General features: G+C 47.2%; 3 protein-coding genes and 1 pseudogene across 4 annotated transcripts; 1 reads left to right on the forward strand and 3 right to left on the reverse strand.

Annotated features, from left to right (window-relative positions):
- Window positions 1-370: 370 nt before the first annotated feature.
- On the reverse strand, window positions 371-62,217 carry MECP2 (methyl-CpG binding protein 2). Of its 2 annotated transcripts, none has more exons than XM_045884228.3 (3): window positions 62,062-62,217; window positions 9,319-9,669; window positions 371-7,964 (listed from the first exon to the last, which is right to left on the reverse strand). In XM_045884228.3, the coding sequence occupies exons 1-3, from the start codon at window positions 62,121-62,123 to the stop codon at window positions 6,878-6,880; spliced, it is 1,500 nt and encodes a 499-aa protein (XP_045740184.1). In that variant the 5' UTR covers window positions 62,124-62,217; the 3' UTR covers window positions 371-6,877. The 2 variants fall into 2 exon arrangements, with proteins under 2 accessions (XP_045740184.1, XP_064430813.1); XM_064574743.1 differs by lacking the exon at window positions 62,062-62,217 and having other exon boundaries at window positions 371-7,800; window positions 7,910-7,964; window positions 9,319-9,403.
- A 17,549-nt stretch (window positions 62,218-79,766) lies between these two features.
- LOC123843059 (protein SET-like) lies at window positions 79,767-80,815 on the reverse strand (annotated as a pseudogene).
- Window positions 80,816-99,118: 18,303 nt separating this feature from the next.
- LOC123843094 (long-wave-sensitive opsin 1) lies at window positions 99,119-111,923 on the forward strand. Its single transcript, XM_045872210.1, has 6 exons — window positions 99,119-99,230; window positions 103,647-103,943; window positions 106,337-106,505; window positions 107,565-107,730; window positions 109,052-109,291; window positions 111,723-111,923. Exons 1-6 carry the CDS (start codon window positions 99,119-99,121, stop codon window positions 111,831-111,833), a joined length of 1,095 nt encoding a protein of 364 aa, XP_045728166.1. The 3' UTR covers window positions 111,834-111,923.
- A 368-nt stretch (window positions 111,924-112,291) lies between these two features.
- On the reverse strand, window positions 112,292-122,777 carry TEX28 (testis expressed 28). The gene is made up of 4 exons (XM_045883706.2): window positions 122,683-122,777; window positions 118,200-118,930; window positions 113,299-113,434; window positions 112,292-112,648 (listed from the first exon to the last, which is right to left on the reverse strand). The coding sequence occupies exons 1-4, from the start codon at window positions 122,692-122,694 to the stop codon at window positions 112,292-112,294; spliced, it is 1,236 nt and encodes a 411-aa protein (XP_045739662.1). The 5' UTR covers window positions 122,695-122,777.
- Window positions 122,778-127,773: the final 4,996 nt, after the last annotated feature.

Here is a 127,773-nt window from a genome sequence, read left to right on the forward strand (position 1 = left end):
TGATTTCAGATTTCAGTCAGAAAGCACGCACGTGGACACACGTGGACACCCACCTGTTAGTGGCAAACAGCAGCAGCAACGGCCTCCTCGCCTCCTCTGCCCCCATCCCAGGCTGGGTGGGAAAGGACGTCGTGACCCACTGCTAATACTGAATGCAGGCTGGAGTGGGCCCCAGACTGGGCCCAGAGGCTGCCCCAGCCCAGGTCCTCCGAGGGCCCCACAGGTAGCCTGGCCACCCAAAGGGCTTATGAGTGTTTCTCTTTTGGTTCAGGCCTCAGAAGAAGTAATGATGCAGGGAGGGAAGCTTTTGGCCCTGGTGATTATAATGCTCTCTGCTTTGGAAGAACAAGTTTCTGGGTTGTTGTAGTTGTTTTCTTTTTTCTTTTTTTTTTTTTGGTGTTTTTTAATTACTTAAAAAAACGATCAAAAAGAACTGTTACGGCTAAACTCTCTAGCAGATATTGCTCATTAAGAATTACAAAAGCAAATGCAGTTACTCGTAGGATGGGGGAGAAGAGACAGGGATTTTCTGGAGTCTTTGCTACCTCCTAGGGGGGACCCAGTGGACTCTTGTATGTGGTTCTGGGGTCCCTGGTGTCTACCTGGTGCAGCTCACACATTCAGAGATGTGATAGGCCTCCCATCTGCCCTCCAGCCTCAGCAAAGTGGAAGCCCTATTGGTGGGGAGGCCTGCTGAGCTGACTCTCCATACATGATCACTCTGACTGGGTCACTGGGAGGGCTGGGGGTGGGGTCAGGCCATCCCCTCCCTCCTGGACTCCAGCTGCCCCATCCAGAGGTCGAAGGGGGCCAGGTGGTACCAACTACATTCCAGACTTTGCCAGGGCAAGGAAGCGCTCTTACACCCACCCGTTGAGGTGAACTGTCTTGCACCAGCATCCTGGGACCTCTCTCGCAAGCATGGGAGACAGTGCAAAACCCGGATGCTGCCTGGAGCCTCCTTCGCTTGGCACAGGGAAGCCCTTGAAAGAAGCGAGGAAAGACCACGGATCTGCTTGGACAGAAGTGACCAGCAGACAGATTTGTAGTTTTTTTTGTTTTTTGTTTTTTGTTTTTTTTTGTTTGTTTGTTTTGTGTTTTTTTTTATAATTTCCCTTGTCCTATGCTATGGTTATCAGAAATATTGTAATTAAGCAACAGGTATAATTTTAACAGATCTTTTGTGTGTGTGTGTGGAGCCACAAGCAAAATGAGTGTATAATTGTGCAATATACAGATATATATATATAAAAATTCAACTGCTCTGTGTGTCTAGTTGGTGCATTAAATAAAAGGGACAGAAAAACTAAAACCAAAGCTAAAAAGCGAAACAAAAGCCCAGGATAGAGGAGACCAAGCAGGCCTATGCGTATAGTCTATAAGATATTGGATATAATCAGGGTCACCAGGAAGAACACCTTTGTCACTGGACACACAAACACTGAAGGGAGAGGGACTACCAGTGAGCAGGAGCCAAACCTCTTGTTGGCCTTTTCATCTCATTGTCTCTTGCTGCTGAGGACCTGAGAAAAGGTAAGCTCGAAGGGGGGCTAGGGGAGCAAAGGCAATTTGCAAGTTTCCCTAATGCTCTCAATCTCAAAGGCCGGACTTCCCTCTGGGAAGGTCTCGGCTCTGCCCCGGTACCTGTTCTTGTGCCTGCCCTCCCTCTGGCCCAGGGGCTCTCGCTGGTAAGGGGCGAGGGGGGGACACACCACAGGGAGTGCTCAGGCCTCTGTCTTCACCTCTGCATGCAGAAGGGAGCACCACTTCACCTAGACCCTGGGCCCCAAGGAGAGCAGAGAGGGGGAATGTCCTCAGGGAACAGGCAGAGGCCAAAGGGGAGACCTCACCCTCATCTTCCTAGTTGCCTGGGCCCTAGTTAGGACTTCCTTTTTCCCGAAAAAATCAGCACTTGGGGAACATCCTGTCGAGATGAGAAAGGAACAATAAACAGGTGGTGCTGGGTGGTGAGAACGTCGCAGGCCTTTGGACTCACTGGTGACACTCTGCTTCCCACACCAAGTGCTGGGCTCCTACAGCTTTGGGACCAGGCAGGCAGCCCTGCAGGACAGGGGGCTCCCCAGTGCGAAGATGGCCCCGAGTCTCAGATCCAGCAGCTTCAGGCTGGATTCCCCTTTTCCTGGAGCACTCACATGTCAGGCCAAGCTCCAAATATTTTTGTATCAGCACTTTTGCAAAATCTTGCTCTTATTCATTCAGCAACATTGAAATGTAATTTTCTGCCAAATGTTTTCTAGATTTTCCTTCTGAACTGTTCAGAACGGGTTTCAGTGTTCACATTTTTCCCCTTTAATATGTAACTTTAGACCCTGGGGGAGGCAGTATGCTAGCGATATATAACAGACTATGCCTTTTCTAAAGATTGATACAGCATCTAAAAGAGAAAGACGAAAAAATGGAGACTCGACAAACCCCTCCAGAGTGGACGAGTTTACTGGCGGAGAGAGCAAAGGTGGGACCCTTACAGAGAACAAAGTAAGATCAGGAACGCGACATGGTGGGGCTGCAGGGGCTCTACCACCGGCTGGGTGATGCTGTCATGCTTGCCCCCGCTGCTCCCCACCCTGCTCCCCACCCTGCCCCCATGAGCCAAGACTCCAGGAACAGGGCTCTAAACACAGCTTGCTTCCTGAGGTCTGGGCCACCAGTCCTAAAATCTGTGCGTGACTCACATTAGGAAACAATTCGGGGCGACACTGGCTAGGAAAGGATGCGCAAAAGGCTTCTCCAAGAACCAGCACCTGTGACCTTCCCTGGCTCCATCAGCCCAGAGAGCCAGGCGCAAATGCTCCGGAAAGGGGGCGCAGAGCTCAGCTGCTAGGCTCCACTTGGGTTCTGCGGGATCCAGTCGCCCCACCTGGGGAGTTCACTTCATACCTGTTGCTCCCTCCTGCGCTTCAGTTGCTTACTAAAAGTTACCTTAATCCAGAGATCCTGGCAGCTAAAGAAACACCTTTCCCACCAAACATGGCAGTTTGCTTCAGGCTAGTACCTCCTATCATCCCTGTCAGAGCAATGAAAAGCTGCGTGGAGGAGCAGGTGACAACTTGGGGCTGCTCTGGGTCCTGGTGCCCCTGAACAGACTGTTGCCCGCACCTGCACGGGGTCTCAGGAGTAGAAGCCAGGTGCTGGCTGTGGCCAGTGTCCCTGGGCCACCACCACGGCTTTCACCTCCCAGGGAGTTGAGGGGACTGAGGTCCTTGGGTCGTTTGGCACTGATGGACTGGGGAACAGGGCATTTCTAGGTGTCGCCTGTGCCTTCTGATAAGGGGAATACAGCAGCAGCAGAAGGGAGCTGTCTTAGAGCCTGGCTGTGGCTCGGTGCCCTGGTTCGCTACAGTGTCAAGGCCAGCGGTTCCACTGGTTAGGGCAGGCCCACCAACGGGCAGGGCAGGGCAGAGCTGGGCTGGGCATTGTAGGAGGAGCTCAAGGACATACAGCATTCTGTCGGGAGAGGAGGTAGTAACTAACAACTAGAACGAGGGTGGGGGAGGCTGAAAGTGACTGTGACCTAGCCCTACAAACAGGTGTCTGAAAGCAGTCAGTTAATTTCTGTATTCTTCACACAGTCCCTAAAAGATGCCCCCAATCTTTATGATGTTCAAGCACACACAAAATCGAGGTCACACCCCCAAACTGGGCTGGACACGGCTGGTGAGAATCCCATGGCCTGGCTTTCCCTCCAACCTCCTGTCAACCTGACCCAGGACAGGGGTGGTATGGGAGCTGCCAGGGCGACAAACCACCAAGGTGACCTGCTTAATGGTGACTTACTTGTGATGCCTTTATTAGGTGAAGAAAAGGGAATGCGAAAGAATGGGGAGAAGGAGAGAAAACCCTAAGGAGCCTCAGGGGCTACCTGCAGCTTCAGAACTGTAAGGAGAAGCAGCTGGGGAGCGAGGGGGCTGCAGGTCAGACCAGGCCGAAAGAAAATGAAACTTGAAATGCTGTGCTCTCAACCACCAATGCCCAGTCAGCCCCTGAAGGGTCACAGGTGAAAGGGGGGCATGGCGGGCCCCGCACTCCTCTTCCCAGGACCAGATGGTACTGAGCTGACACTGGTTCCGGGAGTCACATTCCACTGGACTAAGTGTAATGCATAAAAACCCAACCGACCAAAACGGATGGTGTCTCCACGACAAACTGGCCGGACGCTGTACTTGCGTGGACAGGCATCCTTTGTGGGTGCCAGGAGTGCGAGGCCACTTCGGGGTCAGGAGCCTTTTGTCCTTGAAGGAAGAGGGATCCTGAAGGACTTGCCCCCTCCTCCGACCCCCCTGCCCTTCCTGGGGAGGAGTCAGAAGTGAAGCCCAGAGGGTCAACAGCAGAGGGGGTCTGGTTGTGGGACTTGCTTTTGCAGCATAAGGAAATGGGTACAAAAATGCTACAAAGGCCAACTATGATTCTGCAAACAGAATGGGGGCAAACTCCCTTGCTTCTAACCATTCCGGAAGAGACAAACGCGGTTTTTTTCTTAAGCTACTGATTGGAACTGTCAACTATGGTTCCTGATCACTAAGGACTGGCAAGGAAGTGCTAGACGGTTTTTAGGATGTTTCACTCCTTCATGGTTACACTGCAGTAAGGAAGCCAGGGGACAATAACTGAAATACACGAGACAACACGCACTTGACAGTTCATGGCAGCAGCTCGCATGGGACGTGCTTGTGGGTGTTTCTGGAAGCATAAGACTGCTGTCTCATTTGCTACTTTGATAAGGTACTTCTCAGTTGGACAGATTTAGATATAAGAGACATCTCTGTAAACACAGAAAAGGATATACCAATATGATGAAGATATGCAGCTAGATAAGGACTTCCTGAACACAGAATGAAAGGATGGGGTCCTAAATGGAGATTGATCAATGAAAACCCATAGCAAACCCAAGCCGCTCAGCCCCCACACCATTCCCCTGGCATAGATGTGGAGATGTGTGATATGCTGGCCCTACCCAGTCTCCAGCAAGCAAAACCCAGACATTTTCCATCAGAAAAGAACTCATGGTTAACTTAAGGGAGGAGCAGAGGGGCCAGGAGCCTAGGCACTGGTCCCAGCTCAGGTCTGGGGCATCTGCCATTTCTTCCAACCTGCTGCCTCGTTGCACCACACTGTGCTAGCTGGGCCTGGCCGAGGCCAAGGTCAGGGCCGGGCTACTTGATGACTATGGCAGGCCATGGGGGCCTCTGCACTACCCTCAGCTCCCAAGTCCAAATCTGCCCAACTTCGCCTGCCTGCTTCTCTCGAGTAGGTTGAGAAGGCCCAGAATCAGGGTCTGACCAGGGAAGGGAGCTCCCTAAGAGAGCAGGATCTTGCTGCTCTCTTGCCTTTCAGAGAGGCCAAGGTGCTAGGGCCAGGTGGACTCAGCAGAGCCCGGGGCTTCCTCAGGGCTCAGAATGGGGGTGTGGCTAGGGCTAGGGCTGGCAGTGGGAAGGCCCAAGGGTAGGGTGAGATCTGGGGGCCTGAGCTGACCAGCATCAGCTCAGGTAAAGCTGGGAACTGTGGGTGCCTGGTACAGAAGGGATGAACGAGGAGGGGAAGAAATGAAAGGATGAATGAAAGGCGGCAGAAATGGAAGGACAGAAGAGAAACCAATCAGGAAGTCCTTATAAAATTGCAGCAAACACTTAGAGTTTCGGAGCTTCGTGGGAACCCTATGTGCTGAGCCCACTTTAAAACAAGCGCAGGTATATACAGATCCAGGTAGTTCTAAACACTGTCATGTCTGGTGGCTTGAGGGACGAAGTGTCACCAATTCAAGCCAGTTTGCTCTCAGAGCATGTTTGTTTTGAAGTGGGAACATGAAGACTCAATAGTGCAAATAGTTCTAAGCTGTCCCTAAAGGAGTAGAATTGAAAAGTTTTGGAAGAACATTTTCCCCTCCTTCCCCCTGGCCCCCCAACCTGTCCACTGGGCCTCTACCTACCAGTCACAGAGTGCTCTGAGCGACTAGGAATTCCATCGGCCCCACTGCTCTCTGCCACCCGGAGGAGCCCAGGAGCCCGGGGCCAGTGCGCCTCGCCCTGTCGCTTCCACAGCCTCTCTCTCTCTCTCTCTCAATCTCTCTCTCTCTCTCTAGCGCCACCCACTGGAGAACGGCCCGGGGCTGTCCTCTCATCTGGTCACCTGGCTCAGGCCAGTCTACACCCAGCAGCTCAAAGGACTGACTCCCTCCTAGCCATGCCAGAACTGGAGCGAACAGGTGCTACCTCCCTGTCCTGTGAAATGTCCTAGTCGGTTTTGGATTGGGGCTGGTGTGGGGCCAGATTTGTGCCACCATGGGTGAGATCACACAGGCTGTAGCCACTGGCCATCTCTGTCTTTTTCTCTAAAGAATCCAACTGTCTCTCCTGCCTCACACCTCCTTGTCCCAATGTGGGTGGGGATGGGGGAGGCGGGGGAGCTGGAGGATGGGGGTGGGGCAGGGTGGGGGGAGAGGAGAGCGGAGACTGGGGCACCAATGGCACTCTCTGTCCCTAATGACCACATGGGGGGCGTGGGGGGGAGGTCGGGGTGGGAGGGGAGGTGCAGGCATACCCTAAGAAGCCTGGTCAACAGCTTGTCTGGTCAGTAGTATCTGCAGCAAGCCTTGTTGAAGGAGCCTAGTTTAGAAAAGTGCAAAGCTACTTCTGGCCCTGGTTAGGTCTTCAACCTGACTGTGCTTGTCGGTAAGAAAAACATCCCAATGCTCCAACTACTCCCACCCTGAAGCCACGAAACTCTAAGTTTACTGAAAGAAAAAAAAATATTTTTTATTTCAGTTAATCGGGAAGCTTTGTCAGAGCCCTACCCATAAGGAGAAGAGACAACAGCTGCCTTTATTCTTGTTGGTTTGCTTTGCAATCCGCTCTGTGTAAAGTCAGCTAACTCTCTCGGTCACGGGCGTCCGGCTGTCCACAGGCTCCTCTCTGTTTGGCCTTGGCATGGAGGATGAAACAATGTCTTTGCGCTCTCCCTCCCCTCGGTGTTTGTACTTGTCTGCGGCCGTGGCGGCGGTCGCGACCGCGGGCTGAGTCTTAGCTGGCTCCTTGGGGCAGCCGTCGCTCTCCAGCGAGCCTCCTCTCGCCATCTTCTCCTCTTTGCAGACGCCGCTGCTCAAGTCCTGGGGCTCAGGGGGGCTGGCGGGGTCCTCGGAGCTCTGGGGTTCAGGTGGGGGTGGGGGCGGGGGTGGAAGCAGCGGCGCGGGTGCCTTCGGGGGCTCTGAGTGGTGGTGGTGGTGGTGGTGCTCCTTCTTGGGGGGTGAGGAGGCGCTGCTGCTGCGCCCCTTTGGGCTGCTCTCCTTGCTTTTCCGCCCGGGGCTCTTGCAGGTCTTCAGTCCCTTCCCACTCTTCTCACCGAGGGTGGATACCAGCAGGGGCTTCACCACCTCCTTCACCTCGATGCTGACTGTCTCCCGGGTCTTGCGCTTCTTGATGGGGAGCACGGTCTCCTGCACGGACCGGATGGAAGACTCCTTCACTGCTTTCTTCTTGGCCTCTGCGGCAGCGGCTGCCACCACACTGCCCGGCTTTCGGCCCCGCTTCTTGGGAATGGCCTGGGGGTCGGCTTCGGCTTTTCGCTTCCTGCCAGGGCGTTTGATAACCATGACCTGGGCTGACGTGGTGGCCCCGCCGCCCCCTTCGGCCTTGCTCCCTGGTGAAGCTTGAAAAGGCATCTTGACGAGCAGCTTCCCGGGACTTTTCTCCAGGACCCTTTTCACCTGCACACCCTCTGATGCTGCTGCCTTGGGTCTCGCAGTGCCGCTCCCTTTGGGGCGTCCCCGACCTCTGCCAGTTCCTGGAGCTTTGGGAGATTTGGGCTTCTTAGGTGGTTTCTGCTCTCGCCGGGAGGGGCTCCCTCTCCCAGTTACCGTGAAGTCAAAATCATTAGGGTCCAGGGAGGTGTCGCCTACCTTTTCGAAGTACGCAATCAACTCCACTTTAGAGCGAAAGGCTTTTCCCTGGGGACTGTGGGAACAAATGGAGAGACACAAAGAATGATTAGAAGCTTCCACGCTAATGTACAAAGATGGGGCAGAGCAGAAGGTGGTGAACTCTGTGACAGGACGTTCTGCAACTGACCTGCCTGATGATACTACTGAATGAGAGTCACAGTAGAGAAAAGCCAAAACAGGCTGAAAGTAGAGGGGCACGGCGACGGCCACACATGAAGCAGTCGGGTTGCTGGGCGGTGGCAGCGGGCACCTAGAGGGTGTGCTCGCTCCAGTGACAGCTGTTGCCCGGATGCCCCTGAGGGTCCGCCTACCACCAAGGCCCCTCCGTTGGCCCCCAAAGGGGCCTGGCCTGGGGACTCTCTTGAGCCATCAGGCTGGGGGGCCCATTCTGCTGGTTGGTGCCTGGGCCCACTCAGGAAGTAGAGCACTCCCCTGTCTGAACCTGGGCATGCTGCTTAGCCTCTTTGGGATCGGTTTCCTCATCTGTCAGTAGGATAATGCTTTGCTCACCCTTGTCAGAGTTGTTGGAATCAAACGAGGTTGTCTGCAAATGTCTTTCCAAAACTGTTAACCTTTTCTGGATCATGTAAGGGCCAGAACTAAAATGTACTTATTCAGTCCTTCTCTGAAGCTCTTACTATTTGAACAGAAAATGCCCAAAGACCAGCCCAAAGCTGGACAAATGCACCAGTGACAGCTGGAAAGACATGTGTCTCTCCCCAGAGGCCCTGTCAGAGAGCCCAACCTTTCCCAACATGATTCACAAAGTGGACTGAGCCCTATGAATTCCTACTTCTTCTGGGTCATAAAGCCATGTCACAGAATAACTCACAGAAAGAAGAGTTTTAACTGGTTTTGAGAAGAGCCCCTCAGCTGGATGTTTTTCAGCAGGTAAAAGGGAGGAACCCAGAGAGCTCTGCTTGCCTTCCAAGCACAGGCCATGACACATGGCAGGTCCTGTGGCCTCTGGGCCCAGCCTGGGCAGGGCCTTGTGTCCTCAGTGTTTCCCAGGTGACCTCTCCTGGTCTCCTCACTGTGGCCCTGGGTAGGCTCTACTGCTATGCTACCTCCAGACAAGACCTGAAGGGCTGGTGGAGTAAAATCACTCTCTGCTACCCTGTGTACATCTCACTCAGGGCAGTGACCTCTGTACACAGTCATTTCCAAACACACCTGGTGGGGTCTGCAAGTGGTCTACCGAAGCCCTCCCAACCCAAGATGGGGTTACACACACACATCTTCCTGATCAACAAGTAACAAAGAGCCGCCACTCTAAGGGATCCCCATTAGTTTCTTAGCACCTGTCCCCAACCTCCTGCCCACCCAGCCTTCCCTGCTCTGTAGAGACAGGAGTTGCCCTTACTTACTTGATCAAATACACATCATACTTCCCAGCGGAGCGGCCAGATTTCCTTTGCTTAAGCTTTCGGGTCCAACCTTCAGGCAGAGTGGGGTCATCATACATGGGTCCCCGGTCACGAATGATGGAGCGCCGCTGTTTGGGGGAGGCAGAAGCTTCCGGGACAGCTGGGGCTGAGCCTGACCCTTCCGAGGTCTCCGCTTTGCCTGCCTCTGCTGGTTCAGCAGAGTGGTGAGCCGGTGGCTGCAGGGGCTCATGCTTGCCCTCTTTGTCTTCTTTCTTATCCTTCTTCACTTTTTTAAACTTCAGGGGTTTGTCCTTGAGGCCCTGGAGATCCTGGTCTTCTGACTTTTCTTCCCTGAAGTGTTAAATAAGTATGTAAGTATCACAGGGAACACACTGATTTGTAGAAAAAGTGAGCAATGGCAGGTTTGGGGTACCCCAGCACAGGTAGGGCTCTGAGAGACAGGGCTGCCCCGCCAATGCTCACCCAGATTTTGATGCCTTTCTCCTAGCTGTCCTGTGACCACTCTGACTCCTTCTGTCCCAAGTCCCACTCCTCTAACATACAAGAGAGTGAGCGGCCTGCACAGGTGGTATTCTTCTGAGTAGAAACACCATGTGGCTTCTTAGTGCAGCGCCTTGGAAGAGGCCACTTTACAAGCTGTGCCCGAGAGCCTCTAGGCTTGATGGCTAACAAGAGGCCCCTGACTGCTGGAGAGGGAGCTGCCCACCCAAAATGTGGGCAGGCCTACTCTTCACGAAGACCTGGCTTGGGTGTTACTATAGCCTCTGTATTTTAAGTTTTCTCAAATGTGTGCTTGATAAAAACCAGTCCTGGGGCACAGTACAACTTACTGACAGTAACAGAGCCTTGGGAGGTGGTGCACAGCACAGTGCTGTGGAAAGAACATGCAGGTTTTGAACCAGCCAACCTGAGTTCAAATCCTGACTTTGCAATTTCTAAACATGGGCCCAAGCAAGTGACCTCAACATCCCGTGCCTTAGTTTCCTCATCTTGACAATAGGTACCAACACCCCAGAGGGAGAAAAGTCACAAAGGCACACTATATAAACACCGGCCAACTCGGGCAACCAGAAACTGCTGCCCAGGGCTCTGCAGTGAGAAGAGAAGCCATCCCAGGTATGGTAAACTTTTATCACCAGACATTCCCTTACAACACATGACCGCCTCAGACTCGACCAATGGAAGGGAAGAGCAAGGACAACGGTGCAGGAGAGCACCCTCCCCAGGTTCCAGGGCAGGCGCCTCCCCATTCTTTCCCACTGACAGAGCAGCTCCTTCCCTATACTTTGGCTCCACCTGGTAGGGTCCCTTCCTTGTGTGCATCGGCAATGATCACCATGAGGCCCTGGACCCTGGAATCAGAGTCTGGCCATGATGTTCTTGGGGCAGGGCTAAGAGGGCAGAAACACAACCTGGGCTGGGGAGGCTTGGAATCGGCCATCTGCTGGTCTCTCGGCAATTCATTCTAGAAAAGAGTAAGGCTATTCCTGTCCTCAGGATCTCAGCCCTAGAACTGTCCTGTCCCACAAGGCTCGTGTCAGCACTGGATCACTACCTCATGGCCGGTCTACCCCAAGCAACCTCTCCCTTGTTCACACTGTGGAGACTCCAGTGAAGGCACTGTGGTGTGCACTGGTAACCAGACTCAAATGATGTGGGTAAGCTGCCAAAGGTGGGTTTGTATCAGGACACACTTGGCACCATGAGGACAGGCCTTTTCTAAACAGCTCAGGTCAGGGGTCAAGACACAGGCTCGCCCCTGAGTTCCTCCCTATCCTGGGTCATCCTCTAGCAGTTCAGGGCTTTGGGCACGGCTACCAGGGTCACCCTGATCCAGCCCATGGCCCATAGGAGATCTTTTCTTGCTGTAAAGTGAGGGTCTCTAATCTGTTGCAGCACAGAGCTTAGTTTTCAATCCTCGCAGTCTTAGCTCCTCGGCAGGAAATGAGGAAGAATCCTGGGAAGCTAGGCGTGGCCTGTGGCCTGCATGCCCCCATCACAGAGGGGAGAAGGGGAGCTTGCCAGCGGCAGAGTGGCAGATGGACTGGAACGACCACTTCCACACAGCCCACCACAAGGGCACTGCTGAAGGCCAGGGCTGCTCCCTGGAACCGGGATAGTCCTGGAGTCAGAGGACAACACTGCACCCATGGGAAAGGTCTGGCTTCTTCAGAATGCTCATTTATATTCCCCAAATGGTTTAACCACCATGAGGTCAGGTACAAACCACATGCCCCGGCAATGCATCTTATATATAAACAAGGGTCTCAATGCCATCAAGGGCAATCCCTTCTAGAACTCTACCCTAAAGAGGCACCCCCCAAATGCAAAACAACAGGTGTATGATGTTATTTGTAATGGCATTATTTTTCCTGCCCCAATACTGCACATAACTCAGAGAGCTGCCAGCAAGGACATGCGGAATGAATGGACGACACTAGGGATCGTAGGCTGCCTTACATGTGAGAAACAAGGGAAGAAGTGCTTCCTAGTCCCAGGGTGGGTGGGAATGAGGTAAGGTACAGGCGCGAGACAAAACCTCTCTGAATCACGTAAAAGTTTACATAACCAAAATGAAAACAAAAATAAGCGGTAACAAAATGTTACTATATTGAATGTAAACACAAACACATGAATTTTTTTTTTTTAAGATTTTATTTATTTATTTGACAGAGAGAAACACAGTGAGAGAGGGAACACCAGCAGGGGGAGTGGGAGAAGGAGAAGCAGGCTTCCCACTGAGCAGGGAGCCCGATGCGGGGCTCGATCCCAGGACCCTGGGATCATGACCTGAGCCGAAGGCAGACACTTAACGACTGAGCCACCCAGGTGCCTCCAAACACATGAATTTAACTGTATATCGAACTGATACCATACCACAGAGAAAAGATTTATTTCAAGTATCTCTGACCACAGTTCTCTGCACATCCTTGGTGGGACATACTCTAAGGCCTAATACGGCACCCCAGGGGCAGGGAACGCACCCAATGTCCACAGGAGGAGCCAGGCTGGCCCTGGGAGAAGTGGGTGGTTGTGGTTCTCCGGTGGCCTGTGGGGGCAGAAAGGCAGGGCAGTGCTTGGATGGAGAAAGGGAAAGTCAAAGGACACAGCTGCTGGTCTGGCCAAAAGGGCTCCTTGCACTAGGTGACACTGTGACAAGGCGAGTGTCCAAAAGAACAAACTGACTGGAACACAAGGAGGGACAAAAGAGGGAAAAGCCTATAGGAAGCAAGGGAGCAAGCCATGTGGCTACGTGCCAGAAGGTTCTGGGCAGCAGAGAGGCCTCAAGGGGGGATGTGGAGGGCTTTGTCAGGTTGCTATTGGGGAGCCTTGGGCAGGGGAAGGGATGAGGGCTCTTATCTTCCAAGGATCATTCTACTTGCTGTGCAGAGAGTGGACTTCAGGAAGCCACGTTCATATATTCTGGAGCTGGGAGGATCCCCAGAAAAACCACCCTTCCAACTCTTCAGTGTTACAGATGAAAAGAAAAGGAAGTATACAAAATTCCCTTGTGTGGTTGGGGAACTTGTCTGAGGTCACGGTTGAGTTGATGAATGTTCATCAACCGCCCTTGCCCTGAGCCAGACTCTGCTAGGGGCTGGAACAACAGGGCAGAATTATCATCATTTGGTCTTCAAGAGCCCCCAGTTTAGTCAGGGGGACAAGAAGTAACAAAAAAAATAGTGATACCCTTCCCTGTTCCAGGCACAGGGGAAGCCCAAAGATGGGGATTTCCTGGAGGAGGAAGGCTTGAGCTGGGTTTCCAGGGCTGAAGAGTTCTACTGGCTGGCAAGGAGGGCTCAGGACAGGCCAGTGATAGTAGGCAGTGATATCAATAGCTCCACCCCTAGAGGGAGGGGTGACTAATGACTCCTACCCTGTGTCACCAATGGCTCTGGCTGGCCCTCTCTCCCATATTCTTTTGGGTTAAGATGGCACTTCTGAGGAGCATTCCCTGCTCCTGCCTTCCCCAATCCCATGAGCAAGAGTGCCCTAGGCCCCCCAGTGTGGTTGGAATACACCACTACATAGGTCAGCCCCCGCCCCCCACCCCGGCACCGACGGTGCGTGCCTTCTTTACTGTTGTCTCTCCACTTGACGCACAGTGCCAGGCACAGGAGTGCCAAGTGACAATCACAACCCAGAGACTGTACCACCTTTGCTTCTTTTGATGACTGTATCCCTCTGACCAATAGCTTTGAAGAGCAGGGGCTAGCTTAGCACCCAAAGCAGGCACAGTCTGAGTAAGTGAATAAAGGATGAGTTTGGGTGCTACCGTAGCCTGCTGAGCACTGGTGGGCTGGGCTGGCAGGAGATGAGGCTGGGGCAGTAAGTGAGGGCCTGGGAGAACAGGCAGTGACAGTCTGTGGTGACAGGGAGGGCGGGGTGTGGGGGCAGCAGTATGGAGGATGGCTATGCTGGGAGGACAGGCTCCAGGCTTCCACGGATCAGCATCAGGTCTACAAACACTCCTCCTGTGGAAACTACAAAAAAATGCTAGACTGAACATCTTCTAGAAGATACTACAAAAGATGCTGTTTAAAAAGTTTTACTTGGGGGCGCCTGGGTGGCTCAGTTGGTTAAGCGTCTGCCTTCGGCTCAGGTCATGGTCCCAGGGTCCTGGGATCGAGCCCCGCATCCGGCTCCCTGCTCACCGGGGAGCCTGCTTCTCCCTCTCCCTCTGCTGTTCCCCCTGCTTGTTTGTGCTCTCTCTCTGCCAAATAAATAAATCTTAAAAAAAAAAAGTTTTCCTTGCACTGGTAAGCTGGTGAAAAAGGAATATACAGTTTAAAGAGTAAGGAAAGGAAGGTAGGGGATCCTGTTCTATGGATAAATCTGGCAAGTGTCCCGTTAACAAGTGATCAAACTGAGCATCAGCACTGTCCCATCTTGCAAGAATGGGTAACTGAGGCCATAAAGAAACAACTGGAAGATTCCAAAGAGAAGGGCATTCCACCCAACTGTGAGTCTGGACTCTTCAAAACAGCAGCCTGAAGAAAAGGTTTGGGAACTGCTCCTAGTTAAAGAGGACAACAGAAGGCAACACGCAATCCTGTACTGGCTCCTGGTTTGAAGGCACTGAAGGGGTGGTCATGGGCCATTTGGGGAATGTAAGTATGGTTCACGTTAGCACGGTGCCAAGCTCCTTGAGGGTCAAAAGTGTACTTTTGCCCTTAGGAAAGCCAGGTTCAAGCAGCACTTGTGCGTGCAATGTGGCAACAGTGACTCAGGGAAACATATGCAGTACTAATGTGGCAGCATGTTTGAAAAGCGGGGGGATGACATCAATGTAAGTGGAAGCTGTGCGGGTTGACAGTGATATTTTGAAGCAGTTTCGGGCAAGTTTTCTAACAATTAAAGAGAACACCTTCACATTACACGAATACATTAAGAGGGAAAGCTGGAAACCTTGTTGAAGTGCCTTCTTTTAGTGGCTCAAAGACCCACAATGTTTTCCACAGCGTTATGCTCTATATGGTGAAGCTGTGAGTGTGAATGAAGGGAAGGTGTCAGGGTTATTTCCCTGTGTTTAAATAAAAATCATTTGCAAGGGGCACCTCACTGGCTCAGGTGGAAGAGCATCTGACTCTTGATCTCGGGGTCGTGAGTTCCAGCCCCACACTGGGTGCAGAGATTACTTAAATAAAAAAAAAAAAAAATCACTGCCAAAGGCAGCCTTGCCTAGGACCCCAATTTAAATGTCAAAGGAACGGTGTAATAGAATCCGCACGTGCACAAATCGGGGGGTTACAGCTGATGGTAATGCTGGCTGCAAATGTCCACAGACACTTCAGTGTGCCCTGGTGTTAGGTCTCTTAGCCAGAATTTTAATCAGAACTGTCAAGGATTTTGTTAGTGAGCTCAAATCACATAGGTTTCGCGTGGCTTACTCCTCCCATTTTTCCCATAACAACTCTTACTTTTTATTGTGTGATTTGTAGAACACACATATCACATGGAAGCAGAAAGGCCTTCACAAACTTTAAACATCTATGAGGCAGGAAAGAAGGCTCTTGAGTAATAAAACATCATCTAGTAAGTTTGCTTCTAGAATGCAAACATTAGGTCAAACCTTTTCTTTGATCTAGCGAAGGAAAATCAGAGTTGCAGGAATCTTGTTTTTGAGCCAAATTACTGTATCCCAAGGGGTTTGATGGCGAGAACTGCCTGTACTTTCATAATGAAAGTAACCTCCAGTAATCCTGCAGAAGGCCGCCCTGGGAAGCTGCACCTGGCACTCATGTGACCCCAGGCTCCTGTCCATTACAGGGGTGCAGGCAACCAACAGCTGGCAGGTGCAGCTGGCCAGGCAACTGTGACTGAGGGACTACTCAATCCCCAAGGCTTTCAGATTAAAAAAGAAAAAGGCTACAAAGCCAGGTGAAAGCAGCAGCTGAAAGGGGTTTTTCACTTGAATTGGAATCCAGCCCCCTCCCAAGTGAGCTCCAGGGATCCTTCCAGAGGCACAGCAATATCCTGGCCCCATTTCAGTCATGTTTGCATGAGGCCAGTTTCAGGATATAGCATTTCTCAGCACCGTTCATTTCTAGTCACCCATTCCACTGAGCTGCAGAAGGAGCCTGAGTCCTACAATGAGGCCATGACCCATCAGGGCAAGGTGGTGGCTACTTCCCCAGGTGAATGGTCAGGGACCAGAGGACAGAAACGGCCTTCTTGCAGTGGCTGCTTCCATCCTGCAGTGTCATTCACTCAGTGCTTCCAATTCTTTCTACCTTCAGTGTGAGCTGCAGAATCTCAGAATCAAGGAGGCTTCTCTGCACGAATCAATAAAGGCAGCTGCACTTTGAGATGCCAGCTTCAGTCCCTTTTAAGATCTGAGAGAAATCAAACTGGCACTGGAAGAGAGTGTCTCAGTGGTCTCTGGGGAGCAAAAGAGCAAATGGGGTTCAGCTCAAAGGCTATAGCAGTAAAACCTGAAGTTCAGCGGCTCTGAATTTAGCGTATTTTTAAATACCTCAGTTTTCAGAAGATGCAAGAGAAACTGTTTTGAAAAGCTAAATAAAATACAGCTCTTGACAGTCCAAGGGAGCTCCTTCCCCAAATGAAGGCACCTGGTGCCATACGGTAGATCGCATCTTCATAGCATGAGTCCGTCACACATGGGGCAAGAAAAGCAGGTTTAAACAAACCCTGCTACTGTGGAGAACAGTCAGGCAGTTCCTCAAAAGGTTAAAAATGGAATTCCCACAGGACCCAGCATTTCCACTATAGGTGTAGACCCAAGAGAACTGAAAACAGGGACCTGAACAGGTATCTGTAAACCCATGTTCATAGCAGCATGATTCACATTAGCCAAAAGGTAGAAACAACCCAAGGGTCCACTGACAGACGAATGGATAAGCAAAATGTGGTCCATCCACACAATGGAATGTTATTTAGCTTTAAAAAATGAAATTCAGACACAGGCTACAACTTGTATGAACTTTGGAGACTCTATGCTGAGTGACATCAGCCAGCCACAAAAAGACAAATACTACATAATTCCATTTATATGAAATGTTTCAAATAGGCAAATCCACAGAGAGAAAGTAGATTAGCCATTACCAGGGGCTGGGGGTAGTGGGTAATAGGGAGTGACTCCTAATGATTATAGGGTTTTTTCTTTCTTTTTTTTTTTTAGTGGTGATAAAAATGTTCTGGGACCAGATAGAGGTGATGGTTGCACAACATTGTGACTGTACTAAATGCCACTGAATTGTACATTCTATTTTTTTTAAAGATTTTTTATTTATTTATTTGACAGAGAGAGCTAGAGAGCACAAGCAGGGGGAGGGGTAGAGGCAGAGGGAGAAGCAGGCTCCCCGCCAAACAGGAAGCCCGATGCGGGGCTCAATCCCAGGACCCTGGGATCATGACCTGAGCCAAAGGCAGTGATTAACCATCTGAGCCACCCAGGTGCCCCTGAATTGTACACTTTAAATGGGTGAATTTCCTGCTGTGTGAATTATATCTCAATTTTTATAACACCCCACTAAAATGACAGCTGACTTTGCCTATTACCCTAAACCGTAAAGGTAGGTTTTACGATGCCCAAGCAGTGCTCAGAACCCACAGCTGTCTCCAAGCAACCCTGTTTGGCTACAGGCAGAGTCCAGGCAAGTAACTCTGCCATCCATCTGAGAGAAAGAGGCCAGCATGGGACTGAGGGTGATATATGCTAGACTAGACCAAGCTGATTTGAATGCCATCTCTGAAGCCCAGGACATGGTAACCATGGCCGTTGAAAAGAATTTAGTTCAAGAAGTTTAATGACATAAAAAAAAGTTTGATGACTAGGCATTTAGCCAAGTTGAAGGTTGCTGGCTAAATATTCTGAGGGCATTTGATCAATCTTTTTCTTATTGTGGTTAAATGCACATAACATAAAATTTACCATTAGCAGCACTTAGTACATTCACAATGTTGTGCAACCATCACCGCTATCTAGTTCCAGAACATTTCATCACCCCCGGAGGAAACCCCATACCCATTAAGCAGTTATTCCCCGAGGTCACCTTACTCCCAGCCCTCAGCAGCTACTAATCTGCTTTCTGTCTCTATGGATTTGCCTCTTCTGGACATTTCATATAAATGGAATCATACAACCGATGGCCTTTTGTGACTGGCTCCTTCCACTCAGCATCATGTTTTCTAGGTTCATTCATGTTATAGTACGTATCAGAACTTAATCCCGTTTTATGGCTGAATAACATTCCATTGTATGGAAACAGCACACTTTGCCCATACATCTGTTGATGAATAGCTGGGTGGTTTCCACCTTCTAGCTACTATGAACATCTGTGTGCAAGTTTTTGCATGTTTTCAATTTTCTTGGGTCTACACCTACAGTGGAAATGCTGGGTCATATGGGAATTCTATGTTTAACCTTTTGAGGAACTGCCAGGCTGTTTTCCACAGGGTTTCCTTTGGGATTGATGAAAATGGTCTGCAACTAGATAGGAGTAAAGCAGGGCAGCAGAAACTGCTTCCACTCTGGAATGCTTAGCAGGTAGGGGCAAGCTTTAAACAGAAGTCATCACAGCAAGACCACTGGGAGTGGCACGGGGCAATGTTTCACCTACTCACTCATTCAGTAGCTAACATTCTTCTAGGTACTGAGGATGAGCTGTGCTAGGGCCAGGAATGCTACAGCAAGAAGACAAGCTTTCTACCTGCATCCATTTCTTTCTTTCTTTCTTTTTTTTTTTAAAGATTTTATTTATTGGGGTGCCTTGGTGGCTCAGTCGCTAAGCGTCTGCCTTCAGCTCAGGTCCTGGGATCAAGCCCCGCATTGGGCTCCCTGCTTGGCGGGAAGCCTGCTTCTCCCTCTCCCACTCCCCTTGCTTGTGTTCCCTCTCTCGCTGTGTCTCTCTCTGTCAAATAAATAAAATCTTAAAAAAAAGATTTATTTATTGGGGGGAGGGCGGGAGGGAGAGAGCGCACGCACGAGCCAGGAGGACCAAAGGGAGAGAGGGAGAGGGAGATACTCCAGCAGACTCCACACTGAGCGTGGAGCCGACTCAGGGCTCGATCCCAGGACCTTGAGATCATGACCTGAGCCAAAACCAAGAGTCGGAGGCTTAACCGACTGAGCCGCTCAGGTGCCCCAACCTGCATCCATTTCTTATCTTTCTCCTGGTGCTGTCTTCCGAGCAGAGTCAATAATGAAATCATAGCAATTCTGACGAATGTTGTGAAAGGGGAGATACTGGGAGGTAGGGGAGGAACTCCAGAATATGGATGCAATGGCAACACTATGGCCTGACGATGTGAGGCTGCTGGGGGTGGGGGGAGGAGAGGGTCCAAGGTGGTAAAGCTGGTGAAGCTGTGGATCATGAGGTGGCTTCCCCACCAGCTGCCCCCATGAAAGCAACTGGAGGGGGAGCTGGCCAGATGAGATAAGAACAGGAGAAAACCAAGAACCCAAACCTCATTACTGATGTTTCTGCTATTTTATCTCTTCCCCTAGAAAGGCCATATTGTTTGAATTTGCTCTCCATTCTCTAGCTTCCACATCTAGCAACTTCTCTTCCATCATGTTCCCTGGAGCCTTTGCTCCTACATGCCACAGGGTGCTCACAGTCCTCCCCTGCCCGAGTGGTTGGACACTTGGCCTCAAGTGCCCCCACGACAAATATCCAGTCTTCAACATACTAACAGCCAGTCTCCAAATGCACTTACATTATATTTGCCTTTTTGGTCCCCAGCAACACATTCCCACAGCTGCTTCTTCCCCCACTTGTCTGTTGATATTGTTTTCTTCTTACCTCTGTATACTTTATGTAAGTTTTACAGGCTTTTATCAAAGCGTTGGCTGCTTTTATCAAAGAACAGAGTATTTGCCAAAATAAATTTTCAACAGAGGCAATATATTTTTGGGGAAAAAAGAGGTAGAAAAGAAATCTCTAGTAATGGAAGAGAGAACTCCAAGAGCCAGCTCACTCTGTGTTTTCCTTATTGTGCCTCTTATTAGTGTAGGTCACCTCCCATCTGCATTCCTAACAAACTTCTTTTTCCCAGTGATGACATCTGAGCCCACCGAAATGGCCAACAAAATGGGAAAAAAGGGGGAAATCTGTCAGTGCTGGCAAATAAGAAGGGTGCCACCAACGGCTGAAGCACTCTGAGTGCTATAGAAATGGTGCGGCTGGGCCCAGTGTGAGTGAAGTACTGTTTGCGCAGTTCTACCTTACTCAAATACAGGAGCACAGGAGGGACCCACCAGGAAGGTCTACAAATACGATTCCCCAACAGAGCCCTAAGAAGTCTTCAAGGTCAGAACAACAGGACCTTGGAGCCAAGCTGGCTGAAATACAGTTTGCTCGTGGCAAATGGAAGGGCCTGGAATACCACTAGTGCCCTACATGGAAAGGCCAGTAATAGGCTGAGGGGTTTCCCTGGGCACTGCTGAGAAGGGGGACAGCAGAGAAAGACTGCAGTGCTCCAGTGAGACTGCATGACTGCAACATCCAGAAAGAGATACACAGATACAGATGGAGATCCGACTTGTTCCAGCAACCTCCCCAGCAGCACCCTGGGCCCCCATCCTACACCCCAGCCTGTCACCTGGCTTTGGATGACAGGGGTTCAAAGCCATGGGGAAGCATTGGACAAGCAGGAGGGACTAAATCTCTACCCCATAAACAACTCTGGGGACTGGCTAAGAAAGTAAGTAACACCCCTACTGACAAGACAAGTATCAGCAAATTCAGTCACTTCCCTGTGTCTAAACACTAAATAGGGAGAAAATACAATGGGAAGATTGAATACTGTTCTTCCAGTCCAGAGCCCACTGGAACTCCCTTCAGAGCCTGACATTTACCTAGAATAAGCATCTGTGAACAGCCAGAGAAAGTATAGGGGACAGGGCCGTGACTTGCTTCCTATGACCATTGCATCACATGCCACACAACAGAACTGATTCCACACGGATTACAGAATTAGCTTTAAATGGCTGGTTACAACCTCCCACAGACTCGCTCTCTCCCAACCCCTAATAAAACCGAGAAACAAAGGTGGGAGGAGGTGTAAAGGGAAGACTCCATCAAACAAAGGAAAGGGACATAAACCTACTCAGCAGCCTACTGGGGCTCCTGCCCCTGTCCCCACTCCGGAAGCCATGCTGGGGAGCCGAAAATACCCAGAGACCTTAGCCAACGAGCTGGAGAGAAACAACTAGGTGGGAGTCTGTCACTTTTTCTGTTTAGACCCAGAAACTATAGAATCTCCTGCTGGGAGGTACCCAGCAAGCCAGGTGGGCTCTGTGGGAGATGCCTGCTCTTGGGTACAAAAGGACCCAGGGAACTTCCCAGAGCCCGAGGTGCACCCTTTTCCTGCATCCCTGTGGGAACGGCATATACGTCCCTTAAGCAGCTAGAGTGAACCTTGGTATAAGACACTTAACATAATTCTTAAGGCAGAAAGAAGAATCCAGATACTGCCAAAGGCTACCCAAGGGTGCAGCTCCCCCAGTGTGCAACTTCTCTGACCACACAATACTGAGCTCATGATAGCCCAGAGGAGAAAGCAATGAGAAAGGATGCCAAGAGACCAGGAAGAAAAAGCCAAGAACTCCCCCGCTGTACCAAAGCCAACAGAATATCTGGAAATGACATGGTAACTCTGCAAACATATTATGGCCAAAAGAGAAAAAAAAAAAGAGATGACTCAGGAAAGGCAAAGTCTTTCACCAAGAAGAGAATATACTGAAGGAAAAGAAGGTAATTCTTCGCAACTTTGTAAGAGCATTTTCTCAATAAGAATTCAAAGATGAGATGATAAAACACAGTAATGAAAGGGGCAAATTCCCAACCTAGACAAACTGCAGACCAAAACACATCATTATGGAACTAATAAATACATTTAAAAACAGCCAGAAACAGAATATACATTGCTGAAAATCAAATCAGACAAATAGTGAATGCAGATGAAAAAAAAACAAAAGCTAAAGCAATTAGAGCAAAGCTAATAGCATTGGAAGAGAGACAAAGACAATCCAACATAAGGGTAATTTGTGTCCCTGTAGTAGGGAACCCCCAAAACGGAACAGAAAATGCTATCAAAAATATAAGAGAACAGACCTGAAACAAAGATGAGCTACATTTCCACCTTGAAAGAACACAATGTGTTCCCAGGAAAATGTGATAAGGAACACTTAACAGTGAGACAGACTCTGGTCAACCTCCTCAACTTCAAGGATAACAGAAAGAATGCTTCAGGCATTCCAAGGGAAAAAGCAAACACAAACGACTCCAAGGTAGAAAGAGCACAGGACCAGGAGTGCACAGCATCTACAGAACTGCAGGGCAGCTAGCTGAGTGCGGCGGTGAGCAGCACAGGCCGGGGAGCCAGCCTGCAATGAGCTCTGCCTTCACGTGTGCACACAGACTGAGCAGAGACGTCAGAGAGATGGGCAGGGGCCTCTATGAGGGGAGTCTGAACCCAGATCTGAAGGAAGTGAGGGGTGAGGGAGTGGGTCATATAAAGTGCAGCCCAGGTATAAGGAGCAGCGAGAGCCACAGCCCTGACCCAGGAACAACCTGGCCTGTTCTAGGAAAGGCAAGAGTGGTGGGCTGGACCCAAGTGAGCAAGGAGGGGAAGATGAACTCAAAATGAAGCAGGCCAGCCCAAGTAATTTGCAGGGTCCAGTGCAAAATGAAAACGTAGGACCGCTTGTTAAAAAATGGAGAATTTTGAGATAACCACAGTAGAGCATTAAACCAAACCTGGTTCTTCTAAGGCCTGGACACTGTACAGGCTACATGCCCAGGAAGCTGGCTTTGCTTCCAGGCAATGGACTTTGGATTTCATTTTGAGAGGTAAGAGGCCCCCAGAGGGTTTTACTCTGAGGAATGACATGACCAGATGAACAGTTTAAAAAACTCATCCTAATGATGAAGTTACAGCATGTAAGGGGGGTGAGGAGGCAGAGAGACACCAGGTGCTGCAGGGCGAGCTCATGGTTTGGGGTACTAAATGTTTACTAGGGATTGACATCTGTGAAAAAAGGGGCAGGACGCAGACCTGGGCAGAGGAAGAAACTAAAGTGTACCACAGGCCCAACAAAGCTCCTGTGCACCTTGGACAGAGATGGCAGGGGTGTGTGGGGGCAGTTGTATCCCCACCTCGCTCAGTCACCTTAGTGCTGCCCTAGAAATGGTGGTATGACCTTGGCAAGGAGGCTTTTTGCAGCTGAGGCCCAGAAGAGCCCAAAGGAACTGGAGGCTGCCTGCTGACTGCACTCCCGCTACAGCAACCTCCACACCTGCCGCACAGGGCCATTGCAGAGTCTTTGTGGGTGATTAGGTGGCTTGTCTAGGTGCTGGCAGTAGAGGGCACGTGTATGCTGGGGGCAGGGGGAGGACAGATCAAGGGTCCTTTTTTTAAGATTGTACTTATTTGACACAGAGAGAGAGACAGCGAGAGAGAGAACACAAGCACGGGGAGTGGGAGAAGGAGTAGGCTTCCCGCCGAGCGGGGAGCCCGACGCGGGGCTCGATCCCAGGACCCTGGGATCATGACCTGAGCCGAAGGCAGACACTTAACGACTGAGCCACCCAGGCGCCCCCACATCAAGGGTTCTGACTCCCAAATTAGATGTTTTCAATGTTGAGGCAATTCACCTTCTAAAGATCTAAAGGGCTGTTGGATATATAAGTCTGCAGTTCGGGGGAGAGGTCTGGGCTAGAGACAGATATCGGGGGTCCTCAGCACAGAGGTCCAAAGAGGCAGGTGAGTGAAAGAGGGCACCTTGGATGCTAAGCGTGGACAGCCCTCCCCCCACTATCTGTAGCTGTGATGAGAAGGAGTCAGCAAAAGAGACAGAGGAAAAGAAGCACGATCAGGTGTATCTGCCCAGATTATTGATGGCAAGTGACAGAGACCAACTCTAGCTGATTTACGCAGACAAGGACTTGATTAATAGGCTACTGGAAGACAGAAGGTGGTGATGTTTCCACGATATGAATGTACTTAATACCAGAGAACTGTACCCTTAAAAATGGTTCATATGGTAAATTCTGTTATGTGTATTTTACCGCAATAACAAAAATTAAGGAAAAAAGGCTACTGGGTGGCCAGACTATCCTTAGAGGGTTGGAGGAACAGGCTGGAGTCTAGTTGGCCAGAAACAATATTCCAATCCTGGGGCCAGGCTGACAGAGGGCAGCTAGCACTGCCTCTGCCACCCTGCAGGGGGCAGCACGGACCACCAGCACCACGGCCACTCTGTGGCCCAGTTAACTTGTCCTTTCTGCAGCCCAGATGCTGAGCAAGTGCTCCTCTGCTGGCTCTGATCTCCTCTGAGGATGAGTCTGACCAGAACATGGGGCACAAACCCATACCCTTGTGCAAGACTCAGGCCATTTTTTTCTGTAAAGGGCCAGACAGTAAATATTTTCTGTTTTGCAGACCACATGATCTCTGTCACAGACACTGCACTTGCCTGGTATAGGGGGAGAGCAGCTACAGACAATGCATAAAGGAAGGGGTGGAGCTGGGTTGCAATAAAACTTTATTTACAAAAACAGGCAGTGGGCCAGATTTGGCCTTGGGATATAGTTTGCTGACTGCTGCCCTGGCTAAAAGGGAAACTAAAAAGGGAAGCATCTGGCATTTAAGCAACTAGTCAGCTCACCTGGCCTCCCATCAAACTCATATGGTGGGGGGAGAATTCCCCCCCAACACAGAAGGGGGCTTAGAGGTGAGGTGTCCAAAGAAAATAAAACTAAGCCAGTGATGCTGCACCACGAAAGGGTGGGGTCCCCAAAGGGACACAAGGAAGGAAGGGTTTCCAGGAAGGAACAACCATGTTAAGAGGAAGACTCACCACTGGCCATGGCAACATGGACATCCACAGGGGAACATCCACTGGGGGCTAACAAGACTGACTGCTCTGTGGATTGTGGGGGAAAACTTCCATGAACTGGGCTGAGCAGAGTGGGAGGTGAGGAAGGTAAAGGTGAGTAGCCAAGTCTTGAAGAGCTTGGCCAAGGGGCTAATAAAACTGGGTGGGAGATGAGGAGGGAGTGCTCAGTGAAGATGGGAAATTCTAAAATACGTTCATATGGTGATGGGCATGAGTCATGAGAGAGAAAACTGACAGGGTCCCAGGAAGGGTGGAATCTGTGAGCTCAGAGCACAGGAAGTCTTTGTCACCAGCGGAGCTGTCTGTTAGAGCTCTGTGGGTAGAGCAGTTTCCAGTGATGACAAATTCCAGGCTATGATTATGGCGGTGGGTGGCAGAAGTCACTGAACAGAGGAGGGGTTAAGGGCCATCTACAAGCACACTTAAGTCACCTGTGGGATGGAAGGGACTGGGACAGAGAGACAAAGACTGAAGGCCTGGCACCAAATCCTTAGCAGAGGGGAACTGTCTGGGCAGTGAACAAGCCTGCAACAGGGAGTGTGTGGGCTTGGAAAGCTGAGTGGCATGAGTGTCACAGCATGCTTTTTATGAGAACATGGATCCTGAACACAGAGGACACAGCTTCTCCTCCTGTCTGAGGTCCATGGGCTGTGACAGTCAGCAGGCTGCTCTCTTAGCATGAGGTACCGTCAGGGAGCCAGGAGTGCAAGAGGAGGATCCAACCCAGATAAGGCCCGGGGGCTTAGTTAGGGTTCTTTTCAGGAAGAGATACTTGAACTGAGTCTTCAAGAATAAGTAAGAGGAGTAAATGTGGCAAGGGAATGATGGACATAGCCAGGAGTATGAGAGCAGTTCTATACAGCTGAGGGGTATACGTATGAGAAAAAGAGCAGCAACGAACGGAAGAGGACAGAAAGAGGCAGGGGTCACATCAGGGGCCCTGATGCCATTTGAAGACAGGGGTATCATTCTTGGGTTTAAAGCAGGGGAGTGAGATTTGACTCTAGGGACCTCAGGGAAGATAAAAATGTGTAGGAGAGTTGGCAAGTTATTGCAGGAGTCCTAAGTGAGATGAGGGCTTGAACCAGGTTGGTGGAAGAAGGGATGTAGAAGACACAGGTGGGAGAAATAAAGGAATGTGGGCAGTGAAGGGTGGGGCAGGTTCCCAGCTTGCATGACTGCTCCTGCTATCAACTGTGACAGAGACCGGAGGATGTGCTGTTTGGCTGTGTGCTCTTCTGATCTAACTACCTTACTTTGGGGGAGGCAGTGGGTTGAGGAAAATAGGAGGGAGAAAAAAGGGCAAAAAACCTTCAAATGCCTTCTGTGGTAAAATCTGACTAATGTGCACAAACACCCCATGTGCCTTTTCTAACATGAAACAAAACCAAGTTTTATTTCCTTCATACTTCTTTTTGTGCTCTCTGTCGCCACCTAATGGGATGTCAGCCTCAACCCAAAGACCTGTGGACTGACCAGTGGGCAATGGGAGGCTCCCGAGATGGGGATGGGGTGGGGGGCAGCATCTGGGTGGAAAAGGACCTGTCCAGCTAACTTTAGATGTCTGACAACACCTCTAGGGTCCATGGACCACCTTCTGGAAGATCAGAGGTTCCTGGAGCTCACAGAAATATTCATTAATAATACCTTGCTCAGGGGCGCCTGGGTGGCTCAGTCAGTTAAGCATCCGACTCCTGGTTTTGGCTCAGGTCATGATCTCAAGGTCGTGAGATCGAGCCCTGCGTCAGGCTTCACGCTCAGTGCGGAGTCAGCTTGAGATTCTCTCTCTCCCTCTGCCCCTCCCCTCACTCGTGCTCTTTCTCTCTAAAATAAATAAATAAAATTTAAAAAAAAATACCTTGTTCAACCTAAGATCATTTTCCAGACGTGCTTTGACCTTGACTTCTCTGTACTCCCAGGATCAACTATCAAACTGAAGTATATTGAGGGAACCACTGTGTAGTTATCCACGAACTCTTGTCTCGTGGGACAAAAATTGTGGGGCACCTGAGCTTAGCTGAGCTGTTTTGGGTTCTGGTGTTTAATGTGCCACCTTTTGTTTAGGCTTATAAATTTGGGAATGCAAAAAAAAAAAAAAAAAAATCTCCTAATGAAAAGTCTTAGCTATGGGGACAAAATAAGGAGCTATACCCCTTGCTGTGTATTCAGATGGGAGAAAGGATGAGAGTGAGCTATTAATAATCCCATCATGGGGGCCCAACCCTCATGTTCTCTTCTAACCCTAAATACCTCCCAAAGGCCCCATCTCCAAATATTATCACATTGGGGGTTAAGGTGTGAACACATGAATTCTGGGGGGAGGGGGCACACAAACACTTTGGTCCCTAACAATGGAGATGTTTATTTTCTACTGTTAAATGGAAAATGAAAAGGCAGTGGATGGCACTATGTACACTGTGTGAAACCAATTAAAACTCAATCTGAGGGGCGCCTGGGTGGCTCAGTTGGTTGAGTGCCCAACTCTTGATGTCAGCTCAGGTCACGATCTCAGGGTCCTGAGACTGAGCCCCACATCAGGCTCCATGCTCAGCAGGGAGTCTGCTTGAGATTCTTTCCCCTCCCTCTCCTCTCCTCCTGTTCCCACAGATGTGAGCGCAGGCTCTCTCTCAAAAAAAAAAAAAAAGAAGACGCTTCAATCCGAAAGATAGTAGCACAACAATGAGAATGTACACTTAAAAACGGTCAAGATGGGGCGCCTGGGTGGCGCAGTCGGTTAAGCGACTCTTGGTTTCGGCTCAGGTCGTGCTCTCGAGGTCCTGGGATTGAGCCCCGTGCTGGGCTCCAAGCTCAATGCAGAGTTTGCTTGGGATTCTCTCTCCCTCTGCCCTCCTGCTTGTGCTGTCGCTGTCTCTCTCAAATAAATAAATCTTTTAAAAAATGGTCAAGATGGTAAATATTATGTTATACGCATCTTACGCATTTTTTTTAAAAAAAAAAGCCCTCAATCCAAGGGAAGGCAAGAAAGAAGAAAAAATAAAGAACAGAAAGTGTGGAAAAAACAGAATATACGAAATAAAGTGGTATGAACAATCTAAATGCATTAGCAATTAAATGGATGTTAATGGATGAAACAGATTTTTTAAAAATCCAGCTATTTGCCATTTTCAAGACCTACATCTAACCCATAAAGACACAGAAGCAAAGAAAATGAAAAGTGGCAGTGCTGACCAAAAACACAGGTGGTACAGTGCGACTACCCATCAGATGTAGTAAAATTCAAAGCAAAAGCCCTATTAATTATAAAGACACTCACTTCATAATGCCAAAGGGTTCAACTCACCAGGAAGATAAAACTGAAAACCTGGGCGCCTAGGTGGCTCAGTCAGTTAGGTGTCTGTCTGCCTTTGGGTCAGGTCATGATCCCAGGGTCCTGGGATTGAGCCCTAGGTTGGGCTCTCTGCTCTGTGGGGAGTCTGCTTCTCCCTCTATCCCTCCCCCATACTTGTGCTCTCTCTTTCTCTCTCACTCTCTCTCTGTCTGAAATAAAATCTTAAAAAAAAAACCCTGAAAACCTGGCTTCAAAATAAATAATACAGCCCAAATTAACAAAGCCCATGAAGAAACTGATGTGTCCAGCAGCAGAGAATACTGAGACACGTGTTCCCCAGCAGTGGGTAAATCAAACAGACAAAATGACAGTGAGAAGAGAGTATATTTTCATAACCCAGTGAACAAAACTGAGGTGATGAGCTTATACGGGCTCCTGCACTCCCACCTGGCAGCTGCACATTGCATTCAGGCAGCATGCTGCGAGGGCTTGTGTCACACAGACCACATTCTCAGACCATACTGCAGTTTAGTTGGAACTTGATTTTTTTTTTATGACAGTAACTAAAACAAAACAAAAACAAAAACACAAAGCCACATGCTTGGAAATTTAAAAAACACATTTCTAAATAATTGGGGGGATGTCAAAGAAAGACTCATAAAGGGAGTTGAGAAACCCTTTCAGCTGACTTAAAATGATGATACTATACATCAAAACTTGATGCATGCATCTGAAATAGTTTGCAGGTCAGCTTTAAATGCCTGTATTTGGAAAGAAGATTGGAAATCAATGAGCTAAGTTTACAATTTGAGGAGCAAGAAAAAGAAAACCAGAGAATGTACTCCATGAAAGTAGAAAACAAGACAGAGATAAAAGCAGAGTGTAATGAGTTGTAGGTGCACAGCAATACAAGACAATAATGCCAACAAGTTCGCTCTTTACAAAAGTAATAAAACCAACAAAATTCTACCAAGACAAGGAAAACAGAGAAGGTACAAGTAAACAATACTAGAATGAAAAGGGAGACATAAATACAGATATTGCAGAAGTTTATAAAAGTTACGCACAACTTCATTGCTAGTAAATTTAGTAACAGACATAATGGACAAAATATACCTTAGCCACACTGACCCGAGCAGGTGCAGGGAACATAAAATTAGGTTTCAAGTTATGTGTATGTGCACAGAACACCTTACAGGAAATATATCAGACGCTGGAAGCAGCTGTTCCCCGCAGAGGGGCCAGGGTGGCGCAGACCAAGGGTCACCCTATGGTGTGCACTTCCTGAGTTATGAACCGTGTTCATGGGTCACCTGCTCAGCAGCAAATCCAAACACACCGGTAGACAAGGAAAGACCTCACCTGGCTGGGTGTGCAGGCTGGCCCTGGAGGTGGGGAGTGAGCTGTGTGGCAGGATCAAACCCCAATATTAGTTGGCACTAAGTCTCTTTCCTTCTTCCTGTCCTTTTAACCTTTACAAATTTAGTAGGTGGAAATGGCACCTTCTTTGTTTTCATTTGTGTCTCTATCACTGAGGCAGAATTCCTATCTTCACTGGCCACCTGCATCTCTTCTTTTATAAATTTCCTGTTCACACTCTTTGTTTGTTAGTGGTGACTAGTGGTAAGTTAGCAATAAGAACTGTTACATTCAAGTCTAGACTGAAAAGGAAATTTAAAAATCTCCCCAACTCAAAATAAACAACTGTGGAACAGCCCAAGATCACTGTTCCCAGTGCCCAGTTGGAGGCATTAAGTATAGGATGATTCACTGGATGGTGATTTGCAGCTGAACTATTCAAACCCTTCAGACTCACCCAAATCCCATGAAATTGCATCTAAGCATGCATGCATGCATTCATTCACTCACCAAATAGCCTGTTTGTCAAGCACCGGGCTTTGATGGAGGCCAGGGTCTGCTGAGAGCCTCACTCAAAGCAGGCACTAATGGTGCTTCCTGCCCTTCCTCACCTCTTTCCAGAACGGCCCTTTGAGGCACTACCAGTATTCCTACGTTATAAGCCCATGACCCAGACAATATATAGTCCATCAAAAATCTCAGAGCAGGACATTTTCCCAATACTCTCACAATCATCACTTTACAATCTCACTGAGTGCTCAGCAACACAGCAAAGCAATGTTACCAAAGGCAACACTGAGGCTCAAGGAGGGAAAAGTGACTTGACAGCTACTGGTGAGACCTGGGATTTAATCGTAAGGCCACATGGCTCAAAAACCTATGCTTGTCCACTATACTTAAGATAAAATTGTGAAAGTAGCAGGTTTTTACCTTGCCTAGACCCCATGCACTGCAGCAAGATCCTGGGTTGCAAGCAACAGAATCCAAATCTAGCTAACTTCAATCACAAAGGAGTTCTTTGGCAGATCTGCAAATGGAGAGTTGACTCGTGAACTAAGCCCAGAGAAGCAGCTGCACAACTGAGAACACTAAAGGGGCCATCTGGTTGGGATACCCACCTTGGGCACCACCACCGCCTCATCACTGTTGGAAGCCACTACCATGACTTCTCTCTCACTGTCCCTCAAGAGTCAAAGTGCCCGAGGACAGTATGGGTTTGGCCAAGCTTAGGCCTCACTACCATCCCCTAGCTTCCAGGGAGCAAGGAGAGGGAATATCTGTCACCCGCAGCAGACACTGCCAGCTACCCCTCAATGCCCAGGTTCACTGTTGGCCTTCCTATCAGGACCCTGCGCTCAGCTAAGGAAAGACATTTTCCAGCTTCCCAGCAGAACTGGGATGACATTCTGGCCAATGAGACGGTGGCAGAGTACACTGCCTGTCCTATTCTTCATGCCTGCTCTTGCCCCATGGACCATGGGCAGAGCACACCTCCCCGCCCACTGGCTCTGTACCTGCTCATATGCCTGGCTTCCACTGATGAGACTGAGGAGGAAGAGACTGTAAGTAGCTTCTGTGTCTCTGCTCATTCCTTTCGGGAATGACATCCGCCTAAGAAGAGACTGTCCCTGGCAGTTGTTTCTCCCTCCGGGTCCTGGAACGATAGGCTTGGGAACCGATCTGAACCCCATTTGGCAGCTGACCTAGACCTGAGTGTGAAATAAATGATTGCTGTTCTAGCCACAGTTCGTTCCTCAGTAAAAACTGACAGATGTGGACACAGAAATGGAAGTTACTCAGTGGGACTGGAAGGTGAGCCCAGAAGTGCTCTTCTGCCCTTCCTCCATGCCTCCTTCTTCCTACCCGGAGAGAAGGATGCAACGGCTAGACCTGCAAATGCCATCCTGTGACCATGGGCACCCTTGCGGATAGAAGGTACTTGCTTAGGGTGATGGAAGAAAAGGACTGAGGGGCCCTGGATCGCAGATACTTCTGGAGCCACTGCAATGGCCACTGGGACACCCTGCCTCCAGACTTCAGGGCACAGGAGAGAAGACAATTAATCCCAGCTTAGGCTTTCTTAAGTAGAAGCTAAGGTCCACTTCAACCTAAGAGCCACAAAATGGGGGATTCAACACCAAAAAAAGTATCAAGGTGCTTAGAAACAAACAAAACCCACACCAAAATGTTCACAATAAACCACATGTGAGGTTCACTTGTTACATGGCTATTTCATCAAGTTATCACAATCACTATAATGCAAGCTACTGAAATATGACAAAATAAATTCTGAGATTCTTCCTATTTCTGTTGGCTAAAAATGCAGCCTTTATTTGTTTATAAGTGAATCCAAGAGACAAAAACAAACCTAGATAATTCAGAATGTATTGAGGACAACACATATGCCTTCTATGTGATAAGTTCCCAGCATTATTTATTCAAAGAAAACTTGCTTTACTGCAAGAAATATAAAAAGCTTAAAAGTAAAACAATTAATGATGTAACACGCTACCTCCTACACCACCAGATTCCTTTCCTTGCCTTCATAGTAGTGGGTGCCATAACCTGACCAGAACAAAAACAAACACATTGTTCAAATTGCTGAGACTCTGAAAGTTCAATTAGCCAGAGCATTTTGCTCTCCCAAACTACAGCCACCGAGCAGGAAAAGGAGCAGCCCAAGCCTGCTGAGTGAGCCTGGACACCAGGTCCAGGTAGCAGTCATACATACACGTGTGCTTGGAGGCCATCTGGTGAGCCAGAAACTTTGCCCCTTACCGCTCCTGGGAGACTCAGGAGTGACTCCATCAGCCGCTCATGCTGGGCACCGTACTACACAGGGGAAGGTCCCAAGGAGTTGCATGGAGTCTCTGCTCCAGAAGCTCATAACCCACTACGGAAAGAGCAACATGCCAGAAAACCATTGTCCTTTTTAGCTATGGGGGCTACCCCCGATGTCTGTAGGGGTCCCTAAGGGCCCAAGGAGGGGAGTGGTCAGGCTCCTCAGGCCTGAGAGCTGGGGTGGGCAGCGTCAGCCTCTTCTGAGCAATCAGTTTCTCAGGTTCCGCCCAGTCGGGCGGAAAACCTTTAATAAAGGCCATTCTCATGGGTACTTTAAGCAGCACATCTGTTGGTAAAACACAAATGTTGTTACACAAATACGAAGCCACAGATTGCAAAGACACCTGACAGTCTTTAAAATTCATTTCTCCTGTTCTGCAAAGCTGCACTGGAAAATCATGCTGTTAAATTACACACTCATAGAGGATGTAGGTTTAAAAAGTGGGGTAACTGTGTGGGTGTTATTTAGGCTTTCATCAATTTGTTCCATGTTTTTGGATAACTGCAAATCCCCCAAAAGTAAATTAAACGAACCACTCCACATATCTGCCCTTTATGTGTACCTTCTGACTCCAGAATGCAGGTTTGATTAACCCATAAACAAAACTGTCCCTCTTGGCCACAGAGAAGCTAACGAGTCAACAGCAGAGCAGGCTGCGTTCTATTCTGTCCCTCTCAGTGTTAAGACAAAATCTTAGGGCACGGTCCCGCTACGGAATTCACTGCATCCATCCATGCAGCAAGTATGCATGATTCTAGGCACTGGAGGTAACAGCAGGGAAGAGGTAAGAAAATCCTTGCCCTCATGGGGCTTCGATTCTAGTGAGAGGAAGAGGGAGAGGGAGAAAGACAGAGACAGAGACAGAACACAAATAAAACCAATGACTAAAACAGCATATAGCAGATGGTGACAAGTGCTAGGCTAGACAGGAAAAACTGGTGGGGTAGAGGCAGATGTCAGCTTTCAGGGAGGGCCACACTGAGACGGTGACATTTGAGTAGACTTGAAGGAGATCAAAAAGGGAGCCGTGTAATATCTGGGGGAAGAATGTCCCCAAGAGAGGGAAGGGCAGGGGTATACCCAGATGGTCCAGGAAGGGAGGCCAGGGAAGCCACAGTGGATGAATGACAGGACAGTGGCAGGAGAGGTAATCACACCAGGCCACTGTAAGAACTTTGGCTCTAATTCTGAGTGAGGGGGTCCCCAGGGAGGGTCTTGAACAAAAGGATGCCATACTCCAGCCTGCACGTTGCAGGAATGAACAGAGATGCAGGCAGCAAGCAGCAAGGCTGGGAGCTTGGACCAGGATGGGACCAGGAGAGATGGGAACTTGTCAGGGAGAATGAACAGGGCCTGTGGACAAATGGGACATGGTGTGGAAGCTATGTGGGTAACTAGCACCAGGCTTCTGGCCCAAGGAGCAAGAAGACCAGGGGAAGAGAAGGCATTGAAGGGGTGGTGGTGTCAACGCCCAGGTTTGAACAGGTACAGTTGGAGAAGCCTGTTAGAAGACAAGCAGATACTAAGTCAGCACTGGGAGCATGGGTCTGGAGCTCAGGGGACCTGGTTAGCCTGGAGACATAAATTTGGTAGCCAGAGGTTTGCAAATGGATAGACAGCCATGAAGCTGGATAAGACACCTGGGGAGTGAAAGTGGAGAAGTATGAGCCCAAGGCCCTCCAACCTCACATGGGGCACAGAGGAAGACCCAGCACACACTCACGAAGGACCTCTTGAGAACTACCAAGGGTCTTTGAATACGGTGGACAATCTTGCCTGCAGGGATGATAGACAATTTGGTCAGTCACCTATTCTGTTTTTAGAAAGGGACCAAAGCTGTGGCTTGGAAGAAACAGGGTGGTCAGGGTAGGCCCCACTGAGAAGGTATACACTGATGCAAAGCCTCGAGGGAGGGAAGGGACTGACTCATGTAGGTAACTGGGATCACTGATACTGACAGGAAAGTGGAGAAGTTAACCACTGGCTCCTGGATTTAACAACACAAAGGTCATCATTCATGTCAGCAAAGGGCCAACTAGAGAGATCTCAAGAAAGTGTGTAGAGAGAGTGGAGTCCTGCTGGTAAAGGGAAGCAAAGAAGCTGGAAGGGTGGTGGGGTCAAGGGCCACTTTTGTCAAAGTTGGAGAAGTAGCAACAGGCTTCAAGGGGGATGGGAAGGATCCAGCATTGAGGAAAGAATTCCTGACACAGGAGAGGGCTGCAGAGATGGCCCAGAACAGGAACAGGAGCAACGGCCCAAGAGAGGAGTTGGGGTATGGGGTGGGGGGTAGATGCTGGTGAGGAGATGCAGGACCTGCTGATGCTCTCTTTGGACTGCTTCCCTGCTCTCCAAGAACTAGGAAATGAATGAGGTATCAGCTGCGAGAAGGTGTGATGGCTGAGGAGGAGGGTGGGAGAGGCAAGGAGAGACTGGGGAATTGTTGTATGCTAGCCAGAGAAGGCAGGGGGCTCTATTCAGCTGTGTGGCAGGTGATGACTGAATTTCATCAGGGTTAAGGCTTTGACAACAGAGTATGACAAAGCATGAAAGTGGTGAGGCTGTGGAGGTGGCATGCCAGGGAATTATCACGACTGCCCATGCCATTCGCACTGGGAAGGATATGAGTGAGGATACGAGGGAGGCCCAGGCCAGGGAGCAGATGGAGCCTTCACTGGCATCTGAGTGCCTGCAAGGACAAAGGCTTATTATTGAAGCTGGGTATGGAGGCACTCAGCTGGACACATAGAAGGAGCTCTACTTTTGCAGATGATGGAAACGATTAGGGCTACACTTTCTGGCACCAGCAGCAGCTACTGTAAAAGTTGTCTGACTCTGAGAAAGAGCAAAAAGTTGTGGCTATGCTTCAGGGCACGTGCACCTTTTAAAAAGTCATTTTTTAAATGAGCACAACTGTAAGCACTTTCACTTTTTTTTAAAAAAAGATTTTATTTGACAGAGAGAGACAGTGAGAGAGGGAACACAAGCAGGGGGAGCAGGAGAGGGAGAAGCAGGCCTCCCGCTGAGTGGGGTGCCCGATGCGGGGCTCGATCCCAGGACCCTGGGATCATGACCTGAGCTGAAGGCAGACGCTTAACGACTGAGCCACCCAGGCGCCCCGCACTTTCACTTCTTCAAAAAAAAAAAGATTTTATTTATTTATTTGACAGAGAGAGACACAGCGAGAGAGGGAACACAAGCAGGGGGAGTGGGAGAGGGAGAAGCAGGCTTCCCGCTGAGCAGGGAGCCCGATGCGGGGCTCGATCCCAGGACCCTGGGATCATGACCTGAGCCGAAGGCAGATGCCCAACGACTGAGCCACCCAGGTGCCCCACTTTCACGTTTTTTTAAAAGTAAACATTATGCCCAATGTGGGGCTTGAACTCATGACCCTGAGGTCAAGAGTCACATGCTCTACCCACTGAGCCAGCCAGGCGCCCCGGCACTTTCAGTTATTAATGTTTTATTTCCACGTCTAGTCACAGTGCAAGGTATAGGGGTATGAGAACAGACTTAAAGGAACCCTTAATTTTAACTACACAAACTTTCCAGGGAATAACAAGGTTGTTCTGTTACAGCTCCCAAACTGTGGCAGCCAGAAAGCCAGGAGTTACATGGGTGCTGTGTGAAGACCACTCAGGACAAGATAAACATCTCATTAAGTCTACCATGAGAGCTCCGTTAGCTAAAATACTGTGGTCGTGCTACACAAAATAAAACCGAGTGGCCACTGTCCCTCTGCTTATAGCCTGGATTCCACTGAAAACAACTGTTCTGTGGGGACTCCTGGCTTTCCCTGGGCCCTTCTGCCCTGCTGATGGACAGGCTTCTATAGTGGGTTCAATGGTGGCCACAAAAAGGTTCATACATCCCTTAATCCCTGGACCCTTGAATGTGACCTTATCTGGGAAAAGAGTCTTTGCAGATGTGGTTAAGTGAAAGATCTAAAGACGAGCTCCTCCTGGATTAGGGTGAGAAGCCAAGTGCAGATGGAAGCACAAGTTGCAGTGATGTGACCACAAGCCAAGGAACATCTAGGACTGCCAGGCAGCTGCCAGCCACTGGAAGAGGCAGGAAGGATCCTCCACTAGAGCCTCTGGAAGGAGTGGGGCCTTGTGACACCTAAATTTTGCACCTCTGGCCTCCAGCACTGTGTGAGCTCTAATTCTTACAAGACTACTGAACCTTAACCAAGGATCCATGTGACTTCGGGATGCCTGGGTGGCTCAGTTGGTGAAGTGTCTGCCTTGGCTCAGGTCATGATTCCAGGGTCCTGGGATCGAGCCCCATATTGGGCTCCTTGATCAGTGGGGAGCCTGCTCCTCCCTCTGCCTGCCACTCCCCCTGCTTGTGCTCTCTCTGACAAATAAATAAGAAAAAGACCCTCTGCAACACCATTGCCCTCAACCCCACTCTCACTTCTCTGGTCCTCATCAAAGCATAACTTCTCTAAGAGTTGTCTATACCTGGTCTCTACTTCCTCACCTCCCACTCACTCCAATCTGGCTTCTGTCCCCATCACCTCTGATGAAGTTCACCACGTTACAGCTAGGTCCCTGCTTAAAATCCTTCATTAGACAATAACAAACTATATACATGCATTTGCTACCTAGCCCTTCAAACCTTGAAGAAACAAAGTACAGATGTATAAAGAGGAAGAAACCTCCAACAAAGATGATAGCAGGAGGGGACTTCTGAACAGATATATTTCACAAATTTCTAGATGCTAGAAGTAGGAGGAATATGTTGACTAATGGAACAGAGCAGAATGTACTACAAAAGAGATGGGAGCCCATGTGCTGGTTAGAACCCCAAAGAGGCTCTGAGAGTAGACCAGGGACAAGCAGCGCCCCTCAAACTCGCACACACATGGATCACTTGGGGGGCTTGCAGAGCATCAGATTGTGATCCAGAAGGTTGGGGCAGGGCACTTCCAGAAAACTCCCACGTGAGGCTAATGATACTGGGGCTGGTCAGTGGAGCACCCTTTCAGTGGCAAGGTGCCACTTTCTCCCGTGGGCAAGAAACCAAGGGGTCTTTTCTATATCCAGCTGGAACTTTCCCTTCCAGCAAGGCTCCGGGTATGGCTGACAGCAGCCCAGGTGAAGCCCATCTCTATCTGGCCTCTGAGGGTCCATGGCATGAGGGCTGACTTCTATCTGCTTACCCTGCAAAGCCAACTCTGGTTAACCTGCCCTGCCCCCTACAGAACTCCTACTCCAAATCCCTCTTCGGGGAGAGACCCTACAGGAATGGGGGACTCCACCAGAGCAGAGGCAGTGTGCCAGCTACCCAGGCCTCTTGTTCCCAACCTGAACGGCTCTCCAGGGCTAGGGGAAGAGATCCAGCAACATGGAAGAGAGACCAATTCTGTCCCTAGAGGAAATATTCTGGGAAACATTCTAGAAGACAATATAGTTATAAAACCAGAACAGAAGTGTCCACAAACAATAAAGAAACAGACAATAAAAGAGTTCAGAGATTAAAAATGGATTAGGTACAAATACAAAACAATAGTGTGGCATTGTTTACAATAGGAAAAGGCTGAAAAGGATCCAAATGTCCATCCACAGAGAGCTGCTCAACTAAAGCACAGTTCATCTATACAACAGAGTCTATGCAGCAGGAACAAAAAGAATGAGGAAGAGAAAACTCCATACTGCCATAAAAAAGGAGGGAATCTACAATGATAGGGAACGATCTCCAGGACAGACCAAGTGAAAACGTGAAACATATCCATCGTGCTAACTTTCTATGTAAGGAAGAAGGAGAAATAAGAATACATGTCTATTGGCCTATCTTTGTAAGAGGAAACACTAGAAGGATGAGCAAAAAACTAATAAAATGATCACCTATAAGGGGACCAAGGGGGGTAGAAACAGAAATGTGACCTCTGAGTATATATTTCTTATATAGGGTTGGCTTAAAAAATTTCAAGTCTATTATACTAGATTCAACAGACATCATCTTGCATTTCAATGTTGCTTACATGTACATAAAGTGTGGGCCTATAAACCATTAATATGAAGAACCACTATTACAATCGTAACTTATTATTCTACGATCATAACTAAACAAGATTCAGTGAAGTAGCAATTCCCCATATTAAATTAGGCTTGACTTTTGAACCATTAAATACTTTACATATTCCAAAAATAGAGAAAAAAGCAAACGATGCTGAAAACAAATAAAACTAGCTGTATATCAAATCAATAACATAACCACACAGAAGAGAACTACTCCAAGTGACTTTTCCCCAACATATTATAAAGCATAAATTCAAACACACAGAACAACTGAGCAAACTGCACAAAGAACACCCCCACATTCTCATCACCTAGACTCTGCTGCTGTTGACATCATTCATTTATCCAGCAATCCATCTTATTTTTGGTGCATTTCAAAGTTTGCACACCAGTATACCCAAATACTTTGGGCATGCATATCATTAACTAGAGTTGAAAACTCATTATCATTTTTTTTAGGTAAAATTTACCTCTAGTGAAATGACAAATCTTTCAAGTGTATCACTTGATGAGTTCTGTCAAGTGCATGCATCTGTATAAGCCAAACCTCTTTTTTTTTTTTTTAAGATTTTATTTATTTGACAGAGAGAGACACAGCGAGAGAGGGAACACAAGCAGGGGGAGTGGGAGAGGGAGAAGCAGGCTTCCCACAGAGCAGAGAGCCCGACGCGGGGCTCGATCCCAGGACCCTGGGATCATGACCTGAGCCGAAGGCAGACGCTTAACGACTGAGCCACCCAGGCGCCCCGCCAAACCTCTTTTAAGATAGAAAACATCACTATGGCCACAGAAAAGTTCCCTGGTACCATTTCTCATTCAGTCATACTCAACATCCTTATCAACATTTGGTATTGCCAATTTTCAATTTTGGCCATTCTGGTGGGTGTGTAGTGGTACTTCGTTGTGGTTTTAATTTGCATTTCTCTGATGGGTAATGTTAAGCATGTTCTCATGGTCATCATTCAGATGCCTTCCTTTGTGCAGTATCTATTAAAATCTTTTCCCCTTTTTATTATTGAACTGTGAGTACTTTATATATTCTAAATACAAGCCCTTTGTCAAATATATGATTTTCTATTTTCTCTATGACTTGTCTCAACTATTTTCTCAGTGATTTGTCTTTTCATTTTCTTAACAGTATCCTTTGAAGAGCAAAAGTTTTAAATTTTAAATTTTTCTTCATGTATTCTGCAGCTTTGTAATTAGACACATACGTATCTGTGACTGTTGATGTCTTCCTGATAAACTGACCCTTTTCTCATTACGAAGTGTGTTTCTTTATCTCTGGTAATATCCTTGGTTTTGAAGTCTGCTTTTTTTTTAATATTAATATTGCTACTCCAGCTTTCCTATGCTTACTGTTTGCACAGTATACTTTTTCCCATCCTTTTATTTTCAACCTAGTGGTGTCTTTATATTAAAACTGCTTCTCTTATAGACAACATATAGCTTGGCTTTGGGTTTTTTTTTTTTAAAGTAAGCTGCTCACCCAGCATGGAGCCCAACACAGGACTTGAACTCATGACCCTGAGATCAAGACCTGAGCTGAGATCAAGAGTCAGACGCTTTTAACCGATGAACCACCCAGACACCCCAGGCCTTGTTTTTTTAATCCAGCCCACAATCTTCGCCGTTTAACCAAAATGTCTAGTCCATTTTCATTTAACGTAATTATCTATATGAGTGGATTTAGGGCTACTGATCGTGCTTTCGTTACGAGCATATTTTCTTTTATGTCTTTGAGCATAGTTACAATAGCTGCTTTAAAATCCTTCTCTGCTAATTCCAACACTTGGGTCATCCTGGGGTAGGTTGCCATTGATTGCCTTTTCTCTTGAACAGGGGTGGGCAAAGTATGACCAGCAGGCCCAATGTGACCCTCTGCCTATCTCTGTAAATAAAATTCTATTGGAATGCAATCATGCCTATTCATTTATGTACTGTCTATGGCTGCTTTCACACTACAACAGCAGAGTTGTATAGTTGTCACAGAGACTACATGGCTAGGAAAGCCTAAAACAGTTACTACGTACAGAAAAAAAATTTGCTTATCCCTGCTCCTGAGTAAGGGTCACATTTTCCTATCTTTCCAAATGTCTAGACATTGTGAATGATACACTGTCAAACTTTGGGTTCTGTTATGTTCCAATAAAGAATATCGATTTATTTTAGCAGGAAGTCAACTTGGTAGAATTCAAACTCCAAACTCTTCCCTATGGTGGGCAGCATCTGAAATCTCTGTTCATTTCTTTTGCCTTAGCTGAAATTTAGCCAAGTTTATAAGAAGAATATGTGCCCCCTGCCTGTGGCTATCTGCTTTCCAGGATTTCTACTCTTGGTTTCCAGCTGCTGTGGTTGCTGTGAACTCTGTCCTGATTCTTCAACCACTGCAGGTTAGTAGTAGTATTAATATTATAATTTTATAACTATTTTATGTATATTATTAGATAAAGCAAATAAGTATGTAAATTAAAAATCTTCGGGGCGGGGCACCTGGGTGGTTCAGTCGGTTAAGCGTCTGCCCTCAGCTCAGGTCATGATCCCAGGGTCCTGGGATCGAGCCCCACATCGGGCTCCCTGCTCAGCGGGAAGCGTTCTTCTCACTCTCCCACTCCCCCTGCTTGTGCTCCCTCTCTCGCTGTGTCTCTGTCAAATAAATAAAATCTTTTTTTTTTTTTTTTAAAGAATCTTGGGGGCAACTGGGTGGCTCAGTTGGTTAAGCGTCCAGTTCTTGCTTTTGGCTCAGGACATGATCTCAGGTTCCTGGGATTGAGCCCTGCATCGTCAGGCTCCCCGGCTCAGCAGGGAGTCTGCACCCCCCCCTCTGCCCCTCCCCCATTTGTGCACTTTCTCTCTCTCTCAAATAAACAAATAAATCTTAAGAAAAAGAATCCACATTTTCAGTGTAAGAAAAAGATATAAAAGGATAAAAATTAAAGACAAGCCCTCAAATGTTAAATTTCCACAAAAACACACCATTATATATACAAGTTTAAATTTTTTTTCAGCATATTTTTTAGTTTTGTCCACTGAGAGCCTAGAAAGAATGTCACCCCAGTAAGAATGAACACATCTAGCACCCAAATCTTGGCTCCTAAATACCATTTTCCACTAAAAGGAATGAGAACTCTTGGAACCAGTTTTGGGGCAGGAAAAGCACACATGGAAAAAGTACACATGCTTTCCTGTGCCAGAAAGCAAAGAATCACTCAAAGGCTAATTGATGAGAGTATGCCAAGAGGACACAGGTGCCAGCATGAAGGGACTCACACTGACCAAATCTGGAATACTTTGATTAAAAAAAATAGTGACTGTAGCTGAATTGTAAAACATTCCATAAATAAAAATCCATGAGTCCATACTTACATGAAAGAGAAGAGAAAACACAACAGCAGATAGTTTGCCATCATCTGGGTGTGACTATTACACCAACTCCTTACTCTGGGATTTAGTAATTAATTTAGTAGTTAAAGGCAAAGACTTAGTACTTATGCTGTTTTTTTAGGAGGAAATATAGATCCTCCTTATTTGATGAGGGAAAGTTCTTTACAGAAGAATGCCAATATTAAATGTAGAAGAGATGACAGAATTAGAAAATCCATCATTTTGTAACTCCCAATGAAATAATAGACTGAGGCAAGCAAGGATCACCAATGAATGCTAAAATCATCAAATGAATAGTTGTTGGGAAACAGAATCTTTGTGTCATGCCAAAGCATCATACCACATATTACTTATCAATTACAACAGGAAAACTGTGCATCTGCATCTGGAAAGATCTGGCAGTCTTCTGCTTCTTCAACCAAATGGTGAAACACAGCATCAGGAACCACAGGAAAACTATCCAGTATATGCCTCCTGATCTGATACTAATACAAAATAATCTTGCCCAAAATGGTTACCTAAACAATCCCTCAAATCTTTTTTTTTTTTAAGATTTTATTTATTTATTTGACAGAGAGAGACACACAGCGAGAGAGGGAACACAAGCAGAGGGAGTGGGAGAGGGAGAAGCAGGCTTCCCGCGGAGTGGGGAGCCCGATGCAGGGCTCAATCCCAGGACCCTGGGATCATGACCTGAGCCAAAGGCAGACGCTTAACGACTGAGCCACCCAGGCGCCCCAACAAGCCCTCAAATCTAACCTCTCATTTATAATTAATTATAAGGGATAAACAGGAAGAGACACATGTAGAATGTGGGCCTTTTGTAAAACAGCTGGGCTGGTTGCTCCAAAAAGTCAATGTTGCAGGTGGACTGGAAGTGGGTAGGCTATTCTTCTTAAAAGAGAAAAAGGAAACATACTCAAATGTAAGGTATAAATCTTAACTGCTTTCTAGTTTCCCTCTTCCCAAACAGCTATAAGAATCATTTGGGAAAAATCAGAATTTAGAATGGCTGTCTGATGACAACATTAGAGAACTGTTAATGTTTTTAGATTGCTCAGGGCACTGTGTTATATTGGAAAATGTCCTTATTTTTAGGATATGTATGCTGAAGTACTTAAGGATGAAATGTCATGATGTCTGCGAATTCCTTTCAAATGGTCAGCAAAAAGATATAAAAATGCACATCTCTAAATAGACCAAGCAAATATGTCAAAATGTTAACAATTGTTGAATCTAGGCAGTGGGCACACAGGCTTCACAGTAAGTAGAGAAAAAGATTTGGCTGAAATAAAGAATTTAACAGAAGGGATGGAAATAAAGTCTAGGAGATCTTCCAAAATTCAGAGCGAAAGAAAACAAAAGGAAAATATGAGAAGATTGAAACAGAGGACCAATATAAGAAGTCCAAAATTAAGCTGAAAGGAATCTCCATAAAAAAGAGAAAATGGAAAAATGAAACATATTTTTAAAAAAAGAGTTGACAACAGACAAAAGTATTCTGACTGAATGACCCCAGTATAATGAATGAAAAAGACACAACTCCAGACACATTCTCATGAAATTTCAAGACACCAAAGAAAAAGAAAAAAAATCCTAAAAATTTTCCAGGGAAGGAGAGAGAAAAGAAGTCCACCTACAAAAGAACCACAACAGATTGACATCAGATGTTTCTTCCATTAGTGAGTTTGCATGCTAGAAGACACTGGAAGCAGTGCCCTCAAAGTTAGGAGGAAAAATGATTTTCAACTTGGAATCTTATGCTCAGTCAATAGAATAGAAGAACAGAAGAAAAGCATTTCACACATGCAATGACTCAGAAGACTGTCTGTTACAATGCTTTTGGCTGCAAGTAACAGAAAAGCCAACTGAAACTGGCTTACACAGTAAGAAAATATATTCTTTCATATAACTGGAAGCCCAGAGCTGGGGCAGGCCCCAGATTCCTCCTGTCCCTCTGCTCCCCCATCCTTGGTGAGGAAATGCTGTTACTTCCTACTAAGTGAGGCACAGTACCTCAATCTGAGGTTACACCAGAGCTGCTAACAGCATCTTCCTGATTTACATCCAGTGAGGGAAATATAGTCTACCCTGAATGTACCATCAAAGCCCTTCCTGGGGCGCCTGGGTTGCTCAGTTGGTTAAGCGACTGCCTTCGGCTCAGGCCATGATCCTGGAGTCCCGGGATCAAGTCCTGCATCGGGCTCCCTGCTCAGCAGGGAGTCTGCTTCTCCCTCCGACCCTCATGATCTCTATCTCATTCTCTCTCTCAAATAAAAATCTTAAAAAAAAAAAAAAGCCCCTCCCTTCATTCTGAGTGGACCAACTGAGACCATAGGTCCAACCTTGATCAATAACAGTTGCTAAGGGAATGCAATGTGTGGAATGACTTAAGGATACTTGCTGGTGGTGGGAGTAAGGTAGAAAGGTGAATTATACCAGGGTTCTGTTGGGAATGGGTAAAGAGGGAATGGACATGAGTAAGCAACAAGAGTGTCCACTACAGTTTACACACCCTACCACGGTAAGTTATTTAAAGACGTATTCCAGAAAACAAGGAGTAAGCCATGTAAAAGACATGGCTTTTGGGAAACAGTGGCTCCAACCCAAGAGCTCAGGGAAAGGAAGATCCAGGCGGCAGCTGTGTACAACCTTAGAGAGCAAGTACTTGTCCAGGTTGCAGGAGGGGAACAGAGAGCTCTGAGTGGCATCTGTGAGAGGGGAAGGGGAGTTGATGACACAGAACTGCAAGAAAGAAACAGCATGGCTGAAAAGATTTTACAACAAGATCAGGGAATACTATTAAAGAACAAAAGGCAATCAGAAACAGTGGGAAGATCTGTACAAGAAAACCAAGGTCCAAATATGAAGCAGGTTAAACTGTGGCAAGGATTTTAAGCAGGTGATGGAGTCTAAGAAAAGAGGATCCAATTTACCTTGCTTGGTCATTCTCCTCTGAGTGGTCTAGCAACTGTGACTCCAGACCTATAAAGAAGGAAATGTAATCCTAGCATTTGTGACTTGGCCTCAGGGTAAACAATATTTACATATGTGTAACAGTATCAATGATGTTGACAGGTTTTCTTTCTTTTTTTTTTTTTTTTAAAGATTTTATTTATTTTTTAGAGAGCGAGCGAGAGAGAAACAGCATGAGAGGGGAGAGGGTCAGAGGGAGAAGCAGGCTCCCCGCTGAGCCGGGAGCCCGATGTGGGGCTCGATCCCAGGACCCTGGGATCATGACCTGAGCCGAAGGCAGACGCTTAACCATCTGAGCCACCCAGGCGCCCCGGCAGGTTTTCAACTTTAGAATTAACTTATGACCACTTGGATGTGGTTGCAGGGCAGAACACAGATGTTGAGAATAGTAAGAACTGATATGGTCAAGTGTAGCTTTTAGGAGGTAAAAGTGGGGAAAAGGTGGGAGGAAAAGCAGGGTCATTAGTATCCTCACCTTAACAGAAGGGAAGTGCCATGTGGACTAAAGTTGATGGAACAGGAACCACTGAAGTTACAGAGAAAATGTGAATATGAGTCTCAACATGGGAGGTGATGTATGCTAAGTCATCCTCTTTCATTTCAGGGAGTTAACATAAGTCCCCGAAGTTGGTAAATGAAGAAAGATGTATAAGCATATGATTTAATTTTGAAGGTAACCATCAAAGAAACTGAAAGCAGAAACAGTTAAAAGCTGTCATATCTGGGTTGTGGAACAGGAAGAGGAAGGGGTAGGCTGTTGTTGTCACCATAACCTGTTTTGAGACAAGTTATATTGTTATCGAGTGGCTGTAATATTTTGATAAAAACTCAAACCCTAAACAACCTAACCCTTCAATAGTTTCCTACTGCCTCTGACATTAATATAAAAAATCCTGCACTAGGGCACTTGGGCAGCTAAGTTGGTTAAAGCACCTGACTCTTGATTTCCACTCAGGTCATGATCTCAGGGCTGTTGAGATCCAGCCCCGAGCTGGGCTCTGTGCTCAGCGCGGTGTGCTTGAGATTCTCTCCATCCCTCTGCCCCTCCCCCTGCACAAGCACACTCACTCGCTCTAAAATAAATAAAATCTTAAAAAAAAATCCTGCACCGGGGCGCCTGGGTGGCTCAGTTGGTTAAGCGACTGCCTTCGGCTCAGGTCATGATCCTGGAGTCCCGGGATCGAGTCCCGCATCGGGCTTCCTGCTCGGCAGGGAGTTTGCTTCTCCCTTTGACCCTCCCCTCTCTCATGTGCTCTCTCTCTCAAATAAATAAATAAAATCTTAAAAAAAAAAAAATCCTGCACCTAGCCCATCAACCTGTCTCCCTGAATCACTGCCACCCACGCCCAATTCTGCTCCAGCCACATAGGGCTTCCTTAAGTGCCTCAGACAGCTAAGCTCCTCCCAGGCTCAGGGCCTTCACACATGCTCTTCTCCGTTAGGAAAACCCTCCTCCACTCTGCATCTTGCCCACTTCTGTTCACCCCTCAATTCTCTGCTTCAATACTGCCTCCTTAGCACAGGTTTCCTTATCCCTCCCAAGTTGGACTGTTTCCCTATTACTCATGATCATGGTGAATACCCCTCTCCCCACCCCCATCCCCCGCGTCCTTCAGAGCACTTAACCTGCTGTAATTACATAATTACTTGTCAATTATTTAAAGTCTGTCTCTCCCGCCAAACTTAAGTTCCATGAGGAAAGGTACCAATTTGTCTCAGTCATCCTACAGCCTGCCTGCTACAGTGCCTGAGGTACTGTAGACACCTAACTCCATCATGGAATGAATGGTTGGATGACAGCCTGATGAACTGCAGATCTTTCAGCACGGAGCAGCAAAGAATTCTGTACTTAAACTGAACTGTATTGGCCAGATGAAAAGTTACTAAATGTGGAACAATACCATCATTTAGAATTGAGTGTCACTATAACAAATAGTCCTATGAAATCAGGAGATGCAGGCACAGAGTGGAATCATCAGCACACAGCCATACCTGCCATTCGGCGCAATGAAAACACATAATCAATGGATATGCCCCTAATTAAATCGAGGCACAGACCTCAATGAAATGTCATGTACTCATCAAAAACGATGGGGTAAAGGGGTGACTGGATGGCTCAGTCGGTTGAGCACCGACTCTTGATTTTGGCTCAGGTCATGATCTCAGGATCATGAGATCAAGCCCCGTGTCAGGCTCCACGCTGGACATGGAGCCTGCTTAAGATTCTCTCTCTCGGGGTGCCTGGTGGCTCAGTCGATTAAGTGTCTGACTTTGGCTCAGGTCATGACCTCAGGGTTCTGGGATCAAGGCCTGTGTCAGGCTCCACACTCAGTGGGGAGTCTGCTTCTCCCTTTCACTCTGCCCCTCCCCCTGCTTGTGCTTGCTCTTTCTCTCGAATACATTTTTTAAAAATCTTAAAAAAATATTCTCTCCCCCCACTCACCCACACGCACTCTCTCTCAAAAAAAAAAATATATGATGGTGTAAAGACATTAGCCAGATGTTATCTGTAGGTGCCATGTTTATAGGCAATTCTTACTTTTCCTCTTTATTTTCTAAAAATTTTTTCCATTTAACAGATTATTATTTTTATAATTAGAAAATGCAGTTGAGGGACGCCTGGGTGGCTCAGTCAGTTAAGCACCAACTCTTGATTTTGGCTCAGGTCATGATCTCAGGGTCCTGGGATTGAGCCCCGCATCGGGCTCTGCACTCAGCAGGTAGTCGTCTACTTCAGGATTCTCTCTCTCCCTCTGTGCCTCCCCCTGCTCTCTCTCTCTCTCCAATAAATAAATGAATCTTTAAAAAAAAGAAAATGCAATTAAGTTATTTTTATCTTAGGGAAAGGTGGTGTTATCAATCTATTTTTACTGACATGGGTAGATATCTACAACCTACCATTGAGGAAGGAAGGCAAGTTACAACAGCACATGTTGTATAATCCTATTTATTTAAAACAATATGTATGCACAAGAGTGCATAAGGAAGACTCTAGAAGAATGTTTAAATGCCAACAACAAAGGTGACTTTTTTTTTTTAAAGATTTTATTTATTTATCTGAGAGAGAGAGAATGAGAGAGAGCACATGAGAGGGGGGAGGGTCCGAGGGAGAAGCAGACTCCCTGCTGAGCAGGGAGCCCGATGCGGGACTCGATCCCCGGACTCCAGGATCGTGACCTGAGCCGAAGGCAGTCGCTTAACCAACTGAGCCACCCAGGCGCCCAACAAAGGTGACTTTGACACTATTATTTACCAAGCAATTTATGTGGTATTAAAAGTATTCTCGGGGTGTCTGGCTGGCTCAGTTGGTGGAACATGTGACTCTTGGATCTCGGGGTTGTGGATTTGAGCCCCACACTGGGTGTAGAGATTACTTAAAAATAAAAAAATCTTGGGGCGCCTGGGTGGCTCAGTTGGTTAAGCGACTGCCTTCGGCTCAGGTCATGATCCTGGAGTCCCGGGATCGAGTCCCGCATCGGGCTCCCTGCTCGGCAGGGAGTCTGCTTCTCCCTCGGACCCTCCCCCCTCTCGTGTGCTCTCTTTCTCATTCTCTCTGTCTCAAATAAATAAATAAAATCTTTAAAAAAAAAAAAAATCTTAAAAAAAAAATAAAAAAATAAAAAAATCTTAAAAAGAAGTATACTTAAACAGCTTTAGTTGCATTACACTTTGCACGGATTCTACAGAACACTAAATGGGTTAATAAAAATATTTGATAGAATAATTTGAAGTAAGCTTTAAATGTCATTTTTTCTCCATTTATTGCACTTGTACTCTAGGGCTTTCTTTAGGCTCTTTCCCCACATACTGACTACTCAAGTGCTGACTGCTCCGATGTTTGTAGTTGCATGGTATAATGTACACAGGTGTTCTTAACCTTTTTCTGCCATGGACCCTTTGGGCTCTCTGGAACCCTCCCCTCAGAAGAATGTTTTGAAATGCATAAAATTAAATGCATAGAAATTGACTAACAACATATGTCGACATGGGTGCAGAGTAGTATGTGCTTCTTTAGGAAACCATTGAGTAATTAGGTCTAATAACTACCCTAGGTTTGAAGCATGACGAGAAAAAATGATGTTTCCAAAATATCTGTAACTGTAATGTGATAAGAAAGTATCTTTCATCTCTCTTGGTGATAAAGTCACAGGTACTCCTAATACTACCATAGTCTATGGCCCACATTTGTCACTGAAGGAAAACTGAATTTTCAGCGAGAGGTTAGTGAAAATCAAGATGAAGTATTTGTCCCATCCAAGGTCATGGAACCCATGGATTTTCAACCATGAGTCAGAACCCTTGGTCTAGGAAGATACAGACCAAATAGCAACAGCCGTTTTCTCCACGTGGTGGAATTCCCAGAGTGATTTTCATATGCATTTTCTGAATTTTCTGCAATGATGCTTTACTTGTGTAATTTAAAAATAAACAGCTTAATACTACATTTTTGTTTGTCTTGAACAACCTGGAAGAGTAGCTAAGAAATTTTAGACAGTTGCTTATAAGCTACATTTTTTATAGGGTAACCACTTAAAAAGACTTTCAACTTTCCCTAACTCCTTAAGTATTATGACGACTTTAATCATTCCTATGTTCTTACATGCCTAGAAAAAAATTCACTAGAATTATTTATTCTGGAGTTAAGCGGAACAGAAAGACAAACTGTCACAACTGCAGACGTTTGTCTGGTTTTTTTTGCCAAGTGTAATTCCACAAACAGCTGAAAATATTAGAGCAAATTAGTACTTAATATGGACTGATACCTTCTGCTGTTTACAAAAACACAAAAAACACACAAAAATTCATATTTTAAAATATATTATTAAATATGTATAGACAAATTTAAAATATAACTTATCAAAGTAACGTCAAAACTTAAGTACCACTAGAAGTCCCAGAAAAACCAAAATACTTTAATATTTTCAAAAATAATCCACATGTAGAAAGTCAGCTCATGCTTAAAAGTGCTCAAGCTTGTGTTTTAGCAATGTGGAATGTTGCAAAGAAGATGGGAACAAAGGGAAATGTGCATATCTCAGAAGCTTTCTTTGCTTTCTTTCAAATCTAAAAATAAAACCTTTGGACTGCCCTATTAATAAATCTAGAAAATGGATGCCTTTTTTTGTAGAAAGCTTTCACAAACAAAGAAATAAAAATATCTTCTTGGTTAATAGGACCAAAGGATGTAAACATAAACCAGATGTCAATCCCCATTTCTCTAAATTCCATTCTCCCTCTGGGCTCTGGTGGGGCTTCTGTTGTAAAGATGTTTCTACAGCACAAGGAGACATGTTGAATGAAGGTCTATACAGAGCAACACGGACCAAGCTCAAAAGCCAAATACTGAGCAAAAAGAATGAGCTGCGGAATGTAACACAGAGTAGGAAATCCTCCTGCGTATTTGTAAAAACAGTTTTGAATGTTATATATTATTATGTGTAACAGAGCATAAAGCTTGCATGGAGAGTATCCCCTTTGGGGGACAGGCTACCTCAGGGAGGCAGGGCAAGCAAGTGCAACTACGGCCTGGGATTTCACTGGACCCGTCACATTGGAATTCCACAGGAGGAGGAGGATGAAAATAGGGCAAAATGCTAACATTTCTTTTTTCTTTTTTCTTTTTTTTAATTTATTTGAGAGAGAGAGAATGAGAGCACGAGAGGGAAGAGGGCAGAGGGCGAAGCAGACCCCCTGCTGAGCAGGGAGCCCGATGCGGGACTCGATCCCGGGACTCCAGGATCATGACCTGAGCCGAAGGCAGTCGCTTAACCAACTGAGCCACCCAGGCGCCCAAAATGCTAACATTTCTGAAGTCTGAGTAGAAAGCACCTGAGTAGCTAACACGTGAGCAGAGTGGAGAGGGTAGGGAGGAAGAGGGCCAGGAGGACTGCGGGAAGGCAAGACCTCAAAGGCAGAAGGGTCAGAATGGCCTAAGGGAGGGCAGAGAAGTAGGCATGCAGAGATGAGGCAAAGAGGGCTCTGATCCAACCTCCTGGGCCCAGGCTTGTGGGGATTACAGTGGTGCCATCCATGGTGGCTCATCAGGGTGGACCTGGTCCTTGACAAAAGAGAGTGAGCTTGCTTATGCACTGCTTCCTTCACCATGAAAATCTTGGTAAAAATAAATAAATAAATAAAAATCAGAAGAACTAAGCAGTGAGTTTGGCACCAGAGTTGACTCTCACACCACCCAAGCTCCTGCCTTCCTCTCAGTATTGAGTATCAGAGAATGAAGTGTGTTGGAGAAGGGGAAGCCCTCTCCTTATGGTCTCCTGGGGCAGAAGTGGAGGGAAGGAAGGTTCCATAAAGAGACCTGAAGTGGGAGCCCTGGGGACCTGATGGGTAGGTGGGAAGTCAGCTCAGGGCAGATGGCCTTCAGAGCAGTGTGGGATGGAAAAGGGACAAGATGAACGGCCAGAGCTCCTCACATTGCCTTCTGGGGCTCAGGAACATCTCAGAATGTGATGCAACTTAGAAGGAAAGCGGAGCCTATGTGGCACAGCTGGTGTGGTGTGTCTGATTTCCTTCCAGCACACTCTGCAAACAAAAATGCTCCTTGCCCTCAGGCCTGGCTTGCTGCACCTGTCTCATCTCTGAGACCCAGCCCACCAGTTCTCTCTTGTCTGAGCCTCTGAACATGCTGGTCTCTCCCCAACTCATACCTTCTCCTGGACTAGCTAATGTTGCCTTACCGTTCAGGTTTTGGAGGTCACTTTTCAAAGAAGTCTCTTCCCTGACCTCACTTCCAAGTCTAGGTGGGACCCCTCTAACATTTATGTGCTCCCTTAGTGGTCAGTATTCTTCCATCATAGCCTTCAGCCCCCTGTAAAGAAACAGTCTGTTTGCCTATCTGTATCTTCCTTTAGATCAGAAGATAGCTGAGGGTAATCCATAGCATCTAGTACAGTGAATGACATAATATATGCTAAATTGGTATAGGGTAAAGTAATCAAGTATTGCTCTATAAAGAGTACAAGAATCAAAGAGAAATGAAGCAAGAGCAATCTGGTCCTGAATACTTCCAGGACATAACTTACGCATATTACAATACAAATAAGACAGAAGGTCCAGCAGCTTCAGGATACTTCAACTCTGAGTCCTAAGGAGCCACTGCAACTTAGTACCAAAATAAAAATGCTCCATTTTCTTAAAAATTCACAAATGAGAATTGGCTGAAATTCCCCTTGTCAAATAAAGCATCGTGCCTCATAGGCTCTGCTCACATGAGGTCACATCTGATGAAAGGGAAGCTTGTGAAGTTTTGCTTTCTAGCGCTAACTGCTAAAAATTATTTCTTCCTAGCCTAACTAACAGCTCTCTAGTCTCTACAAATAGCACCGCAGCCATAAATTTGTGTGCTCATCTACTCAAATGTAGTCTTTTCTTTAAAACTATGCAATTAACAGGACACCCTGATTTAGCACTATCTCTTCAAGTTTAAAATGCATATACCCGGGGCGCCTGGGTGGCTCAGTTGGTTAAGCGGCTGCCTTCAGCTCAGGTCATGATCCCAGGGTCCTGGGACTGAGCCCCGCATCAGGCTCCCTGCTCAGCGGGAAGCCTGCTTCTCCCTCTCCCTCTGCGTGCCTCTCTGCCTACTTGTGCTCTCTCTCTGTCAAATAAATAAAATCTTTAAAAATAAATAAATAAATAAAGTAAAATGCATATACTCTTTGACCCAGCAAGTCCCACATCTAGGAATTTCTTCTACAACCCTTAAAAAGAATGATATGGCTCTATAGAAACTGATATCAATCTCCAAGATACATTAACTAAAAACACACACTCACCCTTGTTTGTGTGTACATGCCCACAAAATATATAAACACAATTATGAAATAGATAATAACATGAGGTATCTAGAATAGTCAATTTCATAGAAACAGAAAGAGAGGGTAGTTACCAGGTGGGGGAGGGGGAATAGGGAGTTAGGGTTTAATGGGAGATGGTTTCAGTTCTGCAAGATGAAAAGGATTCTGGAGACATATAATGGGGACGGTTGCGCGCACACACACACACACACACACACACAGTTAATAAGAAACTGATAATGATGGCTGCCTCCAGGGAGAAAAATGGGTATTTGGGGACAGGGTGGCAAGGAGCTCTTTAACCATATAACCTCCTATACAACCTTTTTCATTCTGTACTATATACCCATTTTTAAAAATCCATTAAAAAACCCCAGCCTTATACAAGAAGCTTTTTCCTTAATCATAAGTCATTTATACCCTTTCTCTAAATAAAAAATATTTTTTCAATCCAAATCAGGATTCCACTTCAGTTTTAAGGTTATTTATTAGATTTAAATGATGCAAGTTGCAAAAAATTACTTTTTACCTAAGAATATATTCACCAAAAGCCTGCCTTTATTTTTATGAACTATTATAGAAATGCTTCAAAATCATCACAGAAGAAAATTACCATTTTTATCAGTACACAACTTTTATTCCATCACAACTGAGCTAGCTGAATATAGAACTGTTTCAACAGCAAAAAGCCCTCATCATAATTCAAGACAAAAATCAGCCTGCAATTACATGAGTTAGGAAACAAATGATGCTTATGTTGCAGTCTACTCTAAGCTCTCACTTCTGTGTCAGAATCTAAAACACACACACACACACACACACACACGCACTCACGCACACCCTCCGATTCCTCCTAGTTTATCCAAAACCTACTTTGTGAAGATCCACTATTTTCTTGAGTCTTCTGGAATGAGCACCGTAGCCGTTGCCACTGTTACTGCAACCTCTGTGGCCCTGCCCCGAGTCAAGGAGGAAGCAGCCCTTGCAGGGCCCCACACTGCCCCTGCCTCGAATCAGGGCTCAAGTACTTGTTGGGTGAATGAATAAATGATTATATGCTGACCAGCTTGCCATCAAGTCTCACAAAGAAAGACTTCAGAAAGAAAAAAGTAGGAGATGCTTTGCTTACTTGAAGTCAACATATGGTAAAGGTGAAGACCAGATGACTGAATCACCAAATGGCTATGACACGACTGGGTAAGTGGGGAACGCATCCCTACCCAAATTTCAATACAAAAACAAGCATTTTTATAACCATAGGAAAAACACAGGACAACTTACCTATAAGATTCTTTTGTATAGATCAATATAGTACATCAAGTTTTTTTAAGAAGAAAAATATATAGATGAATACTGACATGTCCTTAAGGTAGGAAAGGACTTTCTAAGTATAAAAGCAAAAGAAAAAAATCCTAACAGAAATTTTATACATCAGGGGCGCCTGGGTGGCTCAGCCGGTTAAGCATCTGCCTTCGGCTCAGGTCATGATCCCAGGGTCCTGGGATCGAGTCCCGCATCAGGCTCCCTGCTAAGTGGGGAGTCTGCTTCTCCCTCTGCCCCTCCCCCTGCTTGTGCTCTCTGTTTCTCTCTCTCTCGCAAAAATAAATAAATAAAATCTTCAAAAAAAAATTTTTATACATCAAAAAAGACAAGCAGAATCAAAAGATATACGACAAGGTAGGAAAAATATTTGCATGATGACAAAGAGTATCCTTAATACAAGTTCTTACAAATCAACTTAAAAACAAATATCCTGATGGAAGAACAAATGCAGAACACCAACAGGCAAGCAATTCACAAAGACCAAATGCAACTGGCTGATGATTACTGAGGTTCAGCCTCAGTAATAACCCAAGGAGCACAAATTTAAAAGATGGGCATCCAATTCTGGGAGGGTCTGGGAAGTGGCACTTTCTCAGACTGTCATGGGAACTGAGACAGCCATCTTGGAAGGCGACGTGGTGGTATCCATCAGCAATTCCAAGTCTAGGCAGCTGTTCTTCAAAAAGACTGGCACATGAGGAAGTTCAATCCAGTACCATCTTTAATAGCGAACAACTGGGAAAGCCAATAGGGGGACAATGCATGACAGTTTAAGTCAGCACCAGATCACACTGCCATTTAACAGAAATGAGGCAGAGAGAAACATATCACAAGGACAGATGCAGAATATGTATAATATCATCCTCATTTTGTTAAAACAAAATGTGCATATTTGTATAGCCTAAGAAGATTCAGAAGGATCTACATTAATAGTGGTTACTCTGGGTAGTGAGCATGGAGAGTAACGGGAAGTTTTCATCTTTTTACGTGGTATACTTTAAAATGGTTTGTTTTCTATAAAAGCATGCATTATTTTTATAATTTCTTAAAAAAGGAAAAGAAGGGGGCGCCTGGGTGGCTCAGTTGGTTAAGCAACTGCCTTTGGCTCAGGTCATGATCCTGGAGTCCCGGGATCGAGTCCCACATCGGACTCCCTGCTCAGCGGGGAGTCTGCTTCTCCCTCTGATCCTCCCCCCTCATGCTCTCTGTCTCCCATTCTCTCTCTCAGATAAATAAATAAAAAATCTTAAAAAAAAAAAGTAAAATTAAAAAAAAAAGGAAAAGAAGAAAAATAATAAGATATCAAACACTTATCTAGTAAAGACAGGTTCTGTCCTTGGGAGAATTCCCTGCAAAGTTTCTTGAAGCTCAAATGGCTGTCTTTTCCACTCATAATAGACTTTTTTTTTAAATCTCTCTTCCTTTCTACATTTCTTAGAAGAAACTATATAGAGTGACCAGTACCTGTTTTATAAAATCCATTCATAATCTGAGAAAAAGACTATTAAAAACATAAACCACCCCCAGGCCTAACATCTACCAGAAGAAACCCATTCACTGCCCATATTACATTTAGTCCACACAGTTTCTGAGACAATGCACAAAGCATCAGCCACACAACTCCCACCAGCATAAATACGTGGTGTACAAAGAACGTCCTGTCAGCAGGGCCCAGAGTACACCCCACAGCAATAAAGGAGAAATGACAATTTGAGTCACAGGATCAGGACTGGAACCAAATTTGGGACTTGGAGGCAGTGCAATGCTCTTCACTTCCTTCCACACCTTCTATTCTCCTTTACCCAAACCCTGCCCCTTCCACAGTCCCCTATTAGGCTATGTTATGGATATCCACAAAGCTTCAGACTGAGGTATCAGAAACCAGCAGAGAGACACAACAAAGTGCTACCTGGGGGTCTCAGCTGCAATCACAATGGCAGCATATGTATAAACTCACATTTTTTCTTAGGAAAAGGAATGGAAAAATTCAATTAGTACGTTCTGCCTTACCACATGGAATGTTTGAAATCCAGGTGTCAAAACATCAAATGTGGAGTGACCACTGATTTTAAAAAAGCTTGAGATATTGAGCCTGACAGTTGAGAAATTAAGGAACCACTCATTTTTACAAAATTAAAGTCCACACAATGGCACCAAAGTAGCCAAAAGTGTGGCTTATAGAGCACCTGAGTGTCAGACCTCATATGGCTTGGATCCTCAGCTTTTCAAAAGGCATTCATTCTGCTCTAGAGTCTCAAGAGCCAGACCTGTGTCTGGGTGCTCTTTAGTTCCGGGGAAGGAGAGTAGCAAGCACAGCCATTAGCCACGGGCTCTGCTGTTCTGTGACAGCTTTCAGGAAGCCATCCTTCTAGGGGACCACACACCAGTTCCCATATCTGAAAATGTTTTACCACTGCTCACTAACATTGACCAGGAAGTCATTTACCCAAAACCAAAGCAAACAAAGCACCATGCTGAAGACCGCTAGGCAACAGCAGCAGTGGCAGGTGAAGAGCTCAGTCAAAGCGCTCTCAACTCAGCTGACCTGCTTCAAGGTGAACTGAAGTTGCAGATCACCAGTTCCGGCTCTAATCTGACTCCCGCCCCCAGATCACGCTGTGGCTACCAAGTAACCCTACCCAAACTGACCTTTCAGGGCTCAGGGAAGTGACTTTTTTTTATTATATGGCACAGTTTGGCACAGTTATATCTTTAGTCCTTGGGGTACTTTTATACTGTCCAAGAGTAGTACATCTTGTTTTTTTTTCCTTTTTTTTTTTTTTTAAAAACAGATGGCCAAACCAGGACATATACTAAAAAAAAAAAAAGGAAGGTTACTTACCTGAGCCCTAACATTCCAGCTACCATGGAATCCTGTTGGAGCTGGTCTACAGAAGCAAGATGTATTCTGGGGAGTCACATGTCACATCAAAGCAGGAACTGGTGAGTCTGTATTTTTATGGAGCCTAAAACAAAGAAAATCGTAAGTTGAAAGCCCCCATTGTGCTGCACGACCTTTTTCCCAGGGCTATTTGGGACATTTTGAAGATAAACATATAGACAAAGTACTATGCTATTTCCCAGCTTACCTACTAGAAACAAGGATAAACCGCAAATTACTAGCACATAACACACAGTACTAAAATAAAGATTCATGTGTGTTAGAATCGACACTATCACAAGTCTTGTCACCTCTGAGGGACACTTTGGCACTATAAAGCATACTGTTAGTGGTGATCCCTGGTAAGTATTCCTTGCACTATGTCATACAGAAGTACTCAGGGAGAGAAAACATGTTCAAGAGAACATGCAACATCAAAATGTCATCCCCAAAAGAACACGTGAAATCCAGAGGCAAAGTTGGCCTTCTTTTTCAAGCAGCTGAATTTGAAATGAGCTGTTGTAACATCACTTAAAGGAGCTTTAACCCTGAGAGAGAGGGGGAAAAAAAAGCAGCACCAACAGAAACCAAAAGCCCTGGGAGATCCAAAGCCCTCCTCCAATATATGCAAATCTGTTTCAGAGCAATCACTTTTAAGCCTCTCAGATCAGTTAAATCACAATGTTCAACAAACTAAGTTATTAGTTTGATAGTTTCTCTTCTGCTTTTGAATACATTCAAAAGAAGACTTTTGTCATTACATTTTTCATCAAGATAACATCATTTCCTTGTTAAAACCTAAACTGCCCCATATTAGCTAATCTCTGGTTAGCTTGCTGGCCCAAGAGCAGCACTTTCACCTTTAGACTAAAAAAACCTAGAATATACAACTTAGAGACTATTCACACAATTACTCATGTAATTAAACCCAGAGGAAGGGCAACACCAACCAAGTCTTTTACAGCTGGTCTGTAACTACCAGGATGGTACCTAGAGTTATCTATTGAGGTGCAGTGAGGCCTTACAATTCCCTGAAACAGTCAAGTCATAGAATGCTTTGAAATCCAGAAGTCAAGGTAACAGTACTACTGTTAGCTATATAATAAAAATCATACCCAGTATCCTGGCTGGGAGGCCCTGGCAAAGCTACAACTTCTCACAGCCACGGTTTGTTTTTTTACTTGTAAACTGAGGGAGCTGGACTAAGGGTTCCTTCCAGCTCTGAAATTTTAAGATCTTTGATTAACTCAAGATTTACAGAAAAAAGAGCAAGCAAATGAAAGCAGTTAAGCGAAAACCCAATAAAACAGTAATGTGCAGCTCCATATATATGATGCCCCCAGCTCCTAGGCAAGGAAGACAAGTAAACCCTTCCTAAGGCTTGCTCCGGAGAGTTCAGACATCTGCAGGAACTGCTAAACAGCCATGGTGAGGACACCTTCATATGCCAGCAGACCCAACGTAAGTATGCCCTGAAGAAGTTATAAAGGTCAAGGCTTTATTCTTGAGTAGAATGGCCACACACACCCCCTCTGATTTGGGAATGGGGATGCCCTGCCTGCCACCAAATTCCCACTCCCACTCAGTTTCCCCAACACCATACCTACCATCAAAAATGGCAGAACCAAGTATTTAAGTAATAGCATGCAAATCAAGATTTCAATAAGAAAAGGTTCCTTGCAAGAGAAAGGCAGAAGAGAACAGATAAAGGCAGAAGAGCATAACTTTGTGTAACTGAGCCCAAGGAAGGAAGAAGAACCCATTCACATCTGTCCTACTGGAAACGAGATAAAGGCATAGTAGTCACAGTGGTGACAACAGCAATCTGACTGGAAAAGCCTGGTACAGAAGAATTGAGGACAAGGTCCTTCCGTTGAAGCAGAAATAATGCTCTACCCAAGAAAAAAGATTGTGTCTGCCAGCCACATGAGGCTGGTCTGCATGCATGTCACCACAGCAGAGGGTGGTGAAAACATGCAGGTGTCCTGCTGCACTCCCTGGAACTCAGCACCAGTCTAGGACTGTGTTTCCCCCACCCCTCCATCCCCATGCCCTTAAAAAACTACAGTTGATCCTTGAACAACACAGGTTTGAACTGTTCGGGTCCACTTATATGCTGATTTTTTTCAGTATAGTACTGTAAATGTATTTTCTCTTCCTTATGATTTTCTTAATAACACCTTTATTGTGTTTAAGAATACAGTATATACTACACATAACATACAAAATATACATTAATCGACTGTTTAAGTTAATAATAAGGCTTCTGGTCAACACTAGGCTATTGGTAGTTAAATTCTGGGGGGGGGGAGTCAAAAGTTATACGTGGATTTTCAACTGCATGGGGGTGAGAGGTCGCGGCCCCCAATCCCTGCATCATTCAAAGGTCAACTATAGTTACTACAAATGTCAAACATTTTCTGGGATTCTCTCCTCCTCATAGATAACTCAGGCAGCCTGGTGACAAACTGCCCTTAGCCAATTAAAAGATTTCCACTGATATTCACCTTTATAAACGATCAGGACACATCATTTATCATGCAAACAGTCCCAGGCAGGTACATTAGTGGTGGAAACTGGACTGGAGTAAGGAACTAACAATTTTGCTTCTGCTCTTCTCTATTTCAGGTTAAAGAAGCAAGCTTCTCGTTCAATGCCCACATAGGGGACGGAGTATTCGGGTGGGGGCAACATCATATTGGACTTATCTAGCCAAACTCCACAGTTTCTTTTTGTCAAACTCCAGTTTGCCTCTCCACCCACTCTAGCTTTGGCCACACAGAGGCAGGGTAAACGGGCAACAATGACTCTGGTTAGAAATTGCAAATAGAATGCAAAATTGTATTCTAACCCTCCCAATACATAAACAGCACAAAAGTCGAGGAGAGTTTCACTGCATCATGCTCTGTCAGGTAAAATAAAGACCTGGTACTGTAGGTTTAAAGCATTCCAGGCACATTTGTAACAAGAAACAGGACGGTGTGATAGCCTGTAATAGCAAGAAAGCCATAGGTTTCTTCAAGCTGTTAGAACATACTGACTTCAGATGCCACCAGGCACTTTTCAGAGAAACTATTCTGGAAGCTGCCTGTGCTGTTTAAAAGGCTAGAGGTGGGGCGCCTGGGTGGCTCAGTCATTAAGCATCTGCCTTCAGCTCAGGGTCATGATCCCAGGGTCCTGGGATCGAGCCCCACATTGGGCTCCCTGCTTGGCGGGAAGCCTGCTTCTCCCTCTCCCACTGCCCCTGCTTGTGTTCCCTCTCTCGCTGTGTCTCTCTCTCTGTCAAATAAATAATAAAATCTTTAAAAATATATAAAATAAAAGGCTAGAGATATGATGAACAGCTAACTGGAGGGGCACCCGAGGAGGCAAATGCATTGCCAATGATGCAAAACAGAGTCCTCATCCTGTCATGTCATAGGCTGAGATGCACAAACCTTGGAATCTTTGTGAAGTGAGGCTTGTGCATCTGTGTGTGTGGATAGGAATGTACCTCAGTGATCTGCCACCAAGCTGACATGCCACAAATGGGTATCTGTGGCAACTTATTTAACCAACTGTACTCTACTAGATTGACTATGTTCCTTAAGGTTCTCCTGTGTCCAGGTAAGAAAATAAAAGCAAGTGTTTCCCGGGCTTCCTGACTGGGATTTGAAATAGAAGTCATAAAAAGCCCATAAATAAGCCTATTCCCTAAGTCCCTGGTGGAAATTCCTAAAAGACCGAAGAAACCTAGACACCGTTTTATTTTTCTTTTTAAATAAGGATCCAGCATATTTCAAAAGACCCAAGAGGTCAGCTTAATCTTGTTGTTAACTGAAATCGCTGAGATCCAGATGAAAATTCTGGCCATGAAACACGAATTTCTTTTCAAGTAATAATTGCCTACTAACAACACTGAATTTTACTACCACGGCACAAATAACCTTCATTTTTCTGGTATAACAAAACACCTAAAACTTGTCAGAGTCTTGCAAAGTCTAAGCCACCTGGCATCACGCGCTGCTAGATTTGCTTCCACCATCACCAACCACCCCCCTGAATTCGATCCTACCATCTCACAATTTGGGGTACTGATCCCACACAACAGAGACACAACGTGTGAATGGCTCTGCAGAGTCCATTCCTGTTCCTGGAAAAAGAACCAGAAGCACACATTTGCCTGACCATGAGTCAGGAATATCACTTTTGTGGTGGAGCCCATCTCTGCTGTGACCAATCCACAACGAACACACGACTCAGGCGACCACCACAGAGGTAGGTATTCCAGAGCAAGCTTTCCCAACCTCGGGTCCACTTAAGCAAGGTCATTAACGGTCTCCTCTGTGAAAGCAATTTTTTTAGACTCTTTACGATGACATTAAGTCTTCAGGGCAAAACCACAGAAACATTGCCACACCACGTAAAAGTCACCTGAGTTTCAGTTTGGGTAATTCAGTTATAACCAAACTAAAAGAAAATAAACTTTCAGGGGCAATTGACAGGAACCACAGCGATGCGATGAACTTGGCCCATCTGGTGATGATCATCTTGAGCAGGGCGCGCTCCAGAACTATAGGAGCCGGTTACATACTATGTCCCACTCCACTTATGTAACTAGAAGATCTCCGGCGAAGGGGGGCGGGGAGGATGGGAGGGCGCTCACATTCTGAGGCCACGGAACCCCCCAAAGACCCTGGGGGCGCACTCCCACCGAAGAGCCTCTAGTGCTCCCGGACACACAGTCCCCTACCTAAGGTTCATGATGGGAACTATAACCGCCTCTTTATGATGAGTTGTGGGACCAGGAACACAATGTCTAGTCCCTTTTGTGGGTGGACAATAATTCCCACCTACTTGTTCCTGCTAGAGGGGAAAGGAGATGGTGGACCGACTCGCTCGCAGTGGGGGCAGAAAGTCATGGAATGGGCGAGAAGGAGGGGGAGGCAAAGCCTGGAGATGGGGGTGAGAGCACAGGAGCCCTTGTGGCGCACTCTCCCGACGGGAGGCGGACTGCGCACGCGCGCCAGTGGGGGGGGGCCGAGTAACGGCAGAGGGGGCGCGCGAGGGAGGGAGAGGGGAGAGCGCGATCCAGGGAGAGGCCGGGGCGGCGGGCGCGCGACGACGCCGCGGGCCCGAAGCCCCGAGAAGGGCACGACGCGCGCGCAGCCCCGACAGGCAAAACCCCGGCGACAGGGGCGCCCGCGGGGCCGGGGGCCGGGATGCGCGCCGGAGGCGGGAGGGAGGGGGGCGTCAGGCGAAGTCGGCCCTGGGAGACCGCGCCGAGGACGGTCACCGCGAGCGCGGGTGACGGGCCGAGGGGGGAGCCGTCACCGGCGGCGGCGGCGGGAGGGGGAGGGTAGAGAGGAGGGACGCCATCCGCCAGCCGTGTCGCCCGACCCCGCGGGCCCCTCCCGCGCCACGTCCCGCCCCTACCCTCCGCCCCCCGGCAAGGGTCCCCGCCCGCGGCCGCGGCGGTCCCACTCACAGTCTCTCCTCCTCGCCTCCTCCTCCTCCTCCGCTCGGCGCGGCAGCGGCGGCGGCGGCCATTTTCCGGACGGCTTTTACCACAGCCCTCTCTCTGAGAGGAGGGAGCGCGCGCGCCGCCGACGCCGGGACCCCGCACGGCCGACGTCGCGCCCCGCCCTCCCGGCCGGCTTGCGCGCTGCTGCACCTGCGCGCCCGCGCCCCGCCCCCGGCACCGCCGCGAGCCCTCCTGCCATTGGGTGCGACGACCAGGGTGGGGCGGGGTCTCGGTGATGATGCTACCAATTGGCTGGAGTTTGTGTCCATTCCGGCTAGGGAAAAGGGGGTGGAAACCCTGTCCAGCTCCCGATTGGTTGCCATCGACCGTCATTTGGGGAAAAGAGGCGGCTAGGGCGCGGAGGGGCTGGTTTAGTGGGAGGAATTTGAATATTAAGGATTAATGGGCCCTTGCGGATGCTGGGGCAAGTGAAGGCCTCGACTCCGCACGCCTGCTTTGCGTGGCCCTCCTGGGCCATTGACCCGCTGTACACAAACGCACAAACTACGCTGCTGTAAGAGTTTCACCGCACCTGTATTTTCTCGGTATCACCACCTTCACTAGAAGCAGCAAAGTTGCCTACCCTGGAGCCTGACGTTCCAGACAACGGACCTTCGTTTCAGGGGCCTACCCATTGCATTCTTTCATCTGAGCCTGCTGTGTGCCGTGTGCTACACTCTCATGGGGTCAGGGAATAATTAACAAATCACAGCCGTGGCCTTCCTGAAACTCTGGCGGGAGAAGACGGTGCATGCCCAAGGCTGCAACGAGATCTGTCATTGTTGTATCAGATGGTTTGGTGGAGGTGTGGAGAAGGGGCAATGAGAGCACAAAGGAAGCAGCACTTAGCTCTGCCAGCTCTAACACCTGCTAGAAAAGGTGATTTGGGAGCTAAGATCCAGCAATTCTGTGTCAGAAAAATAAGAGTGTGGGAAAAGTTTTATCCAATGGGGTGTGCAGGACAGGACTATTTCTCAAGGCAACCTTAATCTGATTCCACCTATCATCCAATTCATCCAATGCTCCTTGTACTGGTTCTATGCTTAACAAGGAACCTTCTAATTCTGATTTGCCACCTCCCCCCTTCATTTATTAAATACCTGTTATGTCAGGCACTGTTCCAGTTTCTGGATTCACAGTACCAAACAAGACAGTAAACTAACATCCTTGTGGCAAAGATTCATACTAAGCATACAGATAAGTATATAATGTCACATAGTGATAAGGGCTTTGATACAGATAAAGCAAGGGTGAAGGGGGTGCTATTTAGATATCTATAGGCTTTTGCCCTCATTTTATTCCCCCATATGGACATCTGGGGAGAGAACATTCCAGGCAAGTTCAAAGGCCCTGAGGTTATACTATGCCTGGCATGTTGGGAAGAAAGCTTACGTGGCTAGAGAAAAGTAGGGTGTGCGGTTGGAGAGGCAGCTAGAGCCACCATGGGAACTGGGAGCTTCTTCTGGGTTGAGAAGCCCTCGGAGGATTTTGAACTGAGAGTTAACATCATCAGATCCATGTTGTAGGTGCAGTGTGGCGAACTGCCCGTGGAGAAACAAAACTAGGAACAAAAGCCCAATCAGGAGACCCTGACAACAGTCTAAGAAAGGTGATAGTGGCATTAACTAGGGTGGTAGCAGTGGAGGTTCTGAGATGTTGTGACACTCAATCTGTATTTTCAAAATCGAGCAGAAAAGATTGGATGTATAGAGAAAGAGAAGAAACAAGGATGATTCCTGAGTTTTTCACTGAGCAACCGAATGAATCGGTGTCTTTCAGTATAATGGGAAAAACTGAAGGAAAAGCACATTTTTAGAGGTACATATCAAGAGTTCCATTTTGACCATGTTAAGCTTGGGGTGCCTATTAGATGTGCAAGTGGAGGTGTTGAGTAGGCGTTTGGGTTAACAAGTCAACAAGTTGAGCATCCAACTCAAGAAGCTGTAAAAGAGGGGCGCCTGGGTGGCTCAGTCAGTTAAGCGTCTGACCTCAGCTCAGGTCATGATTTCAGGGTCCTGGGATAGAGCCCCACGTTGGGCTCCCTGTTCAGCAGGGAGTCTGCTTGTCCCTCTGCTCCTCCCCCTGCTCGTGCTTGCTTGCACGCACTCTCTTGCTCTCTTTCCCTCAAATAAATAAATAAAATCTAAAAAAAAAAGCTATAAAAGAAACAGCAGAGTAAACCTGGAGAAAATAGAAGAAAAATAAGGATGAGTAGAAAATGATGAAACAGAAACAAATGATAGGATTGGAACATCAAAAGCTGATTTTTTGAAAAGCTGAAAAACAAAAGCCAGCCCTTTAACAACCTAAATATAAAGAGAGGAAAGACAAATTATATTAGAAATGAAAAAGAGATGCAACCACAGATACAATAGATAGTAGATAAAACATAAATTTTTAAAAAGGATATTATAAACAACTGTATGTCAGAAAATTGGAAAACATAAACAAAATGAACAAATTCCTAGAAAAGCACAGCTTACCAAAACTGATCCTAGAAACATAAAACCTGGATAGACCCTCTATGACCGCAAAGAAATTGACTATGTATTTTTAAAAATATTTTATTTATTTATTTGTCAGAGAGAGAGAGCGCGGGCGCATGAGCAGGGGGAGCCCCAGGCAGAGGGAGAAGCAGGCTCCCCGCTGAGCAAGGAGCCCAATGAGGGACTTGATCCCAGGACCCTGGGATCATGACCTGAGCTGAAGGCAGACACTTAACGACTGAGCCACCCAGGGCTCCCAAATGACTATGTATTTTAAAAATCTACCCCCTGCAAAAAAAAAAAAAAAAAAAAAAAAGGCTCAGAGAGCTTTACAGATGAATTCTACCAAATTATTAATGAATGGGTAATTCCAACCATGCACAGAAAAAAAACCTCTCTAAACTTATTTTATGAGCATAATAGAACTACTATAATGAGCCAATGAAAGCATGCCATAGGATAAGTAAATAGATGTAAAAATTCTAGACAAACTGAATCCAGCAGATTATAATTATATATCATAACCAAGTTGAAATTTTTACTAAGAATGCAAGGATGGTTTAAAATTAGAAAATCAGGGGTGCCTGCGTGGCTCAGTCGGTTTTTTAGTGTACAAGACTAGAAGTCAAGACATTTTTTTTAAGATTTTATTTATTTGACAGAGAGAGACACAGCGAGAGAGGGAACGCAAGCAGAGGGAGTGGGAGAGGGGGAAGCAGGCTTTCCTCTCAGCAGGGAGCCCGATGCGGGGCTCGATGCCAGGACCCTAGGATCATGACCTGAGCCGAAGGCAGACGCTTAATGACTGAGCCACCCAGGCGCCCCTAGAAGTCGAGACATTTTTTAAAGAGAAAACCAATGAGGAGGATCTTGCTAAATTCCTTAGTTTGACTACGCAGGACTTAAATAATACAATTTCACTTTTGCCATTGAAAAGTAGAAAAATATACTAGAGTTTAAAGTATTCACTAGTAGAATTAAAAATGTGTCATTTAGGGGCGCCTGGGTGGCTCAGTCGGTTAAATGTCTGCCTTCGGCTCAGGTCATGCTCCCAGGGTCCTGGGATCGAGCCCCACATCGGGCTCCCTGCTCAGCGGGAAGCCTGCTTCTCCCTCTCCCTCTCCCTCTCCCTCCCCCTGCTTGTGTTCCTTCTCTTGCTTTGTCTCTCTCTGTCAAATAAATAAATGAAATCTTTTTTTAAAAATATGTCATTTTAAAAAATGGGCTATAATTTTTTTTTTAAGATTTTATTTATTTATTTGACAGAGAGAGACAGCCAGAGAGAGAACACAGCGCCCCGGGCTATAATATTTTTTAAATGAGTCCCCTTAAAATGTGGACTGTAGGGACGCCTGGGTGGCTCAGTCGGTTAAGCCTCTGCCTTCGGCTCAGGTCATGATTCCAGGGTCCTGGGATCGAGTCCCACATCAGGCTCCTTGCTCAGCAAGGAGCCTGCTTCTCCCTCTGCCTGCCTCTGTCTGTCTTTCTCTCTGATAAATAAATAAAATCTTTAAAAAAATAAAAATAAAATAAAATAAAATGTGGACTGTAAAAGATAAAAACCAGGAAAATAGGGGCACCTGGGTGGCTCAGTCTGTTAAGTGTCTGCCTTTGGCTTAGTTCATGATCTTGGGGTCCTGGGATCCAGCCCTGCATCAAGCTCTCTGCTCAGGGGGCAGTCTGCTTCTCCCTCTCCCTCTGCCTCTCCCCCTCTTGTGCTCTCTCGCTCTCTCTCTAATAGATAAATAAAATCTTTTAAAAAAGACACACAGGAAAATATAGTATGAATAGCAATTGACAGAAAACCAACAACCGGAAGGATTTTATCAATATGACAGAACACCAACTCCTAATCCATCTGTCTAAAAATCCCTTGGATAGGGGTGCCTGGGTGGCTCAGTCGTTAAGCGTCTGCCTTCGGCTCAGGTCATGACCCCAGGGTCCTGGGATCGAGCCCCGCATCGGGCTCCCTGCTCTGTGGGAAGCCTGCTTCTCTCTCTCCCACTCCCCTTGCTTGTGTTCCCTCTCTTGCTGTCTCTCTCTGTCAAAAAATAAATATTTTTTAAAAAATAAAAATAAAAAAATAAAAATCCCTTGGATTGATAGGAATATATATATATATTTTTTTAGAAAAGCACATCCAAAATGACAATGGAAAATGAGAAGGGCAAAATGGACGGTCCAGAGTTGTAGAACTAGCATCTCAGATGATAACAAACAGAAAGAAATAAACCCATCAAAGTAAAGAAAATGTGGTGAAAATGGGAGGTTATCCTCAAAGGACAGATTTCAACAATTTTTTGGAAAGCAGGCAGGAATTAGTTGAATAAAATAGGTGGGAAAAATCTAGCCTGGAACATTTGATAAGGGAACTACTGAGGAGGTGGGAGTCAGTTTGCCAGATATAAGACCAGAGAGTAGGCTCAGAATCAGCAGGCATGTGATGGAAGGCAATAGAACTGCATGGGACCAAACACATGGGAATTAACTGAAGACCCCAATACAGAATGACTGCAACAGTTGGAGCTCCTCTCCTCTACCAGATAGCTGAGCTGGCAGTTGGGGCAGGCCTGCAAGAAAAATACCTGACAGTTCCCTAAAGAAATGGAATGAAATGTCTATAGAGAGCTAGTTTCCAGCATGGATGTTGGCAGTTCCTGAACAATTTTCTCCTCGTTCTAGCATTTGCAGAATGTGAACTCTGTTCTTTAGTTCCCTGCCCTACACAGAAGAGTCATAGCAGGAAAACAGACCTATTTGCCCTAAAGCAGATTAAATCCACAATAGCTATCCAGCCTTTCTTTATTAAATATAAAAAACCACTAAGGATTATCAGAAATTTGAAGAAGGTCTTCGACATTAAAAATAATCAAGTATAACCTATAGGAAAAAATGAACTTGGAGGAATTCCAGAAAATGTAGGGAACATATGGAAAGAAAATTTTAATTTAATTAGCATATTCAGAGAACTAAAAGAAAATACTGTATCCACAAAACAAGAACAGAATATTATGTAAAAGGAGTGGAGAAGAAGAAAGAATTATTGGAAATTGGGCGCCTGGGTGGCTCAGTTGGTTAAGCGACTGCCTTCGGCTCAGGTCATGATCCTGGAGTCCCTGGATCGAGTCCCGCATCGGGCTCCCTGCTCGGCAGGGAGTCTGCTTCTCCCTCTGACCCTCCCCCCTCTCATGTGCTTGCTCTCTCTCATTCTCTCTCTCAAATAAAATAAATAAAATCTTTAAAAAAAAAAGAATTATTGGAAATTAAATGTGATTATTGAAGTTCAAATTCCAATAGAAATATTGAAAGGCAAAACTGAAGAAGTCTGCTAGGAAATAGAACAAAACGATACGGACAAAAAATAAGCAGAAATATAAGGACTGGGAAAAACAATCTAGGAAGTCCAGCAAGCAATTAACAAGAGTTCTTGAAAAATAAAAGTGAGAAAAAAGAACAGGAATCAGAATAAGTAGCATCAGACTTCATAACAACACTGGATGATAAAAGATAATAGGGCAACAATTTAAAAAAGATAATAGGGTGGGGCACATTGGTAGCTCAGTCGGTTAAGCGTCTGGCTTCTTCTTGGGTCATGATCCCAGAGTGCTGTGATCTAGCCCTGTGACCTGCTCCCTGCTCAGCAGGGGCTCTGCTTCTCCCTGTCCCTCTGCCTCTCCTCCCTGCTTGTGGTCTCTCTTTCTCTCAAATAAATAAATAAAATCTTTAAAAAAAAAGATAATAGGGCAATGCTTTCAGAATTCTAAGAGAAAATGATTTTCAATTCAGATTCTACACCAGCCAAAATATCCATCAAGTATGACAATGGAATTAAAATATTTTTAGATATGCAAGAGCTAAGAAAATTTACCTCTCAAATATACTTTCTTAGGAAATTACTTGAGGATGTTCTCCAGCAAATCAAGGGTGAACGCCAAGAAAAAGGAAAACGTGGGATCCACAAAACAGTGGATCTAATCCAGGAGCGCAGTGATAGGAAATACCAGGGATGCCAACTGGGCAGAAGGCCTGATTGGCAATCAGTGTAGATTGAAGTAGGAGAATGGCAGGCTCTGGGAGAGAGGACTCCAAGAATTCAAAAAAGAAAGGGCATGTGTTTGTGAACTCAACATATGAGATGGTGCGATTGGGAGTTTGAAGAAAATTGAATGCGATGATGGTTAATTAGTACAAGAAAATAAGGAAAAGCAACTAGAAACAGGAAAAAAAGAACTGATGAGGAATTTATGATCAAAATAAGAAAGAAAGTAAAATATATTATAATTTTACCAACTGATTGTGCACAAGAAGAGAGAATCCACCGGACCTTGATGCCGAAACAACTCTCTTTCCCAATGGCCTAGGGTTCATCAAATTCAAATTATATGAAGGAAATGTAATCCTAGCATGTATCTTCTTGATCTGGCATCAAAAAATATTTATATAAATATAACCCACATCTGTGTCTTTGGTTTTCAACTTGTAGAAAATTTGTTTATATACACAGAACATGGAGGGATAGGTTTTTGTTGCAGGATGGGACAGCCCTCTTCTCCTTATATATAGTAAAGTGTTAACTCAGCAGGCCTGGGTGTTCCTGAGGGTGGTCTGAGGGACCCCTGCCACGCCATATTTGATATTCATACTGTTATCTTTAGTTGTTTGTGAGTATAAATATTACACTCGAACTTCTTCTATTAACTTTATTTTTTTTAATTTCATTTATTTATTTGAGAGGGAGAGAGAGAAAGCACAAGCAGGGGGAGAGGCCGAGGGAGAGGGAGAAGCAGACCCCACCCCCACCCCTACCCCCGAGCAAGGAGTCCGATGCGGGGCTCGATCCCAGGACCCCGAGATCATGACCTGAGCTGAAGGCTGACGTTTCACCGACTGAGCCACGCAGGCGCCCTAACTTTCAATAGTAATGTATCTTGGACCACTTGATAGCAGCTTCACTTGACTTCTGAACTGGGGGAGTCAACATTTACATCTCATCCTGATAAAGGGGAAAAGATAATCTCTAAGAAGTGAGAGAGTGGAGGAAAGGGGAACAGAAACATTGGAGATTGAAGGGTCCCAATAGGCGATATCCATTTTTTCCCTACCTGAATGTCATGGAACTTAAGATATGATTCTAGGGTTCATCAGAGTAAATACACAAGATGGGCCAAGAAACTGTTGACTCAAGAGAAGACGGCCTTACCAGATATCCAAACACATTCTGAAATGAACATAACACAACTTTGGTGCTGAAAGAGGCAAATGATCAATGGAACTGAGTATAGCCCTGAAGAGACCCAGACACAGTCAGGACAGATCCCACTTTCACCCTGTTTGTATAGCCCTTTTCGGATTTTGGCTCCCCCTCTTTTTTTTTTTTTTTTTTTTTAGAAAGGGAGTGGGAAGGGCAGAGGGAGAGGGAGAGACAGAAAATCTCAAGTAGGCTCCACGCCCAACGTAGAGACCGACGTAGGACTTGATCTCAGGATCCTGAGATCATGACCTGAGCTGAAATCAAGAGTGGGATGCTTAACCTACTGAGCCACCCAGATGCCCCACGGCTCCCCCTCTTCTTGCGTGATTCAGGAAGAAATCCTGCTGTGGGAAACAGTGGTGGCCAGTGACCTAGTTCTAGCGAGTGTTAAGTTCAGGGATGTCCTCCAGGGGCTTCTGTTAAGCCACAGGCCTTCTGCTTCTCCTGGACTGGATTGTGTCTGGAGGTGACATCTGAAACAGTGGCAGTAGCTTAATCAGGCATCAGGGATCTCTTCATGAGAACTTTCTCTGTGGTTAAGGGTTCCCCCACCATAATTACTTTTTCTGTTGCCTATATCACAAGTTGTTTGTGACCGTGGGAGACTTATGGCCACTTCTGTTATTTCCCAGTTTGGGCTTTTCATTTTGTTTTCTTTTGGTTCTTTTTTCCGCTTGCTTAGGTTGGCTACTGTTTTATCTTTTGGTCTTGTTTTCGGGTTCTCAAAGAACCAGTTTTGAGATTGATTTATTAGTTCTCTGGTTTCTCTGTGTTCCAACTCAGTACTTTCTGTTCTCATTATTCTTATTTTCTAGATATTCTGCAGTTCTTTTCTCAGACTTTTTAAACCAAAGGTTTTTTTTAAGGGAGATTAAATTCTAAAGGTAGGTTTTGTTTTGTTTTCCATTTTAGTCGTCAACATTCTATTCCAAGAATGTGTTCTGTATTCTTTTCTATTTTTTGAAATTTCTTCAGGACTCTTTCTGGCTTAAAATTTGGTCAGTGGTGCCTCTCTCACTTTCCTCTGCCATGATGCCACCGTGGGCTGTTCCTTGTTGTGGTCTCAAACTTGCTATTTTATTCATTAAGGTCCTCCCAGGAAAACAGGAACTACATCAACCAAGGGCATTGAATGCCAGGAAAGGGGCACCTAGGACTACTGGGAGGTTGCTGTGGAGACAGCTCGGAGACCCATCCAGGTAGGAAGTCGCTGCCACCCCTAAGACTGGAGCTCCCACTGAGAGGCCCTCCTTGATTCCAGGTCTTCTCCCTGTGCCTCTCCAGCCTTAGGAAACCCACTGAACAATATCTACTGATAAGAGCAATTTTTGTTGAGAGATAAAGAAATCAGCCCACTTGAACTTTCTCCCACCTCTTCTCTCTCTCCATCCTTGGTTTCATTCTCTGAGTTTTATTTCTGTATCCTCGTGGCTCTGTTTCTCACAGTTCCTGGTCTTTGTGGATTTCATGTTCACTGTTAGTCTTCAGAGTGCTGCCACTCCAAGTGTCTGGGTTGGCTAGCGTTTGGCAGCAAGCATTTTGGCATGGGTTTCAGGTGATCACTCATTTACAAAATGGGATGATTCCACCTGAACCCGTTACTGACTATACCCCTTGGCCTACCTATACCCCACGGGCCTGCCACTCGAAGCCACGGCTCATTGGTTTATCCCTTAGATGTGCCAGTTAATTTGAACAGCCTGTGCACTGGCTGAACTCTTCACAGACATGTCTGCTTTCAGCTGCCTCCTTTCTATACCAACGGAAAAAGTAATCTTGGTGTGTGACAAAGGAGAATTCAAAGAATATTAAATGGCACCCAAGAAGTATCTGTTCATGTCAATAGGGAGAGCACTTTGCAATAAAGAAGTCACTGTAATGAATCTTCCCGAACAGAGCAGTATTTCATTCGGGCAGAGGAAGCACAATTTGCTGGAAATACGTGATGAAATGGGCAGAAATATAACAGTCTTATTCTTGGGGAAAACAAAGAGAACGACACAAGTTGGTGTTTTGTATTTTTTAATGGGATGATCAGTCAGGTGCAACCACAAGAGAAGACGGAAGAGAGGCTAAGAAAAACAGAGTTTACTACACTCATAGGTCTTAGAGACAGGACACATGCCATGTGGGGCCACATGGGGACACCCCAGGGTGGTCAGGAGGCAGATAACAGGAGTGAGGGGAAGGTTTAGGCCAGAAACTTTACTGCAGTTTCCATGAGAAAGGTAAGGCAGGACAGGGGGATCAGTTTAGGGTTGACTAGTTTAAATAATCTTAGTGGGCTTTAGGCTATGAGGTGTCTCTAGTTGCCTGACACCTAACTCTGGGATGATTAAGGCAGAGGAATATTGCCTCCTACGCTGTAGGAGGTCTTGAACTGGCTTGATTAGTTTGCGTATCAAAGACATGATCCTGGGCCCTGGGAAGGGCAGTCTCTCCCCAGCCAGAAAGCTGTGTGTTTTTTAAAAGATTTTATTTATTTATTAGAAAAAGAGAGAGAGCACGAGCAGGGGGAGCTGCAGGCTGAGGGAGAAGCAGGCTCACCAGTGAGCAAGGAGCCCGACGCGGGGCTCCATCCCAGGACCCTGGGATCATGACCTGAGCCGAAGGCAGCCGCTTAACTCACTGAGCCACCCAGGTGTCCCGAAAGTTTTTTTTTAGGATATCAAAACATCAAAATACACAGGAAATGTACAAACTATAATCTGTGACATTGGTTTTCTAACTACGTATCAAACTGTCCTGCTCTGTGCCTTGGTTCTGCTTCCCTTCTGGGCACCTATTTCTCCCCAGTGTTAGCGTTTGTCTCCCCCACTGTAAAGGTGAACGCCATGAGGACAGGGCTGCACCTTGTTCTCTGCTCTATCCGGTGCCTGAAAAGTGCCTGGGCTACAGACAGAGAAATTCCCAAAACACACCTGCACCTCTATCGTCATTGTTATCAGTGTCAAGAAGGAAATGGCATCTTTGTCAGATTTCATCACTAGCTCCAGTCTGGAATGATGCACAGTGGGAGGGTTGCAAGTTTAGACAGGGTGACAGGGAAAGCTCGCTTTGTATAAATGCACGAGAAAGCTGATGTATATAAAATCTGAGTATTGGGGGCTCCTGGGTGGCACAGTCGGTTAAGTGTCTGACTCTTGGTTTTGGCTCAGGTCACGATCTCAGGGTCGTGGGATTGAGCCTCACATCAGGCTCCGCACTCAGCTCAGAGTCTGCTTGAGATTCTTCCTCTCCCTCTGCCCCTCCCACTCCTGTTTACTCCCTCAAATAAATAAATCTTTAAAAAAAAAAAAAAACCCTGAATGATGGCTAAGGAGAGGGCAACCTCATCACTTGAAGAGTCAAGTTCGGGCGCCTGGGTGGCTCAGTTGGTTAAGCGACTGCCTTCGGCTCAGGTCGTGATCCTGGAGTCCCGGGATCGAGTCCCACATCGGGCTTCCTACTCAGCAGGGAGTCTGCTTCTCCCTCTGGCCCTCCCCCTCTCATGTGCTCTCTCTCTCTCTCTCTCTCTCAAATAAATAAATAAAATCTTTAAAAAAAAAAAAAGAGTCAAGTTCTCCCCGGGGAAAGAGAAGCTGAACAGAGCTTCTGGGCCGGGGTCTCCCTCAGCTTCCCTGGGAGTTCCCTTCCGGGGAAGGCAGTGGGCAAGGTCATGAGAGACTCCTGGGAAACAGGGCTCCCCAGGTGGGCATCTGGCAAGGCTGTGATGGAGACCAAGGACTGCATGTGTCTGTCTTTTATGTCACACTTTTCTGATCCAGACTGGCTGCCCCCAAACCTGGAACCTGGAGTCAGGCCGGACCTTCCTCCCTAGACTCCTTTCCCTCTCTCCTCCCTCTGTTGAAACTTGTGTCCCTGTGGCCCTTGTCCTTTTTTGTTGTGTTTACCCACAGTTTTTTGAGGGAGGGGCATATTCTCCAGCAGTTCCCTAAGAAAGAGCGTGCAGGAGAGAAATTTTTGAGAACGTGCCTGTCTGACAAAGTCTGTATTCTGCCTTTAGATATGAGTGATAATTTGGCTACTTATGGAATTCCACGTTGGTAATGATCTTCCTCCAGCATCTAGAATCACGTACCTTGGAGAGGGTCTGTTTTCACCCATGTGCTGGGCGTTCGGTGGGCCTTTTCAATTTGGCAGGTCCTGTCCTTCAGTTCTGGAACTGTGACCGGAAGCTCGGTCTCAGCCCAATTCTCTGGAGAAGATATTTCTAACACCCGCCTGAAGGCTTGGATCTGGGTGCGGAGGAAGGGATGTCCGTTCTGAGCACATAGGCGGGAAACATTCACAAGCTCTCCCCATTCCAGGTAGCATTTTAGTGCCCTCGCCAGGTGCAACAAGGCAAATGTCCTTCAGAGAATGAACGGGAAGCATCGTGCGGTACATCCACGAGAGGGAATGCTACTCAAGGGCAAGCTCAGAGTCATCCCACTGAGTGAAAAAAGCTAGGCAGAAAAAGAGTCTACACTGCATGATTCCATTTATATAAAACCCTAGAAAAGGCAAATGAACATGTAGGGATAGAAAGTGTTGCCTGAGGATTGGGCCATAGGGACTGGTGGGAGGGAGGATTTACAGAGAGGCGTGAAGATTCATGGCTATGTTCATGATCTTGATTGTGGTGGTTTTACAGGATTATACATGTGTCAAAATGTGCCAAATTGTATACTTTATATTCTATTATTTTTTTATGCGGGGCTTGAACTCACAACCCTGAGATCAAGACCTGAGCTGAGATCAAGAGTCAGACACTTAACTGACTGAGACACCCAGGCGCCCCCCAGATTGTATACCTTAAACATTACACTTGGATGTATGTAAGTTATACCTGAATAAAGCTGTTTGAGGGGGGCCTGGGTGGCCCAGTCGGTTGAGCGTCCGACTCTTGATTTTTGGCTCAGGTCTTGATCTCAGGGTCGAGGGATGGAGCCCTGCTTCGGGCTCCGCACTTAGCAGGGTGTCTGCTTGGGATTCTCCTCTCTCCATCTCCCTCTGGCCCTCCCCCTTCTCTCCCTTATCGGGCTCCCTGCTCAGCGGGGAGCCTGCTTCTCCCTCTCCTCCTGGCTTGTGTTCTCTGTTGCTGTCTCTGTCTCTTTTTGTCTCTCAAATAAATAAATAAAATCTTTAAAAAAAAAAAAGAATTTTACCACCTAAATGAGCTTCCTCAAACAAGGGTTTAGTCTGGCCTATTTTGAATGGAATAATGCAGTCTGAGTTTGTTTCTCTCTTTCCACTAACCATTATGTTTCTGTTATTAAATATAGCTACAGTTCATTCATTTGCATTCCTGTATGATATTTCAATGTGTGAATATACCACAGCTTATTTATCCATTCTAGTATTGTTGGGCATTTGGGGGGTTTCCAGTTTTTGCTTATTAAGGAGAGCCAAACGTTCTACCATGAACATCCTTCTTGGAGCCTGTGTGCATGCGTGCCTGCCGTCCACCCGGGGCACACGATATGTGTGTGTTCAGTCTGAGCAGATAATGCCGATCGGTTTCTCCAAGTGATTGTACCAAGTTACAGTTCCACCAGCAACGTCTGAGCATTCATTACCTCACGTCCTTACCAACAGTTGGTACTGTCAGAGCTGGGATTTTTAATTCTTGCCTATCTAGTAGATGTGTAGTGGTATATTATTGTGCATTAATTTTCCACTTCCCTGATTTCTATTGTGATTGAGCACCTTTTCATACATTTATGAAAAGTTCGGCTTTTGTGAGGTGCCCATTCAAGCCTCTTGCCCATTTTTCTATGGAGTTGTTGGGCTTTTTCTTATTAAATTGGAATTCTTTCTGCGTTCTATATGTGAGTCTTTTGTAGCTTTTCGTTCTCTTTATGATGTTTTTGATGAATCCAAATACTTGATTGTAATGTACACCAGTTCTCAATCTTTTCCTCTGTGCTTAGTGCTTTTGTATCTTGTATACAAACATTGCTTACTCCTAGCAATGAAGATATTCTCACATATTTTTCTCTAAAAGAGTTACAGTTTTGCCCTTCATATTTATGTTTCTAATCTATGTGAAATTGATTTTTGTATATGGTGTGATGTAGAGGTACAGTTTCATTTCATTTCAATCTCCATATGAATGCAGATGTCCTGCCACAATTCATTAAACGGTTCATCCTCTTCCCACGGCCCTAAATGCCGCCTCTGTCATGTATCAGGAGTCCACATAAGAAAGGGTCCTATTTCTAGGCTCTCTCTTCAGCCCAACTGCTCTATTTGTCTGTCCCAGCACCAAACTACACTGCCCTAAGTTCCACAACTCTAGAATATGCTCCAAATCTGAAACAGCAAGTCTTTCCCCTTGTCCTTCATCTTCAAGGGTGCTTCTTGTATTCTTGGGGCTATGCATTTCCACAGAAATTTTAGAATCGTGAGTTGTATTATGATCTTGATAGGTATTGCGCTGAATCTGTAAATCAATTTGGGGAAACAGTATCGAGTCTTCCAATCCGGACACTTATTTAGATCTTCTTTAACGTCTCTCATTAAAGTTTTATAATTTCCTCCACAAAAGGCCTGCAAATCTTTTATAAGTGTATTCCTAGGTATTTTGTGTTTTTTAAAACATTATTGCAAATGGTATATTAATTTTTAAAATGTCATTTTTGAACTGTTCGCTGCTGATAGAAATATAAATAATTTTTATATATGGATTTTATATCCAGCAACCTTGTTAAACTCTCTTAATAACTGTAATGATTTAGGGACGCCTGGGTGGCTCAGTCGGTTAAGCGGCTGCCTTCGGCCTGGGTCATGATCCCAGTGTCCTGGGATCGAGTCCCACATCGGGCTCCTTGCTCAGCAGGGAGCCTGCTTCTCTCTCTCTCTCCCTCTGCTTGTGCTCTCTCTGTCAAATAAATAAGATCTTTAAAAAAAATAACTGTAATGATTTATCTCTAGATTCTTTGGTATTTCATAGTACACATCAAATCACCTGTGAATAATGACAGTCATTTCTTGCCTTTAGCTTTTGCTTATTTTTCTTGCCCCACTGCACAAACTAGGACCAACATGACAATGTTGACGAAAGTGGTGATGACAATGAGCATCCTTTTCTGATTTCTGATCTCCAGGGAAAGCTTTCAACATTTTACCATTAAATGTGGTGGTGACTATAATTATTTTTATAAGGCTTTTGTTAAGGAAGCTCACTTTAATTCCCAGTTTCCTGAGTTTTCTTTTTAATTATGAATGGAAGTTGAATTTTACTGTATGCCTTTTTTGCACCTACTGTGATGATCCCATAACTTTTCTTCTTTAACGTATTAATGTGGTTAATTACAATAAATTATTTTCTATTGTTAAACCAACTTCGCACTCCTAAGATAAATGCAACTTGGTCACTACGTATGATCATCTCTGTATATGGCTAATATTTTGCTATGCTCATCCGCATCTATGCTCATAAGTGAGCTTGGCCAATGATTTTCTTTCTTTTTTTTTTTCAAGATTTTATTTATTTATTTGACAGATAGAAACATAACAAGAGGGAACACAAGCAGGGGGAGTGGGAGAGGAAGAAGCAGGCTTCCCGCGGATCGGGGAGCCCGATGCAGGGCTCGATCCCAGGACCCTGGGACCATGACCTGAGCTGAAGGCAGACGCTTAACGACTGAGCCACCCAGGCGCCCCAATAATTTTCTTTCTTATAATGTCTTTAACAGTTTTGGTGCCAAGTTTATGTTTGCCTTCTAACAAAAGTATATCCTCTTTTGTTATTCTCTGGGAAAATGTGTATAAAAGAAGAACCATTTGTTCTTGAATATTTAGTAGATCTTGCTGATTAAGTCATCTGGGCCTGGAGTTTGCTATAGGGGGGATATTTGATTATCAATAAAAATATTTTATGATTATATGACTATTTAGGGTTTCTGCCTTTTCTTTGTGTGTTGTGTGTTGTGTGTACATATTTAGTTTTATTGTAACTAGGCAACTTGTATGTTTTAATGTTTAAAACTGAGCATCATCTTTCCTTTCCAGTGAAACAAAAAGAAAATTTAAAAATAAACAGGAACGAAATTACAATAGAGAATGTCAATTCCAAGTAAGATCCTACAAGTTCTGCTGATTCTCCCATTGAGTAGCAGGGCTCAAGTCATCATTAGGAGAGAATTTTATTTTATTTATTTATTTTTAAGTTTTTATTTAAATTCTAGTTAGTTACATATAGTGTAATATTGGTTTCAGGAATAGAATTTAGTGATTCATTGCTTATATACAACACCCAGTGCTCATCACAAGTGCCCTCCTTAGTGCCCATCACACATTTAACCCATCTTTCACCCACCTGCCCTCCAGCAACCCTCAGTTTGTTCTCTATCCTTAAGAGTCTCTCATGGTTTGCCTCCCTCTCTCTCTCTCTTTTTTTAAGATTTTATTTATTTGATAGAGACACAACGAGAGAGGGAACACAAGCAGGGGGAGTGGGAGAGGGAGAAGCAGGCTCCCCACCAAGCAGGGAGCCCGATGTGGGGCTCGATCCCAGGACCCTGGGATCATGACCTGAGCCGAAGCAGACGCTTAACGACTGAGCCACCCAGGCGCCCCTGCCTCCCTCTCTTTTTATCCCCTTCCCCTATGTTCATCTGTTTTGTTTCTTTCTTTTACAAAAATATTTTATCATTTATTTATTTATTTATTTTAGAGAGAGAGTGCGCACGTGTGAGGGGGGTGGGCAGAGAGCAGAGGGAGAGGGACAAGCAGACTCCCCACTGAGCACAGAGCCCAATGCAGGCCCCATCCCATGACCCCGAGATCATGACCTGAGCCAAAATCAAGAGTCAGATGCTCAACTGGCTGAGCCACCCAGGTGCCACACATCTGTTTCGTTTCTTAAGAGAGAATTTTATTTTAAAAGTGTCATCTTCAGGGCGCCTGGGTGGCTCAGTTGGTTGGGCGACTGCCTTCGGCTCGGGTCATGATCCCGGAGTCCCAGGATTGAGTCCCGCATCGGGCTCCCCGCTTAGCGGGGAGTCTGCTTCTCCCTCTGACCCTCTCCCCTCTCATGCTGTTTTTCTCCCTCTCTCTCAAATAAATAAATAAAATCTTTAAAAAAATAAAAAATTAAATAAAAGTGTCATCTTCAATTGCAAGGATGTTCATTAAACATCACAATTAAACATGCCAGAGAAGCCATGTTGTCAAAATACCCACTTAACCCATGCAAACATCTCAAACCCACCCTCTGCTGACCTACTATAACCACATTTTTTAAAAAGATTTTATTTATTTATTTGACAGAGAGAGAGAGCGAGAGCAGAAACACAAGCAGGGGGAGTGGGAGAGGGAGAAGCAGGCTTCCTGCCGAGCAGGGAGCCCGATGTGGGACTCGATCCCAGGACCCTGGGACCATGACCTGAGCCGAAGGCAGATGCCCAACGACTGAGCCACCCAGGCACCCTATATAACCACATTTTTAAGGTGCTTTTTCTTTTTTTTTTAAACAAGAGAAAGTGGACAGATACAAGTTGGTAAATGCTAACTGTCCATAATCACGTAGAGACACAGTGTAATCTCTGAGCCCAATATCCAGAGAAAGGAGGAAAACAGCTAAAATTCTAGGCATTACTGTACAGGAGCCTCCCACCCTTCAGCTTCCAGCTTCCTTCTGCTAAGGGAGCAGAAGGCTTTTCTTTTTTCCCGCAGAGCACAGTAGTGTTGATTCCATAAAGTTTTTGTTGAGACAGGAAGGGATAAAAATGAATTTGGAAAGAAAGGGGTAGATATTCTTTTCTCAAGGTGTTTCCCCCCAAAATAACTTGAGAACCATGGTATAGAGGGAGAGAAAAGAGACTTCAAAAAACAGGGCAAAGGAGCACAAGAGGAGGGGAAAAAAAAAAAAAAAAAAGACTGCAACTTGCTCCCAGGGACCGGAGAACATTAAAAAAGGAAGGTTGGAATCCACCAGTGTTCCATTACTCAGCTTCTCCTTCCTCCTCCTCTCCTTCCTCCCGACATCATCGTCTTCATCTTCTTCACCTTCATCCTCATCTCCTTCTTCATCAGTATCTTCCAATCCTTCTTCTTCTCCTTCCCCTCCTCCATCATCCACATCGGGAACCAAGTAGTGCTGTCACAGATTTGACCAAATATCATCTTTGATGACCTCTCCTAACTCATCTGCACCTGCATCAGAATGGTTAGGAAACCAGGTGAAGAAGCTCTCCGGTTCCTCATGCTGTCTCTTCCTGCTGGCTCTATTCTGCGTTTGACTTGAACGTTTCTTGTCAAATCCTTTCCAGATTTCCATTTGACTTCAGTGGACTTTGAAGATGGATCACCACTCTCATTCAGATGAAATTCTTTGGAAAGAGCTTTATTTTCTTTTTTTAAAAAGATTTTATTTATGTATTTGAGAGAGAGAGAGAGCATGAGAGGGGGGAGGGTCAGAGGGAGAAGCAGACTCCCTGCTGAGCAGGGAACCTGGTACGGGACTCGATCCTGGGACTCCAAGATCATGACCTGAGCTGAAGGCAGTCGCTTAACCAACTGAGCCACCCAGTCACCCAGAACTTTACTTTCAAACTAAGGGCTTTCATCAAAATAAGAAAATCTATTCTGTACTCTGATTTAATATCTTTAAATTCAGTCACTTCAACTCTTGTCAAATAATGCAGCACCTCTTCATCCTCCTCCCCAAGCAGTGCAGACACTTGTGGATGACTGACAAATGTTGTTACCCCCAAATTTGGAATTTTGGTGATAAAGTCCAACCTCTTCTGAAAAGATGGTTGGCAGAGTTTGTTTTATATTTCTGTTCTACTTTCAAAATCTCCTCACTGGTTTGTTCATTAAGTCTGTCTATTTCCTTTTGTACTTCATCAGTCTGTTCAATTGCTTCTTGCTGTTCCTTTTCTCCCTTCAGCAAGTGCTGAGAGGTCAACGTCTCCTCCAGCTTGGGGGCAAGAGGCAATCTTGGTTCCTTCATTTGAAGCGGGAACGAAGACTGGCGTTTGGGGGTCATGTTGTGAGTAAAGTCCACGAAACAATGGCAGATGCGCGCCTGGAAGAAGCTCTGATTACTCTCTGCCTTTTCTTTTTCTAGGAATTTGTTCATTTCAACAGCATTTTCCAATGTATTGACATAAAGTTATTCACAACACCCATTATTTGAAAACATTACTGCATCCGTGGTTATGTGCCATTTTGCATTCATGATATGGTTCTTTGGTGCCTTTCATTTTGTCCTGATGAGGTATGTCAAAGTTATGATCCTGCTGGGGAAGGTTCTACCTCAGCCAGGCAGATCGCTTTGCCACCTGCTCTATCGATCGTGTCACCATGCTGGTGACAACAGTCTACATTGATGTCTGAAGTGTGAATGACACAAAGACCCCATCTACAAGTGGGTAAACTTCATTCCAAACTTAAGAAAAAGTGGATTTTCTCCCAACTTAAGCAGGACTTTGTCATGAAAAAAGAACTGGACTTTCTTCCACTGTTTTTCTGATTGAAGCTCACAACCATATTGCTTGTTAGTTCTAATGAAGATTGCCATACCTAGCATTTCTTGGAGATATATCTGGGTTAATATGACCCAGGTGTCACTCGCACAAGTCATAAAGACATGGCAGATTTTTAGCCCTTGGGAAAGTAACATGCTTTACACCTATGGAAGAAATTTGTCTAAACACCCCTCTTTCTCTGCAGCCTGTCCCTGAGAGCTGCACATTAAGCCAGACTTCTCTGGCTGGCTGCCTCACTGCACTTGGACACGTGCTTATCATATCTCTGACTAATACTATTGCTTTCACAGTTTGGAGGTTTCCCCCGTGGTCACTGACCTCAAGGTAGCTGCCATTAGAGCAGAGCCTTGGCCCTTGGGAAGTCCCAGCAGCGGGCTGTGAAGGTCCTTCAGTCTCTAGCCCTCCTTCCCAAGAGCTGGGGTGGCTACTGACTGGGGAGTTGACTGTTGGTTGCCGCGATTGAGCTAGTTTCTGGGTTCTTGACTGTCAAAGTCTGGTGGCTACTTGAGGTTTCTGGTTCCCTGATCCATCTTGGTTAGTTTCTCTTGTCTTTCATGGTGAGAGACTGAAAGTCCTGTTTCTGTGAATTGTGACTGTGTTGCAGGATACAAAACTGACTGGGCCCCTGTAGCATGTTTGTCTTCCGGTTTAAAACTGCAAGCCTGGGTGAGGTGTCCCATCTCCCAGATTGAAGTGACAGGCCAATTGTTCTTTCTGTGCTTCCAGTCTGGGGCCAGAGTAATTGTGCCCAAGTGTTAGCGCTTTCTGCCTGGGCCAGCCCCAGCCCAGTAGCCCTCCCTGTGGACCCGGGGCTCTGTTGACACTTAGCTTCTAGCTCTAGCTGCCGAACTGGTTCTGCCTGTTTTCTGTGGTCTTTGCCCAGAGCTCTTGCTCTCTGGAGTCTAGGGAAGCAGGGAATGCTGCATTTCTGTGTCTTTTAAGGAAAGATACATACAAGTAGCTGGAGAAATGGAACAGGTGCTCAAGAGAGGTGCCCCCATGAGAATGGTCTCCTAGAGAAGAGGTCAGTTCCTGGGAGAGTCCAGGGCACCTGTGACATCTGGAGCACGGCTTTAGCAGGTCTGAGTCTGAGTCTTGTACTGGGAGGGAAACAAGTGGAGTCCTCTCCAGCTCATGAGCCCAACCAACCTCTACCCAAGCTTCCTGAAGCTGGTTCTGACTGCTTTTTCTTTATTTCTCCCCCTTAGAAGAACCAGAGGAATTTCAGGAAAACACACAAGTGGGCTAAGGCAGAATGGCAGGAGAAGCTGTGGATACCAGCATGATGTTGGAATCTTCCCACTGATTATTAGCTTGCCCTCCGTGCACTCCAACAAAGTCCCAACTTTCTGTAGTGACACGTGAAATGGGGCAGCCCCCTGCACCTGTCAATCTGCACCCAGGGATTCCTGAGCTTATGGGCTCAGCGCTTTGGGAGACACTGAAACTTGGAACCCAACGAAGACCCCCGATTCAGACACAGTCGCAGTGGGGGGACTTTCGTTGCCACAGGAGGCCTCCTTGACAGTCTCTAGCATGTGGGAGAGTTTGAGGAGATTCTTCGGTGGGATGAAGGCGGGGCCTTTTCTCTGTATGCATATCAGTGGGAGGAATTTCCTTGAAAGGTCGCTTTGACCACATCTGGAGGAAATTAACAAATGAGGACACGGAGTCTTTCAGAGCCAAAGGAATTCCTATTTCCATCGGTTTCAAAGACATTTGAAGACTGGAGGAAAACATTTTAAAATTTAAGCCCACACCTGTGATGCTCCTTAAGGTTGGGAAACAAGAAACCACAGACTGGGTTAGAGCCTGGGCAGGTTTCCTGAGCAAAACGCTCACAGCTCAGAGGGCTGTCCCCAGGATCAGGGGGGAGGCTCTAGAGGCCCAGGCCACCCTCATGCCCTGGTCAGGGGTCGTTCCAGTGCTGGAGGACCTCCTCACGTAGCCTGACTTCTCTTTGACCTCAAGGAGAGGGAACCACAGGAGAGCTGCTAGGTCAAGGGTGGCGGGTTAGGGTGGTTCGGGGCGGCTGCAGCTGGGCTTCAAGGTCATCAGGATGGTCCTGGAGTGGAGAGCGCGGGTATGGCACTGCCCTGACAGCAGCCCTGTAGGTACAAAGAGGGAGGTAGGCCACTTCAGCTCACACCCTTGGCCACATCCAAAGGGCTGGTGTCAGAGCAGGGAGTTATTTGTTGTGATTTCTTCTCTTTTTCCAAATAAACAAACATTTTTATTTATTTATTTTTAAATATTTATTTATTTGACACAGAGAGAGCACACAAGCAGGGGGAGCAGCAGGCAGAGGAAGAAGCAGACTCCCCGCTGAGCAGGGAGCCCGATGCGGGACTCGATCCCGGGCCCCCGGGATCATGACCTGAGCCGAAGGCAGACGCTTAACCGACTGAGCCACCCAGGCGCCCTAAACAAACATTTTTAGAACTAACTTTGTATTCTTTTTCTTTAAGAAGGACCCAGGGGTGCTTGGGTGGCTCAGTCAGTTAGGCGTCTGCCTTCGGCTCAGGCCATGATCTCGGGGTCCTGGGATTGAGCCCCGTTGGGCTCTCTGCTCAGCGGGGAGTCTGCTTCTCCCTCTCCCTCTGCCACTCCCCCTGCTCATGCGCTTTTTATCTCTCTTTCCCCCGTCTCTCTCAAATGAATAAATACAATCTTTTTTTTAAAAAAAAAGAAGGACCCAAATTGTATAAACTTCAGTCTCCATGCAACGTGGATCTGTCCTCCAGTATGCCTGTTCAGATACTTAAATAAGTTAAAGATATCGATCTTGTGGGGACAATATCATATCCTGGTTTCTTCTATGCACAAAGGTAATTTCCAAGTGCTCAAAAAGGAAAAGAGAAAAATTAATCAATAAAATCATTGAATTTTTGGTTATCATATTCTAATAAGTAAAGATAAAATATGTATGAATAACCATATAAAACCAACTAAGCTATTAGTAAAAGTCTAAACAGTAGTCTTGTTTCCTCAATACACTCTTTCTCTGTCTCTCTCTCTCTCTCTAAAACAGTTTTGGATAAGAGAAAATGAAAACTGGGTTTTTTTTTTTAAATTGCCATGATGTCCTGGTTGCTAAGTTACAGGATAAGGAAAAAGGAAACACACACTGCCATCAGGCCAAACAGTAACAGTTGTGAAGAAGCTTCAGGACCCTCCTCCTGTATTAAACACTCTTCCCAATATTTCAAGGGCTTTAACAACATAAGAGAGACAAATGGGGAAGTGGCCTCAGGTCTGACAGGAAAGGGAAGGCAGAGGTTTTTGCAAGATCTGAGATGTATTTATCTGAGCTTTATTATGTGGAACTTCCTAAACTCACGATACTTATCCTGTACATCAAATAAGTTATCACTTCTTACACTAAATAATTATGTAGTCCCACAAAGTTACTCCACTTTGTAAAGCAAGTACTTATTTATTCACCAACTGTGATTGTATTGTTTTTCAATGTCAACCTACCATAATTTCTTAATCCATTGACTTTGCAACCTTGGGTGAATAATAAATTGAGGTGGTTAGCAAGTAATCTCTACCTGGACAATCTCAAAAGGGATTAAAATTCATACAAACAGAGAACGCAGAAGTATTCCATTACTTTTTACTTACATATTGTTGTCTGTGTATAAACACAATTGCCCCTCATACCACCCAAACTCAGAAAGTCACTGTACTATTAACATTGCTTTGTGCTAGGCCTGGTGGCTTTAATTGTATTTTAAAAACCTAAAGTCTTAAAGCTTTAAATAGTATTGCCATCAGAACATCTTTACTGTGACTGTACATAAGTGTACATATAAAGGTGTATTAAGTCAATAAATGTTTTAAAAGCTTATGTATAACAGAGTAGAGAGGCCTGGGTGTTTAAGTGATTACTAGCTTTTCGCACTGGTATTCTATCCAGAGGGCAGAAGTTTTTCTCACCCTAGTAGGAACTGACAGCTCAAAATTCTGTTAACAGAGGTGCTTCTCTGCTGCCCCTCAGCATGGTTTCTTCACAACAGAGGCCAATTATAAGAAAATAAGCAAGCAAGCAAAACAAGTAGCAAAGGCTCTTTCTTAGAGGAGGAGCTAAGATTCCGACCGGTTATCGTGTTACCTTCTCCTGTGGGTTGTTATCAAGTATTGTGACTCTGGTTACACTGTCAAGGCCATGGGCATTTCCTGCGCTCTTATCAAGCAACTGACCAGTCTCCGCTCACAACTCTCTCTCTTTTTTTTAATTAACTAATTTCCTTTTTTCCCTACTCCCCTCCCTCCCCTCCAGCAACCCTCCGTTTGTTTCCTGAGATTAAGAATCTCTTATGGTTTGTCTCCCTCTCTGGTTTCGTCTGGTTTCATTTTTTCCTCTCATCCCCTATGAGCCTCTGCGTTGCCACAACTAACTCTCTTTGATACCGGCTTTCTCCAAGATCAGTCCTCAGATTAATAACGCTGACGAGATTCTTCTCCATGCCGCTGTCCTTGGTAGATGGCTGCTTTGTAGGGCCAAGGTTTGCTCCTTTGCCTGGCTCGGGTGACCCACCGGGCAGTGCATGTGAGTAAGGGGGGATGTTGGGAACAAGGAGGCATGATCAATGTGCCATAGTTATTAAAAACAGCTCAATGGGATTATAAAAGCTACCCTGTACATTTATCAAAATTTAATTTGAATATGTTAAATTATTAAATTAAAATATTAAATTAATTAAAACGAATTTAAATATGTTCTGGTAGAAAGGGATAAAATACTGATACATATGCTGCACTGTAGACGAATCTCAAAAACATTACGCACCTCACACGAGGTCAAAAGGCTGAAACAGTCAAAAAGTGAGTCCACAGGTGAATGAATAAACAAAATGTGGTCTAGCCATGCAATTGAGTGTTATTCAGCTGTAACAAGGAATGAAGTTCAGACACCTGCTACAACATGAATGAACCCGGAGAATATTCTGTCGAGTGAGAGAAGCCAGTCACAAAAGGTCACATATTGCATGATTCCATTGACAAGAAATGCCCAGAATAGGCAAATCCACAGGAACAGAAAGCACATTATGGGTTGCTAGGGGCTGGGGGGCGGGGAGCAGGGAATGACAAGTAACTGCTAATGGGTACAGGGTTTCTGTTTGGAACAATGAAAATGTTCTGGAATTAGTGGTGATAGTTGTTCATTGTGAACGTACTGAATGCCGCTGAACTGTACTTTTTAAGATGGTTAATTTTATGTTATATGAATTTCACTTCAATGAGAAAACAGTTGGGATGCCTGGGTGGTACAGTCGGTTAAGCATTGGACTCTTGGTTTAGGCTCAAGTCACGATCTCAGGGTCGTGGGATGGAGCCTCAAGTCAGGCTCCGAGATCAGCACAGAGTCTGCTTAAGATTCTCTCTCCCTCTCCCTCTACCTCTCCCACTTGTTCTCTCTCTCTCAAATAAATAAATAAATCTCAAAAAAAAAAAAAAGGAAAGAAAAAGAAAACACTTAAAACATGTTTTGGTAATCACATAACTTCTTAGAATGAATTTTTATGAAAGAGCTAACATGAGTATTCTTGGCACAATGACTTTTATACCTTCTCTAAGGTCATATTCCAAGGTTTAAAATCCCCTTGTTTATTAATAGCTTTAGTGACACACAAAGTGGACAGACTGTCAGGCTTATGGGCTGGTGACAACATGGACACCAACACTTGGGAAGGGCAGTGGGGCTGTCATAGACGCACAGGTTCCCCTACCGGAGACCTCAATGCCAACTGCTTAACAACTTCTTTGGGTCTCTTAGGTTTTCTCTTAGATGTAGGGATGACAGAGCATTTCTCACTGGACGGGTGGACTGTTTCTCAAGATGGCCACCTCAGTCGCTCCCATTCTGCACCTCTTTTTGAAATATGACTTGACCACTCCTCCTCCCAACAAGAGGTGGAGCCTATTTCCCCTTCTCTTGACCAGCCCTGGCCCGGTGACTTGCTTTGACTAACAAAATGTGGCAGAAGTGACACTGCGTGACTTCCAGAAGAGGCTTCGCACTTTCTGTATTTGCCCACTTGGAAATCAGTAAGACCATGGAAAGAAGTTTGGGCTGTCCTACTCGAGAGGCCGCGAGGAGAAAGAAGCCCTGGAGGATGAGCTGCCACATGAAAGAGAATCACACAACCCGGCTAACAGCCGGCACCAACTGCCAGACACGAGACTGAGGCCGTCTCAGATGTTCCAGCCTCCTTGGCTATGCTCCCAGCTGAATGAAGTCACACGAGGGACCCCGACCAACACCATGTGGAGCGAAGAACCACCCCACCAGAGCTCAGTCAACGCATAAACTCATAAGAAATGACAAATCATTGTTGTTTTAGGCCACGAAGTTTGGGGGTGGCTTGTCAGCAGATACACTTGAGATCCAGACCAAATCATAGAATATGTGTAAGCTCCTGAGAATAGCCCAGAAGTTCTTGAAAAACACGCCTGAAAAGCTCGCAGAGGACTAAAGCCCAGGATGCCTAGGACCAATTCCAACCAGAAGCAGATGACTTCCTGGGGCAGGCTGCTGGCTCAGGACCAGTGGAGTAAGGCATAATTACAAAGGCCTTTCAGGGAACAAGTGAAACTGATGAGGGAGAGCCAGCTGTCATTATCTGTCCTAGAATATTTTTGGCATTGTCCTCAGTGCTCCATTTTCTAGTAGCCATATACAATGAAAACTTTTCTTCTTGCTCTTTCTCTATTTCTCCATTTCAAAGGTTATACTTGTGCAGACTGGCCTGAACAGCCCACTGACATCAGGATCACATTAGATTTCGTAGAGGCCACCACGGGAAAGAGAAGTATTACAAGGCAGAAAACGTGTAAGAAAACCTGAAGACAGGGACTACGGATCGAGGTTCAGATGCTTGGGTAACGCAGGGATTCAAAACCCCACACCTGTCTTTTGAGAGAGGAATTTGTGCCAAGAGCATATTCACCTTGACTTCTATTCATTTAACTTTATCTTAGCATTCTGACCCTGCACCCCCCAAATTCATATTGTTCTCACATGCAAAATATATGTATTTCATCCCAACAGCCCCAGTTCCAGCATTGACTCAAAAGTCCAAAGTGCAAGGTCTCATCTAAATATTGTATAAATCAGAAGTGGGTAAGACTCGAGGTCTGATTCATCCTGGGGCAGATTCCTCTCCAGCTGTGAACCTTTAAATCAAACAAGTTCTGTACTTCCAAAATACAGTGGTAGGACAGGCGGAGGATAAACATTTGCGTTCCAAAAAGGAGAAATTGGCAAGAAAGGGCTGAAAGATGCCAGGCAAGCATAAAATCCAACAGGGCAAACGACATCAAATCTGAAGTTGTTGTTGTGTTGTTGTTGTTGTTTTTTAAGATTTTATTTATTTATTTGACAGAGAGAGAGCAAGAGAGCGCAAGCAGGGGGAGCTGCAGAGGGAGAGGGACAAGCAGACTCCTTGCTTAGCAGGGAGCCAGGACCCCGGGATCATGACTTGAGCTGAAGGCAGACGTTTAACTGACAGAGCCACTCAGGCGCCCCCTCAAATCTGAAGTTTTGAGAATCATGTTCTTGAACTCGATGCTCTGCCCACCAGGCCCACTGGGGTGGGGGTCCTGCCTTTCAGACACAGTGGGGCGTCCCTGTCCCCAAAGCTTTGCTGGGCACGGCCCACATGGCAGCTCTCACGGGTTGGAGTTGCATACCTATGGCTCTCCCAGGCTGGTGCCTCCATCAGTCCGGGTCCCCCACGGTGGCCCCAACCCTGCAGCCCTTGCTGGACATTACCCTAGCCACGGCCCTCTGCCTGGGTCACACACCTGCGTCTCCAGGTGGCTCCATCCTTTGAAATCCAGGTGGAGGGAGCCATGCCCCCCAGAGCTCCGCTGGGCAGGAGTCAAGTCAGTCCCCATGCTCTGGGTGGCACTGACCCCACAGCTTTGGGCGGGGGTCATCTGGCCTGATGAAACCCAGCCAATGGCCCCCCTTTGACACAGAGGAGGCAGCACTGACGATCTCTGAAGAGTCTTTGGGGTCCTTCCTTTGTCTGGAAGAATAGCTCTCTGGCCCCGTCCCCCAGCCTGCCTGCCTTCCTGCCTGGCTCCTTCCCCTCCAGCTCGAACCAGTTTGCCTGCTGGGGTGGCTGACGAAGCCCAGGGTTTCACACCCACACTAGTCTCCTTACCAGAGGCTCGCGTGACCACACCCTTAGTGTTCTCTCCCCAATATGCTTGTTCATATTTTGCAATATGGCTAGGCTGAGAATTTTCCAAATTTTTAAGTTTCGCTTCCCTTTTGATTAACCATTCCATCTTAAAGTCATTTCTTCTCGAATTTTGCTGTAAGCATTCAAGAGAAGCCAAGCTGCACCTTCACCACTTTGCTTAGATATTTCCTCAAGCAAATATGCAATTGCATCACTCACAAATTCAACCTTCCACAAGACGCTAGCACATGAATACAGTTCAGCCAAGCTCCTGGCCATTTCATAAGGGTGGCCTCTCCTACAACTTCCCAAAACGTGTCCTCATTTCCATCCTTCTTTCTTTTTTTTCTTTTTAAAGATTTTATTTATTTATTTGAGAGAGAGAGAATGAGAGACAGAGAGCATGAGAGGGGGGAGGGTCAGAGGGAGAAGCAGACTCCCTGCCGAGCAGGGAGCCCGATGCGGGACTCGATCCCGGGACTCCAGGATCATGACCTGAGCCGAAGGCAGTCGCTCAACCGACTGAGCCACCCAGGCGCCCCCATCCTTATTTCTACCAACGTTCTGCTCATGACCCCTTAAGTATTCTCTGAGAAGGCTCTCTGTCCAGCTCTCCTCTTTAACTTCTGGGACCTCATCAGAACCCCCCGGGAAGGGCCCTTCATGGCAATGTAGGCTTTTTCCAGCACATGCCTCCAAAAGCCCATGACCAACTTCCAAGCTGCTATCACACGTTTAGGGATCTGTTACAGCAGTGCCCCAATATTTGGGACCAACTTACGGTCCCAGCTTATTGAGGCTGCTGTAATAGCCTCTATCGGGCCAGCTTATGGACAGAAACCGGTGTCTTAGGGCTACAGGCCGGAAGTCAGAGATGAGAGGGCCAGCACGGTTGGATGAGGACCCTCTTCTGGATCACAGACTTCTCGCTGTGCCCTGGCATGACAGAAGGGGAAGAGGTCTTTCTCGGGCCTCTTTTATAAGGGCATAATCTCATTTTCCAGGGCTCCACCCTCATGACTTGATCACTCCCCAAACGCCTCACGTCCTAATACCAGCACATTGGCCGTTGTGATTTCAGCGTAAGAGCTGGGGGCGAGGGGCGGGCCACAAACATTCAGACCATAGCAAAATTATGAGACATGTATAACTCACCTCAGGTGCAGTTTATAGCAAGTCAAAGGAGAACTCGACTAAAGGCAATTGATTCATCCCTAAGCATTGTAGTGCTGGCCGCATGCTGTGCCTTTTCCCACTGGCCGCTGGGCTTCAGAGCAAAGTGGTTGTTTGCATTGGTCAGTCAGAGTCAATCCTCTTCCCTACTAGACTGTAAGTGGATAAATCAATTTTGTGATCACAACCTCACCAGAAATGTCACTTGCGAAGCTTAACTAATCAGATTCAGACATCCAGCCTCACAGACCAAGGTGTGGACGGACTTCACAGAAAATGCCCTGGGGCCTCCCCTAACAACCACCTGGAGGGTCACAGCAAGAGAGAGCAGCAAGCAAGCCACCCCGCCAGAGGGAGGGGGGCCGGGCAGTCAGACCCATTGGGGTCAAGCTTTCTGTGTCCTTGGTTGCCTGACTCAAAGGCAGCAAAACCATCTCTAGAACAATGGAAACTGAACATATCTCTTGTTGCACTATGTAAAAAAGGCAGGACAGATAAAGAACACACACAGCAACGGATAAAGAGAATATACACAATAAAAACAAAGGACCCTGGGCTTCTATTGGAATCTCTCTCCCTAACGGGGGCAGACAGTTAGAGGGAACCGTATGGTGGGCACATCTTGTTGATAATTTTAATTGCCTGTATATCGTGTAAGCTTTTGTTCGATTCCCACTGTCTGTGGAAATGAATATAAAAAACCAATTAACTGGACCACGAATTGAATTAAGGATCTTAATACAAAAAAAGACAATAAAGACAATGAGAATGTACTAATGCCAATGAATTGCACACCTACAGATGGTTCCAGTGGTAAATTTTGTTATGTGTACTTTACCACAGTTTAAAAGTCAATTAAAAAAAAAGATGAGGAAGAGATTTCTGAGTTCAGGTAGGAGTAGGAAGGCAGCAAAAAACCCGAACTCCCCGGCTTCTATGGATCGAGTGACAGCCCCCACCACAGCCCCCCACCCCCACCCCCACCCCCACCAATCTACGAGAGTTTCTTGAAACCAGGAAGCACAGCCAACTGGCAACCCGAGGGACCTGTAGGACCAGAAGCCACTAGGGTGAGGCCGGGCAGCGGGGCTTCTACCAAGGGTCCCGTTGGTCCCCGGGACGCACCGAGCAGGATCTACTCCCGCAGGACACGGCCCGATCCTGCATGGGGACAGCTGGGGACAGAAGTGAGAAGGATCGGGACAGAGGCGGGCGCGCGGGGAGCGCGGGGGGCGGGGAGGTTCGGCCCAGAAGAAAGCGCAAGCGGCCCGGGCGCCGCGCAGTGCCGTCCAGCCGGGCGAGGCGCACGGCGGCGCCAGGAGAGGGCGCGCGCGAGCCAGAGCGCCGCCGAGCCGCGGGCCCTTCCCGCCCGCAAACGTCCCGGTGCCGGTGCCGAGAGCCGCTGTTGCGCACGCTGGAGTCTTTGCAACCCGAACGTGACGCATTCTGCGCGTCCGTGTGCAGTCCGGGCCTCGCGCGGACTGGAATTCTTTCGGATGCTCAGCTTGTCGCGAGTTTGGCCCGGGCGACCCTCCTCGAGCTGGCTCCCGTGCCCTTTGCCGTTCCCCACAGTTTCGGACACAACAGAGATGCTCCAGGCTCATCTTGACCCTCTGTGGATAGACAGCACTGGGAAATGCGAATACAATGTATAACCTATACCTGTGGATGGATGGATGGATTTTTTACGTAGGCTCCACACCCAGCGTGCAGCCCAACAGGGGACTTGAACTCACGACCCTGAGATCAAGACCTGAGCTGAGACCAAGAGTCAGGAGCTCAACTGACTGAGCCACCCAGGCGCCCCCATATACCTGTGGGTTTAAAGCAAGAGTTCAGATTGGATTTGCCAGGTAGCTCTCTCCTCTCTCTGACCCGGAAGATCGGGATTTGTAAAGCGAACTTACTTTCTTTGTCCTAGGATATAAAGCAGCCAGCTTGGACGGAACAGCGCTAGCGTGGACAGAGACGCCTGCAGTGGGGAGCGGGGGCGCGGCCTCTGCCCCAGGGCCTCCCCCTGTGAGAAGGCCCTGGCCCTGAGCGTGCGCGCCGTGCGTTGCCGGCCTCCTCCCACCGGAGGCTCCGGCCCGCAGGTGGCTCCCCCGCGCCTCCCGGGCGCCGACGCTGCCCCAGCAAACCCCAGGTGCCTACGAACTTAGAGGCCCTGGCCTAGCCCAGCCGCAAGGCCAAAGCCGAATGCGGGCTCCGCCTGTTTGCCGCGGGGCCAACAGGGACACGGACACTTGCAGAGTAGCCAGTTAGAGACGCACCAGTCGCCCTATTAGAGACCTCAGTGTCAACCGGTTAAGGACTTCTTTGTGTTCCTCGGGAGTTCTCTTACACGTGGAACTGATGGAGCTTGCCTCCCGATGCCATACGCTGCTTCCAAGAAGGACTTTCTTTCTTTCTTTCTTTCTTTCTTTTTAAAGATTTTATGTATTTATTTGACAGAGAGAGAGATAGCAAGAGCAGGAACACAAGCAGGGGGAGCGGGAGAGGGAGAAGCAGACTTCCTGCTGAGCAGGGAGCCCGATGCGGGGCTCAATCCCAGGACCCCTGGGATCATGACCTGAGCCGAAGGCAGACGCTTAACGACTGAGCCACCCAGGTACCCACCAAGAAGGACTTTCACCATTTTTATTTGGCCAGGCAGACACATACATTCACCATAGGCTGTGATGGAGTTAATATAATGGAGAATATATATATTTTCCAATTTTAATTGCGGTAAAATGCACATAACATAAACTTTACCATCTTAGTCATTTCCAAGCGTACAATTCAGTAGTGTTACATTTGGGGCAGCCAAGCGTGGGAATTTCTTCATTGTGCACAACTGCAACTCTCTACCCATGAAACACTTCCTCTCCCTTCCCCCCTCCCCCAGCCCCTGGCACCCACCTTTCTACTTTCTGTCTCTATGACTTGGACCACTCCAGGGACCTCATATAAGTGGAATCATATAGTATTTGTTCTTTTGTGGCTGCCTTTGTAGACTATATCTTTTTGAAGGTTCTTTATACCCAAACATGAAATAGTTTTAAATTACAGCAGAAATTACGTACGGTTTAAGGCTTGGCTCTGAACTAAATTGTAACTATGGACCAGATTGGAAAGAAAACACTTTTTCTCCAAGTAAAAACAGGAAAAATCGGTTCAAAAAGACAAGGAAAAAGAAATGAAGAAAGGAAAAATGAAGCAACAGAAACCCAATAGCTTTTTCTGGAGTAAAATTTCATAATATTATAAATGAACAAAACTTGTGTTTCTTCTCATTGGAGGCATGGTGAATTTTAGTCCATTCAAATTTCAGATATTTACACCAAAATTTTCTAGCCGTGACTTATGGATTCTGTTTGTTTGTGTGGATACAAAGCCCTCCGGGGATGAGCTGCAAAGGTCTGAGGATTACTGGTGAAGACAATACAAAGGAGGCTTGCGAACCAACAAGGCCGCACAGACCAGGAACAAAAGGACACACCCCTTGTGGCCAGGTGTGTGGTTAGGGCTTTGCTGTCTTCATAGCTGCAAATCTCTTCAGATTTTCTACTTCTTGAGTCCATTTTGTTAAGCTAGGTTTTTCTAGAAGTTGGTCTTTTCATCCAAATTTTCACACCGATTGGGATAAGTTGTTCAGCATATTCTCTTTGAATAATGTCTGTGGGTCAAGGGGATGGCCCCTGTTTGTTCCTTACATCGGCCGTTTATGCCTGCATTCCTGATGTTCACAGCCTCCCTCCTGCAGCCGAACCCCCTGCCCGTGGCCCCGACTTCTCGGCTGAGGACAACCTCTGTCCCTGTAGTTGCTCGGGCCCCAAACTTTGGAGTCGGCCTTGACTCCTCCCTTTCTCCAACTGCTTCCACCGATGCCACCAGGAAATCCTGCTGGCTCTACCTGCAGAAGCTATCCAGAATCTGACATTCCTCCCCATCCTGCTGGCCTGGCCCTTCCTTGGTGAAGCCATCACCATCTCTCACCTGGACCCCCAGGGTGCTTCTCACCTGATCGCCCCACTTCTGCCTCAGTCGTTTCCCCTCTCAGGACAGCAGTCAGGTTACATTGCGTCATGTTTCCCTGAAAATCATGCAGTGCTCCCCATGTCATTCACCGTGAAAGCTAACATGTTAAAAATGGACTCCAGGACACACATGCTCTGGCTGCCAACCCCTCTCTGACCTTTCTTCTTCCTAGTCTCCACTCACTCACTCCGTTCCTGCCACCCTGATCTCTAGAACAGTAAGGATACTGTTCTTTGAACATTCCAGGCATGCTCCTGCCCCAGGGCCTTTGCACTTACTTGCTGGTTCTCTCCTGGGATGTCTTCCTCAGATCTCTGCATGGCTCCCTCCCTCCTTTCTTTAAGTCTTTGCTCACATAGGCCCTTGCTCAGAGAGGCCCATCCTGATGCCCTAGGAAAATGGGCATCCATTCCCTTTCTACCCTGGCACCCCCAACCCCTGCATCCTGTTTTCCTTGTCCTGTTCTGCATCCTACTTATCACAGCTTACTTATGATGTCTGGTGTTCACATTCTCTTCCCCTGCTAGAATGGCAGCTGTAAGACAGCAGGGGTGTCCGTGTGTTTGTCCCCTGCGGTGCTGAGCAGTGCCTGGCCGCAACAGGTGCTTGGTGGGTATCTGTGTAATGAACTGTTGACCAAATTCTCTGTACCAAATACTGTGCTAGAACTTTTCAAAAGGATGATCTCCTTCAAGCCTTACAGCAAGTAAATGTTATCCCATCTTCCTGATAAGGACACATGCTCAGAGATGGTGACTGACTTGCTCAAGGTCACAGAGGGCAGGCATGGCAGCACTCCAGGAGGCCCGCAGCAGATGGAGTGAGATTAAGGGCCTGAGCTGAAGAGCATGGAGATTGGACCAAGAAGGGGACATCGGCCGTAGGGGGAATCGGTCAGCTGGAGGGTGAAGAAAATCTGATTGTTGTTGGGTTCTGAGGTGAGCAGTTCGGGATGCCATGGGACAGTCACAGGAATAGGGAAACTGTCCAACCCTTGCCTTTGGACCTTATACACATGGTGCATGTTTATGGATCTCCGAGGGACTCACAGTGGGAGAACTTTTCCAACCAGAAACCAAAAATGAAAGAGAGTCACATTTGGCCACATAAAAATTAAAATTTGATGTATGTCAAAGGCAGTGGATGATCTTTGAAAACATGCCAAGTGAGAGAAGCCAGACACAAAAGGACAGATATTGTAGGAGTCCACCTCTATGAGGTACGTAGGGTAGGCAAACTCAGAGAGACAGAAAGTAGGACGGTGGGCGCTGGGGGCTGGGGGGGCTGTCAGTGTCTAACAGGGACAGAGTTTCAGTTTGGGACGACGGGAAGACGGAGGGTGGGCATGGCTGCATAGCACTTCCACATGGTGCAGATGGTAAATTTCCCGTGATGTGTATTTCATCACACACACAAAAGTCAAAGACAAATGAGCAAACAGTTCCTTGCCCTGTACCTTTAGCTGTTACTGACAAAGCCAGAGCCAAGCACTGAATCGAGGGTCCTACTCAGCACCCCCACGCTGCATCACTTAGGAGTAGGGGGTTAGAGACGAGGCCGGCATGTCATCTTCCAGCCTGGCCAGGTGGCCCCAGCGGGCAGCGAGGGCGTGGTGACCAGGACAGAGTGGACAGTGTGGCACATTTGTCCCGTGGGGGCTGGGGAGGGGAGTGAGCCCGAAGCCCCTCAGCTGTGAAAGGTCTCCTCCCCTTCCTATTTCTCCTGCTGCTCTTCACCCACATTTTGGCCCAGCCACTTGTTCTCCATCTCCCTCTCCAGTGCCCCTCCCCTTTCATCCACCCTTCGCCAGAGCGGGGGACCCAGCGTGGGCCTCGGGGAGCACACGTGGGCACCCAGGTGCTAGGTGACTTTCCAGGGCAGTAATCTGCTTTGGGCTAAAATGAGACTTGATCTTCTGTTAGCCCTAATCATCAATTAGCACCCCCACTCTGCAGAGACGTGACAGTCAGGGCCTCACGGCCATCTCCACCTCCTCCCTTCTCCCTCCGCGGGTCCTCAGGTAGACCCACGACTGAGTTCAGTCATTAGTGTAATGCTAGACAAGGGCCAGCTCCGGGGCTCAAGCTGGAGACTCCCCCACATGCCCTGCTCCAGCTCTGCCAGACCCCCACCTTCCGAACAACAGGTGGCCCTGGGTGTCCGTGGTAGCCCCATGGATGGGGGGCAGGCAAGATTGGTCATCTCCCTGCAGAAAGAGGGTGAACTTGGCCTGAGAAGGAGGGGTCAGCCCACCCAAGGCCACGCTGCCGGTCCGTGGCGGTGCTGGGAAGAGGCGATCCCGTGTCCAGTGCTCAGAAGGGGCCAGCTTGGGCAGTCACCTCAGAGGAGGCCCACTTCTAGTTCTGACATTCTCAGATGCTCTGATTCTTTGACCCTGGTGGCGGACAGACAGATAAAGCTCCCTGGGAGCCAGGAGGAGGAAAAGGTATAAACTGGGAAGTCACAACAACCTTGTTACATCAAGCTACTTTGTGAGGCCCGTGCCTCATGGGGCCCCTTGAACCTGCTGTGTTCATGCTAGGAGCCCCTGCTTTCCATTCCTTTGGGTGATCTGGGTATCTTCATTACCCAGAAGTGGGGCTGCTGGGCCATATGAGGAATTGCCAGACCCCCCACAAGAACCCCTGTTCCCATGAGCAGTCACTCCCCATTGCCCACCCCCACCCCCAGCAACCATTCATCTGTTTTCTGTCTCTGTGGACTTGCCTCTTCTGGACATTTCCTATCAATGGAATCATTCGGTATGTGGGCTTCTGCGTCTGGCCTCTCTCACTCAGCATCATATTCTGCAGGCTTGCTCATGTAGCGGCGGTCAGAACTTCATTCCTTATTTTGGCTTACTAGCATTCAAGTGCATGGATAGGCCACGTTGTGTTTATTCATTCACCCGTCGATTCACTCTTTGACTGTTTTTACATTTTGACCTCCTGTGAATAGTGCTGCTCTGAGTGCAAGCTGGGGACATGTGTCTTCAGTTCTCCCGAGTGTAAGTACTGGGGCCACACTCTCTTGCACTTAGGCAAAACTCAGCTTCCCGGGTACCCCTGGGCAATGAGCCCAGCTTTCCTGGCCGCCAGTGGGCCCTGGCAAGACTGTGATCGGGACTCCTTCCTTCGATTCCACACGGAGCCCCTGGCCTGGCGCCTGGCCCGCGGCAGGTACTGACCCGTGCTAGGAGCCATTCCCAGTATGGGCGGCCGCACTGGGGCTCCATGGAGCCGCACCCCGCAGCATGGCAGCCCAGGATTTCCCTCCACCCGCAGCAGCAGCCGTATCACCGGGAGTCTCAGCCTGCAGAGTCATGGCACTGAGAGTGGGAAGGTGACGTCACGTGCCCATGTCTTGGCTTTGCCGAGCTTCAGGCCAACCCAAAGGAGGTGTCGAAGGCAGCTGAATTTCAGGACTGTGTAGAGAGGAGCTGGCAGGAACCACGAGAGAGGGTGTGCTCCCCTGTAGACGGGGACAGGGGCTGCAGAATTAGGCAATCAGCACGTAATCAGAGCGCTGCCAAGCATGGGGCCTGCAGCCAGACTGCAGTGGGCGAAGAGGGACAGAGGAGGCAGCCCGTCTGGAACACTCTGTTGACAGGTTTGCTTTTGAAGGAGGTGTAGTCAGGAACAGTCCAAGGAAAGGTCATGAACTCAGGGGACGGAGACTTGAGCAGGTGGAATGTGAGTGCCTGTGGGCACCTTCAGGAGCTGCGGGAAGGCTGCCGGGAGGGCCCGGATGAGCACCCTGGTGACCGTAGGAGCTGTAGCTCATGGGGAGCAAGGGGGAGCCGGGAGCGGAAAGCGAGATGCGCAGTGGAGTCTCCCCCCGCCCTGCCCCGCCCCACGCCTGCCTTTCCCTTCTGTGGGGAGGACCCCCACCAGTACAACTTGCATCCATTTGGATCTACCCGCGGGGAGGCTCCACTTCCAGGCCTCAGCCCTGCAAAGCCTCCTGGCCTCCCCCTCCACCTCCCAGGGCTTTGGGGAGAACTGGGTGGGAAAGGCAGATCTGGGCTTTGGGCTGCTTCCCTAACCCACACCCCAATCTGGAAATCTTGACCCTTGGGTCCAGCTGACCTAAGAGCGAGGTCAGGACAGTAGGGAGGAAAGGGCATGTCAACATGGGGGAGGGCCCACCTTGGCAAGCTGGGGGCTCCGAGTTGGGCTCCCAGAAAATCCTTCTGAGCCGCCCTCACAGGCTCATCTTAGGAGCTAGGAGGCAAGGGGTGGGGGAGGAGGAGGTGTAAGTCCCGGGCCCAATTAAGAGATCAGGTGGGGAAGGGTTCGGGGGCTTTTAAGGTGAGGAAGCCTGGGCTGATCCCTCAGGCTGGTATAAAGCGCCATGACCCCCAGGCAGCCCCAGGGCTGGCAGGCATTGGGGACAGGGCTTTCTGGAGCCATGACCCAGCGGTGGGGCCCCCAAAGGCTTGTGGACGGGCGGCCGCAGCCCGGCTATGAGGACAGCACCCAGGCGAGCATCTTCACCTACACCAACAGCAATGCCACCAGAGGTGAGCGAGCGGGCACTGTGAAGGCTGGGTCACACTGGCTGGAGCCGCCCTCCAGGGACACCAGGCCTGAGTGGCCACACGGGGGTAGGGGCCCGCTGGCCACCCACCCCACTCGGGAGACTTCTCTTCTGCACATCATGGTCAGCTGAGATGGTCTTCTCCCTTAGTCTTTATGACGACATGAAATGGGGGGGGAGCTTTCTGAATATAAAAGGACACCATAATATGGAACATGCATTTTCAAACCACATAGGCTTCCCAGACCTTTTGAGAATCCCTGTCCCAGGGACGTTCATTAACTATTTTCTTGTGGCCCCAGGCTGCTAGTGAGCACTCATTACATTCAGTTCTGGTGTATCTACCTGGCTGCACTGCCCTGAGCTTCCTGGGGAAGAAGCCGGGTCTGACTCATTTTTGCATCTCCTGAAGCCAAAAGGAGGCAAACGGCAGGAGCGGGAGGCTGGGCAGCTGGCCCGGAGGAGGGTGAGTGACTTCTTCAACTTTAGGGTGGGAAGAGACGGTAGTGGTCATCTTGTCCAACTGTGCAGCTGGGGCCAGCAGCCTTTGGCTGTGCATTCTTGGGGAGGAGGTTCGCTTGGCTCCCAGGGCAGTTTTTCCTCTGCTGAGGCGGCCTGAGTTATGCCCTGGGTGGGGTGGGGGGGCAGTCCAAAAGCTTTGCATGCAAGCCCTGCGAAGAGCTGAGGACACTGGTGACCCCCAGCCCCTGGCCCCCCTTCCCCAGTCCCTCCTCCAAACCAAAGCCCATCTGTTCCTTCAAGAATGTCTCACGTGCCCTGGTTTCCAGAAGCCATACCAGCTCCTTGATGGCCAGGGTTCCCAGGCCAAACTAATTAAGAACCCTGAAGTTTGCTCTGACCTGATTGTCCGTGTCCCAGACTGTCCTCGATGGAGATGCAACAGTGCTCTCCCTGGAGGGCCATAGGACTTCATGGATGCCTGAGATTCCTTTTTGTACTTTTTTTTCTTTTTTTTCCAAAATTCAAGTATCTACCGAAGTGGAGGGAAGCATGTAACGAGCCCCTGGGTATCCGTCACTTATTTCATCTATAACTGCTTCCACGCACCCCTCCTGATTTCTGGAAGCAGATCTAAGGCATCACATCATTGCCTCTGTAAATCTTCAGGATGCACCTCAAAGGGGAAAGGACTCTTTAAAAACATAGCCATAGTGCCATTGCCACACCCATAAGGTAACATTGCCTTGATATCATCAGATCTCCTAGTCAGAATTGAAAAAAAGGTCATACATTTTTTTCCCTTTGCTTGAATCAGGGCTCCAATAAGGTCCACAGGTTCAGACTGTTCGTTCTCTTTTCATCCTCTTTGAATTTAGAGGTTCCCCCTCTATCTCCTTGTAATTTATTTGTTGAAGAAAATGAGTCGTTTGTCCCTGGACTCATCCACTTCAGACTTTGCTGATGGTTTCCCATGTGTAGCTTCCCACGCCCCTCCCACCTCGTTTGTCATTATGTTTGTGTAAATTGGTAGTTGATCTGAAGATCTGCTTAGAGGTCAGTTGGATCTGCTGGGTATTTGGCAAGACCTCTCCATTAAGAGGGTGTCCCTTTCTCTGGGGTGTTGGCAGCTGCTGAAGCTCGATGCCCGGACCCATTAAACCACTGGGGATTGCAAAATGGTGACATTCTGGCTTCCATACCCCATCTTCATCTATTAGCTAGCGTACTTTGATAGAGAGAAACATGCCCTCATCTACTTTTGGGTTCCCCAGGGGCACAGTGTGTATGGGAAAGGCAGGAGAAATGCCTCGTCTTTCCTTTTATTGCTCCCATTGCAAAGTAATGACTTGGTTTCCCAGTGGAGCCAATTGGGTTTGACCTCTGTGTCTCCTTTTCTCCCACTAGGAATCCTGTTCGCAAGGGCTTTGGGTAGAAGAATTAGAATATCATTTAATTACTCATTTGCTTGATCTCAAACACACTCACAATGGTCTCAGAATAAGGACACCAACACTACCATCAACAACATGATTACCCAAAACTTAACAGTTGGACAGGTCTTTTTAGCCTTAGGTCCGAGTAGTCAAGCTAGTGTCTTTTCAAGACCCTTAGAACAGTCCCTCTCTATGTGATTATGCCTCTGAGTGGATATGCATTTAGTTTCGTTTGTCTTATTTTTGATTTTCCGGGATTGCTTTTTAAAATTTAACGTTGATTTTAGGGACGCCTGGGTGGCTCAGTCGGTTAAGCCGCTGCCTTCGGCTCAGGTCACGATCCCAGACTGGGATCGAGTCCCACATCAGGCTCCTTGCTCGGCGGGGAGCCTGCTTCTCCCTCTGCCTGCCTCTCCCCCTGCTTGTGTTCTGTCTCTCTCTCTGACAAGTAAATAAAATCTTTTAAAAAATAAATAAATAAATAAATAAAATAAAAATAAAAATAAAATTTAACGTTGATTTTAAATTATATAATAAAATATTTACAAGATTCCAAATTAAAATCTAGAGAACAAGGTATATTCAAGGAAATCTTGTTTCCTTGCCTGCCCCCACACCCAATTCCCTCCCCGCCGAATATTCTTTAGAACACCTTCGCCTGGGAGTAAACTGAGATACGCATTTCTGTACAAAATTTGTCCTGGAGGAGCTCCAGTGGCGCAATCGGTTAGCGCGTGGTACTTATACGAAATTTGTCCTGGAGATTTCAGGAGGGAGGGGCAGGCCGAGACATCTGCTCTGCTTGCACTGCTAGAGGACCGTCCTCTGTGACCTCCCGCATTCAGAACACTCCTCTCCCCTCCCCCACCACGCACTGCCCTGTCCCTCTTGTCCCTGCCCTGCCCAATCTGGACTCCATGAGCTGTCGGGAAGGATGCTCTGGCTGCCTCATTTTGAAATTATCCCAAGGCCGGAGTGTTCCAAACACCTCCCAGTTCCAGCTGCTGTTCTCAAACTAATGCGCTGTAGTTCCCGGGGAAGATCTGTTGGCAATGGGGGGGGGGGGAGTCTCTGTTCTCCAGTCTATCAGCAGCTCCATTGTTTCCCTCTGCCTCCTTCTGCATAGAAACCAGTACCATGCAGGCCTTCAGTACTCAGAGGTCTGGTCCCAGGGAGCCCGTGCCTAGCATGGTTGCAGATATCGTGGATGGGTTTCCAGGAGCTCCCTGTGAAAGGGGCAAAGGAGGCTCATGCACAGAGTACTGGAACATCGTGGGTGCTGTGGGGGCCAGCTGTGCTGGGGGGGCAAGATCTACCCCATCCCTTCTAGCCAGGGGACCCAAGAAAGCCCTACTTCTCTAAAACTAGTTTGAGTTGGGGACTCTGCGTGGATGCTTTCCTAGGTGCTGTACAGCTTTGTTACATGGCTTACAACCCCTTCAAGTATTCTGCCAAAAGTGATGGTGGTGAAAAAGGTCCTTCCAAGACAGACATGCGGAGCTACTGTGTTGTAATAAACGGGAATTAGCTCTCCTTTTCGTTCTGTGTGCATTTCCTAGGGCTGCCACGACAAAGCCCCACACACCACGTGGCTCAAACAACAGGAGAAATTCCTTCCATCACAGACCAGGACAGAAGCCCAAGGTCCAGGTGTGGGCAGGGTTGGCTCCTCCTGGCGACTCTGAGGGACAATCTGCTCCAGGTCTCTCCTCTAGTTTCTGGTGGTGACTGGCCATGTGTGGTGTTCCTTGGCTTGTGGAAGCATCACCCGGATCTCCGCCTTCCTCCTCACATGGCCTTCTCCCTGTGTGCCTGTCTCTGTGTCCAAATGACCCCCTTTTATAGGGACACAGTCCTATTGGATGAGGGCCCACCCTAATGACCTCATTATAACTTGATTACCTCTGGGCAGACCCTGTCTCCAGATAAGGTTCCATTCACAGGTACTGGGGGTTAGGACTCCAACATCTCTTTAGAGTTGTGTGGAGATGGTAGTCCCGAGGGGTCGAGTTGACGCTCAACTGAGGAATCTGGAAAGCCTTCCAGAGGACAAGGGCATCGGAGCTGGGCTTTATGGTACAGAAGAGAAGTGGACCCAGGTGCAGGAGAATGTGAGCAAAGATCCAACAACAGAGAGACATGGAGCCCTCACGGGAGCAGAAGCCTGCCAATGGCACCCCAGAGGGCTGACCCACATACTGGGGGTGGCAAATCAGATGGGGGAGTGATGCCTGGCATAGATGATGAGGAGTTCTACTTTGTTAAGGTCAAGGTGTCCAGCAGGCCATGGCCCCTGGCCTGAGGAACGGATGGAAGGAAGGTTGTTTGCAGACAGGCAAAGCTAAAGGGAAAAGGCTGACTGCAGAGGCAAAGGTAGCGGGCAGGAGGGCAGGACGATTGGCGGAAGGCTCTGACAAGGCAGGGAGGGGTGGGCTGGGCATAGCCGTGCAGTTGGGTAACACTGATGCCCAGCTCCTCCCCCACTCTGTACCTCCTGATCCTAGGTGCCTTCGAAGGTCCCAATTACCACATCGCTCCCAGATGGGTGTACCACCTCACCAGCATCTGGATGATCTTTGTGGTCATTGCATCTGTTTTCACTAATGGGCTTGTGCTGGCCGCCACCATGAGGTTCAAGAAGTTGCGTCACCCCCTGAACTGGATCCTGGTGAACTTGGCAGTTGCTGACCTGGCAGAGACCATCATTGCCAGCACCATCAGCATTGTGAACCAGATCCATGGCTACTTTGTGCTGGGCCACCCTCTGTGTGTCGTGGAGGGCTACACTGTCTCCTTGTGTGGTAAGCCAGCCCAGGGCCCAGGCTTGGGGAAGACCCAGCCCGCTGGGTGTGAAGGACACACTCACACAGCAACCCCCCAGGTGTGCCCACGGTACACATTTGAAGGGAGACAGACCTGCAGGGGAAACAAGGCTGGGGTCATCATGGGGTGGGGGGGGTGGTTGTAGTCCAACAAGTAGGTGTGCTGAGTGCCTGCCCTGAGACAGGGCAGATATAGTACCAGGTAATCCCAGAACCATGTGGGAGGGAAGGGCTCTGGTCACCCCAAACAGAATTTCCATTCCAATCAGGGATGTGTGCCCCTTCAGCTCATCTGTGTTGGATTTTTCCAGGGAAAGAAGCACTTCCCATGAGAGCTTTTGGGATATTGAAACTAGATCCCAGATCCCTTTCCCCATGCCCATCACTAATATCTCTGTGGGCCTTGGCTCTATTCAGGCCAACATTGGCAGAGAAGAACCCATGTGCTGGGCACCAGAAGTACAGGATCCCTGCCCGGAGGTAGTCCCAAGTCCCCTGGCAAGAGGGGTCCCTACCCCAAATGGTGACCACATGGCACCATCAGTTCACTCAGAGCACCTGGAGGAGACAAGGGAGGACCTGAATCTTGAGCTGGGGCGAGGCAGTCAGGGAGAGCCGGGTGTGGTTGGCGCTTGACAGAGTGAGGCTGAGTGAGCAGGAGTGGCGAGGAGGCTGGAGCAAGAGCTGGGTCTGTCACACAGGGGGCTCCAGATGAGGGGGGAGGGTTGCCATGAGGCCAGGTTTCTTTCTCTGGGGCCCACAAGGAAGGGGAGGACAGGCAGGCCCGATGAGGCTGAGATCCCCTCCGGGAGCTCTTGCGCCAGGCCTCCCATGAAAAAACAGAGGGCTGAGGGTTGCAGCGTCCATCCAAGAAGACAAGGAGCCTAGGGCCATGGCGCTCCGCACACGCAGCCTGGGTCTCTAGGCCCTCGGCTGTCACACCCGCGGAGGCTCGCAGCTGCTCTTCCGTTTGAAAAGTTTCCCAGAACGATCTGGTCACCATTCCTGGGTCCTTAGTTCCCACATCTAACTTGGGTTTGTCTAATTGCTACCTAAACTAATCTCCAATCCACATTCTGAGGAGGTGGACATTAGGAAGAGAAAAAAAAAAGACACTAGGATGGTGAGGGCCTGGTGAAGGAAGGGGGACCCTGGCCCCAGATTTGAATTACGAGTGCTGTGAATAACACTGAATTTCTTTACCACACCGCTCCTCCATTTTCTCATCTGTAAAATGGGGGCAGGACTTGGGGGCAAGATTTAAATGAACGTATTGGCCTCTCTCATAACCCTATGAGGTAGGTGCCAACATGAAGCCCACGGGACAGGAGTGGACACTGTCCCCCCGTATCTAACTGCCTCTCATTTTACAGATGATGGTCCAGCACTCTCCCAAAGGTACAGAGTAGGAGTGACCAGGGAAGGTTGGGCAGAGAAAATCTATCCCCCAAGTCCAAGTGCTCTGTGTACCTTCATGTCCACTCAAATCTGTCTCTGGTTCTGTCAGGATTCCCCACTCGCCTCTGCATCTGCTTGAGGTCTGTTTTCAAGTCAACAGAGATGATACTGAAATATAGTAATCAAAGTATTAAATATTAATTAGTGGCATAGTCCTTCGTTAAAATTATTAGTAAATGTATTGTTTGGAAGTATTAATGATACCGTTCTTTATTAAAGTATCAGATAACTGGATCTGGCCGACAGCCACTGAAATTTCAAAATGGTAAGGAATACAGTGATATTGGGAAATGTCTGCCACCTCTGGAAAGTGACCAAGTCCCAGGCACTGCTAATGCCACCGTGCTAATAACGGAAGGAAATGCCCAGTGTCCATTAGAGGTTACTGGAAACAAAGCTGTCTTTTTCCTGCCCCAGTTCATGGAGCCCTGAATTCTGCCCACAGACCTCCAGTGTGTAAGCAGGACAGGAAGACACCGTCTCCACCTGCCAGATGGTGGGCGGTGGTGGGAAATCTGGAAACTTAAACAAGTGTGCATACTGGCAGAAGGGGGCACAGGTCACAAGACGCAGGTCCTGTTTCCTTGCCCTTGGCTGGGACCACAGCACCTCAGTGTGGTCATGTGGGTGTGGGCATGGCCATTGGGAGGCATGTCGGCATTCGAAGAAAGGCTGGTGGCCAACTGAAAGAGAGCTAGGAATCAGGCCCAAGAGGAAAGAATGGGGAAAAGAGGGTGTTCGAGGAATTGACCAAGAGACCCACTGCCCCCTGGACCTGAATACACTTTTGGGGAGAATTAGGTGTTTCAGGTAGGTGGGGAGGAACCTCTTGATCTTGAAAACTGTCGGCTGGTCTGGATGGAAGGAGTGACATTGGAGGCTCAAAGCCCTCATCTGCCTGCTCTCCCCTGCAGGGATCACGGGTCTCTGGTCCCTGGCCATCATTTCCTGGGAGAGGTGGATGGTAGTCTGCAAGCCTTTTGGCAACGTGAGATTTGATGCAAAACTAGCCATCGTGGGCATTGCCTTTTCCTGGGTCTGGTCTGCTCTGTGGACAGCCCCCCCCATCTTTGGCTGGAGCAGGTAAGGATGCCAGCATGCAGGAAGGCAGGTCATTTAGGGCAGAGGGTGAAGGCTGGTGGGGAGGGTCAGACTCCCGATTCCATTTGTGACCTTGGGGCAAATTGCTTCCTGTTTCTGGGCCTCTGTGACCCCATGAGTAAAGTGAATATGGACCCAACTCTCCCTGTGACCCCTTTGAGGGTGCAGTGTCTACGAATGTATAAATCTGCCTGGCTGCAACATGGAAATGGGCCCCTGTCGTCTTTGAGCCTCTGGAACAGTCTGTTTCCCCTAAGCGTGAGCTGCTCATGGGAGCCCACAGAGAAAGGTGACAAGCTCAACCCTTGGGAATAGCTGTAAGCGAAAGCAGGGCCCTCTAAGCCACTCTGCCCCAGGCCTCTTTCTAGCACATTCTGAGGGGCCTCCCTTTCAGAGGCTGCTTGGGTTGTATGTACAGCAGGGCCTATAATAGGTCATTTGTGTCTTGGCCAGGCCGCTTCTTTGGGGGCTCAGGTGTTATGTGTATTTTACCACAATAAAAAAAAAGAAGGGGCTATGAGACCTAAAAATGGACAAAGGTTTACCAAAATTCTACCCAAGGGTTTCCTTTGGGGGCGATGAAGGTATTGGGGAAGTAGATAGAGGTGGTTGCACAACATTGTGAACGTACTAAATGCTCTACGTACTAAATTCACTTCACTTTGAAGTGAATTGTTCACTTCAAAAATGGTTAATTCATGTAATGTGAATTTCATTGTGATTTTAAAAACCAAACAATCCTGGGGTGCCTGGGTGGCTCAGTCCATTGAGTGGCCGACTCTTGATTTCAGGTCAGGTCGTGGTCTCGGGGTCCTGGGATGGAGCCCCATGTTGAGCTTCGTGCTCAGCGGGGAGTCTGCTTGAGCATTCTCTCTCTCCCTTTCCCTCTGCCCCTCCCCCTTCTCTAAAATAAATGGATAGAGCTTTAAAAAAAAAAAACAAAACCAACAATCCTCCAGCCCAGGTCAGTGGTGTGCCTGGCCTGAGGGGTCTTGTGTTGCCATGCCTACATCAGGACAGGCTGCCAGCCCTTCTCTGCAGGTACTGGCCCCATGGCCTGAAGACATCGTGTGGCCCGGACGTGTTCAGTGGCAGCTCGTACCCTGGGGTGCAGTCTTACATGATCGTCCTCATGACCACGTGCTGCATCATCCCACTTGGTGTCATCATACTCTGCTACCTCCAAGTGTGGCTGGCCATCCGAGCAGTAAGCCCCCAAACCCTCCTGGCTTCACCCTTGCCTGGCAGGATCATGAGGGCCAGGGACGTCGAGGCTGGCACAAAGGATCACCCAGTCCTCTCTCCTGCCCTCAGACCACACATGAGTCCTGCAATTCCTTTGGAACTGCCACTACAGCCCTGGCTCCCTTGTCCTTGCCCCTACAAGATGGGAAGGGACTGTCCCCCGCCCTTCATGTGGGGCCCAATAAGGGAGCAGAGCTGCATTTCTTCCCTGACCCAGGACAGTTCTCCCCTGGGTGGAAAGACAGCCAGACCCGCAAGTGAAACCTGCGCATCAAAAGGTGGTTTTGAGAGACTGCCACCAGAGTGACCCTGTCCCCTTCACGGGGCTGTTGGGGCAGGCCAAGGAGTGGATTTGCATGTGCCATCTGTCCCCAAGACCCGCTCTCCACTCTCCTCACTGGGAAGTTGATCCTGTCTGCAGCCACCCCCTACCCCCTACGTAGGCAATCAGAGTGAGGCAGAAGAGGAAGAACACCGTACATAAGTTGTCCCCTTGTCAGCCAACTCACCTACAATTAGTTTGATCAGGATGCGCCATCTGTTCCTGTTGAGATCCTGCTTGGCACAGTTGGTAGAAGGCCCTTTGGGGTGGTGCCTTTCTGATATGAACTTGCTTGTGCCCACAATCAGATCAACAAGTGCTCATAAGCTCTTTCTAGAGTGAAGGCCACAAACTCCCTGCCTGCAGCCTGTGATGTGCCCCCTGCCCCGCTTCCTCCCCCAACCCCATTGACGGTCAAGGATCGGAAGCAACCTAGCTGGCTCCCGCAGGTATCCAACCATTGCTTGAGCCATGTTAGCTCTGGGCTAACAGCAAGCAGTGTCCAGCCTCTGGGTCTCCTCCTGCTCAGCCCCTCAGACCTGAGCACTGGAGGGGACACACTGATAAGGGACCAGGTGGTGCTAAGGATGGCCTCCTTAGCTCCTTCCCAAACTCCTTATATGTGGCTTAGCCAAGCTAAGCCAAGAGCTTGGAAGGCCCTGGCTCAAGGCCGTCTTCTCTAGGGCCAGCTGTGCGCCACCTCAAAACCTACACAAGCTCCCTCAGGGCCAGCCCAGTGCAGCCTAAGCCAGGCTGCCGACTCACGCGGGTGGGAGCTGGCTGCTGACTGGCCCGGGTGGGCCCATCTCCTCTCGCCATGACTCCCCATCCCCGGGCCACCTGTCTCTTGCCTTCTCCCTGACTCACTGCCCAAGCGATAGCAACAGAGTCCCCTGGGATAAAGAGCCCAGAGGGACCCGCCCACTCACTGTCCCCGGGCATGAATCTCTGTCTCCCCCAGGTGGCAAAGCAGCAGAAAGACTCTGAGTCCACCCAGAAGGCAGAGAAGGAGGTGACACGCATGGTGGCAGTCATGGTCTTCGCGTTCTGCGTCTGCTGGGGCCCCTACACCTTCTTTGCATGCTTCGCCGCTGCCCACCCTGGCTACGCCTTCCACCCTCTGGTGGCCGCTCTGCCAGCCTACTTTGCCAAAAGTGCCACTATCTACAACCCCATTATCTATGTCTTTATGAACCGGCAGGTAAGTCACATCGTTGGCAGGACAAACTAGAAAAAGACTGCAGAAGAGCCCAGTGATGGCTCCCACCTGAAATCATGTCCGGGGGAACCTGTTAATGACCTCCAGGACAACGACCAGGGAAGGCTCAGCACATGAAAGCTCAGCGAGCCCTCCCTCTGGATCCTTTCAGAGCCTTGACCTGAGGGTGGGCAGCTCCACAGTGCATCCTGTATGTTGCTACTCTTCCGTTCTGTTGGCCTCAGGGCTACCCTGGAGCTCGAACACCCAGGGGATGCCTGAACATGTCTACATTTACCCTACCTGTGCCCATTTTGCTTTTATAGGCACAACTCTCCTCTTAATTTTCATCTATCCATCTTTAAACCCTTTAAGAGGCCCTTCTTGGCTACACTGATATGTGGCTTTTGTGACTTTATGGGTTAGTTCAGGGGAACATGCTGTGGTCTTGCCCAAGGCCTTGCCACATGGTAGCCGTCATGGGCTGGCATATCGAACCTCAGCAGCAAATCGCCCAGGACTCCTAGACCTCTCGGAAGGTTACAGGTGACCACTGAGGTTCATCATCTTCCAAGCATAATTTGCCTTATTCTTCCTTGAATCCATCAAATCTACTTCATTAAGGCACAGCTGTGGATGTGTGAATTAATGGTGACCAGAAAGGTCCATGGGCCAGAAATACCACCTTCGCAGGGGCCTTGCATTGCACCAGACCCAGTCCCCATTCCTTCCAACTAGCTCTTCTCTGCTCCTCCATTTAACAGTTGCCCCATGGCTCACTCCCTCTCGCCTTGCCCTGACTCTCTGTAGAGTTCATTAAGCACACACTCTTTGGGTAATGTTCAGGTATTTAGTAGGACCAGTACTGCAGTTGATTCCCCAGGACTCCATTGTTGGCACCTCAATACCTTGATCGTAGTTCTATCCCTGGCTCCTATTTCCTGGCTTTCACATGGGTCTCTTGTTAGATCTGGTTCTTGTTTATGGAACCCTAAGCTATCTTGCCTTGTACTGTGTTTACTTGAGTCTTTCCATCCTCCCCTTCCAGAACTCCTTCTCCCAGATAAGACATCTGTACTTCTGGACCCCTCCAGGCTTTCAAACTTTGCTTTCACCCTTTCCACATTGTCATCCCTTCCTGCTGCATTCTGAGAGAATTTTCTGTAATGGAGCTCCATGAGGACAGAGAATGTTACTCTTTTTCTCCACTGCTGATCCCTCTGGGACACAGTCTGGCACAGAGTGGGTGCTCAGTAGATAGATGTCAAATGAATTCCTCAGTTAAGTCAATTCTGCTATTTGGCCCATTTCTTGTGTTATTGATTTCAATAATTATGTGTTTTATTTGTGAGAGTTTTGATGTTGGAGGGAGCTGGAGGTAGTCAAGAATATACAAGAGATGCCTCTGGTCTGCATTCTTAAGACATTGTGGTTAGCTCAGTGATGATATGAGACATAATTTGAGAAATGAATACATTCTAGATCTCTTTAGGGCTAAGCAGCAAAGACTGGAGCCCTCTTGGTGCTGGAAGATTCTCTTGGTTAAAGACATGAGGTAGTGGCTAGACTGTTATCTACCTAGTCCTTGTGGAATAGAAACAAGATGACGATCACATTCTTTTTCACTAAAATGCCTCTGAGTCTCTTCCCAGACATTCTGGGGATGGGTCACCCTATGCATGGGCCCCTTAGCTGGCATCATCTTTGGTTACTGTACAAGTTTCCCGAGACTACCATAACAAAGTACCACAAACTGGGGGGCTTAAACCAACAGAAATCTATTCTCACCCAGTTTTGGAGGACAGAAGTCCAAGATCAAGGTGTGGGCAATGTTGGTTTCTTCTGAGGGCTCTGAGGGTGAATCTATTCCCTGCCTCTCTCCTGGCTTCTGGTGGTAGCCAGTAATCCTTGGTATTCTTTGGCTTGTAGACAAGTCACCCTGATATCTGCCTTCACCTCCATGTGACCTTCTCTTTGAGTCTGTGTCCAAATTCCCTTCTTATAATGATGCCAGTCACTGGATTGGGGCCCACTCTATTCTAGCATGACCTCATGGTAATGTACATCTTAATCACATCCACAAAGACTCTATTTCCAAATAAGATCACATTCACAGGCTCTAGGGGTTAGGACTCAAACATAGCTTTGGTTGCGGGGGGGGCAGTGTCACAATTTGACCCACAATAGTCACCATCAGATTCTAAATTAGATTACTTAGATGAATGAATAGTCAGGAATAGACTGTCCCCACGTGCAAGTAATAACCTCAGGCTTCCCCTATTCTCCGTATAGGATTCTGAATAGTAGCAGAGAAGGGGTTAAGTCATTCATTAAGTCATTAATGAATACCTTCCTCAGAATTCCCCAAGAATGACCTTTAGCAGAGTACATTCGTCCTTTCTGCTCTGTTGAGTAACACTTTCTGTCCTGCCAGTTTCGAAACTGCATCTTACAGCTTTTTGGGAAGAAGGTGGACGATAGCTCTGAACTCTCCAGCGCCTCCAAAACAGAGGCCTCATCTGTGTCTTCAGTGTCACCTGCATGAGTCTCTCCCAGCCATGACAACAAAAAGGTCTGCTTCCCACCAGAAAACATAACCCCTGTCCCCACACCAGCACTTTGGCCACCCCCCCCCCACTGCCTCTTCTTCTCCATCCCTGTGAAAGAAATGTAGTTTCTCTTTGCCAAAAACAACAAAGTCATAGAAGCTACCACTGCAGCCTGGGGACCCCTGAGCCTCTGAGGGTCTGGTCACTGGGTCACAAGAGGGCATGAGGGGGACAGAACTGCAGAGCCCAAGTTCCCAGATCAGCTTCAGACACTTTAATATTTTCCAAGCTTTGTGTCTGCAGATGGTATGGAAGGATCACCTGGAAGAGAAGTGCAAGGTGGGCTGGTGGTGATGGAATCAGAAAGGGAGAGCTGAGAAGTCACTATCTAGGTAGGGCTGGCTGGATGCCCTTGACACCCAGGAAGCAGCATGAGCTAGCAAACCCAGGCCCTTTAAGTCCCGTCTGATAGAGGCTTGGAGTCCTTGGAATACAGTCTCCATCTGGACGGGACCCAGGCCTGCCAGTCTGTGGCAGGGATGGCATGCCACTTTTGCCAGGCCAGGGCCCCAAGGCCAATCAGCATGAGTGTGGTGCATGCGCGCAGGCGGGAATTCACCAGCAGCAAGGGGCAGGCGCACACGGTGGAGATGAAGACCAAGAAGATGGTGGCCAGTGTGAGGAGCAGGCTCACGAATCGGAACATAAACTTCTGTGGACGGATCCTGAAGTTCTCCATCCTCTCCAGTTGTGTCACTTGCTGTAGAGTTTCAAGCTTAGATATACGGTTCTTGAAAGTCTCCATGACCTCCTGCACATGACAAGAACACACACCCTCATGAAGTGCAGTCACTTACCTGAGTTCCTATGAGGTACCCAGCAAATGTTGGTGAGCTGAAGATTTAGGAGGGAAGGCAAGAAACTAGAGCACTTACATGCTAAGGGCCCTGTCCTGTCTCAGTAACATCCAGTGTGGCCTAAGACTGAGAACCTGGCTATGCGAGAGCTCACCAAGGACAGGAGTAGGGTCTAAGGGTGTGGAAGAGAGTGAGACTAACCATTACAGGTAAGGGAAACCCTTCAGCTGTGCTTGCTAACCGAGGGTCAAAAGCAGGGCCTCACAGAGGGAGCTCCCCGCACCATCAGAAGCTGCTGATGACTCATCACCACCCCCTCAGGTGGCTCTGAAGCACCCCCAAGTATGAGAACCGCAGAGCCCAAATTCCCAGGTCAGCTCAACTGGATCAGGGCAGGGGGTGGGGCGGGAGTGCTGCATGAACAGAGAAATAGATGCCACTCGCTCTAAAGCAAATGTGTGAGTTGCAACTGAACCCTCTTTCCTTAGTTTGCAGGGGTATCAGAATGCACCTGCTCATCCTTTGCTTCTCTCATCCCTATATCCTTCTCACTGGTCATTTCTTTAAAAGCTACCGCCCGCCCCCCCCAACATGAGGTTCTCACCCATATCTCCTTGGCTCTCTCATAGGACAGATAGGCCATTTTCTCCTCCGTGCATGCCAGAGTCAGTTTGAGGTGGTAAATCTCATCCAGGTGCCCCTGCAGGTGCTCATTCACCTGTTCTTCCATCAGCGCTTGTCTTGGAAGCAAAAGAGAAAGTAATCCTCCCCTGAGTCCCCTGCCCAGAGGTTGTGCTGGTGGTGAGCAGCCCTATGTCAAGACTATAGTTGGGTTCAGATTGCTCCTTCCTCCCGTCTCCTCCTCCAGGTCGGCCTCAGATGCACAGCAGCCACACCCACACTGATACACAGGTGTACTTCATAGACAGTTACTCTTTCACGACAGCTTTATAAAACTAGCCATAGACTAAAAGTTGTAGAAAGAAAACTCTGAATTGTCCATGCCTGCTATTAAATTCCATATAAATTCCCAGCACCAGTGTTTGGCAAGCAGTAGTTATTCCATAAAAGTCCACTGATTATAGGGATGGAGCAGTCACAAAAGACCACATACTGTATGATTCCATTTATATGAAATGTCCAGGGGCGCCTGGGTGGCTCAGTCAGTTAAGCATCTGCCTTTGGCTCAGGTCATGATCCCGGCGTCCTGAGATGGAACCCTGAGTCGGGCTCCCTGCTCGATGGGGCGTCTGCTTCTCCCTCTCCCTCTGCCCCTGTCCCTGCTCGTGCTCTCTCTCTCTCTCATAAATAAATAAATAAATAAATAAATAAATAAATAAATAAATAAATAAATATTAAAAAAAGAGAAATGTCCAGAATAGGCAAATCCATAGAGGCAGAAACAGATGAGTGGTTCCTGGCGCCTGGGTGTGGGGAGTGGGTGGGGAGTGACTGCTCATGAGACAGTGTTTCTTTTTGGAGTGATGACAATGTTCTGGAATGAGACAGTGGTGATGGTTGTACAACTATGTGAATATACTAAAAACCACTGATTGTAAATGGGTGAATTTTATGGGATGGGAATTCTATCTCAATAAAGTTGTTATTAAAACAAAAACAGGGATCCCTGGGTAGCTCATTCGGTTAAGCATCTGCCTTCCACTCAGGTCATGATCCTAGAATCCTGGGAGTGAGTCCCACATTGGGCTCCCCTCATCGGGCTTCCCGCTCAGCGGGGAGCCTGCTTCTCCCTCTGCCTGCCGCTCCCCCTGCCTGTGCTCTCTCTCTCTCTCTGACAAATAAATAAAATCTTAAAAACAAAACAAAACAAAAACAAAAAATGAATTGTGGCAATGGTTGTATACTTAGTAAATTTACTAATGATCATTGAAACACAGAGTTAAAATGGTGCATTTTATGGCATGTAACTTATATCTCAGTAAACCTCTTAAAAACACAAACAAAACGTCACTAACCAGTATGTATTTAACCAGCTATGTGTATAAATTGTAAAGCATAAAAACATGCATGGAAAAGATAAGGGCCCAATGAGGTTAGTGAGGTAGGTGGAAGGAGGGTGGGGTTGGGAAGGGATGATGTGAGAGCTTCAAGTGAACCTTCTAAAGTTTTACTTCTTAATAAAATAATATGTGAAACAAATATGGTAAATGTGAAGATTTGAAAAACCTGTGGGTGGGTACACGGTCTTGATCATGTTATCCTCTACATTTCCCCCTGGGTTTGGAATATTTCATAATTTAAAAAAACTTTGAGGTTCTTCATTTGAGCACCAGGAAGGACAGGCCGGAGGCCAGAGGCCATGTGGCTTTTAGCGTCGTCATTTAGAGAAGAGCCAAGGAAGGCTTGTCCCATGGGTGCGGGGTGGGTGGTGACGCTGCAGAAGTGGAAAGGTACCGGAGAGCCCTGGAGACACAGAATGGCTGAAGCCTGGTACCCTGTGGAAAACAGGGTAATGGAGGGTGCGGCCGATCAGATCACGGGGTTCTGGCATGCAGAGAACATAACCGGTTATGTCACACAGACAGGGAATATGAGGCAAGGAGGTCAGTTGGGTCCTGCTTCAGGGACTTGACTGACACCCACATAGAGTTGTCCCCCAGGCAGTTAATGGGCTTAAACAATCATTTGTTGAAAACCAATTTGTCAAGAGCTGGTTCATGACAGTGTTTCAAAGAATAGTCCATTAGTCCCTGCCCTACTCCTCGTAGAGAAGAGAGTGGACTAACAATGCCCACAGAGAGGGGGAGGCAGCACGGTGTCCACTTGAAAGGACATTCCCCATGCCTGTCTTTCCATTTACATGAAGGATTCAGACAGAACGTTCAAGATATTGGCTATGCTCAAGTACATATTCATGAATATACTCTTCACGGTTATGAAGTCAATGAATAGATTCTTCATTAATATATTTATAAGAATTTACAAATGTATTCTTAAATGCATTCTGGAATAGATTATCAAATAAGAAAATGTTAAGTCATAAGGATATTCTCGGAGTCTCCCCTCGTCTCTGGCCCTGCAGTACAGCTGACTCTCCTCCCTGTCCCTCCCTGAGTCAAGGACCCCTCTCTGTCCCACTCCTACAGCTGCAGAGGCAAGTGGACCACTCTAGAAAATGCCCTTACAGGGGCACCTGGGTGGCACAGTCGGTTGAGCGTTCAGCTCTTGGTTTCAGCTCAGGTCCTGATCTCAGAGTTGTGAGATTAAGCCCCACAAAGCCCCACAAAGCCCCCAAAAGCCCCACAGGCTCTGTGCTTAGGGCAGAGTCTGCTAAAGTTTCTCTCTCCCTTTTCCTCTGCCCCTCTCCCTCTGCCCCTCCCCTCCACATTCTCACTCTCTCTCTAAAATAAATAAATAAATCTTTTTTTAAAAGAGAGAGAAAACACTCTTACAAAGACAAAATGATGACCAGCCAACCAAAATGCCCCCGAAATCTTCCAAAGCTGTGAAAGCTGCCCTTGCCAATATAAATTGTCCTAAACTTTGTTGTTGTTGAAGAAGAGTATATTCTTGATCATACCTGAAGATTGGTTTTCAGCAAACTGAGCTAGAAACTAGTGGCTTGCAACTTGAAAGGTCTGAGATGGAGAAACAGATGTAGGAGGGATCAAGCTCTATGGGTAGGGTGGGGTAATGCGGCAGGGACAGAGTTGATCCTCCAGAGCAAATGTGAAATCACACACATCCTTATAGGAGGGAAGCAGAGGGAGCTTTTACACACAGAGGAGAGGCCCATATGAAGACAGAGCAGAGAGAGATGTGAAGATACTGCCCTTGAAGATTGGAGTGATGTGGCCACAAGCTAAGGAGCCCGGCAACCACCAGAAGCTGGTGTGCAAGAATGTTCATAGTAGGGCGCCTGGGTGGCTCAGTAGTTAAGCGTCTGCCTTCGGCTCAGGTCATGATTCCAGGGTCCTGGGATCGAGCCCCGCATCGGGTTCCCTGCTCCACGGGAGGCCTGCTTCTCCCTCTCCCACTCCCCCTGCTTGTGTTCCCCCTCTCGCTGTCTCTCTGTCAGATAAATAAATAAAATTAAAAAAAAAAAGAATGTTCATAACAGGCACCCCAAGAGTCCCAACATTTTAGATTTAGTTGTCATGTCCTACAAAAATCACATCCAAGGGGCGCCTGGGTGGCTCAGTCGTTAAGCAGCTGCCATCGGCTCAGGTCATGATCCCAGGGTCCTGGGATGGAGCCCCGCATCAGGCTCCCTGCTCGGCGGAAAGCCTGCTTCTCCCTCTCCCACTGCCCCTGCTTGTGTTCCCTCTCTTGCTGTGTCTCTCTCTGTCAAATAAATTAATAAAATCTTTTTTAAAAAATCACATCTAAAAGAGACCTATAATTCTGATTCATTATCTTATTTGATAGTGGGTTGCCCCGTAATATTTGTTTAAAGATTTATTTATTATTTGAGAGAGAGAGAGAGAGAGAGAGACAGCATGAGCAGGATGGGCAGGAGAGGGAGAGAAACTTGACGCAGGGCTCCATCCCACGACCCTGAGATCATGACCTGAGCCGAAACAGAGAGTCGGATGCTTAACCGATGGCGCCACCCACCCAAGCGCACCCCCCCCGTAATATTTTTAATTGTCCTTTATGGATTTTTCAAGCAGTGTAAATGTAGGTAACATTTCCCTGTGAAAATAGAAGAGGATTGATTCCCAAGTGCCTTCCCACCCCCTCCCACCATACACAGAGTTACTAAGGGACCACAAAGTCCTTACTTTACTGAGAATCTTGGTTCCTAAGTGAATCTCTCCTTCCACGGCCAGGCTGTTGGGAAGATTAGAACTAATGCAGTACCTGATGCAACAGACTGTGGGCATTGGGGGAGGGGGGGGACTATGGCACCACTGAAGGCCAGCAGGACCCTACAAAAGGTCGAAACAGGAATGGTGAGGGTCCTTTGACAGACTGAGTATGCCTTTTTCCCCCTATTTGTGGGCCCTAGTCTTGTCTTAGATGAAAATACAATTGACCCACCATACAGTGGGGAGAAAGCATTCCCCAGAAGACAAACATTTTCAGAATAAAAATCGCATACAGGACCTTTGGCCCCAACTCAACTATGAGCACAGGTGAAGGGACAATGGCCAGTGAGATATCCTGCTTCCCACACTATGCTATTCTAGCAGATGCAGGACCCCTCCCTGACTGATGAGGGGCATCTGCTGGGCTCACCACCACCGCAATTGCCTCTCACCACCCCAGTCAGAGCCCATGGCTTCTGGGACCACCTGGCAGGGCCCTGAGCTGGGGCCTCATTTGCCAGCAGAGGATCCAGGCAGGTGTGCAACAGCAAGCAGGGGATAAGCCCTCTCCACTGTGGGGCCCAGTTGCCCAGAGAAACACTGACCAGCTTCTCCCCCCTCTCCCTCCCCCTGACCCTCCAAGTCCATGTCCTCGCTCCCCTTCACTTTCCTGAAGACAGTCCTGGGGGCTGCTGTCCCCAGAGCCAAGGCCGCAGAAGGGGCTCCAGCTCACCTGCATTTCTCTTCCCGAAGGGACTCCAGTAACACCTGCAGGTCCGTCAGATGCTTCTCCTTTAGGCTTTCATAGGACACCTGGAGGCTAAGGTGGAGTTCCCTGACTTCTTTCAGGTCTTCCTTCATCTTCTGCAACAGCAGGTTTCGCTGCTGGGCCACGCACTTTGTCTCTGAGGGCTTCCCTTGCTGTGAGGCCGCGAAGTGACTCTCCAGGGGCAAGTGTCTTCCAATGTCAGGCAGGCTGGTGGACAGGCTGTCTTCCCCACCTGGGTTGGGAGGCTCTGCGGACGGCGCCTTCTGGCTGGGCTGCTTGCACTCGTCCAGGCTGCTTTCTGCCTTCGGCACTAAGCCCTTGGGCCTGCGGCCTTCCTCCAGCTCCTGCAGCTGCTGGTGACAATGACGGAGCCTTCGCTCAATCTGGTCAATGGTGGCAGAGGCACGCTGGTTCACCTTCTCGAAGGCCTGCCGGATGTGGGGGGCCTGGTGCCGGTCGGCTTTGGACACCAGCTTGAGGTAGCCCACAGTATTCTCATCCCGACTGGCCTTCTCCACTCTCAGCTGCTCGGAGAGGTAGAGGATGCGGTGCTTGACGCTATCCTGTAAGTTCCGGGCCAACTCCCCATCTGAGAGACTGGAATGGCCACTGGGGCCATCCTCAGTGGGTGACAGGGACCTGCATGAGGGAACATTGGAGGGAACGGTTGTGCTTGGGCTCTTGGTGTATTCTGCCTACAGTGGGAAACAAGAAATCATTAACAGGTACTTCGGTGAGCTGCAAATAGTAGAACTGGACTTGGTATTGCCTCACTCTAAAAATACTTAGGCGTAAGCACAGATTCTTACATATGCAAGATCTGTGCATTCAAGATGGGCCCAGCACAGGCCGGGGAGGTTAAGTTCAACTTCCAGGCCCCTCTCCCCTTCTTTTCAGCACCTGACTTTTTTTTTTTTAGATGTCACAACCCTCAGATCAAGAGTCGCACGCTCCTCCGACTGAACCAGCCAGGCATCCCCAGCACGACTTTTTGCTCTATGACTGTACCTCACTAGAACCCCCAGATGGCTAGAATCCTCCCTCCACACCTGTTCTGTCTGTTCTTGGACTTCCTTTCTTCCAAGAAATACTAACTGTATTGGTATAAATCTCATTTCTTTTTTTTTTTTTTTAAGATTTTATTTATTTATTTGACAGAGAGAGAGAGACAACGAGAGAGGGAATACAAGCCGGGGGAGTGGGAGAGGGAGAAGCAGGCTTCCCATTGAGCAGGGAGCTTTATGAGGGGCTCAATCCCAGGACCCTGGGATCACGACCTGAGCCGAAGGCAGACGCTTAACAACTGAGCCAACCAGGCGCCCCTAAATCTCATTTCATAAACAACTACTCTTGTAAAGTATGGAATAAGCGCATTCCCATCAACCCATACGGTTTCTTATATTGCTACTCCCAGGGAGATAGAAGAAGTAGGCAAGGAGATTTGCATCCTGAAAGGTTCATTCCTTCATTCAGTCATTCATTCAACACACATTTCCTCAACGCTTACCATGTGGTACAGAAGCCAGACACATTCCTTGTTCATATAGAGCTGATGGTCAAGGGTGAAAATGTCTATTGTAATGCAAATGAATGAGTCTCTCGCATGGGCAAGTTAATAAACCACTTGGAGGGTCAATTTTCTCATCTCTAAAATAAAGATGCCCATAGGAGCATAGCTGGAACACAGTGGACCAGAGCAGAATGGATGGTGATGAGCTAGGAGAGGTAGGTGAAGTCAGAATAGGTGGAGGAGTGCCTGGCTGGCTCCGTCGGTGGAGCATGCAACTCTTGATCTTGGGTTTGGGAGTTCGAGCCGCATGTTGGGGGTAAAGATTACTTAAAAATAAAATCTTTTATTTTTTCCCCCAATGAATGTAAACATTTATTGAAAAATAACTATTTTTAAAAGATTTTTATTTATTTATTTGAGAGAGATAGAGAGCGAGCCAGTGAGAGGAGGGGCAGAGGGAGAAGAGGGAGAAGCTCCCCTGTTCCCCCCTGGACAGGGAGCCCGACTTGGGCCTCAATCCCAGGACCCTGAGATCATGACCTGAGCTGAAGGCAGACGCCCGACTGAGCCACCCACGCGCCCCTGAAAAATAACTGTTTTTAAAAACAAAAAAATCAGGGGTGCCTGGGTGGCTCAGTCAGTTGGGCGTCTGTCTTCGGCTCAGGTCATGGTGTCAGGGTCCTGGGATCGAGCCCCGCGTCGGGCTCCCTGCTTGGTGGAAAGCCTGCTTCTCCCTCTCCCACTCTCCCTGCTTGTGTTCCCCTCTCTCTTTGTGTCTCTCTCTGTCAAATAAATAAATTAAATCTTTAAAAACAATCAGTAGGAAGTGGTATTGTTTTATATTAAAAAATAAAATCTTTTTTAAAAAAGAAAGAACAGGGGCGCCTGGGTGGCTCAGTTGGTTAAGCGACTGCGTTTGGCTCAGGTCATGATCCTGGAGTCCCTGGATCGAGTCCCGCATCAGGCTCCCTGCTCGGCGGGGAGTCTGCTTCTCCCTCTGACCCTCCCCCCTTCTCATGTGCTTGCTCTCTCTCATTCTCTCTCTCTCAAATAAATAAATAAAATCTTTAAAAAAAAAAAGAAAGAACAGGTGGAGCCTCCGTTCTGTTTCTACTTTTTAACTGTAAGAGCCTTCACAGCCATTTTCAGTCTGCAAAGGATTTCCTGGTGGTAAATCAGGAGTGATTATATTGTAATACATAGATTAGTTCTGTGTATTTTATTGTATGCAAATCATACCTTGATTAAAAAAATGTCATACCATTATACACCTAGCAGATTGGCAAAATTTAGACTAATAATAATAAATGTTGGCAAGGATATGGAGCAACAGGAACTCTAAATCACTCCAGGTGGGAGACCAAATTGGTACAAGCACTTTGGAAAAGCACTGGTAAATTGTAAAGTTGAAGACATGCATAACAAATGGCCCAGCAATTGCATTAATAGGTATAGCCTTGGGAAACAGGTACACTAATGTTCCCAATAACCAACTACTAGAAATAACCCATCTGCCCATTAATAGTAAAATGTTCAAGTGAACTGTAAAATACTCAACAATATACTACTATACAGCAATGAAAATGAACTACAGCCTTGAAAACATGAATGAATAAGCATAATGTTGAACAAAAGAAGCTAAACACAGAAAAATCTATACTCTACATGGTTTCGTTCATATAAAGTTCAAAAGCAGACAAAACAAAATGATGTTGTTTAGGGACAATAGACAATAAAGCTATAAAGAAAAGTGTGGGGCGCCTGGGTGGCTCGGTTGGGCGACTGCCTTCGGCTCAGGTCATGATCCTGGAGTCCCTGGATCGAGTCCCACATTGGGCTCCCTGCTCGGCAGGGAGCCTGCTTCTGCCTCTGACCCTCCCCCCTCTCATGTGCTCTCTCTCTCTCATTCTCTCTGTCTCAAATAAATAAAATCTTTAAAAAAAAAAGAAAAGAAAAGAAAAGTGTGGGCACTGGTAGCATAAACATCAGAATAGTGACTCCCACTAAATTGGGAGAAGGGGAATTGATCGGGAGACATACGTGGAGGCCAAGGTGCTTGGCCCGAATAGTAGTTACAAGTAAGTTCATCTTATCATTATTTCCTAAAATGTATGTTGATGTTTTCTGTGCCTTTATATACAACTGCCAAGTTTCACATTTTTAAAAGTTTTTAAATGGTTAGGGCACCTGGGTGGCTCAGTCAGTTAAGCATCTGCCTTCTGCTCAGGTCATGGTCCCAGGGTCCTGGGATCGAGCCCCGCATCAGGCTCCCTGCTCAGTGGGGAGCCTGCTTTTCCCTCCCCTGCTCTCCCTGCTTATACTCTCTCTCTGTCCAATAAAGAAAGAAAATAAATAAATAAATAAAATAAAAGTTTTTAAATGGTCAATAGGTGGATTTATAACACATTAGAAATAGCTGGAGAGAGAATTAATAAATTGTAAAACAGAGCTAAAAAAGCATCCAGGGACACCTGGGTGGCTCAGTTGGTTAAGCATCTAATTCTTGATTTTGACTCCGGTCATGATCTCAGGGTTGTGAGATCAAGCCCTGCATCAGGCTCTGTGCTCAGCATGGAGTCTGCTTGAGATCCTCTGTCTCCCTCTCCCTCTGCCCCTCTCCCTGCATGCTCTCTCTCTCAAATGAATAAAGAAAATCCAAAAACAAGAAAGCATCCAGACTGTAATACAGAGGTACAAACAAATAGAAAATTTGAAAAAAATATTGAAAAACAGAAGGCATGGAAGATAGAATGAGAAAGTCTAACAAAATGAGGGAATGGCAAAATTTTAAGAGAGAATCACAAAGAACTTTCCAGGACTGACAAAAGACAGCTTCACAAATTCAAGAAGCCAAATAAATCCCAAACAGGAAAACAGAAATAGACCCACACCTAGACATGAGATTTTTAAAACAGCCAGATTTAAAAAGCTAATTACCTTTAAAACCATGACCTTCAGACTGAAAGCTGACTTCTTAGGGGCATCAATGAAATCCAGAAGAGAGTTGAGTAATATCTTCAATATGCTGAGAGAAAAGCTGTCAGAGAGAAAAAAAAATAGGTCATATTCAAATAATCGGAAGACAATGTCTTCAGACTTTTCAGCAAAGCACTGGGGAACAAGAAAACAATGAAGTAATGCCTCCTAATTTGGGGGGGGGGATGATTTTCCAACCTAGAATTCTACACCAAAACTGCCTATTGTGAGATTAGACTAAAGACATGAAAGAGCTGAAATCCTTTACCTCGCCTTCATTCTTTCTCTGGAAGCTACTAGAGAAGGAGCACCACTAAAACCAGAGAGGAACCTAAGAACGTCTATAAAACAGGTCAAAAGGAAGCAAACAGAATCTCCAGGATGATGGAATGATGGAAGTGGTGCCCAGGCTGGCAGCTAGAGGGCAAGTCAAAAGTTTCCAGGAGAGGGGCGCCTGGGTGGCTCAGTCGGTTAAGCGTCTGACTCTTGGTTTCAGCTCAGGTCATGATCTCAGGGTCCTGGGATCAAGCCCCGTGTCTGGCTCGGTGCTCAGCATGGAATCTGCTGTCCTCTTATCCCTCTGCTGTGCCCCCCCACCTCTCTCTCATAAATAAATAAAATCTTTTTTTTTAAATATTTCATTTATTTATTTGACAGAGAGAGAGAGACAGTGAGAGAGGGAACACAAGCAGGGGGAGTGGGAGAGGGAGAAGCAGGCTTCCCGCAGAGCAGGGAGCCCGATGCGGGGCTCGATCCCAGGATCCTGGGATCATGACCTGAGCCGAAGGCAGACGCTTAACAACTGAGCCACTCAGGCGCCCCTAAAATCTTTTTTTAAAAAGGCTCCAGGAGAGAGCACTCCAAGGAAATGAAGTGCATGGAATGCTGGGCATCTTTGGCCAGCTGGAGAGGAGATATAGATGAGATAGGGGAAGTGCTGGCCAATGAAAAGTAGTAGAGACCAAGCAATGTGGGGGGGGGGGTGGGCAAGCGTTAAGTCTAAGGTAAACAAAACACTGGGAGAGAAAAGAAAAGTCGTCAGAGTGATGGCTCAATTATAACCAGTGTTTCCATAGACTTGATAATGTGAACACCAATGATCTAACCCAGATTACTACATACCATATTAGAAGAATTTGGAGGGGTTGTGTGAGAGATAGCTACATTATCATCTTCTATAGTGAAAAAAACCAATCAATAATTCCTAAAATATAAAAATAAAAAATAGCACTATAAACAATTTATTTAGGGGCGCCTGGGTGGCTCAGTCGGTTAAGCGTCTGCCTTCAGCTCAGGTCATGATCCTCCTGGGATCAAGTCCCGCATCGGGCTCTTTGCTCAGCTAGGAGCCTGCTTTTCCCTCTCCCTCTGCCTGCCGTTCCCCCTAGTGGTGCGCGCTCGCTCTCTCTCTCTCTCTCTCTCTCTCTGTCAAATAAATAAGTAAAATCTTTTTAAAAAAGCAAGTAGGGGACACCTGGCTGGCTCAATCCATACAGCATGCAACTCTTGATCTCAGGGTTGTAAGTTCGATCCACACACTGGGCGTAGAAATGGCTTAAAAATAAAATCTTTAAAAAAATAAAATATAAAGGAAGTAGGAAATAGAGAAGATAAAAATTTGTTAAAGACTGGCTCTACTGTGGAATTTAGATCTAGGTATCATTAAAAACTCAAAATTGGGCGCCTGGGTGGCTCAGTCGGTTAAGCAACTGCCTTCGGCTCAGGTCATGATCTCAGGGTCCTGGGATCGAGCCCCGCATCGGGCTCCCTGCTCGGCGGGAAGCCTGCTTCTCCCTCTCCCTCTCCCCCTGCTTGTGTTCCCTCTCTTGCTGTCTCTCTCTCTCTAATAAATAAATAAAATCTTTAAAAAATAAAAAATAAATAAATAAACAAAAACTCAAAATTGAGAGAATATGTTGGTGGAAAATTAAAGGTAACCACTAGAAAAAAAGCCAGGTACATAATATCCAAATAACCAAGAAGAGAAAAACAACTGAACTCTATTATTCAAAAAAAAAAAAAGTAAGGAAAGGAGGCACAGAAAGAAACAAGATATTAGGGTAAATAGAAAATATAAAGTAGGACGCCAATAAGATGTGATTATCAGGGGCACCTGGGTGGCTCAGTCGTTAAGTGTCTGCCTTCGGCTCAGGTCATGACCCCAGGGTCCTGGGATGGAGCCCCGCATCGGGCTCCCTGCTCGGCGGGAAGCCTGCTTCTCCCTCTCCCACTCCCCCAGCTTGTGTTCCCTCTCTCACTGTGTGTCTTTCTCTCTGTCAAATAAATAAATAAAATCTTAAAAAAAAAAAGATGCGATTATCAATGATTCTATACCATGCTCTTAAAGAGAACACTTAATACCATAAATATAGGGCGCCTGGGTGGCTCAGTTGGTTAAGCGACTGCCTTCGGCTCAGGTCGTGATCCTGGAGTCCCAGGATCGAGTCCCGCATCAGACTCCCTGCTCGGCAGGGAGTCTGCTTTGCCCTCTGACCCTATCCCCCCTCATGTGTTCTCTCTCAAATAAATAAATAAAATCTTTTAAAAAAAAAGAAAACCAACGGAAGTGTCTTATGAATCTTAAATTAGCTGCTTCCATAATTAATTTGGAAGAGAAAATGCAAAAGAATAGGAAAGAAATTTTTGAAAAAGAATAATAAATATAGTGTTGGGACAATTGGCTCTTTTTTAAAAAATTAAGTTATTTAAGCACCTGTATATGATGTAAGTGCTACCTTATGTAAATAAAGAACTAAACATAAAAATGAAACCATAAAAGCGTTAAAAAGACATAATAGTGTTCTTACAATCTTTTTGTGAAGAGGACTTTTCTAAACAAGACTGAACCCAAAATTCCATAAAGAAAAAGATTTATGGGTGCCTGGGTGGCTCAGGCCTTAAGCAGCTGTCTTTGGCTCAGGTTATGATCTCAGGGTCCTGGGATCAAGTCCTGCATCAGGCTCCTTGCTCATTGGGGAGTCTGCTTCTCCCTCTCCCCCTGCTTGTTCTCTCTCTCTCTCTCTCAAGTAAATAAATAAACTGTTAAAAAAAAAAAAAAAAAGGAGGGGCGCCTGGGTGGCTCAGTTGGTTAAGCAACTGCCTTCGGCTCAGGTCATGATCCTGGAGTCCCTGGATCGAGTCCCGCATCGGGCTCCCTGCTCGGCAGGGAGTCTGCTTCTCCCTCTGATCCTCCCCCTCTCATGCTCTCTGTCTCCCATTCTCTCTCTCAGATAAATAAATAAAAAATCTTTTAAAAAAATAAAATAAAATAAATAAAATAAATTTTAAAAAAAATAGGAAAAAGATTTACGTATTTTACTACATTAAAAAAAAGTTTGGGGGCACCTGGGTGGCTCAGTCGGTTGGGCAGCTGCCTTTGGTTCAGGTCATGATCCTGGGATCCTGGGATTGAGCCCCATGTCCGGCTCCCTGCTCAGTGGAGAGCCTGCTTCTCCCTCTCCCTCTGCCTGCTACTCTGCCTACTTGTGCTCTCTCTCTCTGTCAAATAAATAAATAAAATCTTTAAAAAAATTTTTCAGGGGCTCCTGGGTGGCTCAGTCAGTTAAGTGTCTGCTTTCGGTTAGGGTCATGATCTCAGGGTCCTGGGATCAGCCCTGTGTGGGGCTCCCTGATCAGGGGGAGTTTGCCTGTCCCTCTCCCTCGCCCCTCCCTCTGCCACTCATGCTTTCCCCCCTCTCTTCTCTCAAATAAATATTTTTAAAAATTAAAAATAAATAAAAAGCAACAGGTTGAGAAAAAAGATTTGCAATTACCTCTAATAGAGAACAGGCTAATCAACATAATATGTAGAAAATTCCTACAAATTAGGGAGCTAAAACAAACAATCCAGTATAAAAACAGTAAAGGATAGTGATAGACAGTTCAGGAAGGACAAACACCTGGGATGGCAATAAACATACAAAAAATGTGCAACTACAAAGATAACAGGCAAACATAAATCAAAGCAATGACTGAATACTATTTTCTCATCCAGAGAATGCCACACATTAAAAAGACTAACAATATCCAGTGTTGATGAGGATGTGGGGAAATGAGCACTCATACTCTGCAGTAGGAGTACACATAGCTTTGTGGAGCACTTAGGCAATATCAAATGACATTTTCAATGCATGTGCCCTTTACCCAAGCAAAAACGCAGGAGCCTATTCGCACTCAGGGACATTTAAGGGCTCGGCAGTTTTGAATTAAGATGCTCCCCAGTGGGCGCCTGGGTGGCTCAGTCGGTTAAGCGACTGCCTTCAGCTCAGGTCATGATCCTGGAGTCCCTGGATCGAGTCCCGCATCGGGCTCCCTGCTCGGCGGGAAGTCTGCTTCTCCCTCTGACCCTCCTCCCTCTCCTGCTCTCTCTCTCTCTTTGTCTCTGTCTCAAATGAATAAATAAAATCTTAAAAAAAAAAAAAAAAAGATGCTCCCCAGTATTTGAACTTAGGATATAGTGTTGTGGAGATGGTGTCATTCACTGGGGGAGCCATTCTGGTTCTTGTAAGATCAGCTCAAAGTCAGAGGGACCAGCTCTCTGAGACTACACTGTGACCCTGAGGAGATGGGAAGCTCCCAGGAGTCAAACTCCCTCAGGAAAGCTACAGGCTAGCGTTGGGCTAACGCCACCTCAAGGGTCACAAGGACCTTGCGGCTTGCCATACAGAAGGTTCTAGAAAGAGAAAAAGAGGTAGTGCAAAGACACCATGCTGTCTCAGGATAGCATGCCTAATCTGCTGAGAAGCCTGACTGGGGCAGGGCTGCTTTGGAGGGTGGGGGTCAGAGGCCAACAAAGGGTAAAATTCTAGCATGGCTTTCTTTTTTAATATTGTGAAAAAATGTGTAAAACACGACTTCACCATTGTAACACTTTAAAGCGTATGAAAAAGGTCCCTTCACCACACTCACCATGAGCGGAACGACGGCCACATATAGTTTCAGATTTGTTTTATCACCCCAAAAGTAGATCCTGGACCACTCCCCCCAGAGGCAGTCCTCTTTGAATTGATAACACAGTGAAATATATAAAGAAATTAAATTATTTCGATTAAT

Source organism: Mirounga angustirostris, unplaced genomic scaffold, assembly GCF_029215605.1.
Source record: "Mirounga angustirostris isolate CCGP_5_RB_7025 unplaced genomic scaffold, mMirAng1.0.hap1 SCAF_11, whole genome shotgun sequence".
Lineage (NCBI taxonomy): Eukaryota > Metazoa > Chordata > Mammalia > Carnivora > Phocidae > Mirounga > Mirounga angustirostris.

Bases quoted from the DNA above. Each gene is read 5' to 3' on its own strand.
- MECP2 (XM_045884228.3), bottom strand. From the start codon at position 62,123: ATGGCCGCCGCCGCCGCTGCCGCGCCGAGCGGAGGAGGAGGAGGAGGC. The intron at 9,670-62,061 runs GTGAGTGGGACC...TTAACACTTCAG, and splicing joins GGAGGCGAGGAGGAGAGACT to GGAAGAAAAGTCAGAAGACC. The intron at 7,965-9,318 runs GTAAGTAAGGGC...TTGTTCCCACAG, and splicing joins TATGATGTGTATTTGATCAA to TCCCCAGGGAAAAGCCTTTC.
- LOC123843094 (XM_045872210.1), top strand. From the start codon at position 99,119: ATGACCCAGCGGTGGGGCCCCCAAAGGCTTGTGGACGGGCGGCCGCAG. The intron at 103,944-106,336 runs GTAAGCCAGCCC...TCTCCCCTGCAG, and splicing joins CTACACTGTCTCCTTGTGTG to GGATCACGGGTCTCTGGTCC. The intron at 106,506-107,564 runs GTAAGGATGCCA...CCTTCTCTGCAG, and splicing joins CCCATCTTTGGCTGGAGCAG to GTACTGGCCCCATGGCCTGA.
- TEX28 (XM_045883706.2), bottom strand. The intron at 113,435-118,199 runs GTGAGCTGGAGC...TTTGCTTCCAAG, and splicing joins CTTCGGGAAGAGAAATGCAG to ACAAGCGCTGATGGAAGAAC. The intron at 112,649-113,298 runs GTGAGAACCTCA...TGTCATGTGCAG, and splicing joins AGAGAGCCAAGGAGATATGG to GAGGTCATGGAGACTTTCAA.